The 121,896-nt window shown below is 57.9% G+C and overlaps 1 protein-coding gene and 1 long non-coding RNA gene across 6 annotated transcripts; both read left to right on the top strand.

The window, feature by feature from the left end:
• Positions 1–393: 393 nt before the first annotated feature.
• On the top strand, positions 394–104,157 carry AHDC1 (AT-hook DNA binding motif containing 1). 5 transcript variants are annotated; one of them, XM_073318038.2, is made up of 6 exons: positions 394–597; positions 1,136–1,256; positions 90,936–91,104; positions 95,962–95,999; positions 96,684–101,771; positions 103,896–104,157. In XM_073318038.2, exons 2-5 carry the CDS (start codon positions 1,160–1,162, stop codon positions 101,726–101,728), a joined length of 5,349 nt encoding a protein of 1,782 aa, XP_073174139.2. In that variant the 5' UTR covers positions 394–597; positions 1,136–1,159; the 3' UTR covers positions 101,729–101,771; positions 103,896–104,157. The 5 variants fall into 5 exon arrangements, with proteins under 5 accessions (XP_073174139.2, XP_073174138.2, XP_073174141.2 ...); XM_073318037.2 differs by having other exon boundaries at positions 394–727; XM_073318040.2 differs by lacking the exon at positions 394–597 and having other exon boundaries at positions 768–1,256; positions 96,684–101,610.
• A 455-nt stretch (positions 104,158–104,612) lies between these two features.
• Positions 104,613–111,574, top strand: LOC140900566 (uncharacterized). Its single transcript, XR_012155663.2, has 2 exons — positions 104,613–106,847; positions 110,632–111,574. It is a non-coding gene; the product is annotated as an uncharacterized LOC140900566 (long non-coding RNA).
• The last annotated feature ends 10,322 nt before the right edge of the window (positions 111,575–121,896 follow it).

Here is a 121,896-nt window from a genome sequence, read left to right as displayed (position 1 = left end):
AAAGAGAAAAACACTGGGGTTTGGGCAATGCTGAAACAAAGTGGATTTTTCCCATCCTGTGTGCGTTTAGGTAGCAAGATCATCAACCGCTAGCTCCCTGGGACTGTCTCTCTTTGTCTCTCCCCCGAATATCCTGGCAACAGCAGGGAGGAGAGAACTCCAACCCTCCAGCAGCCCCGCCGGGAGCGAAAGGCGAATCCCCACGAGCAGTAGAGAGCCTATGACACACACACCGCGGAGCAGTTCCGATTCCACCCAGCAGAGGGCAGCGGTGCCACATCCCAGGGGTGGGGGTGGGGACAAACCCCCCCCCAAAAAATAGAAACAACCAACCAGCCCGTCCTGCGGTTCCCAGCAGGCTGCGTCCGGAGGGCCCCGGAGCCTGGCTGTGGGTGCAAAGTTCAGCCCCAAACTTGGCAGAAGTTGGACGGCCGGGCGCGGGAGGTTGGGAGGGGGGCTCCGAGCCCTCGCAGCCGGCTCCGCGCCGGGCTCTGCCCCCCGCCCCAGCTCGGGCTCGGCGGGGACTACAATCCCCGGCATGCCCCGCCGGAGCGCTCCCTGGGGTTCCGGCTCGGCTCCGGCGGCTGACAGGCGAAGGTAAGCAGAAGTCGGAGGCAGGCGGCGGCGGCGGCAGCAGCCCCCAGCGCTCGGGAGCGGCAGGCGGCGGCGAGCCCGTCCCCAGCCCCGGCAGGCTCGGCGGAGCCCGGCAGGCAGCGCGCAGCAGAAGGCGAGAGAGGAGAGAGCAGGGGGGGAAGGAGGAGGAGGAGGAGGAGGAAGAAGAAGAAGGTGGGGGGGGGGGACGAGCAGCCTCCGCTGCAAAAGCCAGGGCTCTGCTCTGTGTCTTCATTTCCTTTTCCCACCCAGCCCCGAGAGCCGCGGCGGAGGGTGGAGAGCGCGGAGCCGGGGAGCGATTCCTCCCGGGCTTGCAACCCCCCCTCCGCCCCCCCCCGCAGCCCCCCTCTGCTCCTGGCTTTTCTTTTGTGTGTTTCCCAGGCGGAGAGAGCGAGAGGCGGGAGGGAGCGGGGCAGATCGGCGGGGGGGGGGGGGCGGGCAGGCGGGGAGGGGGGGGGGCCGTGTCCAGCCGTGCTGCCGGAGGAGAATGTGAGCGGAGGCGATGAACATGCTGTCATTGAAGGTGGCCGGTGGTGCTGAGGGCTCCATGAATCTCTCTGGCAGCAAAGACTCAGCCCCCGTGGAAGAGAAAAACCTGCCCCGGCGGGCGGCTTCGGAAGGGCTGGGTGCCCCGCAGCCGGCTGGTGAGTGCCAACCTTTCCTTTTCCCTGCCGCCCCCCGCCCCTGGGACCCCCCCCCACCCCGCCGCTGCTCCGCTCGGGGCTGTTGGGTTTGCCAATCGACCCCCCCCTCCTTTCCTCTCCCCCCCCCCGGTAATGAGCTAATCTAGCAACTTGCTGCAGAGTGCTTGGGCAGCAAACTCTGTGGGGAGGGGGTTAAAGGGCAGCCTGCAGTCCAGATGAAACAGCCTTTGTCTCCCCGTGTAGCAGCTTGGCAGCAGTTGAGGCCAAGTGGGTTGTATTTCTCTTATTTCCTGTCCGCCCTCCCCGAAGCCCACACCGCTCCGGTGACTGCCTTGCAATATGCTCTCCATCTCTCGGTGGCTGCCTTTCTGTGTGTGTGTGCGCGCCCCCCCCCTTTTAAAAAAAAAATCCCTACCGCAAATCGCTTTAGGTGTAAACACTAATCTTGCCTTGCACATGCAGATGGGGGCGATGCAGGCAGGGGCTGTGCATTTGAGAAGCCCCAGAGTAAGAGGATATGTTTACTAAGTGGCGGGGGTGGGTGGGTGGGGAGCTGCTTTGAAAGGGAAGGGTGGGTGGCGAGGCGAGGGGAGGGGGGGGGGTTTGGAATGGAAGATCAAGCCAACAGTCCTTTATTATTTCAGCATGTGGGTTTGGTTCTAGGCAAAAGCGTGGGGGTGTCGGGGACAGACGCCTCCTGGCTCTGGCTCATTTCCCCCCCAACCCCCCCCCCCCGTTTGGCAGGGTGAAGTTGCATCCTCTGTGAGAGTTGTTCCCAAATTGCTGGAGTTTTAATTGCAGTTCAAGGAGCAAAAGCCGCAGAAATGTTTGGCAAGGGGGATATGAAGGCGGCGGGGGGGGGGGGGCAGGGAGGTAAAGGCTGGGGTGGGGAGACATTGTCTGGCAAGCAGAGTTGTGTGCGCGCTGGCAGGGCGGGGGGCGGGGGGAGTTACTGGAGCCAGCGTTACCTGTGGAACAAAGTCGCCTACTTCTTTAAATAAATAAATAAGCCTGGAATCTATGCGTTTCCTTTTGGAGGGATGTGATTTCACAGGGTTCCTCTGCCTGCCTCCCCCTGCATGTGGGATTGCTGAGTGACAGCTGTCAGGCTGGCTTCTGTCCACTAGAAGGCAGGCGGCAGTTATAATGAAGGATGTCAACAAAATTTGTGGTGATCTTTCTTTTCTCCTGTCTGCGCCTGTATCTCTGTGATATCAACCCAGCCCTTCCTGCTGTGCTTCCCCCCACCCCCAAAGGGGTGGGGGCTGCTGGACTGGACAGCAGAGGGATAGACCTTTGGTTGGTGGGGGGGGGTGTATGTGGGGGGGGGGGGGGGGAGTTTTCTTTATGGTTCATAAAGGCCTTTAGTAAAGCATGGTGAAGGTGCTTGGCTGGGCTGTCCAGGGGGGAATGCTGCACAAAGTTGGATGCATTGGAGACCCTGCTGCTACCTTAAATTCTAGAGAGCTAGTTCTTAGGGGCCAGATTTTTGTAAGAGTCTTTTCTTTTGGATATATATATATTTTTTAGATCCCTTTGGTGCCAAGGTGCTGCACCCCCTGCTTGCAAATAACACACTGGAATTCTTAGCTCAGACCCAGACACAGGGTTGCTGGAGTAACTCCACTGAGCGGCACTAGTGGGAGACCAGAACTACCCCCCTGGGTGCTTAGTTGGAAAACACTGAGATTCTTATACATCCAGAAAATCAAACTACCCTAGCAGCCAGGCTGAGGAGACTGAATACTCTGCGAGCTCACTTGGCAGGGGCCAGTTTCTCCCCATGCAAGACCAGGTGGCCTGTGCATAGAGAACTTGGCATGTTGCTTTGGGAGTGGAGCTCAAAAGCCCTATTCTGAGCTCAGTTTCGCTGGTATAAACCCAGCGATTAGTGGAGTGACTCCAGATTGACACCACCGTGACAGAGAGCAGACGGGAGCCCTAAGAACTTAGGCACTGATTCAGCAAACACTTAAGCGGGCGCTGAAGACCCACTGAATTCAATGCGACCTCTTCAGAGCTTTGCTGAATCGGGGCGTGATGACTCATTAGGTGTCCCCTTGCAGTGACTGTCTTGTTGTCTGTGGGATCTGGAGGGGGAGGGGGAAATGCTGCTCTTTATGCCTATGCAACCGGAATAGGCCAAACCATGCCTGGTGCAACTCCACCGCAGTCCATTGCCTCCTGGGCCGTTACGTGGCGGGACGATTTTAGCCCCTTGGACCTAACTGTGCCCTCACTCATGCTGGCTTTGCACTGAGCAGGCACCCCATTCCCTTCCCCTAAAGCAAACGCAGAATAGTCTGGCTGCATTGCTTTCCATGGAGCTGCTCCCGGTTGGCACCAGTGTTGCTCAGAGCAGGATTGGCCCCATTGCCTTGGACGGGGGGGGTTGCAGGAGACGTATTGGCACCATGGTGGGAACGGCGTGGGCAAGGACGTGATGCAGAGTTGGGAGCTGGAGGCTAGGGCAGGAGAGGCGATGGAAGGTTATAGGAGGCTTGAAGGGGCTGGCTGGACAGAGTGCCTGCCCTGGCCTCCTTAGAAGAGGCAGCAGGGACCCGGGGCAGTCTATTTCTGCTGAGATCCCGAGGAAAGCTCTGGGAGAATTGTAGGCTTCTATAAATAGCGTGTGTCAGCCAAGTGGAAACAGGGCCTTGAAATGCTCCTGCTATTCTCTCGAGTGCTGGAAACCAGCTCTCAGTAAACAGGCTTTGGTGGGGAGGGCCCTTTCCTACTTCTGGACTTGTAATGTGGGTGGATGGGGGGGATTTCTGCCTGGAAGTGGAGCCCAGCACCCCACGGAGAAGGGGCTTTGGACACCAGCCTGTGGCTCTGTCTGGCTGGATGTGCGATGGGTCTTTTGCATTGAAGATCTTCTCCCTTGCGCTCGATGCTCGGTAATGGACAGTCTGGTATGTGCTGTCCTGTCGGGCTGAGCCTTACTAAAGTGACTAGTGATTTTGGGTGCCCAACCTGAGAACTCTTAAAAGGGCCTGGGTTTTCAGTAAGTGCTGAGCATCCTCCCTCTGAAACTCAGGCCCCTTTAAAGTGGATCAGGTCAGGCCTCCAAAATCCCAAGTCACTTGTGAAAATCCTGCCCCTCATTGAGTGCGTGTGATCAATGTATCCATTGTCGACTCGCCAGATCCATGGGGGCTCATTGTCGTCTCCTCTAGCATGCCACCATTGACTTGGAGTTATTCCTGATTCTACACCTGGTACGAGCGAGGAGCAACTCGGATCTGAGATGTTTAGCAAACCCATTGTGTGGTGTGTGTAGACCATGTTTTTGGCCAGATCCCTGGAAGGGTCAAGTGAAACGTACATTTTATATCCATGTGGAATAAAAGCCAGCAGGAGATGCTGTTCCATTTCCAACCCTGCTGATAACCTGGACATCTGTCCGGAATAAGCATACATTTTCAGCTGTTGGCTCGGCCTTTCCCCACCACCTCTATGTCAGGTGATGCATGAGGGGCGCTCGAAAGCCCTGACTTTTGGGGTGTTTGAAAGGTAAAGCTTTGCTTTGGAGCTTGTGTGTTGTCTTCCATGCTGGGGAGCATGAAAAGTGTGTTGCCCTCTGGCCTTCTGGGACACATCCCTTCCCACACTGGTACTCTCTGGTGCAATTCGTTGCCCCTCTGCTCTGCTATGAGGCATTGTCTGTTGCACAAGAGTGCGTTGTAGGGCTTGCTGTGACTCCGCCTCTGTCGCACACCCATTCTGGAGCATTGCACAGCTCCCCAGGACACTTTGGCTCTCTTCCATAAACGTGTGACTGCATTGCTCACTGGGGCATCTGTGCATGTCTGGGGCAGTGCCCTGACCACCATGACACGTTCTCTGGCTGGTGCGTATGTGTGAATGCATTGCACTGTGCTCTGTGGCTCCTAGGCTTTGTTCACATGCGTGTGTTACTCACTGTGAAATAACTGGTGTGACCCCCTGTGCGTTGCAGGGCCAGTCATAATGCCTCCTTGCACGTACTGGTGCATTGCATGGACCAGCAGGACACCTTTGCTTCTTTGCACACTAGTGCACCGCTTCTCTCCTGCATGCTCAGACTGGTGCTTTGCACTAACCGTTGCCATGTGTCTTTGGTCCCTCGTGTGCACATACACTGATGCATTGTATTGCCCACCCTTTCACCTTTGCTTGAGCACCTGGGTAAGTATTTTGTTTCCACAGCAAAACATAGCTTTAAGGCTGTAATTTTCTTCAGATGTGATCTCTGGGATGCCCGCTGCGACTCTTAGTGGGGTATATTCTGGAGCCCGGGATGAAAGGGATGTGACACACTCGAGATAGTTTAGCGGTGTAAAGAGAAACAGCCTGGAGTTTACTGGGCTGTCTTCAGGGCCCAGGCTAGCTTGCTGTCGAGAAGGTAGCATGTGCTTGCAATGTGATAAGGTGTGTGAGGAAGGCGTCCCGTTTCCAGCTTGGCAGTACTCGTCCATTTGGGCTGGGAGCTTGCTGAACTGGGCTTGGTCTCAGAAAAGCACAAAGATACATGGGGCAAGTGGGGGGATGAGTCCCTGTTCCTCTCTGTGAGTTTGCTGCTGGGGCTGCATATGGGGAAGATTGGCATGACGGTCTCCTCTGCTGGGCTGGCATCAATCACCGGTTCCATTGGCCATCACAGACCCGGCTCTCCCCCTGCGTCTTGGCTGCAAGAAGAAAAATCGGCATCAGAGAGTCCTGCCACAACTGGGAGAAGGGCGTCAACGGGAGTCAAACGTTTGATGGCGAAACGCATCCCTCTCCTTCCGCCCTGCTCCCCGGCACTGCACCTTGCCCAGCACTGAGACAGGCTGATGTTTTCTTGGCATGGGGAAGGCTGCTAGCCCCCAACGCCCTTGGGGCGGGGAGGTTCCCGGAGCATGGAGAGACCACTCAGGGGATCTAATTAACTAACAGAGCCCCCTGGCCCAAGGGAAGCAGGGTGCTGGGGGGAAAGTTGGGTGGAGCAGGTTTCCAAACAATGGGTTGCCCGTTGGGGCTAGTTACTTGCCTGGGCAGGAGGGCTGCCCCAGGGGAGCATCTGTTAGAGCTTGCAGGATGCATGCAGAGCCGAGCTGGGGAGAGATACGCGTGTATGTGAAGTTTGGTGTGTCCCCCTCCATCCGGGAGCGAGCTGCTAGAGAGGAGAGTTGCCTCAATCCAAGGGAGGGGTGAGGCAATAGCAGCCTGAGAGACCCCAAACCCTCCCCCCAAAAGCTCTGACAGCAGTGGTTCTGTTCCCAGCACTGGGAGTGGGATCTAGTGGTTAAAGGAAGTGGCTGATAGTGGCCCGTGGTCTGCAACCTCCGCTTGGCTGGTCAGTGTCTCTGCCGTGGGAGAGGGGTAAGACCAGACCAGGTTTGTGGGACAAAAGTGAACCTGGCTCTGCGCTGCAAGGTGCTGGAGAGCGGGAGACAGCTGCCTGGTACCCAGGCCAGGGGAGTCTGTTAGGGTGGAGCTCTTCTGCCAGCCCAGGTGGGGAGCAGCAGCCGTGTGAGGTGGTGGTTTGACTTTGAAGCCAGGCGGAGGCTGGGTGCAAAGTGCAGAGATGCCAGTGAGAAGTGGCAGCAGCCGTTGGGCCCTCCAGAGGGGGCGAAAGGGATGCCGCAGGCCATGCTGGCTGGGGAGCAGGAGACTTGGTCATGTGCATGGGAGACTCGGATTTTCCTATACATGGCAAGTCGGGGTGGGCGCAGAAGAGGCCACAATGTGGATTGTGGGGGGATGGCCCCATCAGAGGCAAGTGCTTAGAGATGTGGGGATGATGGGTTAGGAGAGGGGGAGGTGAGCTGAGACGTGGGTGGGGAGGGGCCGTGTGTGCAAAGGTAGGAATAAAGACACTTTTTAGGGACTGAGAGACTCCCCCAGGCACACCCCTGGGTGGAGAAGTGGGGCGAGACACACTGACATCTGGCAGACACGACCAGGGAGGGCAAGCGACCACTCAACATATGTGTGCATGGAGACGTGGGGACCGCCGATGCATCCTCAAATGGCAAGATATGGGGAGACTGGGGAAAATTGACCATGGTACTGGTCTTCCGAAAGGAGGATGCCGTGATCCTGGCGTTTGCTGGCCAGGAATTTCTATCCTCCCACATTAACTAAAGGGGCGCGCTTAAGAGAAAAATGTCAAAGGTCCCAACGCTCTGAAGGCTTGTGCTGGCACTTAACGTCCATGGGTCTACCCAAGCGAAGCCTGGATGTTAGTTTGTGCAAGATCAGGGTCTAAATATCTAGAGGTTAATGGAACCTTGGTGCGATAAAGATCAAATCTTGCAGTGCCGTAAATCCAGGTGGTATGCTGATTGACGCCAGCTGGCCCCCAGGAATTTACCCAGCATAAAATGTGATGGCTTTCCTTGGGATGGGATGATACAAGGGACGCTCTTAGGGGAGTGTGGTGGATGAGCTGTAATGCACCTGGATTTTAGTCAAGCCTTTGATAGGGTCTCTCAAAATCTTACGGGGAAAGTTAAATTGTCTTGGCCTGGAGTGAGCACCTGTGGGGAGTGAAAAGTGGCTGAAGGATTGTGGTCAGGCAGGGATGATAAAAGGCAACCCCTGGCCTAGTGTTTGGTGCCTAGTAGAGGCTGCTTTAGAACCAGTCTTGATGGTCCAGAAGACACTAAACTGGGAGGAGCCGGGAACTCCAAGACAGAAGGAAAATAACCCCTCGGGCTCTGGAGAGACCAGAAAATAACGAACAAAGATTTGGGTTTTGTGGAGGACATTCAAGTTGGATGGGACTTTGCTGCCAGAATGTAAAGCTATATTTAGGGAAAGTTATCGTCTTCTGATTTTGTTCCTTGTTTTCCAGCGTGGCTAGTAGAAACCCATGGGAAAACGAGCCGAACCAGATCTTGGAGGAGAGGGGAGGAATGTGGGAAGGAGTAATGGCCAGGAGAAACCGAAATGTGACAGTGGGCAGCAGGTTGAAAGGGAGTGGTTTGCATACTTGCGTGGCCGTTATGATAACAAAGAAAGCCAGGGTAGCCTTGGGCCTATGTGCTCTGAGACCTGGAACAGAGGAAGCTAGTGTCCTCCTTCCTCCCAGCACCACTCACCCCCTGCTTTGTGTGATGAGAGGCTGGGCTGTATTGACCGTCGGGGCCTGTTGGAAGGACCAACAAGGGAGGCTGACTGGGATCTGGGGAGGGTTTTATTTGTGCTGTGATTTGGAGGGGTTTCCATTGGGGAGCCCTTCTCTTACTTACCAATCCACCAGCCCATTGGCACCTTTGTAACACTTCCTGCAGCTCCTGGCATTTTGGATGCTTTTTAGAAGTGGCAGTAAGTCTACAGGTAGTTGGATTGTCCCAGCACCAGTGCCCTGGGAATGCTGTGCTCGGCTCTGGGCATTTTGTAACCAAGGGAGACCCGGGCACATTGGGAGAGGGTCGAGAGAAGAGCAGCAAAACAGATCCAGGGCTGTAGAGGCCAGCTGACATGGGGCTAAATAAGTATAGGTTGGCAAACGGCTGGAGCGAATGGGGCTGGGGGCATATGCCAAGGCTGCAGGGAGATTAGTTTGCATGGGACTGGGAGAGGAAGGGAGGCAGAGGGAAAACTTCGGTTGTTGTCAGGGGAGGAAGTTCCTGGCAGTGGGAGCTCTGGGAGCGTGGCCTACCATCTCGGTCAGCGTGTCGCAGGCTCTGAGCCTGCTTTGGCCGGGGATGGGGAGCTGGGCACGGTTTTTAGGTACTTCTATGGCCCCTCTTACTATAATCCCTAAGTGCCTCCAGTCTTCCGTGTATTTGTCCTCACATGCCCCAGGAGGTCAGGCAACGCTGTTACCCATTGTGCAGAAGGCGAACTGAGGCACGGATGATAAAGTGTCTGGGGTGGGGGAGGTCTATGGCAGAGCAGGGAATTAATGCAGGGCTCCCAAGTCCCAGGCCCATGCCCTAATCCCTGGGTCTCCTTTCCTTGCACCAATAGGGGTTGCTACCCAGAGGTCTCTTCCATTTCTGATTGCTGGGGGTCCATACATGTTGTGTGTACTGGGGTGGGAGGGGAGACCCCCAGGGATTTCCCCATGGCAAGGGAGGCTCCTGGTTCTGCAGCTGGTGAAGGGGCGTTGGGCACATACTGCTCTGGCCCGGCATGGGCTTTCCCCAAAGCATCCTTGGTCAGTGTCTTGGACCATGTCCCACCATAACCAGGTCTTAGCTGGTTTCTCTGCAATGCCCCCACCCCCGGTGCCGGCTTCCCCAGCAGCTCCCACTCACCTGGCATGTTCTCCCGGGTGTCCCCAACATGCGCACCAAGTCCACTGGCTTCCGCCAACCACGGGGTGTTAATGGGATATTGTGGTGTCTCTCCCCCCGACCCACCCCCCAGCACAGCCATCCCTGAAAAGCTGCATCCTGGGAGGGCTGGGGGTGAGCATGATGAGAGCTCCGGGCCAGAGGGGGGACACCTCGTTCAGGATGGGGGGACCCCCCTATGTGGGAAACCCTGGGGTATGCAAACAAGGGAAGCAGTGAGGATGGGGCTGGGCCTGCCATGCCCAGGGGAGCTGGTGGGGAAGAGAAAGGCAGGATGGCAACAAGGAAGCACCCATATCCCCCCCACGTCCCCTGGGGGCTGGGGTGAACCCCCTTGGGGAGGGCTGGGGGGAAGAGGCCTGGGCTGACCTGTGACCAAAGGGGGATGCCGAGCGTCTAGGGTGAGGTGTGGTGGCAGGACCTCACGGGGCGGGCAGAGGTCTGCAGGTGCAGAGCAGGGAGTGCCGCTGGAGCTGGCGTGGGTCTCGTGGGTGCTGTGCAGGAGGGGCAAAATGGAGGGGCCGAGCTCTGTGTGACAGGGTGGGGATGGCCGCCCCCGCACCCTCTAATGTGCTAGCGAAGGCCGAGGCCCAGTCCAGCTGCTCATGTTGGCTGTTGATGCGTCCCAGCTGTCTGCTGGCCCCTGGGCGCAGCTGGGCAGCTCTGAGGTGCTGGGTAGCGGGTGTGGAGAGCAAGGAGAGGACAGGGCAAGGAAAGAGACTGGGGGGGCAGGGGGGGTCTGCTGTTTGGCTGCCAGGCGGGCGTGTGTGCGAGGTCCAGATGGGGCCAGCTCCCTGTGAGCCAAGCTGCCATCTCGCCCCTGGGCTCGGGGTGGGGGCAGAATGGAGGAGGGTATGGGGCGCGGTGCCTGGGTTGGTTCCTTGCCTGGCGAAGGCCTGGCTAGCCCGGAGCTGTCGCCTGGCTGATCAAAGGTGAATTCCTGAGCCGAAGCCCCAGGGGCTGTAATCCTCAGGCTGCAGCCTCCTGCTTTCCTGTCTCCCTCCCCCACCCCTCCCCACAAGCCAAAGGAGCCCGGGTGGAGGTGCCTTCCTCCCTCCCTCTTCCCCCCCCCCCCCAATCCAGGGGGCTCCTCACCCCAGGCAGTGTCCCTGTCAGCCGTTTGTAAGGAGATGAAAACAATCCACAAAACTTGTTTTGGGGCCTGGCATTCTCCCTCCTTCCCTCCGCACCCCCTACACCCGCCCCGTTTTCTCCCTCCCCCTTCCCACCTCTGCTTCTCTCAGATGCTTCAAAGGCAGGGATGCCCTGAAGGCAGCAGAAGCACCTAGCAAGCACACACTAAATATTTGAACATGGATGGGCAGGCTGAAATTTTGCCTGTGTCCCTCCCTGACCACTCCCCCCAGCTCCCCATGACCCCTTCTCCTCCCAGGACGATGGGGCAGGAAGAACAGACATAAGAATGGCCTTACTGGGTCAGACCAAAAGTCCATCTAGCCCAGTATCCTGTCTTCCAACAGTGGCCAATGCCAGGTGCCACAGGGGGAATGAACAGAACAGGGAATTGTCAAGTGATCCATCCCCTGTCGCCCATTCCCAGCTCCTGGCAAACAGAGGCTAGGGACACCATCCCTGCCCATCCTGGCTAATAGCCACTGATGGACCTAGCCTCCGTGAATTTATCTAGTTCTTTTTTGAACCTGTTATAGTCTTGGCCTTCACAACATCCTCTGGCAAGGAGTTCCACAGGTTGACTGTGTGTTGTGTGAAATTCTTTCCCCTCTCTACCCCCCTGGCCATCCCCATGTTCAGGAGAGGGGCTGTGGAGGTCTTTGCTCTCTGCCAAGCAGAAAAACACCAACTTGCACCCCCTCCGGCAAGCAGCAGTCCTCTTTGCTAGCGGGGGATCTCAGCTACCTACGGAGAGCCCAGAAAATCAGTGGGCATCTCTTCGACACAAAGCGCTCTAACTGCAGCCCCTGGCACACAGACGTATGCGCTAGGAGCCGCAGTACCTGCCTACGAGCTAGCACCCCAGTGCACGCTAGTATCCCATCGCTGACACCAGGGTGCCCCCAGCACACACTCACCCAACACACATTTACACTCCCCCAAGCCAAGAGGCACTGTCCCCTATCACATATATGTACACCCCTGAAATGTTCTGATACACACACATTCCCCCCCCCCCCCCCGCAGCACAGGCCTGCAGCTCCTCACCAGACACAGGCAAACATCTGCTTTCAGAGCCATCTCCCGTCCCCCCCCTCCCCCAGGCTGAGAAGCACCCTCCAGCCCAGCCCCAAACCCTGCAGGGGCTCCTGACTCCCCTCCCCTCCCCAGCATTCCATGGGAGTGAAACACAAGTGCTGGCAGGGGCCGTCTCTCTCTCTGGCCTGCTCTCTGATTCCTGAACAAAGCCTCCCCTAGTTCTCCTGGGAGCCAGGGCTGAAACAGGAGAGGCGGCTTCTGCTGCCGCTGGCCTGGAATGGCTAATGATTGTTCCTCAGTCCCACCTCGGCTTTGCACTGGGAGAGCCAGAGCCCGGGGTGGGGGCTGGTGCTGGGGGCACTGGGGAGGAGAGGAAAGGGCTGTAGGGGTCTGTAGCTCGTCCAGGCCGGTCTGGGTAGTTCTAGTTGGACCCTGCAGGGTTTACCAGCACACTCCCCTCCACACCCCCACCCTCCAGGCCTTCCCCAGTGGGCATGCGGTGCTGAAGGGTGTTCTTGCTTCTGCTCTGGGGGGTTCCCTGTGCTGTCATAGGGCTACGTTCCCTGGGGACGTCCGGGAGAGGAAGTTGAGATGCAACAACTGGAGTGTAAATGCTGGGCCAGTTCTGCTCTCCCTGCCCTCAGGTGGATTGCGGATCAGCAAATCCGGATTCCTTCCAGTGTGGCCGAGAGCAGAACCTGATCACTGCTGTCTTTGCATCTCAGCAAAATGCCAGGCCCCCAGTGGTGCTCCCAGAATTACAGGAATCTCTTGGAGAAGACTTAGAAATCAGTCACCCTGGTGGATCTGTGGCGGAGGGGAAGCCACACTCATGGATTGTGCTAAATTCTGGGGTCCCCAGCAGGTCCCCTTCACTTACCTAACACTGATTATCTGGGGGGCTCACTGCACTTTGCACAAGCCTCACAACTGCTGCATTGCAAGGTGGGTCAGTACCATTATCCGTTCTAGAGATGGGGAAACCGTGGCTCGGATTGGGGCTGTGACTTGATCAAAGCCATGCTAGCAGGGGCTTTGTCAGAGCCAAGATTAGAATCCGGGAATACCTGGCTCCTAGTCCTGTGTGCAGACCATGCCATGCCTTGCTCAGTGCCATGATGGTGGTATTCAGGTGGGCACATGTGAGCCTGTTCACTTTCTAGGTATGTACAAGAGGCCAGATGCAGCCCTGGTATAAGGGGCTCTGGGTTATTGACTTCCATGGAGTCACAGGTCTGAATTTGGCTGCGGCGTGCCGCTCAGAGGCAATTCTCGAACACCAGGCTTGCTTCCTGAAGTCCAACTCCTTGCAGCAGAATGAGGCTTCCCCTCCCCATCCGCCTCTGGTGAAGCAAGCCCCTGTCGGAGCGCAGTCCCCGACAGCGAAGGTTATTTTAATGGATGCATTACTTTAAACGAACCCTTTGCCATCTGTTCCACCCCCTAATTACGAATGCAAAAAAAGCCCATCTCACAGCCAGCGCAGGAGAAAGTAAAGATATAAGTGATTTAAATGCATGTAGCTGCAGCTCTGCAAGCAGCTGGGATGGGCTGACTTCCACTCCTTCCTTTCGTCTCCTAGGCAAGTGGGGCAAGTGGCAGGGGGCAGGCCCTCTCGTGCCCCACGCTGAGGGTATTTCTTCTTGCAATGGGAGGGGTGGCTTTGCTGGAGAGCGGGCTCTGGCTCTCAGGAGGGGGCAGCAAGGGGGCACCTTGTTCCCCTCCCCTGCAGGTCAGCTTTGCCCCAGGGCTAAATTTCTCAGCTCCTAGGATTCTGAGCCTTCAAAGTGCAAGGAAACGTTTTCTGCCTTCTTTTGCTCCAGTGCATTGTGGGAATGCCAGCGGGGTGGGGGGAGTGTGCGAGAGAAGGAGAGAGACACACAGCTGCGTGCTGTTTCAGACAAACCCTGGTTCTAATCAGCTCTAAGCCGTGCCACCATTGATACGTTCAAGGCAGCTATCCGGTCAGGATGTTGCTTATTAGACGTTTATGCCGCGGTCATGCCTTGAGGCCAGGCAGGTTGGGACCCAGGGTGCTAGGCACTGTACAAAGATCTGGTAAATGATGGTGCCTGCCCCATAGAGCTTAGGGGGTGAGACTAGGTGATTTGCCCAAGGTCACAGAGGAAGTCGGTGGTGGAGCAGGGACTTGAATCCAGGTCTCCTGAGTCATAGGTCAGTGTGCTAACCACTAGACCATCCAGCCTACTAGTAGCCCCATGCTATTATGGCTTATATGGCACCACACGTGCACAATGGTGTCTCACAGGCCAATGGCAGAGACGAGACCCTCGGTCCAGGGAGCTTCCAATCTAAGCTAGAAGAAAGGTTCAGTTAAACAACTGATCACCCCAGGAAGAGAAGCGAGGCTTGGCTAGGGGGCTAAGAGGGTTCAAGTCCACAAAGAGCAATGTGAGAGGTAATGGCTCAGAGAGAACGTCAGCTGTTCCCAGGGCAGCGGGTCATACGCTGTGGCCTGGTTTCGCATATTTCGTGTTCGTCAAGGTTTCTCACAGCCCGATCGTGCAAGATTGCCCGGCGCCCTCCGCTCCCACACTTGGCACCGTTGGCCCCAGGATTTTGTAACTTTAACAGGAAAGCTAATGTGAATGCCCATGTCTGATGGGTGGCTATTGAAAGGGTTGTCGGGGGGCTTTTTCACCGACACCTCCCTGTAAGAGCAGCTGCACGGCTCTTCAGTGCCTTGCTACAAGATTCAGAGGGGGAGCTGCTGGAGTCACACGTGGGGTTATGGGACAGCGAGAATAGAGAGTGCCAAGAGACCCTTTCTGCACCATGGGGGTAGGGGTATGTGCGTTAGACTGTGTGGGTGGGGCAGAGGCCACATGGCTGCGGAGTCATTGCCAGGGTGTTCTTGGGGGACCAAATTCTGCACTCGTTCACACCAGTGTAAACTGTTTTTTTTTCAGAGCAGTTACTCTGGATTTACACCGAGAGCAGAACCTGGCTGGTAGTTTCCAATGTCATCGTTGCAACTGGCTCTGTTGTATATTACTCATGTGGTGGGGAAAGACTATTAAAAACTGTAGGGCAAGATTTTCTAAAGTGCCTAGTGATTTTGGGGGTCCAACTTGGGCACCTTAAAGGTGCCTGATTCTCAGAGGCAGGGTTGCTCAGTGCTTTCTGAAAATCAGGCCTCTGTAAGGTGGCACCAGAATCACTTTGACAAGGGAGCTGAGCAAAACTCCTCGCGGTCCTCCTCCGTCTCGCAGAGCAGGAGAGCCTGAATCAAATGTAATGGGACCATTTCTGCAAGGGTAACTTTATTTTACCCTCCTGTGGGCTGCCTGTTAGAGCTGCCCCTGCTCCATTTAACTCCATCGGTTTGACCAGCCAGGTCAGCCGATATGCCTGAAAATCCAAAGCCACACAGAAGGTCGGGGTATGTTTCTCCTAAGTGGTGCTGCAGGTGTGTGTGCATTTGTGGAGCTTCTGTGCTCAGAGAGGTTCTCTGGCCCTCTGCAGTGCCCAGCTCTTGTGACACTTTCTATTTTTTCTTAAAGCCCCAGCTCCCGGAGTCATGTGATTACAGGAGACTCTTGGCTTCCATTTAGAAGGAAAAAAAGTGTGTTTCTCTCTCCCTCCCCCTGTGTGGTTGCAGAGAAGCTGGAAAACACAATCCCTAACGGGTTAAAGACCAGAAAGCAAATAAAAGGCCCAAAATGTGTATTTTAAAAATCTCATTATTTTTAAGCCAATCTCATGCTTGTGGGGGTCCTGACTAGAAATTTTTGATCACTTGTGGGTGATGATTCTGTTTTCTGTGCGTGCGGAGGGCCATGTTTCTCTCTCTGGACACACACACGTGCTCTTGTTGATGAAACTGGCAGCTCCCTCATGCTGGTGTGGTGCCCTCGGGTCGCTATAGACCACCAAGGGATGAATTCCGCCAGCCCCGCTGCACTGTGTGTATTATCCCCCTCTTACAGACAGGGAGCTGAGGCAGAGAGGGGAGAAGTGACTTGCCTCGGCTCACTCAGAGAGACTGGGGCAGAGAAGGGCATTGGATGCAGGTCGCCAAACTCTTAGCCCTGTGCCTGACTCCAGCAGATCCAGCCTTCCTCCCTGGGAGAGGCCAGGGGAGCCCGGGGTGGGCTGACGATGAGGGCATGGGTGCCGTAGAGAGAATGTCACAGGGTCTGCAGCCAGCTTGCTCCTCCTGTCCTAGAGAGGGGAGGCAGGGGAGTGAGGGGCTGCTCCGACCCTTTTTGCTGTCCGCGGGGGGTCTGCCAGTGAGTTCAGGGGGTGGGGGGGGTCTGCCAGTGAGTTCAGGCCCAGCCCGTTCTACCCCCCACCCCCAGTCTTGTCTGTCTTCCTGGGTGCTCCAGTCTGTCCACGTTCAGCTGCCGCAGATGTGCCAGCAACTCAGAAAGAGGGAATTAAGTTGGGCTGGAGGAATTTTAAAGCTTGCTGCGGCCCTAAGGGTCTTAGACACCCCTGTGGAGACGGGCAGTCATGCAGAATTAATCCTAGTGGCAGCCCAGCTCCGCTTCAGCCCGTGCAGATCTTCGGGAGAACAAGAGGGGAGCGGGGTGGGGCGGGGCAGGGGAGCTCTCGATGTGGCTGTGGAAATTAATAATAAAAAATCCAAGCTCTAACCCGGCCTTCCCCGGTCTCGAAGGTGGGGCTGGTGGGGAAAGGAGGAGGTGAGGAATTCTCCCAGGGCTTAAGGAAGCCTTGTCGGAGACCGCAAACGGACCCCGGCTGCTCCAGCAAACAGCAGGCGTGGGCTTCCGAGGGGGGGGCGGGCGGGGTTCTGCTCTCATGGCCCTGGCTTTGCACGGGTGTGCCCGAGTGTGTGTGCGTGTGTGTCTCCAGCAGGGAAAGCGCGCCCTGATGTCTTCCCCCACCTGTCCCCGGGGTGGGAAACCTCGCAGCCCTGCCCTGGATGCTTAGGGTGCCGGGGGTGCCTGTGGGGGAGCCGGGAAAGCCTGGGCCCCCTCCACATGCTGGAGCTCGGTGACCCCACGCCACGTGACCGGGAAGAGCCCCCCCGATGAGGGATGATCTCATGGAGCGGCCGGCCCTGGATCATGTAGCTGGCGGAAGCCCCGGTCTGCAAAGGGGCTGCGGACGGGAGAGAGGTGCCTGATCGTCCTTCCCCGCCCCCGAAGGTGGGGCCCCTCCTGAGCGGGCAGAGCGTGGGAAACGCCCCCCACCGGCCCAGCCGCCCGTGCTCGCCCTGCCACGGGCCGGGGGGGAGGAAAAGGGGCAAGCCTTCTGCAGACCAATGGGAAAATTCCCCAACCCCCTCCCCCACGTGCAGCCCCCCGGAATTGGGGCCGTGCCCAGCGGGGTTGTGGCGCTCTCGAGTGCTCTGCAGCTGTTGCCTAGCCCTCTGCTCCCATGTTTTATAAATAATGCAGCACAGAGGCGTGTTGGCAGAGAGCGGTGCAGACAGTCGGATCGAAGGAGCCTTCAGCACAGAGCGAGTGAGAGAGGGAGGGAGGCTTGTGCAACTTGAACCTTGTGATTGCTGAAGGGAGCCGGGCTTCAGCTGGCTGGTGGATTCACCTGCCCTCTGCTCAGCCGCCCGGGAACGGCCGCAGGGGCCCCGCTGGGTAGGTCTGCGCCAGCTGCCCGGGGAGCTCTGGAAGGGAGCTAGGCCTCAGGGGAGCTGCTTCCCTGTGTTTTGGGAGGGGGTGCGCAGGCCTCACGGCCACTCTGGGGCGAGGGGAGGTCGCTGTTGTCCAGTAAAGCCAAGGGATGGGGACTTGGCCAAAGACGCTGAATGGCAGAGATGGGGGTAGGAGCCAGGCACGCTGACTCCCAGTTGTGGGTCCTGACATCCAGAATCCAGGTGCCTTGACTCCCAGCTCCCAGCGCGACCCCCAGTCCTCTCCTAGAGCCGGGAAGAGAACCCAGGAGTCCGGACACCGAGCTCCGTGCTCTCGCCACTAGACCCCACTCCTTGCCCTAGGGGAAGGAGGTGTGCTTTTTCCGAGTGACTCCCAGTCGTGGGTCCTGACGTCCAGAATCCAGGTGTCTTGACTCCCAGCATGACCCCCAATCCTCTCCTAGAGCCGGGAAGAGAGCCCAGGAGTCCGGACACCGAGCTCCCCGCTCTCGCCACTAGACCCCACTCCCTGCCTTAGGGGAAGGAGGTGTGGTTTTTCTGAGGGTAAAGATGTTTGTGCGAGTGAGCGAGCGGCAAGGAGCCCGCCGATCAGACTGTTCTGGGTGCACCCCGCAGAGCCTTCAAGGTGACACCCACACATCACGGGGGCCCTGCGTGGCTTAGTCGCCCCGATGGTGCAGCATGGCTTGCAAGGTTACCATAGCAACCTGCCGTTGCTAAACTAACCGGAGTAAACATTAACGAGGCAGCCGAGAGCCCCGCATGGGTCGGGGTTGGAGGTTGGGGATGCTTAGCAGGGGGTGGCAGAGGGAGCTGCTGGGGAAGGAGGTGGAGTGGGCCGTGGGTGGCACTCAGCCTTTGTGTAGGTCACTGCGGGGGCGGCTTGGTGCTTGGACCCTGCAGGGATTAGGGCAGGGGGGTCCCAAGCCTGCCCGATGTCCATGGTTCTGCTTGTCTTCCCCACGCCCATCTCCCCTCCTCCTGTCACCAGCAGCTTGTCACCCGGGGAGGAGCTAGCGACTGACTAGAAAACAGGCTTGTGGAAGTATTTTTTTTCCTCTTTAATTTAATTTCCGGCTGCGGTTGGAAAGATGTGTAGGGAGGAGCGTGGTCTATGGGCCAGAGCAAGGGGCTGGGAGTCAGGACTCCTGGGTTCTCGCCCAGGCTCTGCGTGGGAATGTGGGCCAATGGTTAGAGCAGGCGTCGCTGGGAGTCAGGATTCCTGGGATCTTTTCCAGACGCTGGGCGGGGGTGTGGTCAAAGTGCGGGAATAGGAGCTGTGGCTCCTGGCTGCTGTTCCCAGCTCTGGGGGGAGAATTTACAGCAAGGGACTCGGAGCCAGGACTCCTGGGTTCTATTCAGGTTTTTCTGCTGCCTGGCCTGGTGACCCTGGGCATGTCACTTCCCCTCTCTGTGACTCAATTTCTTCTATACAAGGGGGGTGAGGACACTTTGAAAACCTTCGTGGCTCAAAAATCTCTTTCTGCTCCATTAATCTAGCTGGCCTGTTTGCTGTATGTTGAGTTAAAAGGCCTTAGCCCAATGGGCAAGTGGTTCCAGGACCAGGGCAAGGGGTTCCTTCCTGTGGAAGGTTCCCTCCCAGCTAACAGAAAGCCATGGGGCTACCTGTGTGGAGCCGGTGAGCAGAAGATGGTGCGTCAGCAAGAAGGCCAGTGTCCCAGTCCAGCTGCCTCAGGAGCAGCCGGGGCACTGGGAGTTCCCGGAGAGCCCTACACAGCCAGGGCCTCCGGCGTTTACCTTGGGAAGGAGCAGAAAGAGCCAGGCTCTTGTCCTGGGGGTGGGGATCCTGCGTGGAGCCAGGAAGTTGCACTGCAGAGGGCGGGGATTTTTTTTTCCAGCTCCAGGCTGCCTGCAGGGGCTGTTGGTCTTGTTTGATGGGGGGAAGGCGGCTTTGGGAGTGACAGGTGGATGTGTGGTGCTTCGAAGGGAGTGGGCTGCGGCGGGCAAGCTGGAGGGGAAGGCCCTCAAGCTGATGCGTAGCGGCTGAGTCCTGCCCGGGTATTAACACTCCTGTCAAAAAGCTTCAAAAACTGAGCCTCCCAGCCCCCTGGGCACGTAGCCACGTGTCTCCACTTTACAGATGGGGAAACTGAGGCATGGGGCATTGAACTGACTTGGCCAAGGTTACACAGGGAGTCGGTGGCACAGCAAGATTGGACCGTGGCTTCCCGGATGCTTGTTGTGGGCCTGGACCACAAAACTGGCCTGTGTCGCATAGGATGTAAGTCGGGACAGAGTCTGGTCTCCATGTGACATGGGTCTGGCCCTAAGCGCTAGGAGCTGCAGTCAGCGTCTGAAGTCAGTGATGCAATTGACAGCAGTGGCATGACTGAAATCAGAGTCTGACTCTGGGCTCCCGGCCCCTCAGCTATCAGCAAGGCACTGCCCTGGGTGCAGGTGCATTTCGGGTGCAGGGACAAACCAGGATTCTTACCTTTCATTCTCTATGGGTCAGGGGATGAGTCACAGTGGTCTGGGGCCAGGTTCCCCGCCCTTCAGCCTGGGAGCTCCCCTGCAGCCTGGGCTCCAGCAAGTGAAGATGTTCCCTGTGGCCTCGAGCACACCTGTATTTTCTCGGGATGTGTGGATGGCCGCAGCCACTGCCCTGCCCCCTCGGGCATAGCGGGGGGCGGGGGCGGGAGCTGGGAAAGGCGAGAGGAGGTGGGAATGGTGAGCTTGCAGGAGCTGCTTCGGGGGAGACCCCCCTGCTGAGGTCACACCCGCGCCCCCCCCCCCCGCCCCGCATGTCATAGCAGGGCTCTTGCTCCCTGCTCCCCTGGGGTGTCCGCCCCATGTCCCCTACTGTGTCCCCCCCGTGTGGGAGGCTAAGCAGCACTTCATCCCTGTGCCCCACTGACTTGGAGACAGCTGGCGGCGGGCAGGGGCCACTGGCGGCTGTGGGTGGTGGCCTGGCTCATGGCACAGGGCCGAGGTGCAGGGAGCGTTCTGGGGGCGTGTGCATGCATTTGTGGTGAGGTTAGGGCGTTTCTCGGCAGCCGCCGCCTTGCCTCCCCCACCTCCCTGCAGTTGCCACGACGAGTCAACTGCCCGGGTCCCTCCCTTTCCTGGTGGCTTCTCTCTTGCTTTGTGGGATACGGTGACCCCCATAGAGCCAAGCACCAGGATTTGCTTGTTTCTCTGTCTGTTTCTCTCCACTGGCCATGCTGGCCGCTGCGCCACCCGGTGAAATTGGCGATGATTGGCTCCTGGCAGTCCGGCATCAGTCACGGAGAAGGCCCCGTGCCCCTTCATTTGTGGCTCAGGGCTTCAGGACAGTGACGGAGCTCATTAAAGTCGGAGGTGCAGGTGCCCTAGGTACCTTGCTCATCCCAGAGGGCTGTTAATGAGCGGCCGTTAACAAGCAGCTCGGCACTGCACTGCTCACTCCTGAGTCTGAGTGAGGGAAGAGGCTTGATTTGAAAGCAGGACTCGCAGGGCTGTGTCTGAAATTGCAGAACTGCCTTTCGGTGGGAGGTGGGAGCAGCGCAGCTGTGGCTGGGTTGGACAGGAAGGGTTAATGATGGGGCAGTGGTGGCTGGGGACAGACTTCTCCTCCCTTGCCCTGGGTCTCAAAGGTCCCCCTGGTATTTATTTCTTTGGTTTGGGCCTGACATTTATTTCTTCTTTTCAGTGCAGAGGCTTTCAGGTTCTTTTCTTTGCTACCTGCCACCCGCTGAGTATTTGTGCAACAAAGCTTTGCTTGTGATTGCACAGCTGCCTTTGTGCAAAAGTGCTTCCGCGGGGGATCCGGGTGTTGCACGGCTGCTATTGTGCCTCAATGCTGGAGGGGGCGTGTTGCACAGCTGCCCCTGGGCCATAGTGCTTCGGTGTCGCAGGCGCGTGGTCGCATGGCCTTTGTGTCGTGGCACCCCCCACCCCCTTGTGCGCTGCTGTTCCTTTCTCTGCATCAGCCCCCTTGGCGTGGCTGCCCCTCGGCTGACTCTGTGGAAGTGCCCTCCCCCTTCCGCCGACGGCTGCGATTGCTGTCGTCCTGGGAGGTTGCTATGGTCCTAGTGGTTAAATGCTGATTGCACTTGCAGGCCTTCTGGCCCAGTTGTCTAACAGCCTGAAACCTGCAGGAAGATTGAGTGGAGACTCCCTGCCAGCAGCTCGCCTGCAGCCTGCTGATTTCCTCTCTCACACACACTCTGCACTCGCACCTGATTAGGCTCAGGAGCCTCTTTCCTTTTGCCTGCATCACTGCAAAATAAATCCGCCTCTCCTTTTCCCTCCCTCCCCTGGGCCAAACTGTCGGCCCTACAGGCGCCTCCCTCTGCAGCTACCGGCTGGGTCTGGCGTGCCCCGGCCAGGGAGGAGTGTGCAGCCTGGCATGGGGAAAGGATCTGAGTTCTAATGCCAGCTCTGCCACTGACTCCCCATGTGTCCTTGGGCAAGTGACGTCCCTTCTCAGTGCCTCGGTTTCCCCAAGTGCTCTTATTCCCTGTTTTACAGATGGGAAACTGAGGCACAGAGGGACCAAGTGATGTGCCCACAATCCCCCAGGGAGCCTGTGGCAGAGCTGGGCTTCAGCCTGATCCCGAGCGTCTACACTGCAATTAGACAGGCCTGTAGTCCGAGTCAGCTGGCATGGGCCAGCCACAGGTGTCGATTACAGTGTGGACACGCCCGCAGCGTACTCAGCACCCACAGCTCCAGCTGAAACCGATGGGAGCTGCAGATGCTCAGTGCTTCTGCAGACCAGGCCCTGGGCATCTCAGGTTGAATATCTGAAAATGCAGGCTCACAAAATTAGGGGCTACTTCTGAAAAAGTTTGTCTGTAAGCTCCGTGCCTCGGTTTCCCCATCTATGGAAGGGGAATGAATAACCCCTTCTGGAGTCGGGGGGCATAATGGCTTCATTAGTATTCGGGGAAGGCAGCTGAATGCTATTGTGGCGCTTGCTGGCGGGGGGCGGGAACGCGCGGTGAGGTGAGGATGGACACATGAAACAGGCTCACTCCCTGCCCCACTCGGCTCCCCACACCCCGCTCCATCTGCACCCTGCATGTAAAACCTGGCCATGGTGCTCTGGTCTGTGTGAGCCCGACTGCCTGTCTACGGCCCACTGGGGCCGAGAGGCGAGGAGGGTTCGAGTTAAGCGGATAGTCGCTAATATCCCTTCCCTCACCTGCACGCTTCCTTTCTCCGTCTCCCCCTCCAGCTGTCTCTCTCCCATCAGGTGCCGTCCAGTGTTGAAGCTCTGGCCTGAGCTGAAGGATATTTCACTCCCCTCCCCCCCTCCGCCGCCCTGCTGACCACTTCAGCCACCTCTTGCATGGTCTCTGTGGATGAGGCCCATGTTAGGACAACCATGTGCCCTGGTCTAAGTAGAGCCCTAGAGCGGGTGAGTGTCCCTTGTGCTTTCGTCCTCTCTGCCCGGTCGGCTTTTGGAAGCGGGCCACGTAGCCGGGCTCTCCTGTACCCCACCCCACTCTGGCAGTGGTGTAGCTCACCCTCGAGCCCATCATCCAGGTCCCACGTCACGTGCACATGGCCCCGGCGCCGGCTTCTAGGGGCCTCCCCGAGGTCCGGCCCAGGTGAAATTGGCACATTGGCAGCCGAGCTAGCAGGTGCGGGAGACCGAAGGGCAGCGAGGTCAGCTGAGCTTGTGCAGCAGGGGAGTGGGGGCGAGAATTTGGTGCTCGTGGAAGTAAAGGACTCAAGCGGGGGACCAGGGGAAGGAGCAGTGCAAGCGTTCTCTGTGTTAGCCAGCCTCACCCTCTGCTATGCCAGTCCTGGGCCTCTTGCTGCCAGCTGCACTGGGCTTGTAATCTGAGCAAGAGCCTACTGGTTGGTAGCTGGAGACCTCCTGGCTCTCTTGCTTTGGAGCGGGGCAGTCTGTGCGCCTCATAGGGGGCAGCCGGGAACCCCCCACATCTTCCAGGTGGCGTGAGGCACAGTCCAGCCCTCTTGTGGCGCTCTTCAGGGGCGGTTTGGTTGGCTGCCCGGGGCATGCATGGCTGGCATCTGTAAGAAGTTGGGGTGAGTTTAGCAGAGTGGGGCGAGGGTTGGGGGGCACTTAGCTGGCGAGAGCAGGCAGCGGGGATGGAGGAGAGAAGAAGTCATAAGGGGGAATTCTACCCTGGCCCCATCCTGCTCGGTCTGGATTTGGAGCTTATTCTAGCAGCCACTTCCTGGCGGGGTGGAAAGGGGTGTGGAGGGGCAGGGAGCTGAGGAAGGGGCGTGTTACCTGTGGCGGGGGTGAGGAGCTGGAAGAATGGGGCCATGGCTCCGTTAATGAGCTTTGAGTTATGTATGCAGCTCGTGCTTTATTCCTGTCCCCGGATGGCCATATCCTCCCCTTCAATCCAGCCAGGGTTGTCTTCTGGCCGGGGCAGGTGGTGAGGTCGAGGTCGCAGCTGGGCTCTGGGGCTGGGACCCATCTCTGGGTGGCGGAAACCACAGGGCACCTTCTGCTCTGCGTGCGTGTGTGCGCTGGGAGAGGGACCCTGGTGCCCGGGTGCTAGAGAAGGATCTATCAGCTGAGGCTGAGCGTGGAGTGGCTGCCAGGTTGGCCCCCGCCATCACAGCACGTCTGGGGCCTACCTAGCCCTGGGGAAGCAGGTGTCCCTGCCATTGGGTCCTCTGGCCTGTGTCTCCTACAGGGGAGTCTCTTGCACACCCCTGCCCCAGGGGGGCCATCCCTTCGCTGGAGGAGGGGGTGCCCATCAGCACCCCTCCCCCCCAGTGCAGAGACAGGTCGCCAGCCCAGCCCAGCAGGCAGGCTGCCGCCAGCAGCAATCAGCTGGACCTCTCCTCTTCCACGTGCTACTCTGCCTCTGACTCACTGCTTGCATCCGGTGTGTGGTCCTGGGGAAGGGGGTGGGATTCTGCCTCGGCTGGCACCGGCTGGCCCCATCGCTTCCTGGCCGAGGGGAGTTACTCGCCTCCAGGTGGTTCCAGTCCGAGGCAAGGGTGGATCCTGGGTAGGTGGGGCAGTTCTGGGCCCTTGCCAGCCACTGGATGCGAGTCCCTGGGCCTGCAGCGAGCTCGCAGCCTTGGTGCTGGGCGAGGGCTTGGTCTGTGGTTAGGCGGTCACCATCAGAGCCAGTAACAGGTCCTCTGTATGCAGACAGACAGACAGACACGGAGGAGGCTGTCAGCGGGGAGCTCTGGCCTGCGGGGAGCCTCAGGCAGCCAAGTGGGTTGTGAGCGAGGGCTGCAGACTCTGGCTGGTGTGGGGCAAAGGGAACAACCGCAGCAGAACAAACCCCCTGCTCGGGGCCTCTCGTGGCCGTAGATGTTTGCTCTTGGGGGAGTCAGGACACCGGGGTTCGATCCACAGCCCCGCCCCAGGTGTGTTCAGTGAAGTGCCCAGTCACACGATACTCTCGGCCCCAGACGCCAGCCTCCATCCTGTCCCGCTCGAGCCAGTGGCCACTCCCGTCAGCTCAGGGGCAGCAGGGATGGGTATTCCAGTCCTCATGGCCCCCGTAAGGCAGGGGCTGGTGTCCCCATGTTGTGGCTGGGGAGGCAGCCGGAGAGGGGAGATAACATGTCCGCGGTGACGCAGTGAATTAGTGTCTGGGCTGGGATCAGAGCCGGCGCCTCATGGTGCAGGCTGGGAGGTCCTCGCTCAGGACTGGCCGAGGCAATTATGAAATACACAGTTAATGACGTAGTTAGTGGCCATGATCCTGCAATGTGGGCTGCTAATTTGGATGCCCGTGTCTTGGTGCAGTCCCAGCGACATCTGTGTACATGCTAGCTCTGCTATGCTCTGTGCAGTCTTATCCTGCAGCCCCGGCCGTGACCGCCTGCCCTTTCCTTCTCCGGCAGAGCCCTGACCCCCTGTCTGTGAGGCATGGGGCTGTGACGTCGTTTAGCTCGCCCTCGGAGCTGCTGTAGTGAATGGAGGGCGGATGGATCCTGAGCTAACCGGGGTGGGCGTTTGGCAGAAGGGGGTCTCTCCTCCTGTGAGCGTTCTAGAGGAATGACGGGGATGGGCCGTGGGTTGCTCCCAGCCAGGCCCTGCTGGTGTATTGGGGCTCCAGGACTCCTCGCCTGCTCTCCCCACAGGTGTACCAGGGTGATTTCCCCCTGGCTGGGCCATGGGGCAGAGTTCCCTGCACATCATTAGTGAGTCAGGAGCACTGAGGGGAGAGGAACCCAGTGGAGCTGGACTTCCCCCTGGGAGGGCTGATGGGCGCGAGGGGGAGGAAGGGCTGCAGACCTGCAGCTGCAGGCGGCTCATGCTTGGCTGCAGATGGAATGGCCCCAGGTGTTGCAGGGAATGCGGGCAGCTCTCTGGGAAGCTGGAGGGGGCTGGGTGGGGGCTGGGCAGGAGGATTTAGCCTCATAAATCAGAGATTCATTCCCCCCCCCACCCTACATTTCGTCTCTCGCCAAACCTGCTTTTCCTGCAGGCCTTGTGCAGGGCCCGTGTCCCTGATCATCCCCAGAGTGCACAGACTGTTACAGTGCAGCAGGGGGTGGGGTATCTTGGGGGGGTGGGGGGGAATCTCCAAAAAATTTATTGTCCTCTAGAATATTTCCCCCTCTGCCCCATGCCTCCCCTGCTGCCCCACCCTTCTCTCTACCCCTCCCCCTCCCATGCCCCCCACCTCTTCCCGCCCCATCACTTCCTCACTCCCCAGCCTGCCAGTGGGGTCTGAGCCGACCTGGGTTCTGCAGCCCAGGGCACATGTGTGAGATCGGCCCTGCACAGCCCATAAACCTCCGCCTACCCAGGCCCGGTTGCACCAGGGGCATTAGACCGCTGACGCCGGGGGGGAGACGTCTAAGTGGTGTTTTGATTCTCTGGTATCCCGGTTAAGGGGCCGGGGGCTTATAGTGTCTGTGCCCTTTGGAGCAAGGACTGTGTTCCAGCACCTACCACAACGGGGGCCTGACCCAGGCCAGGGGCTCGTAGGTGCCATCACAGTGTGACTAATAACCAGGGGACAAGTGGGGGTTGTCCCCAAGGTCTCCTTTGGGTGAAAACAGGATGGTGGTTGCTTAGTAGCTCAGCTGCTCCTCCTGCAGAGTCCCCCAGCTGAAGTCCTAATCCACTGTGACACCGCGACCATCTCCGCGGCGGCTAATTGTGGTGTCCCCAGCCGAGGATTATGGTTTAAAGTGGGGAATAAGCAGCGGGTGCAGATGAGCTCCTAAGCAACAAAGCTCCTGTTTTCATGCAAGCGACTTTTATTATTAATATAATTAAAAGCCAACGGGAGGGAAAATGTGCCTCTGCTGAGCGTTCCCTGCAGGGTTGGCTGGGCAGGGACAGTGCCGCAAAGCTTTCCACCTGTCAGTGGGTGCGTAAGATCCAGCCTGCATTTTAGGGCACCCCACCAGCCGAGGAGCAGAACCCAGGAGTCCTGACTCACTGTCCTCTGTTCTGACCATTCGACCGCGCTCCCTCCCCGTCTGGGAATAGAACCCGGGAGTCCTATCTCTACACACTTGCCCTTTCCTTCCCAGCTCCATTGACACATGCTTATCCAGCACCTTCCATTGGAGGGTCTCAAAATGCTTCATAAACATCATAGAATCATAGAAGATTAGTGTTGGAAGAGACCTCAGGAGGTCATCTAGTCCAACCCCCTGCTCAAAGCAGGACCAACACCAACTAAATCATCCCAGCCAGGGCTTTGTCAAGCCTGACCTTAAAAATATCTAAGGAAGGAGATTCCACCATCTCCCTAGGTAACCCATTCCAGTGCTTCACCACCCTCCTAGTGAAATAGTGTTTCCTAATAGCCAACCTAGACCTCCCCCTCTGCAACTTGAGACCATTGCTCCTTGTTCTGTCATTTGTCACCACTGAGAACAACTGAGCTCCATCCTCTTTGGAACCCCCCCCTTCAGGTACTTGAAGGCTGCTATCAAATCCCCCCTCACTCTTCTCTTATGAAGACTAAATAACCCCAGATCAATAAACATCCCCAGGTCAGGTCCGTTCTGTGGTGCTGTCCCCATTTCACAGGAGGGGGAGCTGAGACGTGAAGAGGGGAAAGTGACTTGCTCACGGTTACACAGTGAGTCTGTGGCAGGAGGAGAAGCCAGGAGCCTTGACTCCCAGCCCCTCCCTGCTCTTACCACTTCTGCCTCCCAGCTTTCCTCCCAAGGCCAGGAAGAGAACCCAGGAGTCCTGGCTGCCAGCCCCCTGCTCTAACCACAAGACACACTTCCCCCCCCCAGTACTGTAATGCAGGCAGGTCTGTCTCTGGGGTAATCTATGTGCTGAGCGAATCTAAACTCAGCCCCTATGAAAGGGGCTTTGTATACTCAGGGTAGAAGCAGGCCTGGCTCCTCCCCGGACCATCTCTTGGTCCTGTCCTGCTTCCCCAGGCTACGCCTTTGCATCAAGGCCACCATTTATTGCTTCCTGCTCGGGAAGGTGACACAGTCAGCAGCTGTGGTTTAGCTCAGATCTGTCTGGCCACGTTTCCACAGCTGAGTGATAAGCACAAGCTCCTTGTGAGAGCCTGAGCCGCCAGGCCCAGCGCAGGCCGGCCTCTGGAGATGATTCTCTTTCAGAGCCACGGCCCTCAGGTTTGCCCTGTTCTCTGTACTAGACAGGTGAAAATGGAGCTCGGAGCATCGAAACCGCGGCATGCCTGGCATGTTCTCTTTAAACAGAACTGAAGTGGGCTTAGGGCTGGGCGGAAGCGGCCCTGGAGGCTGGAATGATCCACAGAGCATCAAAAGGGGAGCAATTTGCAATGCCTACCTGCCCATGCTGGATGTGAACCGGTCACCTAGAGGTGAAAGGCTCCATGTTTCATTGTCAATCCCCTAGAGCTGAGCCAACCACCCCCATCCTGCATGTGGCCCGCTCTAGCTCAGGTGGCCTCCCAGGGTGACTATGAGGCTGTTATGGCTGGCCACCTGCGGGGCCCTCTGCCGCACTCAGGAACTGCCCTCCTGTAGCCCACGCAGCAGGTCTGCCCCACAAGCTGAACTGTGATTCGCCTGGCAAACCCCATGGCTGCAGTAAGATCAACCTCCTGTTTTTTTTAAGACCTCCAAAGCCCCTTCAGACCAGTCCCGTATATGGGCATTTCTGCCTCCACTGCCCAGAGGGGAGCAAAACCACAGTGGCTGTGCCGGAATACCCGGGCTATTTATGTCCCACCTTCGAGTCTGTCAAAGCGTCCTTCCGCTGAGCAGCGGGTCAGAGCAGTGCCGGCAAACGGCAGCTCCTTCTAAGCAGTGCTTCTGCTGGTGCCCCGGTGTGTTTGGTTTCTCTGCATGGAATTTAGGGAGAATCGGCCCTTCGGGGCGCATGCAGGATTCTTTGGGAGCTGCATGAAGGCAGCCTCTTGGCCGGAGGAAGCCTGCTGCTGGCAGAGGGATGTGCTGATGTGCTGGGACACAGGAGACCTGCGTTCGACTCTCACCTTGGTGGTCTGCGGTGTCACTTGTGTGCCTCAGTTTCCCCTCCCACTCTGTCTGGTTAGATTGTGGAACTCCTTGCCTGAGGAGGTTGTGAAGGCTAGGAGTATAACAGGGTTTAAAAGAGAACTAGATAAATTCATGGAGGTTAAGTCCATTAATGGCTATTAGCCAAGATGGGTAAGGAATGGTGTCCCTAGCCTCTGTTTGTCAGAGGGTGGAGATGGATGGCAGGAGAGAGATCACTTGATCATTACCTGTTAGGTTCACTCCCTCTGGGGCACCTGGCATTGGCCACTGTTGGCAGACAGGATACTGGGCTGGATGGTCCTTTGGTCTGACCCAGTATGGCCGTTCTTGTGTTCTTATTGTGAGCTCTTTGGGACCGGGGCCGTCCCTCGCTACTTGTCTGTGCAGTGCCTAATGCAGTGGGGCCCCGATCCCAGCTAGGCACTGCTGTCCCGCACCTGCTAACTAAGGGTGATGCTGAGCCCCCGGGTCTGTGCTGATTGCCTGCCCCAGGTGTCCGCGCTGGCCTTGCTGAGGCTGTCCAGGAAAGAGAGAGAGAATTTAGTGTCTGGGGCTTGGCTCTTGGAGGAAAGTGGCTTTGGGGAAGGGCTGGATGTGCACTGCACATTCCAAAGCAGGGGGGGCCCAGCCTGCTGCCCACCTCACCAGCCAGACAGGTAAGGGGCCAGAAAACCAGGAGAGAAGCCTCAAATCTCTGGAGCTCCCTTATCTTCCCATGTGCACTACCTTCATGCCTTCTTGTGTGCAGCCCCATGGCACGTCCCTGCGCTCAGCTGCAAGGCCCTGATCCCGGCCACGATCAGGTCCCTCCTAAAGACCCGCTTTGGCCATTCTGCTTGGTGAAAGGTATAGAAATTACCGGTGGTTCCCCTTCTCCTAATGCCTGTGGATTGGTCCTTAGACTTTACCGTCCACCCATCCCTTTGTGAGTGTTTGGAAAGTGCCTGGCAAGCAGCGGGCGCTGCCAGAAATAATGATACACAGTGGACCAAGCTCTTACTCACCTTAAATATTCTCTTTCAAAGTTAATGTGGGGGAGGCGTGATCACGGGAGAAAGGCAAGCGGGCTTCAGTGCTCTGGGTCACTCGGTTCCCTGGGCTGGAGCCTCTTGCTGAGCCATGTGGTACCCGCACTTAGTACGCCCACATTTTGAATAGTGCATGCAGATAAAGTCGCCCTATCCCAAAAAAGATACACCTCTACACCTCTATAACGTGACCCGATATAACATTAATTCGGATCAAACGCGGTAAAGCAGCACTCCGGCAGGGGTGGGATTGTGTGTTCTGGTGGATCAAAGCAAGTTTGATATAATGCGGTTTCACCTATAACGCTGTAAGATTTTTTGGCTCCCGAGGACAGCATTATATCGGGGTAGAGGTGTATATTGGAATTGGAAAAGGTTCAGAAAAGGGCAACAAAAATGATTAGGGGTCTGGAACAACTTCCATATGAGGAGAGATTAAGACTGGGACTTTTCAGCTTGGAAAAGAGACGACTAAGGGGGGGGATATGATAGAGGTCTATAAAATCATGACTGGTGTGGAGAAAGTAAATAAGGAAGTGTTAGTCACTCCTTTTCATAACACAAGAACTAGGGGTCACCAAATTAAATGAATAGGCAGCAGGTTTAAAACAAACAGAAGGAAGTATTTCTTCACACAACGCAGTCAACTTGTGGAACTCTTTGCCAGAGGATGTTGTGAAGGCCAAGACCATAAGAGGATTCAAAAAAGAACTAGATACGTTCCTGGAGGCTAGGTCCATCAATGGTTGTTAGCCAGGGTGGGCAGGGAGGGTGTCCCGAGCCTCTATTTGCCAGAATCTGGGAATGGGTGACAGGGAATGGATCACTTGATGATTCCCTGTTCTGTTCATTCCCTCTGGGGCACCTGGCACTGGCCATTGTCAGAAGACTGAAGACTGGACTAGATGGACTTCTGGTCTGACCCAGTCTGGCTGTTCTTAGGTTCTTATGAATGCTGGGGGATCATAGGGTGGCCACTGCCAGCAGGTTCTCCTAGACCTGCCCACTGGTGTCTTGCACCTTCCTCTGAGTTCGCTTCTGTCAGCCACTGAGCAAAGTGTCTCTCTGCTCTGATGCTGTCTGGCAAGTCCTGGGATGCTAGGGGTGGACGTAGGAGGCACGCCAGTCTGAAAGGTGAGTTTGTGTGCAGAGGTGAGGCTCCGCTTTATCCTGGCATCAACATGGGGTTGATGTCCCCCCTTAAAGCTGCCCTGCCCCTGAAATGGGAACCCAACCATTATTTCCCTGGCCTTTGCTGGGCTTTGAAGTCCTGCCAGTAGCACTCTGCAGATCTGCCTCATTAACAGGCAGCAAATTAACACAACCCCCTTGTTCAGTCCCCTCGCTCGCTTGCCCGCCCTCTTGTTCCCTGGCTCAGGACCGGTGAGAATGTGGAAGGAGGGTTTGGGGCAAGCCGTGGGACAAGCACCCTCTCCCACCTTCCAGTCCCTGTAAGCTCTGGCTCTCTGTATTGTCCTGTACCATCGTGCTAAGTCCCTGGCCTGATGGTTTATTCTCCTCAATTCTGGCGTATGGTGCCGGGGCTGCTCTCTCTCTGGACAGGAAGACGAATGAATTCCATTACGGGATCGTGATTTTATTCCACGTGTCAGGGAGTCTGAGATTAACTTGCTCACCAGTCTGTGACAAACCCAGACACACACACACATGCACAAACACAGAGGTGTTTGCACGTCTGCTGCAGGTGGGGCTGGAGCGGTGCACTGGATCCCTCCCCTCCCAGCAAGGCCTGCAGGCAGACGTCCTTCTGTTCTGCAGCCCCTCATGCAGCAGGAGCAAATGCCACTGCCTTTGCACGGAGGCCTTGCAGCATGCGCCTTTCCTGGGCTGCCCCCCACTCCTTTCTAACTCATTGGGCAGCAGCCTCAGGGTGCTGGGGGGAACCCAGGGCGAGCTACAGGACGGGAACCTATGGACCGGACAAAGCTCCTCGGGGGCTGGTTCGGGTTCATTTGCAGTGGGGGGGAATGGCGTACTGCTACTCTCGCTTTCTCGGCTTGGTCTCCAAAGCAGCTGTCGTCCGGGTGTCTCCGAGCGTGTCAGCCTGCCCGGGCGGGTGCTGAGCTCCCAGCAGGGGTGAGGTGGTTAAAAAAGAAGTGGGGAAACGGGCCCTGTGCTCAACTCCATATTCCCCAAGTGAGACGTGTATGGCTGGCTCCCCGGGTGGGCACCACTCCACCCCGCCCCAGTGCAGAGGGGCTGCAGACCAGGCCTGTGTGCCTCAAAATAGGCCTTCAGCCACTCGTAAGCGGTGCCCGGCCTTCCTGCAGGCCCCCTGCGCGTGGGTAGGGTCACCTCCAGTGGCTTTCAGGGTGGGACCGTGAAGTGTCTTTGCCCTGGGGAGGGAAGGCCTGGTGGCCCGGGGTGCGTCATTAGAGCTGGCGGAGGGGGTGTCCCTGGCAGTGGGCCTCCGTCAGTCCCGTAGCCCTGGGTGTAATCGCTGGCTCCGTGTCGCTGTTGCTAGGAGAGTAGGTCCCAGGCTGCCCTGCGCAGAGTGGCCTGTCGGCCGCGTGTAGGGAAACAGGAAAGGCTCCTTGGCCCCCTCTCTGGGCCCTGGCCCCGGCAGGCTGCTCGCGGGCGGGGGGGTGGGGGCCGCGGGGGACGGCAGGAGGGGCTGAGTTAGCGCAGCTGCCTGGAGGGCTGGAGCGACCAGCCGTTCAAGGCTGGAATGGCGGAGTGTGACTCCCGAGTACCTGGCTAAATGGCAGCCAGTTGTCGGGGCCGGGGGGGGGGGGGGGGGCTGTGTGTGCCACATGGCTGCAGTGCCAGGGAGGGCTCAGCACGGCCCGGCACAGCACACACACACGCACGCACAGGCTGGGTAGTTGCAGTTGACCTTCCCAATGCAGCTGGCGTCCTCCTTCCCTCGCCCGCCCCTCCCTGCGCTGATATGGGTGCAGGCAGCTGGCTATGTTTGCTGGAGGCTTTTGCATTCCAGTTCTTGGGTCACTCGCCTTCTAGACCTCTCCAGGGAGCGAGGCTGCTGGGAGCTGGAGCAAACAACTGGAGGGCTCGGTGGGGGACAGACCCCAGTGTGCGGGGGGGGGTTGCTCCCGACTGCATGGCCTCACTCCTCTTGCTGTCCCCCTCCCCCTGACTCCCCTTGGGGTGAAGGATTGTGAATGTTGCATGTGAATTCCTGTAAAAAACGGGATAAGTGTTCGCTTCCTTGTCTGCATGGCCCTGAGCGTCCGCAAGGGTTGGGCAGGTATTTCAAGCACCAAGGCACGTTGGCTCCCATCCCCGGGGGAGGGGGAGGTTTGCTACGGTTCCCTTTGGAGCCCCCCACCATGCGGGCACATTTTTGCCTCTTGGAGCAATTCCTGGGGCAGGCGCCAGCGAGATCCCAGGGTCCGGGAAGCAGGGTACTCCAGTTATGTGCAGGGGAAGCCGGGGGCGCAGTATTGCCTGGGCATTGCCTATAGCATGGCAGGGGGCCCGCTAGGTATGTCACGGTAGCCTGGGAGGTACCCTCGCCTGGTGGCCGGTGGCAGAGCAAAGCCAAGGGGGGGATTGAATGGGGGTTTCACAGGACACAGTGGCAGGTGGACATCAGGGTGTGGGTGAGGCCTGTTCTGGAAAGGAGGAGGAAGTCGGCCCGGTCCCTGCTTGGTGGGTCCCCCAGTTCTGAGCAAGCTAAGCGCCTTGTTCCTGGGCTTGCCCAGCAGCAGCCTGGTTAATGTGTAGTGGAATGCGCTGTGGAATTCTCCCTGGGAAGATTAAGGGTCTGTGTGGAGCCACAACAGTGCAACATGATTCAGTGCTGAAGGGAGCAGGGGAGGGGTAAATGTGGGGCAGGGAGGAAGCAGAGGGTCAGTGGGGGGCTGAGTTCTCCCAGGGAGCCCGGCTGCATGGGGGAAGGTCAGGTCTGGCCAGATGCAGCCCCTCCGCCCTCCCTCCAGCACTTTGCACATTAATGCAAATGCACAGGCCTGAGTGGTTCATTAGCAGCGTGTGGAATGGAATAATGCATCCGCATCCCATTAGCCTAATGAAAAAAGGGAACGGGCACCTGGAACAAAGCTGCCGACTCTTGGCTTGTGTCCTGGAGCTGGCGGTGCTGGGGCCCCCGCTTGCATCAGCTGGGTAACTTCAGCGGGTGCATCCTTGGGGGCCTGGGGATCCCCAGCTCCCTGCGTGGGGAGGCCAGTTGGGGAGCAGCGAGAGAGGTGCCTGATCTGGACAGGATGGGGACACACATGGACAGCTTCCCTGGTGCCTCGGTGCGGGAGCTTCTCCTCAGTCTGTGCCAGGCACAGATGGCCCGGTGTGGGGTGGATCAGGCAAGGGTGGGCAGTTGAGCTCATGAGCAGTCAGCTCCGCAGGGAACTTCCACCCTGCAGAACAGTACCCCTGGCCCCCGGCCTGCTTCTGTGGCTCTCTCACGGCTCTGACCCTCGGGGCACCCGGGAATCCGTGCCACCTCCCGGCCACCCCCTGGTTCTAATGGCCCAGGCAGCTTGCTGGCTGTGTTGGTGTCTGGACTGGGGCCAAGGGAGCACTGGGGCCAGTGAGCACAGTGGGTGTAACCCGGACCTTGGAGCGCCCATTGTCCCCCATGAACTGGCCACATCCTGATTAGGATTATGCCAGGATTTACTCTGACAAACTTGCTCCATTTGCTTTGCAGCTTCCCTGAGAGCTCAGCAGGGCGGAGGCTGCTTGGACTCCGCACAGGACCATGCAGGAGCAGAGGCTGCCCGGGGGGAGGGAATTTGGCTCCGCTCCTCCCAGCGGGAGGGGCTGTCCAGACGTGGAGGAGTGTTAGCAGACAGTTCCTGCCCTCCTCCCTTCGCTCAGCCTCTCCCAGCAGGCGGCGCTGGAGGGAGCAACGGAGGAGTGTTAGGGGTGTGGGAGGGAGCAGGGGGGTCCCAGCAGGGGGTGCTGGAGGGGAGCAGGGCGGGAGCAGGAGCAGGGGGGTCCCAGCAGGGGGCGCTGGAAGGGAGCAGGAGCAGGGGGGCCCCACCAGGGGGTGCTGGAGGGGAGCAGGGTGGGAGCAGGGGGGTCCCAGCAGGGGGCCTTGGAGGGGAGCAGAAGCAGGGGGATCCCAGCAGGGGGCACTGGAGGGGAGTGGGGCCGGGGCTGCCCGTCGGCCCCAGCAAGTTGTGAAAACAGCAAAGCAAAGCCCAGCTCCCCCAGCCAGAGAGCCCGGTTCAGCTGGGCAGTTGTTCTGAGCCGGGCAGAGAAATGCCCTGGTCTCCGGGGCTGGGAGCAGGGAGGCTGAAGGATTAGGGGGAGCGTCGGCAACCAAACCAGGCTGTGCCGGAACCAATTAGCCTCTAGCAGGCAGCGTTTCAGATGCTGTTATTTCTGCCTCTGCTCTCCCTCCTTCTGTCTCTCTCTGCAGTTCTCTTTCTCTGGCTCCGCGTCCCTCCCCTTCCCCACACGCCCGCCCCCAGCAGCTCCTCTGTCTCCATTCCTCCCCGTGTTGGAGCTTGTTTTGGGCAGCACAGGGTTGGAGTGAGTCACGCCGCGCGGCACGGAGGGGATTCGAGGAGACGTCTGCTGTTGCTGGGCTTTGGGCCGTGCTGGCACTGTGGGTGGAGAGCAGCGTGTTTTGTGTGAAACCCCCCACCCCCTCACCCGCCCGCCCCTCACCTGCCAGCACGGCCAAAGGGGGGGTCTCTTGGCCGAGGCAGCCAGCGGCTGAGTCACGGATGAAACTTTAGAGCCGTTGGAACTTCCTCCGCCGAGCCCTGTGCTGGGGGAAGTGGTTTATCGGGGCGACTGGGCCGGGCATGTGGTTACCCAGTTTCCAGACTGGGCCCGGTGCACCGGCATGAAACCAGGGCTTTAGATAGAAGCCCGGCTCTGAGGCGAAGGAGGAGAGATGTCTTTCTCACCCGGGGCGGGGGGGGAGCCTAATATTTCCTGCTGGCCCCCCTCCCCTTCTGGTCACAGCCATCTCCTCCCCTTGCCTTGAGCTGCACTGGTAAGATATTTCAGTGCCACTGGATCAGGAGGAGATTTAGGTCAAGTGCTCAAGTGAGTGGAAACAGCCATCTGTGTGGGGAGAGGAGGCCAGGCCATCCGGAGCCCAAGGAGCCGATGGCCAGCGTTGCAGAGCAGGCCTCGAGGTGGGGGAGGAAGAGAGCAAGGCAAGGGCGCTGGCTTAAAAAGGCACCGCAGACTCGACCTCGAGTCGGTGATCTTCCAGTGTGTGGGCTCATGGCCTCCCTTTGTCTCCTTCCTGCAAAATAAAAATACCCCCCCTCCCCATGCACATGCATACTGGCAGGGCTGCTGTCAAAAATGGAGGGGAAAAGCTGCTGGAGCTGCCTTGGCCAGGATCCAAGACCCTCCTGACATCTAACAGGAAGGTGTGTGTTTGGGGAGGGGGGAGGGGGAGGATAAAGCAATCCGAGTGCCAGGCAGAATTAGGCAAAATCCCAGCCCTCTCCTGGTGCAGGCTTGCAAATCTCACTGCTGGGAATGATCTAAACCAGGAGGAAGCATGGCCTAGTGCATGGAACAGGACTCCTGGGTTCAGGCAGGGAACGAGGGTGGAGCAGCGGGGGACCGAGAGTCCGGATTCCTGTTTGTTCTCCCAGCCATGGGAGGGAGTGTGGTCGGAGGGTGCTGGGGAAGAAGGTATTTTCTTGCCGTGAGTTAGCTGATGCAAGGTAAATCCTAGTGAAGACAAGGCAGTTTGTAGGTTTCACATGTGAGCAGATCAGGGCAAAGACTCTGGGGGCTCTAGGGTTTGTCCCAGCCTGCTAACACATGGGAAGACCAAGCAGGGGTAATTTTAAACTAGGCTTTTACCTTTTGTCAATTACACGGTAGCAAACTTGTGCTGAGGACACACCTTTGTCCTGGTGAAGACAAGGCCTGAAGGTTAGAACCAGGACCTGGGAATCAGGACTCCTGGGTTTTCTTTTTGACTCTCACTGACTCATTGGGCAAGTCACGTCATACCTCTGTGCCTCAGTTTCCCCATCTGTGAATACTATGAGCTTCAGTAAGCCTGTACCGCCCTCTCCAGAAGGTGACATTGTGTGGGCGTATATTGCTGTAGTGTTTGAAGACCCCAATCAGGTACCCGCCATTGTGCTAGTCAGAGGTTTACAATGTTCCTAATGTTCATAAAGGTCTTTGAGATCCTCAAGGGAAAAGCATCAGAAGAGGGTAAAACAGTGTCGTGCGTAAGCTCCCAGGCATCTGAGAACGGCAGGACGTTGGGGCCACAAGGGATCATCCTGTGGGTAGGAAACCAGGGTCTGGCATTTTCTGTTCTTCACTTGCCGTTCTTTACCTGTCTCTGCGTTTCCTGTGGAGTTCTTTAATTTTCTGATTTGCGTCCGTGCGTGTGACGGAAAAGAGGAAACCCTTAAAAACCCTGCTGTGGGCGGGCATATGCAAACCAGGCTCTTTCCTGCAGGTGGCACTGATGGGGGGTTGTAGGGCTGGCCTGGGCCTGCTGACTCAGCGCTCTGAAGGCAGCTGGATCAGGGGAGATTTCATGTCCCGCGGTTTTTGGGTGATCACATAATCTCCAAAGTTAGAGGTGTGTGTACGTGGGGGGTGGAGGAGAAAAAGCCTTTCTGTGCCACCTTGTTCCTTCCTCCAGACCTGGAGCTGTATTAGTCACTTCAGCGCTTTGCCCAGTCTTGTTCTAAATGACCCCAGCCAAGGGGGCTCTCCCCTGCCCCTACTTGGGAGGCCGTTCCCCAGGCTAATGGATCCATCGCACTGCTAAGAAGCCTTGCCCTGATATTCAGCCTATTTACATGGTAATTTCATCCCCATTTGCTATGGAGGTGAAGCATTGGCTCGTCAAGTGCACAGTTGGTTCCTGGGTGGCTGAGGGTGAGGCTTGTCTTGGTAGAGTGGGGCTATTTTGGGGGGCAGGGGATGGTGATATCCCAGTGTACACTTCGGTCCGGGTCCTTCCCAGAAGCTGGGAATGGGTGACAGGGGATGGATCACTTGGTGATTCCCTGTTCTGTTCGCTCCCCCTGGTGCACCTAGCATTGGCCGCTGTCGGAAGACAGGATACTGGGCTGGATGGACCTTTGCTCTGACCCAGTATAAACGTAAGAATGGCCCCACTGGCCATATAGGGCCATTCTTAGGTTCCTATGTCCTTCAAGCTGCTGCCAGTGGCTGGACCCCCGCACCCACTCAGAGTCGCACCAACCTCAGGCCCTTAGTGCCCTGCTGACCCTCCCCCCATTAACCCAGCAGGGAGAAAAGGGTTCTCGGTGCAACGTTCTGCTTTTAAATTGAGCCGGACCCTCGCCTTTAACACTGGGCTCCCGGGGCTCCCAAGCCATCCCAGTCGCTGGAGGGGCTTTGTCCTTTCCGTTTCCTTTATTTCGGTGGCTCTGTGCAGCTTTGCTGAATCTCCACTAGGAGGGTGATTTGATTTGATTTTTCCCTCCAGGAGTCCTCTCTCCACTTGGCACTTGTTCTGCCGGCTCTGTGTGGCTCAGGGGGTGAGCAGCACCCCCAAGGAGGAGGCATACGGGCAGCCGGTTTGGTGCTGGGGAGGGGTAGTTGGGGCAGGAGGAGATAGTGTTGCACATGTGTGTCCAGAGGGATTGTGTGGGGCAAGAAGGGAGAAGGGGGTCTGGGATGGATGGAGAGGCATATGGGGCAGTGATGGGGGACTGGGTGAGAAGGAGGTGGTGTAAGGTGCTGGGGAGGGTACAATGGGAGCTGTAGTGCTGAGGGAAGGGTGGGGTCAGGGGCCTGGGGTGGTGGTTAGGGGAAGGGAGTTACTATGTTGATTTCCCCGAGGCAGGGGATCCTTGGGGAGTGCAGTGGCTGGGGGCCGGCGGGTGGAAAGGGTCCGTGGATTCCAGGAGCTGCCAGTTCTTTACAGTCTCGGAGGGCTCCATTAATTCTTTAAATATCCAGCCTTTCCAGGTGGGTTTTGTTGAAAATTAATTTCCGGAGCTATTTTAATTTCGCTGTAGTTAATTTGCTGTTTATTTTAATTAATTAACGTCGGGTAAATCTCCTCCCAAGCATCCCGCAGCCGTCTGTGGCGGCCGAACCCTGGGTGGGAAGAGTGTGGGGAGGGAGGGAGCCAGGGATGCCAAGGGGATCGCGGGGGCCGGGGTGCAGGAGGGAATCTCAGTCCCCTGCCCCATTCTCCTGTCCTGCTCAATCTCTCACCCCTAGAATGGCCTTGAGGATTTGGCTCTCGACCGGAGAAACGCATTGGGAGAGATTAACTGGAGCGTCCCCTCTGTGTCCATCTGTGCCGTGGGTCTGGCGGCCCAGGCCACCGTGGCCCATCAGCAGCAGGAGGCAGCGATGCTCCAGGTCCCTCCTCCATTGCCCAGGGAGGACCCCTTGGCTGATTGAAGTAAAGCTGAGGGGCAGTGTGGTCCAAGGGGTAGAGCGCTGGCCTGGCCATCAGGGGATCTGGGTTCTGTTCCTGGCTCTGCCATCGTCCTGCTGGGTGACCTGGAGCCAGAAGCGTCATAATGCCGTCCCCGCCCCCATTGTCTAGTTGGACTGTAAGCTCATAAGGGCAAGGCCTGTCTGTGTGTGGGTTTGTGCAGTGCCTCGCACAGCTCCCTCACTGTCCCGGAGCTCAGCTGGGGCCTCCAGCCACGGCTGTCATGTCAATAATGGCAGTAGCATCAACCTCCCCGGCTGGAGCTGTGGGCCTCCTTCCTGCCAGGGCCGGGGATCCACCTGCTCCCCAGCTTCTCGCAAGGGGATAGAGCCCCAGGGCGAGGGGGCTAGCAGGGAGAGGAGAGCAGGGAGCTGTTGCAGGCATAGGGTCTGCAGGAGCAGCGATGAGACTGGGGAGGGGCTGGGGGGCGGCGTGGCCAGGTACAGGGGAGTGTGCAATGGGGCTCTGCCTCTTAACCCCTTTGTGACTCCTGGGGAGGAAATGGGGGCGTCCCCCAGTAGCTCCCTGCGTCTCCAGTACTGGGTCCCCCTGCCCCAAAGGCGGCTGGGCCTGGCCTGTTTCGTCACCTCATGCAATGCACAGTCCCCCGGCCCCGGGCTGCTGCTCTCCCCTCCTGAGGAGCATCAGCTGGCCAGGCTGCTGTTGAGAAGGGCCTGCACGCCCCGCCTGCGTCTCCATCCTCCCCGTCTCCTCCCCCCAGGGGGCTCCTGGGCTCCCCCCAGCGAGCGGGAAGAGGCAGCGGGCTCAGGCCAGCAGCATCACGGGTGGCTCACCTGGCCTGCTCAGGGTGCAACACAGCAGCTGACTCCAGCACGCAGGGCGCGTTTCCTCCGAGACAAAGGGGTTTAGGAGCCTTTGTCCTGTGGAGAGAGCCTGTCCCACCTGCGGGCTGTGGGAGCCGCAGGTGTGGGACTGGGCCTTGTGTGCACTGCAGTGGAGCCCAGAGGCCCCAGGCGGGAAGCTGCAAGGGGAGGCGGGATGGTCTGAGGGCCTGGCCTGGTTGGTCCTGACCCGCAGACGTAGCTGCTGTGTGGGGAAGGGGTCCAGGACAAAGCCTAGGGGTCCAGGCTGGCAGGGTGAGCCCGGGCACCTCTACGCGGGGGTTTGTACGGTAGCGCCTTCTCTGGCCATCCTGTGCCTGCCTCCTCCATGATGCAGGGACACTGCTTGGCCTGCTACGGAGGGTCCCGAGGCCCCACATCCCTGTGCCCCTCAGTGGCTCCTTCTCAGCCCCGGACCCACTTCCAGCCCCTGGCAGAGAACCAGCCCTTCCTGGGCACTGGGTCCCCTTTATCCTGCTCTGCAAGAGCTCTCCTGGAGCTATGGGTCCCCCAACTTTCTCCCCTTCATTCTGGGGCTCCAGGCCCCTCTCTCCCTCCCCAAGGAAGGAGCTCCAGACCCCCACAGGAGCAGCTTCTCCCTGGATTCTGGGTCCCCCTTTATAGCCCCGCTCCCTGAAGCAGATTCCTCTTCCCAGCCATGGGGAAAGGGGCTGCCATGGTGGCTGGGCGGGTGCGTGTCTCTAGGCCAGGGAGAGAGAAGGAATGAACAGGTGGGGATGACAAACGGAGGAGTGCGTGAGAGGGGGAAAGTGCAGGGTTAGGAGAGGGATAGAGTGACGGGCGAGGGGGCGTGAGATGAGGAACAAGCTGACATCAAAGAGAGGAGTAGGAGAAAGACCTGAACGCCCTAGTAGGGCAGGGGATAAGTTGGGGCTCGGAGCAGAGCTACAGGCAATAATGGGGGTGGGGGTGGGGTGGGGGCACACAGGAAGAGCCTCTGGGGGCCCCAGCTCCTCCGGGGTCCACAGGGTCTGGTCTATGCCCCAGCGTGTAAGCAGGCCCAAGGGAAGTGATCCCTTTAGTGGACCGGGCCCAGTGAGACCGAACCTGGGCTGTTGCTGAGTATATTCGAAACCGTCTCCCCGTCTCCTTCTGCATCGGACGCCCCCTGCCACTTCCACGCCGCCCCCTAGGCCTGCCTCCCTTGGAGCCCCGCCTCACTGGCTCGCCCCTCGGGTCCCGCTGTCTGGGCCTGACCTCAAGTGTCCCTTGCGTTCATTGCGGGTGAATGCCAGGAATGAGCTCTAGTCATTGGGGGGCTATCGGGGCCCACAACAGACAAACCAAATGGTGTGATGCTCCCAGATTCACCCCTGCCTGGGTTGGTGGCATGGCTAATTCCGGAGAGCTCAGTAGGAACAGCAGGGGCTCCTTAGCCCTCTTGGGGCAGAGCCTCTGGCCCCGATCCTGGGCTGCCTGGGATCCCTTTCCACCTCTCCTGTGCTGTAGAAGGGCTGGAAAGCAGATGGGTCCCCTTGCTGGGAATTCCCCCACAACCAAGAGGTGGGACAGGGTAGGTCAGGTAGAACAGACTGATGCTGCCCCCCTCTGCTGGCGTGGGAGGGGGTGTGGCTGGAGCACTGTTTTTCTGCTCGCCCAGGGTGCTGGAGTGGCCCGAAGAGGCCATAACTTAAAGCAGCGTCTGGGGCTACCCTGCCTTACATGAGCAGCCAGGCAAACCCTCAGCCAAGCCCAGAATTCAAGTGGCACAAAGATGGCTGCTTCCCATAAATTGGGGCCCTGGGCTCTGGCCCATCTGGCAGTACCCCGCACACTTTTGGCACTTGGGGTGACGACCGCTGTTCTCTCCAGCACCGGGGTCGTGTGGGGCTCTGCGCAGACAAATAAACAGGCCCACTTCTGGCCTCCAGGAGTTTGCAATCTGACTTAGACTCAAAGTAACCCTGAGCCCTGGGCCATAACATGTTGCAACAGCTGTGCTCGATCCAGCCAAATTGCTGGGCTGACTTCAGTGATGTCCTGAGAACATGGAGGTGGAAGGGAGTGGTGAGGGTCTCCATGGGTTTGCGGAGAGCTAGTCCTGGTGCCCCAGGCACTGCTGACCCCATGGAGACCCTCACAACACCTTGCAGTTACTCAGGGGAAGCTGGGCTCTGGACCAGCAGGGTCCCTGGAGCCTTTCCCTGCTTCACTGTGGAGCATTGGAGGGTGGGGTCCGTCCAGAGATCTTTCCCTTGCAAAGCAGTCCAAAGAATGGAGGAGTTGAACTTGCTGATTGGGGTGTGTTGGGGGGAAGGGTGGGATAAAGAGGAAACTGAAATCTCTCTAGAGTGGAATCGACACAAGGGGATGCCAGGCCAGGGCCCCGTCTGCCAACGTGTGCGAACACGCGCGTGCTCAGTGCACGCCAGGGCCTTGACTTCCCTGATCCGGGGATCCACGGGTGGGAGGCTTTGAGGAGGCTGCTGCTAAGAGGTGGCAGGAATGTGCTGAGCCAGGAAGGGTTAATGGCACCAGGACTTTCAGAGAGTCCCCCTCCCTCCCCTGCCTGCCTTGTGCTCTTGGCAGGGAGGCTCCGCTAGATAAGGGGAAAACCAGAGAGAGCCCTGGTGCTGGCAAGGAAGCAGAGACCTTTATTCAAACTGTGTGTCTGGAACCAGCCTCCGGGAGCAACACAGAGAGACAACAGGGACCCAGGGGTGGGGTGGGGGAGGGAAACGCCTGCCTCCCTGTTACATTTCACCCTCCGGCCCAACCGTCTGGTTAACGGCAAAGCAGGCTGGGCTGTGTCTGTGCCTAAAGTGAGTCCAGATCTGCTCAAACCGCAGGGCTTTGGAGGCACTGCCTGTCCCAAGTGCCGGGTGCACAGCCAGCCTCTGCAGAGAGCAAAACTCCTCGGCTGCAGTTGCCTGCCTGCCCCTGCCTCAGCTGGCCACTTCGTCCTGGAGTCCAGAATGGCCCAGCTTTCCCCCCCCCCCCCCCCCCCCGCACGAGTGGGACGGCGTCTCCTCAGCATGGAGAGGAGGAGCGCCGTATGGCTTAGCGAGGGAGGGAGCACGGTCTCGTGGTCAGAGCAGGGCTAGGAGGCAGGCGACCAGAGTGCTTTGCCGTAGACTTGCTTGGGGCTGTTGGACAAGTCACCTTGGAGGGGCTGACTTGCAGAGGTGCTGAGCAGCCACAAGGGATTTTGCCTGGAGCTGGCTGTGCTCAGCACCTTTGAAAATTAGGCCCGTTAATCACTCTGTGCCTCGGTTTCCCCATCTGTAAAAGAGGGATAATACTGAGCTGCGCCCTGCTGTGGAGAGGGGCTGAGGAGTCATTCATTAATGTTTGAAAAGCGCTTAAATAATTCACCACGTTCAGTGGCAAAAGAAACCCGGCTAGTGCATCAAGCCCCCTACATCCGCCTCTCTCTGCGTCCCTGAGCGTCACTCGCAGCATAGCGCGTAGAGACGGGAGATGAGCAATTCGGAACTAGGAACCTAAATGGGTCAGAGCCTAAGGGTGCTGCCGTGGGGGGGATCCTGCAGACTGGGCTATGGGCTGGAAAAGTTCTTATGGGTAGCCCCGGTTATGCCGGTGGTGTTTCCAGAGCATCCCCTTTGCATGTGTAAATCCTCTCCATTGGCCCATGAATGGCTGCCCTCATCCATGCAAATGCACCTACAAGCAGATGCATTTGCCGATTGGCTGCACTTGCAGATTACTGGGGGGAAACTACTGCTGATTTATTACCAGTTCATTATTTGTATTCTGGTCGTGTCCAAAGGCCTTAAATTAGGATCAAGGCCCCATTTTACCAGACCCTGGGCAAACACGGAGAGAGATGCCTTGTGGAAAACGTGGAAGATACTGAAACGATATGATGCTATAGTACTTTGCATGTGTATAGACCCGTTCATGGTTCCTATGTCCTTACTTAAGCAGACGGTGTGGACAACTGGCTAGAGCACTAGACTGGGACTCAGGGTACCTGGGTTGTGTTCCCTGGTTCTGCCAGTTGCCTGCTGGGCCTAAAAGGGAGCTAACAATACTGACTCCTTTGTAAAGCGCTTTGAGATCTGTTGATGAAAAGTGCCAGAAACGACCTAAGAATCATTATTATTAGGCTCGCAAAGATGAAGTGATTTGCCCAAGGTCACACAGTGAATCAGTGGTGGAGACAGAAACAAAATCCAGGAGTTCTGGCTCCCCATGGCCTGCTCTGTCCACTTGATCAGTCTGTTTGGTAACACCATGCTACACGCTTGCTGCAAGGCCCCACCGAAGTTGGTTGGGTTTAGTGATTCACATCAGAAGTTTGGCTGAGAACCGAGAACAGGGCTGATCGAATTATTTCCTTAGGGGTAATTTTTTTGATGAAAAATGGCTTTTTGGGGGTCACAAAAGAAATTTCTGTGGGAAAATGTTGATTTTGAGCAAGTGGGGGGGGGAGCTTCGCCGAGAAACGACACGTTTTCTGTTCCTAGAAACTGAACATTTTCAGCCAAATCCCTGCAAAATTTTCAGCTTTGGCAGCCCAAAACTGAAGCTGCTTGCAGAAAAATGTTAGTGAAAATGAATTTCGTTTTCCATTGGGGGGGAGGGAGGGGGAGAGAAACACAAAAGCATCTGCAGCCGTGATCTACAAAAAACCCCCTGTTGCGTGAGCCTGGGCTGCATCAAAATCTCCTGAAACCTGGGGATTTCTTTTGGATTTTTGGAGCTTGAATTTCAGTTTCACTCGGAGAAATTCATAGTGAGTGTGAGAATGTATGCGAATTCCTATGACTCCAACTTGAGGAAAGGTTCCTACAACCCCCCTGTGAACTGAAGATTGTTCCCACCCTCCGTTCTGCTGGGCTCCAGGAGCCTGCAATGCATTATCGTTGCCTTTTCTTTATCTGTACAGAACATTGCCACGAGAATGGGATCTTTGTTTCACAGGGTGCATCTACACTAGGCAAGGAAGCTGCTGCAAGGATGCCACTGGCGTGGAGTGGCTGGTTCCTGCTTGTCCTTGTCTCGGGTCAGTGCATCCAACCCAGCATCTGACGGAAATACGGTCTTGCACGCGGTGCACAAAGCCTGGCTGCACCGGTGCATTGTGGGATGCCTCTGGCACCCAGCGCGGTTGCTGGGAGCAGAGGCTTTTGGGTAACTTCCAAATGTGGGGCCGCGTATTGTGGGACAGAGTTAGGAGGAGCAGCTGAACTGAGTGCTTGGGTTTTTGTTTGGGTGGTTTTTTTCCCCCTAGCCACACTGGGGAGAAATCCATTATACGAGGCATCCGCTCAGCTAGAGCCGAGATAAAGGGCTCGTTCCCCAGCCTTGTGAAAGGCCTGCATGGCTGTGCCTGTGCACTGCGGTCATTGCAGGCAGTGGTGAAGATGGAACCTAAGTGCTCCAATTCATGTCCCCAGGTTCCAGTTCGGTTGCCTGCCCGTGCCGGGAAGCTACTGACAGGGATACTCGTGGGCAAATAAAAGGGCTTGTGCCTTGAACTCCATTGCAAGGCATGGGGGTGGGAGAGCATTTAGAAGGGAGGGGTGCTGCGTTATTTACAAAGCAGGGCCTGTCCCTGCTCAGGGGCAGCTGCCACCTCCACACCAATAGGATTCGGGTGTCAGGTGGGCAGCGAGCAGCAGGCTTGCAGGATACCTTAAAAAGCACAAAGCTCCTGTTTTCATGCAAATTCCTTTTGTTCAGAGTGAGCTGGGAAGGCTGGATAGTGCATGGGTGGGAGGAACGGGGGTGGGGGTGGGGTGGGGGATGACCTCTGGGGAGACAGGGGTCATCATCAGCTGGAATCAAGATTCAAACCTAGTGCTCCGTGTGGCTCTCCTCCGATTATAATCACGGGCCAGGGCCGCCTGTGCTCGGAAGAGGTCTGCTGCTGGGACAGCCGGGCTGTCCCTATTCCAGACTGAGAGTCTTCGACATCCTAGGACCAAAGCGTCAGGGATGCTGGAGTTCTGTGAGCAAAGAAATTGTGATCCTGGTCCTAGACCTAGCTGTAGGCAAAGCCGGGGTCTCTTGCTCAATTGCCGAAGGCCTCCCAGATATTAGAAGGTATTAATCAGGAGAGCGGCTCTCTGTCCTCTCCTAATCTCTGTCCGTTCCCTGGCAGATCACGTGTCCTGCCTTCACTGAGCAGGGAGTTGTGGGAGACAAGCTCAGGCCCTGGAGATAGATGGGTGCCTCTGTTTTTGTGGGTCTAGCTTGAGACATCAGGCCTCTCATCGCTGTTAATATAATGGAGGGGCTGCTAGGATGTCGGAGCCACACAATAGCCAGTGTGTCTGGATAGGGCTCTCCGGAAGCCATCCTTGGAGATACAGAAAGGAGCTAAACCCAGACAGGGGGCAGGGCAATCCCGGTATAGAAAAACTGGGGTCCTGGTCCTGGAGTCCCACGGGGCTACTCCCAGGAGGAAGGGCTGCCTGTGAAATCTGGCAGACTCTTGGGGGCCGTGAGAGCGAAGCTCAAGGGGTTTGGGTTATGGTCAGAGGAGTGCTGATAGATGCATATACATGCTGCAGCCTTCATAGACATTGAGGGCAGGAGGGAGCCTTGCCATCCCCTGGTCTGCAGCAGTGCCCCCAGCGATTCCTGCATCACGCCCCATTTCCTGCACTGTGGTTTATACAGTGAATGGATCTCTGGGAGCCTTAACAAGGCACCCGTTCGGGTGGATGCACCCTCCCTCTGCACGGGGCTGGCCTCAGCGTGATGTTCGGCCCTGCGCAGGGCTGCTGTGGTACGTGGGAGATGTTCCAAGACCCCTTCGCGCCGGTCTCAGTTCAGGGCAGAGCGGGAGCGGCTCTTAGCGGGGTTTGCGGCAGGAACGCAGTCCATCAGGATATGATTCACCTTTGGCAATTTCTTCCCAGTTCTCCAGTCAGCTACAAAATTATATTTCGTAGTATTGACATCAGGACCGTGAAATGTGACTTCCTTCCTAGCCGGCAGCGGAGTAGGGTTATACACAGGCACCGGTCATCTATTTAGAGTGTGACCTTTTCGGGGCAGAGGGTGTCTCTTGCTCCATCTGATCAGCACCTCGCACGGTGGTGCCCTGATCCTGCCTGGAGCCTCGAGAACATGACTGCAATCCAAACAATTAGAAATACACCTATTTTGTGCGTATGTCTGTCTAATTAATCCCATAGGAAACTAGAATTTGCCAGACCAGTGGCCAATCTAGCATCCAACAGTGGCCTACAAGCATCGTCCCATAATGCACCTGATCGGTTGTGCATCTCTGTAGATAATGAAGTAGGAGCAACTTCTTCCCGACCCCTGAGGTGCCCAGCTCCTACCCTGAAGCCTGGAACTGGCTCACCCTTAGCATGTATATAACGGATAGGGGTGGTAAAAATGATCCAGCCCTTTTAAAATCCAGCCTCGGCACGTGACCCCGAAACCTCCAGTGGCAGCAGTTCCCATAGGAGCAATGCCTAAAGAAGCATTGTCTTTACCTGACTCTGTCTTTGAGTGACCCCCTCATTCTCTAATGATGGTGCCACAAAGCAAAGGAGCGTCTGATCTGCCCTTTGCAGTTGCAGGTCTGGGCACCAAGCCTCCTTGTCTAAAATGTAAATATCCCTCTAATTTCTGAAGCTTTTGGGCCTTGGCCATTCCCATCCTTGACTTACCGACCTTTCTTCAGCCTCTCCTGCCCCTTTAAGTTGAGGCAGCTGAACCTGGGTGTTCGAGCTTCCCCCATTCTGCTCCAGTTTGTACCGGGGTAATTGCACGTGTGATTTTTGAGAACGGAATTCCGCCCATTGCCGGAAATGAGCAAGCCCTGGTTGACCTTAGCAGTTGTCTTCTGGCAACACCTAGGAACCTGAACCAGGGAGCAGAACCCCATTACGCCAGGGGCTGTACAAACTCATAGAAAAGACCACCCCTGGCACACCAAACCTACAGTATAAATAGTCAGGCCAGACGAACCGGTGTAGACAAACAGCTTGTCAGCTGTACAGCCCTTGTATAAGCTACTATCCCTCCCCACTTTTCCCCTCCCCAAACAAGTTTCCCGACTATCAGGCTGCCACAGCCGACCTTCTGCCCAATCTAATCTGTCTTGCATTATTTCCTGTCTCTTTATTAATGCACCCAAGCCTCCTGTTTGCTTCTTTAGCTGGAGTAACCACAAGAGGGAAGTTGGAGTGCTCGATGATCCTGTCAGAGCACGGAGAGATGTGTATAAACTCATTCATGGTTCTCCTGCCTTCTGGTCTGTGGAGTCAGAAGGCTTTCTCTGTGCAGCAGCTTGCACTGACCACTGTCAGAGCCAAGGCACTGGGCCAGATGAACTGTGGGTTTGATTCAGTCTAGCGAGCCCTGTGCCCCTATTGCAGTGTATTTTTTAACAAGAAGATCACGGTTTTTATCAGAGCCCAGAATACTGTGCCCTTTGCCCTCCGGCAGGGTGGCTCTACGGTTCTGAGAGACCATCACAGGAGGAAAGCTGCATCAGGATTTGTCTTCTAACTAGAGCTGGGCTTTTCAACGCAGCCTAAGGGATTTAGGCACCCAACTCGCACTGACTTTCACCTGGCTTAGAGCCCTTAGCTTGGATCGGTTTCACGCGTGGCTGAAATGTGGCTTGTGAGGGGAGTTAAGCCCGGTCTGCATCGGGATGCAAAATGGTGCTGGCTGCAGCCATTCTGGAACGCTGTTCAGTGCCTGGGCTCCCTGCCGTTTGATAAGTCCGTGCTGCCGGCCTCTGGGAAGGAGGGGAGTTTTGCTACAGCATCCACGCCCAGCCACTCTGTGCTGGGTTTGGGCTGGGAGGGAGGGGATCCTGCAGCAAAGATGAAGTCAGAGTCTGGCTGGGGAACATTTTTCCCCAGCTCGAGTCGGGCGGAGCAGAGAGACCCCTGCTGGGGACCCCACCCCTGAAGAGAGCAATTGCTGCTCCCCAGCACTGCTCGTCCAGGAGACTCTGGCTGTGTAATTGCACGCGAGTGGTCACCGTAGTGTAGACAGGGCACAGGCTCTTTTAGCCACTCTCATTTAACCCTGCTCCAAGCAGATCTACCGTTGCCTACACTAGTGCTCTCCTCCCATGGCTGCCACCGGTGACGCTGCCTCTGTGGAGAACCCCGAAAGGCACTAGCGTAGACGCAGCCTCGTGCATGATCTCAGTCCATTCTGTGGTCCTGGTCCCCACCTCGTGTTGAGGGCATCATTTTATCACCCAGTTTGCCGACCCTTCGTGTGAATGAAACCCAGGTCCCTGCCGTGCTTGGACACAGCTGTGCTCAGACACAATCCCACGCTGCAGAGTGGAGGTGAAACTCAACCCGGTGTAAATTGCCATTGCTCCGTGGAGGTCGTGATTTCCACCCTCTGAGACTCCGTTCCGTTGACTTCACTTGGCTGGAATGCTCCAGCGGCGTGGGTTACCCGTGCAGGAACCCAAGCGGGCTTTGCGGTTAGGGCAGCACATATGGGCCTGTTGTGAGAGACGAAGCCAAATGCTGAGCGGCCGTAACCACTTGAGCCGTGGGGTAGTTGGGTCTAACCCTGCCCTTTGAAATCATTTCACTGCTGTAAAAGAGGTTTTGATGATGATAGATTTTTTATTATTGCAAGTTTTAATTAAACTGGAGGGCTGGGACTCAGGAGACCGGGGGGGGGGGTCTCTTCCCAGCTCTGCCCCTGCCCTGTTAGGTGACCTTGAGCAAATCTTGTCCCCTCTCTGTGCCTCGGTTTCCCCATCTGTAAAATGGGGGTAATGCTACTGCTTCTCCTTTGTAAAGCACTGGTGAAAAGCACTGTATGAGAGCCAGGTGGTTGTTATTGTGGGGGAAATGGTATGTCCACAGCCCAGCACCGCTGACTAGTGCTGGCAGATCTGCTGGTGACTCTAGGAGCACAGTGGCTGGGGGTGTCAGAGCTTATGAAAAGGTTCTGGGCGGAGGGTTTTATTTTAGGATGCCTCAGCTGGACATGGGCCAGAAAGGACCCCGGAGGCCTAAAATAAAATATTTTCCCAGTGAGATGCCTCGGATTGGAGGAGCTGCTGCTGCCATCGTGCTGAGGGGGGTTTTGCAGCTGTGTGTCTCCGGGTGACAACCCTGCCTCTGTGTGTGCATGCGCAGTGAGAATAATTGGAATGTCTGGAGCACTTTTACTTGTGAGGGTCTCCAAGTGCTTTTTAAAAAGCATCCATTTGTTAATCATCACAGCTTGATGCAACCGCCTGACCCCTGCTTACCAAATGGGGAAACTGAGGCAGAGAGCAGGACGGGGACTTATCTAAGATGACACGAGGGCTCAGCGGAGGACCTGGGAATAGAACCAAGGAATCTTGACTCCCAGATGCCAGTGGCTTTCACTCTGTGTCGGGTATCCTAGTTCTATGGAGGCGGGGACTGTTTTGCATTGTATGTTTGAAGAGTGCTCAGCACAATGGGGACCTGATCGTGACTGCCTTTAGGAACTTACAAAATAGTATTTTCACTTCTTGTGTCGTCACTGTAGGATAGGAGATATATCTCACACTCACGCAGGTTTCAAGTGGTAGGAGCATATGAATAGCAGTTAGAGCAGGGGAAATGAGAACTGGGACTCCTGGGTTCTATTCCTGGCAATATAACTTGAGTGTGTGTCCAGTGGTTAGAGCAGGGGACTAGGAATCAGGACTCCTGGGATCTGTTCCTAGCTCTGCCATTGATTGGCTATGTAGCCTTGGTCTCTACCCCCTCTTGATGCCTCCATCTGTAAAACGGGGGGTGCTAACCAACCCGCCGAGATAGTGGCGGGGTTCTGGCTGCCAGTGTAAATTTCCAGATGGGTGATCAGCTGCAGGGGGCTGGGGAGTCCCCAGGTGAGAGGCAGCTTCACAATGCAAAATGTTATCACCCTAACGTACACTGCGCTTCCCCCCGATCTGTAGCACTGAAGTTAGTATCCGGAGCCTGTCTTCCACCTCTCAGCAGGCAGCTGAAATCTACAAGGGAGATCGTGTCCTTGCTCTGGTGGATGTTCCCCACTGCCTCCCTCTGTGGAAAAGGTGGGGTCGGAGTGCTGAAAATCAGGAAAGAGGGAGTTAGAAGAGAGCCTCCCTTTGAAAACCCTAACCTTATTTTCCCAGGTCCAATGCCAGTTTCCATGGAAACAGCAGCCGGGAGCAGAAACGGGAACCAGAATCCAGAAATGCAAACCCTAGCGCTCCTATTAATTTCACTCGCTGGATTCCAGCTCCCGTTTCCCCAAGGAAACGGGCTTCAGAGGGAGGAGAATATAGGAAAGCTTTCTCTGTGGGACCACAATGGCTGCTCCCACCGAATGGGCCAGGGCCCGGAGCTTGCATTCCAGGCCAGAACGGGGCCTCATTTTTGTTGCTTCAAGCCCTGTTTCTGGAAACGCAGTCAGAAAAGCAGCCGGCAGCTGGGGCCAAGGCCTCGCCTTGGGAGAATTCAGCTGCTGGCTTCCTGCTGGGGGATGCAAGTGTTAGCTTCCAAAACCAGCTACGGATTTGGACCCATCTTGGGACAGGCAGTGGCTGGGCTGAGGGTTAATGAGCTAACACGTTCCAGCCTGCACTGTTAGCAGTTTCATTCGCACACATACCACGGGGCGGCTGGAGATCACCGCAGTCGGGATCTGTGTCAGCCAGTTGGGCTCCTCCTTTCAGGGCAGCCGTTCTTTCGTCGTCTTAGAAACGATGCCACTTTGGTTGGCTTTTTCGTCTTTTGGGCTCTTTTTTCTGGTGTGGCTTATGATGATTTAATCATCCTCTTTATTACTGGAATTGTCTGAACGGGGCCCTGAGCACCTTGGCCGAGGAGGTGAAGGGCATGGCTTCAAATGTGTGCATATCTGTGGCTTAGTATACTCTCTGTGTGTGTTTCTGTATCTGTGTTATGGTGCCCAACATCTCAATCTGCACTCAAGACCCCGATGTGTTCAGTGTCGCACAGACCGGTCCCTGCTTCCCACTTGCCATATAACCAGACAGGTAGTTAACACAAATGCAAGAAAGACCAAATAAGTTGAATAACCGTGAGCAGCGTAAGAAGCAGTGAAGATATTTATTATATGTATTCTGCTCAGGCCTAGGACCCCCCAGGCATGGCCAGGCCCCCATTGGGCCAGGCACTGTAAAACCCAGACCAAAAAGACAGTCCCTGCTCCAAAGGTTACAATCTTGGGGGGGTGGGGGGAGAGATACATACATATAGTCACTGAATGCCATGCACTACCTGTGTATTGCTTCTCCTGGCTGGTCTCGGCAGAGCAGCTGGGGAGCGAGGTCCAAGTTGCAGAGTTTCGGATCAGAACTTCCCAAAGTTCGGGTGTGTCCGGAACATGGGTTTGGCCGGCCAAGAAGTTTAGCTCCGGTTCCCAACTCCGCAAGCCCCAGGAGGATCCAGAACCAGTGTTTTGATTTGGGGCCACGGGGGCGCTGGAGTTGGGGGGGGGTGGCTGAAACTATTTGGGGAAGGCCAGAGCTAAGCAGCCTGAGTAGAGGCTCTGGGAATGGGGGAGGTGCCTTAGCCAGAGTCCTGTGCAGTGAGGGTGCTTTGTGTCTCAGCAGCGCTCGCTCTGGCCCCGAGCTCCCTGCTCGCGTTCTCGTGGCCGGATGAATGCTTTGCCGAGGGTTTCAGGCTATTCCTCGGGGTCTCTTTCCCGGTCTGCCGGCTTGGCTGGGGGAGGGGTGTTTGCAGCCTGACGGAAGAGAAGCAGAAGCAGGAGGCAAGAGCAGAACATTCACATTCGGAGAGGGGTTGGGCTGCTGGGTGGTGCCTGGGTCCATCTGTCCTTGCTGTCCTGCCGTCTAGGAGGGCGTACACACATCTGCTGAGACCCTATGCTGGCACCCAGTTGGGGGAAGGCTGAGAGAGGGGCAGTATTTTAATCAAATCTGCTGTATGTGCTATGTGCACACCTGGGAGCCAGGACTCCTGGGTTCTAGTCTTGACTCTTCCCCCTACTGGCTTGGTGACCCTGGACAGATCCCAGCCCCTTCTGGGATGCACGTTTTCCCATCTGCAAAATGGGAATCAGGAGACTTGCCCTCCTGTGCTGGAGTGCTTTGTGGGGCTCTGGTGACAGGTGCTGGTCAGTTTCGAAGTTGCATTATTGGTCTGGGTGTCTTGTCGTTTTTGCACGTGTTACGAGGTGCCCAGAAGCAACTGAAATGGGAGCTGTAGAAATAATTAAACAGAGATGGGCCTGCTGTGTATTTGGTTCTGCGAAATCTCCTGGGCCAGCTGCATGTTCTGTAAAGCCGCGAAGGGCTTGGACCCGTGATCCCATGTTCTTGGCTAAGATGCTTGTGTACAGACAAGCCTGTGTTTTCCCAAGTGCGTGTGCCTGCAGGCTGGAGCTGAATGTGCTCATCGGGCTGTGCTGTGCAAATCCTCGCCTTGCACTAGCAAAAGTGCTTGTGTCATAACACACATGGAGTGTAATGTACACATGCCCTAGCGTCTCGAGGGTGCGCTATTGAAGATTTCCAGCGGCTCTGAGGGTGTGGCATGGCTGCAGAATGGTCCAGGAACCCAGGAGCATCTTGAAGGCAAATGCTCATGCTGCCACCCATGCCCGGTGTAATATTGGCCAAGTTGCTGATGACCTAATTTTCCAGAGCACCCAAATGTCCGCTGAAGTTGAGTGGAGTTGCTGAGTGCTCGGCACCTCTGAAAACCAGCCCATTAGCCTTTCCCAGCCTCTGCTTCCCCATCCATACAATGGGCACAGGGCTACTGCCCTGCCAGGCAGGTGTGTGAGAGCGGGGCTCAGGAGTGATTGTGTGGGTAGAGCTTTGGAGCGAAGTGTTGAGTGGTATTTCTCTCCCTCTCCCTGTGCTGTGTGTTGAGATTCTGGGATCTGTGCGTACTGACTGGTTAACACCGGCATTGTGTGCCCACACCGATATACATCATTTGCAGACGGACAGGTATTAAGATACATTATGGATAACTCACCGAGAGAGACGCTATTAATAATACAGACACATACAGAGGGAAGAAAGTGCACACTTGATTCTCATGCTGCTACCAGGAGTTCTGAAGCTGGCTCTGGCTGCCTCTTCCCACACGTGACTGCAACACAGTGGGTAGCTGACAGCCCAGAGAGACTGGCTTGGGGCCAGGAAAAAAGCAGAAAACACAATGTCTGTGCATATCCTCTCTCTTAAAATAACACTCCAACACCGTCTGAGACGAATTAAAATAAGATCAGGAGCGATCTTGCAGGGAGAGACGGAAAGAAAGGCAGGCAGGGAAATGTACATGGCTGGCTTTCGTCAGCCGCGGCCGCATGCATGCAGCCACCTCCCGCGCTCTCTCTGGGTAAAGGGCTTTTGGGTTTGGAACTTAAGTTGAAAAAAAAAAAGAGAGAGAGAATCCAAATCCATGTCAGGAAGCGGGAAGGTGGCGGGGGGGAGAGAACCATGACGTCGTGTGTGCTCAATGCCCAACACATGTCGGTCCTTTAGGGGAGACTTGGCAAGGCGAGGGATTGTGAGCAGCGCTGCATGATGAAGATCATCAGGAATTTCCTGCAGCTGGAGAACACACCAAATACCAGAATGAGCGCGCGAGAGCGAGCACAGGGCGGCCGAAGTGGGGGAGAGGAGAGAACTTTCAATAATCATTAATGAAAGCACCACCAATGACACCAAGCTGCTGCCGCCCCGGTGGCTGGCGGGGTTGTCAGGAATGAGCGGGAGCCGCGGGAGGAAGGTGCTGGATCGCAGCAGGGCTGGGCAGCGGGGACGCTGGATCGAAGAACCTTGGCTCTTGGGGGTTTTTTCCATCCGTTTGTTTGTTTGCTTTTTTTTTTTTTTTTCAAGGCATGCCGTGGGCTGGGAGGCTGCCTTCGGCTCTCCCAGCACGATCTACAGCAGAGACGCTGGGGTTTGCTTCCTTCTGTCCGACCCTGTCCCCTCCCTTCCTAATACATATAGGAGGCCTTTTTCCCCTGCCGCGTCCTGGCATGGAGCGTGGTGGGAGGTGTCTGTGATTTCTTGACTCTGGGACGTGGCTGGAGACCAGGGGCTCGGGTGCGTGTTTCCCCGGTGGGACTGTGGCTTGGGAAAAGCTTGTAGGCTTCAGTGTTTGTTTTTGAAAAAAATCAGCCCCTAAAGTGCCCAGCCTGGTTGCAAAACACTGGCTGGACTTGGTCCGGTCGACCTCCCGTCTGCTTCCTCCTCTGCTCCCTTGGCTCATCCACCATTTGCTTCCTGTCTGCCCCTTCGCACCAGGAGCCGTCTTCTGTGCAGCTCCTGCCATGTGGCTCCCTCCCCCGTAGAGCAAAGCTAGTCCCTGCACCAGAGGGGCTGGATAAGGGTTAAAAGCAATAGCGCTGGGAGCCTGCTTCCCATCAGGGCCTGTGTTGCAGGGAGACAAGTTAGTGCGGTGACGCCATGGGCCCCGAAAAGGGCAGAGATCTGCAGCATCCGTGGGTGGCTCCGTCGCTCTCGGCAGCCTCGGATTAATGTCCTGGGACAGGCTTTGCACAAAACGAGCCTCTCCTAGAGTTTTGGAGCCGCTCATGTATCCAGGTGCAGGCTGCCCCCTTTTCCCTCCCCCTCCCTGGCCCGCTCAGCTAGCTCACTTCTCCCCCTTGGATTCAGTACTTTGCTGTGCAGATGCTCTCTCTGGCTCCCTCGGGCATGGGGGTAGGGGGGCGGGGGCAAAGAGATCAGAAGGGGGCATCTTGCAATGCGGGAGCCAGGTAGCTGAAGGTCACAGGGAAAATCTGGAAGTGGAGTTTGGAGCTGGACTGGAGAGCCCTCCGCCTTTGGTGGCGGGGAGATGGGAACAAAGCACGGCAAAGGAGTTAAAGGGAAAGGGAGCAGCATCTCTCTTCATGCATGCCCTCGTCTGCCAGGGGGCTGAGCACTTGGCGCCTCAGGAATGGGTTCCTTGGGATGTCCCAGATGTGGAGTGGGGGGTGGGATCTATGTCCTTGGGAAGATTTGTTTGTTTTTTTTTCTTTTTTCCCTGTGGAGCCTCTGTAATTAACACGGTGGAAGGGATGGAGGAGGGTCCCTGGGACCAGCTTGTGCATTATTGCCAGATCACAGGCAGCAAATGTCGAGAGCATGCCCTGGGTTTGCAGGCCCGAAGCTGGGCACCTCGGGAGCGCCAGCACCAAGGGAAAAGGCTGAATTTATTCCAGGCCACAGCATCTCCTTGACCCCAGGGCCCAGCATGAAATGTGACCCTGCTCGTAGTCGCCCACCTGACATGGCTCCTGGGACCGTGCTAGGGAAAAGGGATGCTGGGGCAGAGGGAGTGGGAAGCCTGACTCCTGGCATTCTGTTGTGGGCTTGTAGCCGAGAGCCGTGGGCATGTTGTTTTCCCCGCTCCCTGGTTTTGATGCAGAAGGAGCGGCGGCTTGTGCTGTTGGGGTATCAAGCTGGGCAGTAGCTTCCTGGGCCTCCAAGTCGTCTCCTTAGCCAGGCACGTTCCTGGCCTTTCTCCCGTCTCGCCGGCAGGTTCCCGTTTCCTCCTGGGGCGGCGGGAGCGTAATGCGCTGCCCATGAGGGACCTGACCTGCAGGAGGTGCTCTGCCAGTGACAGAGCATGCGTGCTGCCTAGGTTCCAGAGAAGATGGCCAACCCCTGTCCGTGACTCACCCAGACAGATCCCAGCCCTGCTGCGTATTGTTTCGGCCCCTGGCACCTGAGGATCCTCAGCTGCTTTGCAAGCACTAATTGGTGATACACACGCACACCCCCGCAAGGCGGCGGAGCTCTGTTCACACCCAGTCTGGGACTTATCCAAGGTCACACGGCAAGTTAGCGGCAGAGTCCAGGACGGAATCTGACAGCCTTGGTGTCCAGTCTGTTGCTCCGACTTCAGACTGTGCTCCCCTCCCCCAAAACAGAGCGCCCCCCCCCCCCAAGCTGGCTTTTGGCCTTGCCTCTGGGCTGGCTGCTTCCCAAACAAACCCAGGGGGTGGGCGGGGGGCAGGGGGGACGACACCCTGGCTGCGCCTGAGCTGCCGGAGCAATGCGGCTCGCTCGTCTCAGCAAGGGAGTTGACCCGGTTTGGTTTTTCCATTGTTTCCCTTTGCAAGAATCCAGAGGTGCCCACATGGAGCAGGGAGCTCGTGATGGCAAGGGGGCAGGGGAGGCCCGCCGGGAGGTGACCCAGGGCCGGCTGGGGGAGAGGCACCGGCAGGCTTGCTCCTTCGTTTTTGCTCCTCCTCCCCCTCCCGATAGTTCTTAATGCTAGATTGTAAGCTCTCGGGATCTGCATCTGTGCGGCATCTTGCGCAATAGGGCCCTGGTCCTGGTCGAGGTCTCTGGATGCTGCTAGACTACAAATAATACTGATAATGAACGAGCAAAGGAAAAGCGAGTACTGCAGGGAACAGAACAGGGGTGGAGGATAGTCCAGGGAGCACAGAAAGGCAGCGGGCATACGGACACAGACTAATTCCTGCCCTAGCCAGCAGGGGGCACTGCAGGGGGCAGGCTGGGAAGGGATACACTGAGCACCAGAGCGTTGTGTATGCTCTGCTTGCAGGGAGGCTGCGTGACCTTGGCTCCCATCCCATAGCTGGTACCGAAGGGGGCACTGGGGCCATCTTCCTCTCTGCCGAGACAAGCCAGTTGTCTCCGGGATTTTGGCGGGACAGGAATCTCTCCTGCCCCGGCTCGCTGATCCGCGAGGCGTCCCTTTGATCTCAGCGCGAGATGCAGCAGCCACGTCATAGAGAGGGGCTTCATTTTTACGGTTAATTGCAGGCCCTCTCCTGCTCCTCCATGGGAGAGAGAGGAGAGGAGAGGAAAGGAAGGAAGCAAAGGAAGAGAAGTGGGGGGGGAGAAAGGAAAAGCAGAACGGGGTTTTTCGCTAACAAGCTTGAAACCCTAGGAAGGAAATTCGGGGTGGGGGGCTGGTCCTTGCATCATGGTGCTGCGTGTCTCTGTGTGAGAAGAGGGTTAACCCCAAGGGAAGGGGAACTGGCGTGTGCCACACCAGGCATTGCCAGTTAATTGTTAGTTTAAAATCCAGTGAATTGGGCACTTGGACAAGGGAGCGCCGCTGTGGAGGGAGCAGGGGTGCAAAGCACCTCCTTCCCAGCTCTGTCGCTGCCCCTCAAACCTTCTGCTGCTGCATCCCCTGTTCCCCAGTCCTGGCTCCTCCAGCTGTAATCCTGACCTGCAGCCCCTGCTCTTCCAGGCTGCTCTCCGGCCACTCAACAGCTCTGCTAACGCACCTTCGTCTGCTGCGCCCCCTGCTAGGCCAGTCTTGAGCTCCCCGCTGCTAATGCGCTTCGTTCCTGACCCTATCCCAGGCCTGGGCCCCTGCCCAGCTCTGCCGAGGCCCCTCAGCCCTGAACGGCAGCCCCCGTGCTACAGCAGGGCTGGGTCTCTCCTGCACAGAGCCGCGTCTTCTCTGTGCCTGTTCTGGTCTTGGGTGCCCAGGCAATGCGCTGATCCATCCCCATTTGGATCCACAGCAGCCCCTGGCCCCACCCGCCTTCCAGGGCCTGCAGCCCAGCTGCCAGTGCCTTGTCCGGGGAGAGGCTGTTCCAGTCCCCACCCAGGCCCATCCTTTGGGTCTCTGGGATGAATGCAGAGCATCTGCAGAGCTCCCGCTGCCTCCCTTCCCAGGGACTGAGCTACCCACTTGGGAATCCACCTGCGTTTTGGTGCTGTGGTGGGGGGATGCCCAGGGGGCTCCCCTCCTACGCATGCGCTAAAACTGGCTTGGGGCCAGCTCCCTAGAGCTGAGAGGCGCCCCCCCCCCGCCACGAGGGAGCGATCCCCCCCCAGCCCGCCGCACACCTAGGTCTCTGTGCATTCACTTACTCCAGAGGCTGGATGATCCAAAGCTGACTGGTAGATCAGTCTGTCTGCTCGTGAGTGGTGGGATGCGCTGCCTGAGGGAAGTGGGGGCTGTGAAACATGGGGGTGATGAGTTAAGACCGAACTAGCTGAGTTCCTCCTTTCCGGGGTTTTCCGGCACATCTGCTCCTGGTTCTCCTCCTCTTGCTCCAGGCCTGCCATTCTGCACAGCCTGTTAGCTCGACAGGGGCCCTGTGGCATTGTAGCCGGGGCAGCCCCCTGTGCTCTCTTGCTGCCGGGTGGGCAGGAGGAGTTGTGGCTCCAGGTGTATGTTATGCCATGGGAAGGAAGGAAGCGGTGGAGGTCTGGGCTGGGATTTGAGCCTTCGCTCAGCAAGAGCCCAGCTCAGTCAGCCTCTAGCATGGGTCGGGGGGTGCATGCACCCCAGGCATCAAACCCTGCCCTAAACTGGGGACATCCCAGCCGGGTTCAGTCGACGGCAACACGCCCTTTGGCTTCAGTGGGACCTGAGCTTGCCACTCCCAGTGTGGAGCAAGGGCAGGCCCTGGCCTCATCTGGGAGCAGGCTCTTCCCTGGCCAACCAAACCATTTGAACTGCTGCCCAGTTTAAACAGGACCCTAAAGCCAGTGTGGCGGGGGCCACTAGCTACTATCAGCCCCTGCTAGCCGGGGTCAGAAGGAAGTGCCCCAGCCTGGATCTCTTCGGCTCTGTTTTCCTAAGCCTGTGGCTGAATGGCACTTGCAGGGGGCCGTAAATCCTTGATCAGCTTTGCTAAGGGTCTGTCAGAGGGGAGGGTCAAGCTGGCTGCAGGGTGGCACTGGCAAATTCCTCTTGGCCCCTTTACCAGGGGGCCGGTGCGAGGCATGGCTGGGGTACCCGCCTGCACCCTTAGGCTCAGCCCGCAGGGAGGTGACCGGGGATACTGGATTCAGCAAGTCTGAGCCTGGCGTCTGTCGAATGTCACCTTACCCAGACAGTCTGTGCTTCCCTCTGTCTCCATATCAACCGTTCTGCTCCAACCACCTGCACGGGGTGCGGTATTGAGTGGCTGGAACAGAAGAGCCATTAGGCAAGAAGTATTAGCTCTCCGCCTCGGGTCTGCAGCCAGTTCCCCACCTTCCGCCCATTGCCTCCTCCCCCGGATGCTGGGCTGAGACCCATAAATCACCGCTCTGGGGCCTAATCCCGGACGGCTGACTCAGACTCTCCTAGTCCCCTGGTGAAAGAAACAAGCCGAGAGATCCTCTTTCCCCACCTCCCCGCCCCAGGCCGCTCTGCACGGCTTCATTTACTTTAACCCTGGGAATCAAGGGTGACGCCTCGTACTTGCCAGGGCCAGCTCGGATGAGCTGGCAGCTGCCGGGGCCCCCTGGTCCCACCCTGACGAGGATGGTGGGATGGCCGCTGTGCGAGCTGCAGGACTGCGCAGTGAGGAACACCAGCTGCTGGGAGCCGGGTGGGGAGAATCCCTGGAGCATTTAAGCTGCCTCCCCCAGTAGGCAGGGACAACGCTCCAGTGCGGTAGGTGCTCACAAGACGTGGGTTCGGTTCTCTGCTCTGCTGCCAACCTGTATGCAGCCTTGGGCAAGTGAAGTCAGCTCATACTGTGTGCCTCAGTTTCCCCAGCTCTGAAATGGGGAGGGGCTGCTACTGATCAGTATGTGAAGTGATAGGAGACCTATGGGTGGGGAGTGTTAATGATAATGATCTCTCAGCTCTGCTCGGGATATAGCACAGGCCTCTGAACCGGGACAAATCCCCAGCCCAAGCAGGCCTCGCAGAGAGCAACTGTGGGGAAGGAGGACAGGGCCTTGCACTGTGTCCTGCACTTTGCAGACGGGGCAGGAGGGGGGCTCCCTTCAACAGACCAGATGTTCTTACCCCATTGAGGGGCAGGTTGGGGAGCGAGGGCCTTGTGTATGATTGGAGACAATGTGCACATGCCCCAGTTACATTTAGCCCCTGGAGAGCCTCTGAGGTCCAAGCGGCCCAGAGCGGAGAAGCCTGGAGGCTGAGGGCACCTCCTGGCTACAGTAATGCAGAGAGGACAGTAGGGGCCCTGGGCTTTGTTCTGAGTGACCCAGAGGCGCTAGGTGCTGTGCGCTCCCCTTCCCCACGCCCAGCTCCAGCCCACGCCCAGCTCCAGCCCACGGCCAGGCTGAAACTAGGGAAAGGGGCTTTGTGGGGTGTACCGAGCCCGCGGAAGCTCGCAGACAGACAGATGGACGGATCCCTGGGGCGCAGGGAACGCGGATGCCTGTCTGGATAGCTAGATCTCTCCTTTGGCAGGGCCCCCGCGTTGCTAGTGGAGCTGAAAGGATGTTTGTGTGTTGGGGTCAGGGGATCCTCCGCCGATGTGAATCGAGGGAGCCCCATTGACGTCGGTAGATCCGGGCCAGTTGGCAGCCGCAAGCGATCCGGCCCCACGGGCACGAGAGAGGCCGCGGGCCCGATTCTCAGCTAGCATGGTGACCGTTGCCGTCGGCGGAGCGGCTCCCAGTTCGAGCCGGTGCGTGAGCTCGCAAGCGCCTCCAGCATCCGGCCCCGTTCCCCAACGCGGTTTGAATCCACTGCAAAGGGAAGGTCTCAGCCCCGCCTCGCCGCACCTCGTCTGTATCGGAGGATGCGGGGGAGAGAGATGTGTTTTCCTTCCAGCCCTTCCATTGCAAGTCCGCCTGCTCGTGTGTAATTTTACCACGGTGCCTAAATGAGGGACAGAAGTAAATTGACCTTTTAACCCTTTTTCCTACCAAGGGATTATAGCCTGTTTCCTGTTAAATCTCCTCAAGAACCAGTTTCATCCTGCTTTGGGGTGGGGGGGAGTCCAAGGGGGCTTTATTTTTCCTTCTCTCCCTGGCCCTCTCTCTGCAGTTCCAGTTGGGATTTCCAAGGCCTGCTAATTACCCCAGGCCCTTGCTGGTGTTCCCGGTGAATGACCCGGGCTCCTTTCTAGCCCGGGAACGGGGAGGCAACGTGGAAAATCACGACCAGGAAGGAGCTGAAGGCCGGGAGTGATAAATATTGAAAGGGTGGGATTTGGATGTGGGCGCAGACAGCTGCGGTGGTTACAGTGTCACACTATCTCTCCACAGGTTTACTGACCCATTTCCATTCACACGGCTGCCAGTATCTTAGCAACTGCAACAGTCCCCCAAGAACAGGCATATTGCCTGCTATTAGTGACTGCTGCAACTGTGTCAAGGTTAGCCTGCTCCCTGAAAGCCCTGCCGTGTGTGTGTCACAAGAAGCCAGCACGGGCTGTTTTCTGACCCAGGCACGCATGCGCAGGTGGAAGAGACGGGGTGTGTGTATGTGGGGGTGCGGGGAGGAACAGCCCCTCTCTCCAGCCCAGCCCCCTTCTTCCCCGGATCGTCCGGCTGACCCCTAAGTCCGCTCCCTGCCGCTTTCCCGGGGGTGCGGGAAGGGGCATGCGGTTGTGTGCGCCTAGCAGCCCCGCTGTGCAATGCAGCTGTGGGTATGGATGACCTTAGCCCTTGTCTGGGGTGGGGATTTACCCCCATGCCAGCAATCGGTGGCCGGCCACCCAGGGGAACCTTCCGGGGGGCTTGCAAAGGGGCAGTTACACCAGCAGCCGGCCAAGCTCCCCACACAGATGGCGAGGGCCTTGGATTGGAAGCTCCTTGGGGAAAGAACTGCGTCTGTTTTCACTGGGAGTTAGGCATTTGGGCACCTCACTCCTTTAAGGTCCTTTGAAAATGCCGGCTTGTGTACATCGATGGGCCTGTTGGTTGCGGGTGAGCAGCACCCAGAGCTTCAGAATAGAGCCCTGCATGGGACTGGTTTTTTAATCCCATTCCCACCCACTCCTGTGTTGTTTCTTGCGTTTTTATTCTGCTCCCATCTGCAAAAACCTTAGATCCCGAAAGCGAGACAGATTCCCCCATGCTACTAAAAAAAACAAACCCCAAACACGGTCGGTTAATATATATATAAATGGCATTTAGAGACAATTTTCACCACTCAAAGAATAAAACAAATCTTGCTTAAACCATTCAGTGTTTTCCCACAAATTACTGCAGTCTGTTGTTTTGTTTTAGTTTTTTTGCCACCCAATCCTGCCTGCAACAAAGGCAGCGGGTCCAGTGGGACCCGCAAGATTCCAGTCCCGGTGCAAGGCTCTGTTTCAGAGCCGTGGCATTTCTGCAGATCCAGGCGCTGTGGGCCAGACAGTTCAGCTCCCAGATGTTCAGGCATCTAACTAACAGAGCAGATTATCACAAGAGCATATCACCCAGCAGTTCCCATTGGGACACACGTGGCCTTGTATCCCAACAGCCATAGGCTGAGCTCTTGGGGATCTGGGTCTGACTGCAGGGCCAGAGCACTTTGGGAACTCACCCTCCATGTTGGTACACCTAACACAGACAGGGCGGGGCTACGGTCAGTATTAACAATCATTCAGGACTGTTCACGCTTGTCCCTAAAATGACATTTGGATGTTTATCTCGTATTTTTACCATTCAAAACCGGGCTGTTGGGTTATTTTATTTTTTTCCTTCCTAATGAAGTTTGGCAGGTGTTTAGTCCTGGATGTGTCTAACTGGTTTTTTCCTTTTTCTTTGGCATCTTTGTATTGAAGAGATGTAAATAAATCAGGCAGTGGGGAGAGAGAGGGAGAGATTTAACTTTGAAAAGAGGCTGCTTAGAAGATAAGCATCCGTAACTCTTTTTTTCAAAGCTTCTTCTGGAGAGACTTGCACCCGTGCAGTCTCTCCACTCCTGTCCTCGTGCTCCTCAATGTTCTCTGATGCGAGCTGGCGAGTGTGCATGGTTGTGCACGTGTGTGTGTGTGCATGCCTGCTTGTGTACCACTGCCCTCTACTGGATAGAATCGGAACTGCGCAACTGTGTGCCATAGGCCCTGTATTCTCAGGTGGTTGGGGATCTCTGCGCTTTGGCGGACCTGAGTTTTGCTTCTGCTAGGACCAGTGTGTGTGGAGCAGTAAGTTCCCGGGCATCCCAGAATTGATTACGATAAGCTTCTCCATAACAGAGCTGCTAAGTGATTAAAGCAGATGGGTTGCAGGAGACACCCAGTTTCTCAACGTCCTTAAATACAAATGAACGTAGTATAGTGCTGACTGTCTGTGGGGTAAGACCCCTGCCGTTCTGTGTGGGTCGGGCGGGGAGGGGTCTGAACCTGATTTACATAGAGATTTACAGAATATTTTACAGTCAAAACTAAGCCCATCTCCTCCCTGAGTGCAGGGAAGGAGCTGTTCATTGGCAGAACTCACCAGCAGGACAAACCTGCTGTCAGCTCTGGTTTGGCCTTGCCCCACATTTGCAGGGCGAGGCTGTGTTTGCCCCTCTAGAAGTCCCTGCCATGCGCCATCACAGTGCAGGCTGCTCAGAGCCACCGTGGCAGGGAGTTTGCCTTTGTACCCTTTTCCTGTTCATCCATTACCACTAACACACTGCATGCCTTCCAGGCACACTGCAGGCCTCTGCCATCCCTGCAAGATAGCGCAGTGTCATTAGGCTCATTTGCAGATGGGGAAACCGAGGCACAGAAAGGAGCAGGGACTTGCCCCCTGGCAGTATGCTGAACCAAAGGCAGAGCTAAGAATAGAACCCAGGAGATCTGGGTCTTGGGCCAGAGTATTCACAAGAGCCCACCTCCTGTTTAGTCACCAAAATAAGGGCCCAGATTTTCAGAAGAGGTCAGGATGGTGGGTGCCGAGCAGGCAGAAAACCTGGCTTTCAGTGTCCCACTCGGAGCTGTCAGGTGCTATTCCCCTCGAGCTTTTGGAGATCGAGCTCCAAACTCCCTTTAACTTCAGTGGAAGCGGGAGCGGGCCCGTGCTGTCTGCGCATCTTTGAGTTTAGACCTGATCCTGAGCATTTGTTCAGTGTAGAGTTGTGTCGGGGCCTCCCGCAGACCCTGCTTGTGTGCTTTGGTACAGCGATACTTCCAGGCCTCGTAGTGAGATAGTCCAAGCCACAAAGTGCTTGCGAGCTCGATGGACAACACGGACAACAGGCACCGAGAGGGAAAGGGACGTGCCCAAGGTCACCCAGCATGCCAGTAGCAGAGCCAGGAATAGACTCCAGGTCTCCTGACTCCCAGTCCAGTGATCTCTCCATTAATCATGCTGCTGCCCATATAAACAAAAGGTATCCCTGGCCACCGCAGCTAGGCCATGAATCACAGTCTTGTAGGACTGGAAGGGACCTCGAGAGGTCATCTAGTCCAGTCCCTTGCACTCGTGGAGGGACTAAGTATTATCTAGACCATCCCTGACAGGTGTTTGTCCATCCTGCTCTTAAAAATCTCCAGTGATGGAGATTCCACAACCTCCCTAGGCAATTTATTCCAGTGCTTAACCACCCTGACAGTTAGGAAGTTTTTCCTACTGTCCAACCTAAACCACCCTTGCTGCAATTTAAACCCATTGCTTTTTGTCCTATCTCAGAGCTTAAGAAGAACAATTTTTCTCCCTCCTTGTAACAGCCATTTATGTCCTTGAAAACTGTGACCATGTCCCCTCTGTCTTCTCTGCTCCTGACTAAACAAGCCCAGGTTTTTCAGTCTTCCCTCACAGGTCATGTTTTCTAGACCTTTAATCATTTTTGTTGCTCTTCTCTGGACTTTCTCCAATTTGTCCACATCTTTCCTGACATGTGATGCCCAGAATTGGACACCACACTCCAGGTGAGGCCTGATTAGTGTAGAGTAGAGCAGAGTAATTACAGGGCTGCCTGTAGAGACCTAGGGTTGAGAATGGTCAGCAGGCTAGGTATGGATTTGCAGTTGGATCGGGCAATGTCCTGGAGGGGGTCCTATGCCCAGAAGTATCAGCCCAGCCTAGAGCAGGGAGATGAAGATTCCTCTCTGGGCAGCCCTGGTGAGCCCCCACAACCAGCAGGCTCCTGAGCATCTCAGTGATGTGGACAAATTAGAAGGAAGCAACCAGAATGATTTAAGGGGTTGGAGGGATTGATTTATCCAGAAGAATTAAAAGAGCTTAATCGGCTTAGCTCAGCCAAACGACAGCCAAGCAAGGTGGGGCTGGGGCTGGGGTGGGGGGAGGAGACCTGTCTACCATGTCCAGAGCAGCCCAGGAGACGAACCATGCTGGTTAGGGTGGGTAAAGGGGATACTCCTGGGCATGATGGTGTGACGGGGAGGGCAAGCCCCGGCTGAGTAGCCAGGACACTGTGCCCGTGGTGGCATCCACAAGGCTGGAGCAGCATCCCTGGCGGTGGGAGTTCCACTGGATCCTTGAGTTATTGCAAACCAGCCTGCATGGCACGGGGCATGGTCCTGACTGGCTGGGGGAGGGACATCGCCATCGGCTGTTTTTTTTCGGTGCCGTCCTGGCACATGGGGCCTGGGAAGGGACCTGTCCCCACCCTGCTGCTGGAACGGCTCACGGGCATCACAGCGGTCCGGACTCAGAACTGAACTCCTGCTGGGAACAGAGAGAGCCCCGGAGCCAGGGCTCCTATAGGGAATGCAGGGGCAAGAGACTCAAAGAGCCGACAACCAAGCCCAGGCGGGGAGGGCTGCCGAGCTCTGCTCTGGATTGAGGCGGGGGCTAATCTCGTTGGCCTCGGTGGGAATTGCACCCAGTTACCCCAGGGCTGCCTTTGGCCCAGCGTCTCAGGGTTTAGATGGAAGGGGTGGGGGGCACAGCTTGATCCTGGAGCTGGGCTAGCTGCCATCCAGGCCGCAGAGAGCGAGCGAGATGGTGTCCCAGAGCGCCGGATGCCTCCTAGGCATAGCCTGAGATGGATGGCAGGGGAGGCTACAGCCTGGGTTTGTGCTGTCCCAGCTGTTCCCGTTGTTGAGTCGCATTTTGAATGAGACAACGTTAGAAAAAAACCACCCCTATTCTAAAACCATGTTCCGGTCTGAATCCTGGTGGGTGGGTAGCTTTGCTAATCCCTGGGGTTATACACGGCCGGCTTCTCCCCGCGCCCCAGGAGCTACCCCTAGGGAGTGCACTGGTGCGAGAGTTGGTGGGGCGTGTTTCACTGTCCTCACCATGCTACCCACGCGGACTGAGGACATGAGGTGTCTCGTACCCAGGCGATCCCTCGGAGAATTTCTGAGGTAGGCAGGACATAACTACTTGCGGGGGGCTCTTGCGGAGCACGATAGGGGATTGTCAGGGAGCACCCGGGGCGGAGAAAGGGGGTCAGGAGAGCCTCTGTCTCTTCCAGAAGTCAGCACCGCGCACCTGTGCGGTCACTGAGTCACTGCTGACTCAGAGGGAAGTGCGCCCCCTATGGAATCGCCAGTGCCGCTGCTTGAAGCCGGCTCTTTCTTTGAAGATCTCCTATCCCAGTTCTGCTCAGGCCATGCTTGGCTAGGTTGCTGGGTTCTGCTCCCAGCTCAGCCTGGAATGGACACAGACCTCATTTTATTTTTCCTTAATTTTCTTTCCTCTGCTCCCGCCTCTCCTCCACCCAAACATTTTGTGGGTCTTGCGGTCTGACCCTGAAGCAACTCAGTGCAGGAAGCTCTCCCCTGCGTTCAGCCCAGCTCGGCAGCCGGAAAGCAGAGAGCTGCCTCCTTTACTATGGGTGTTTGTAGCCATGTTCAGGAAACTGTAGCTTAAAACACTCAAGGTAATGAAACCAGAGGCCCTGGCAATTGTGGGTGGGGGTCTAGCCAGTACATCTGCCTGCCCTGCCATGCCGCCGGAGGAGAGGAATGCTTGTCTGGGTACTGGGAAGGGAACTAGGGGTGTTCAGTGAAAAGACAAGGTGGCAAATTCAAAACTGATGAAAGAAAATACTTTTTCACCCAAGGTGTAAGTAGACCGTGGAACTCATTGCCACAGGAAGTCATTGAGGCCACAAACTTGGCAAGATTCAAAGGGCTTGGACATTTCTCTGGATGACACCAATCTAGAGTTGGAATAGTTCACACCAACATACGTTTTGGGAGAGAGAGGAATCCTCCATGCATGGGAGTTTGAGCCAATCTCCAACTACGAAGATGAAACGTAATATTGGGGCCCTTGCCTGACGCTCCATCCTCTGAAGCATTTGGGGCTGGTGCTGCTGGAGACAGGCCCCTGGACTAGATGGACCTTGGTCCTGATCCAGTCTGGCAATGAGAATGTCTCTGGGTGCTTCCAGGCACCGCTCAGCCCCCACCCCCAAGCAGCACCAGGCTCCTCTCTCTTACCGCTGCAGCTAGAGAAGGTGGAGGATGGGCAGGCTCACTAGAGGGTCTGGGCGCTGCACTCAGGGACTCTGAGCGTGTGTGCCCTAAACTCACCCATCATCTTCCCCCGCCAGCCCCCAACGCTGACTCTCGCAGGCAGGATTTGCAGCCAGGAAGCGAGGGAGGCATGTTCTATAGGCCACCGGACTGGTAGGATATTAAGAAAAACTGGATATTAGGAAAAAAATTTTGACTAGGAGGGTGGTGAAGCACTGGAATGGGGTCCCTGGGGAGGTGGTGGAATCTCCTTCCTTAGAGGTTTTTAAGGTCAGGCTTGACAAAGCCCTGGCTGGGATGATTTAGTTGGGGATTGGTCCTGCTTTGAGCAGGGGGTTGGACTAGATGACCTCCTGAGGTCCCTTCCAACCCTGATATTTTATGATTCTATGAACCCCCACCCCAGCCCTGGAAATGTCTTGGGGCACATTGGCCCCTTGGGTAAGCAGGGGCAGCCCCAGTGTAACCAGTGGGGTGTTGCCCCCCCCCCCCGCCCCGCTGTACTTTGGGCAGTTCCTGGTGCCCTTCCCTTTGCCAGCACTGCCGGGGTGGTGAGGTCAGCCCCGCTCAGGCCAGCTGTGGCTGAGGAAAGGCTCCAGCACCCTGGCCTGCCAGGGGCAGGGTTGCTGCCGGCAAAGGGGCCCCTGGAGAAGGGAGGCCCTGGAAGGCCCAGCTGGTTTCAGCTAGTACAGGTTGAAGCTTCCTGCAGCTCTAGCATAGCTCTTCCTGGGCCCGCAGCAGGGGGAGCCGTGGCGAATTCTCCAGCTGCTTCTGTCGAGAGACGTTAGCCTAATTAAAACAGCCTTCCACCTGGCAGATTGGTTATCAGCTCCCGGCCCGTCAGAGAGCCACCAGGGCCGAAGGCTCTAGCCCAAAGCATATGGCTCCGGGAGTGTGTTTGAGAGCGAGGGCATGAGCACGGCGTCCAGCCGGGGCGGGTGCACAGAAAACAAGTTGCCTTTTCAAGGCAATTAGCTGGGCCAGGGCCACTCGTTGCCCCTGGGCATTCCACTCACTGCCCCCGCCCACCAGTTGGGCACTGGTGCATCCAGCTCCGTGCCCCTCGGCAGTGAGATCTAGAGCCACCCGGAGCTGGGCCGGAGCCGGGAGGCAGCGAGGAATGTGATGAATAGGAACAAAAGGTCTAATATGCCTTCAGATGGGGTGAGTGGAGCCAAAAGGTTTTCTGCTGATCCCGCCGCCGCTCAGCCCCATCCTGGCTCCCTCCCTCCCACACACACAATCCCTTCTGTTGACATGTCAGCATTTCTTCTTGCTCGGGCCACCAGGTATGGGGCCTGCTTGGGGTGCTGCCCGCAGCCAGGTCGGTGTGGAGGGTGTGAAGAGCTATTTGTTTCACAGAGGGCTGGGGGAGGAGGTTGTTAACGTGTGGCTCCGGTATAGACAGGGCTCTGCAGCCGTAAAGCGCTTTACAAAGGAGTCAAGGGAAAACAAAAGAAAGGGAAACCGAGGCACAGACAAGCAGTGACTCACCCACGGTCAACTAGCTGGCCGCTGGCAGAGCTGGGAATAGAAGCCAGGTCTTCTGTGTTCCCGTCCAGCATCCTGTCCACTAGGCCACACAGCCTCCTGGTGTGATATTGCATCAGACCAGGTTCCCCCATAGAGATCTTTACCTCTGGGACTCCAGTGCCCTTCTGATGGGCCTTCCTGTTTGGTTTGTGGGGAGTGATGCAATATGTGGGTGTGGATCTAGTGCTGGTTTGATGCTCTTGGGGCTGGACTCCTTTATTTGCCCAGGGAACAGGTCTGGTGCAAGCTTTTCTGGGGTCTGGTCAGGGCCGGCTCATGCTGGTTAGGGTAGATTTCATTATCATTGCTAGTATCTGTGCTCCGTTGCGCTAGGTTCTGCACTGGTAGCCGGAGGGCACCTACAAAGCCGTTGGGAGGTGTGATTGCACATGATACGTGTGAGCTGGCTTGGATCAATCTAGCTCGCGAAATATCACGATTACAGTGTAGACGGAGTGAGCATCAGTCCCCGCTCTGACAAACTTAGTCTGACTAGACAAGGGAGCCTGGCTATCCCCGTGTTATAGGCAGGAACTGAGGCCCAGAGTGAGGAAGTGAACTGTCTGTGGTCATTTTGGGAGAGCCGGCTCTCATGAGGGCTTTTAACCACACGGCCATCCTCCTTCCCACGGAAGGAAGGTGTCTGTGATGCACCGCCCTACTCACTGCACACAGCTCCCCCCAGTGCCATCAATGCTTTGGCATTAGTGGAACAGGTAAGAAAACACGTTGCATTGACGCTTTCCATCTCTTGTCACTGCCGACCTGGCCTGGATTAATACCAGCGTCCTGGAAGGTGAAAGCTGCTCCCGTTACTAGTCACTAGCCAGTCAAGGAGTGGAAGTCAGCTAAGAAACACACAGTAAAAGAAAAGACTTCCAGAGCTCCAGCCTGCTCCTAATCACCCCTCTATAAAGCCAGAGTGACTCCACTGGATTTACACTGGGGTAGCTGAGATCAGAATCTGATGCACCGTGTTGGTCTCTGTATCTAACCTATATTGAGTTCATTAGCATGGTATCTTGGCCCTCTAAGAACTGGGCCTGTTTTCTAAATGGGGGCCTGATTCTGATCTCACTGGAGGAGGTTTTACACCTGTCCATTGCCTTCCTGATTTACCTGGGGGTAAGCTTGTCAAGCAAACAGCACCATATACCCTTTGCCCTCTGAGCTGCACCGTTTCACCTCCTCTTTGCCCCGGCCCGACCAGATCAGCGGGCCCTGCTCGAGTGGTGGGTGTGTCGCAGGCTGGGGATGCTGTTGCTGCTGTCTGGACATTAAGGGGCTGTAAAGTGCGCTAGGGTGTTCCTGTCCCTGAGTGCGCTGCACCAAAACAAGACACTGCACTATAAACCCACAGGGCCCCGGCGAACGAATCCCTGCTAGAGTGAGGCCTGGCTCCCTAGCCACAGCCTCTCGGAGCCCTGCGCGCAGGAGGGCCAGAGCGCAGAGACTTACACTGACCCATGGCAACTCCACGCCAGCAGTAAATCATACAGTGCTATGCTGGTGAAGCTGTGAGCGGGGTCAGTTCTCTTCAGAGTGGCCCAGGGTGCGGGGACAGGGACCCCTTCCACTCCTTTGCAGAGGGGGGTGCACTCCCGTCTCACTTGGGTCCATGGCCCCCTGCTCCCCTTTCAGGCTCCGAGGGGCATCACCTGTTGCTGGCAGACCCTGCGACTCAGGGCACAGTGGGATGGGGAGGTCTGCAGGGGGAGGTAGGAGAGGGTTAGCTGGCCATGGGTGCATGCAGGTGGCTCCTTTCCCCCAAAGGCTGAGCCAAGGACAGCCACCCCAGATGGCCCTGCCTAAGACTGAGCTAGGAGGACAGCTAGGAATTGGTGCCTGGAGTTGCTTAGGAGAACTGTTCCTCTCCCACCTCCCGTCTCCTGTGGCCTGAATAGAACAGGCAGCCATGGGAAAAGTCACGTGCCTTTTAACTGGCAAGAACCTGGCTGACTCACCTTGTTGTATGGTGCATGACACGGTCCGAGTTCACCTGGGGTGTCCGACACTGCTCCCTGCTTTGGAGTCCCACCCCCCCCCCAACCTAGCCCCATTGATGCACCGAGCTTTGCCAGCGTTAGCCCCATTTTGCATGGGGGAAACTGAGGCACAGAGCAATGAGTGACATGCACAGGTCGCCTGGTGGGTCAGTGGCAGAGCTGGCAGTAAAACCCAGGGGGCCCCTCTAACCACTAGACAGGGCTGTCTGCCTTGGTGGGTGCTCTCCACCTCGCCCGTGGGCGGGTCCTCTGGCCGCGAGCCGGCTTGTGGCCTGGTTTCTGGGCTGGGGCAGGTGGCGGTGGCCTGGCGCAGCAACCCCGGCAGCGGCCTGGGAAGGGTTAATGGCGAGTTTGCTGCTCCTGCAGACAATTAGTGCCATCTCGCTGACAACACCACAGTGAGCTTCCAGCCTCCTCCACCTCCCTCTTCCCGGCCATTTCAGCTGTTTATTCTGAGCCTTCACAATTGGGATTCTGACTGGAGGAGTTGGCTCCCCTCGCTGCCCTCTGACCTGCTGTTGCTGTGGAAACTGGAGCCAATGTAGGACTCTGATGGCAGGATTACTGAGCCTGAATTCACAATCTCTAAACTCCCTTGAACATATAGAGAGCCGCCCCCCCACCCCTGGTTCCCATGGAATCCAGCTCCCGTCCCATTCGGAGTCGGGGCGCTGAGTCACGTGCCCCGTCCCCAGCAGCCCTCAGGCCAAACCCTGCCCTAAGGGGGTTACGCTCCCCATGCCAAGGGAGGAAGCATGGGCCTGGCAGCCAGAACTCCTGGGTTCAGCTCCCAGCTCTGGGAAGGCCCAACACCTAGTGGTTAGAGCCAGGGACTGCGGCTCCAGACTCCCGGGTTCTCAGATCAGTGTGGGGGTGTTTTTGTGGGGCTAGAACAAGAGACTGGGGGTCAGGACTCCTGGGTTCTATTCTCAGCTCTGCCCCTGCATTGCCTCGGTCAAGTCTTTGCCCCTGCCTATGCCTCAGTTTCTCCAGCTGTAAAATGGGGCTAAGTGCCCTTTAACCATCTCACAGGAGCAGTGTGACCTTTCAGAGCTTGAGCTTCCCATGCGAGCCAATGACAAAACCTCCAGTGATGGCCAAGGGCTCAGCTCGCTGGTGTTCGCGAAAGCTCAGGGTGATTCTTGCGTGGGATCCTGTCTTGGGCCCGTCGCTGGAGGACCTGAGTGCCCAAGATGCCAACCGACAGGCTATACTGCAGGCTTTTTGGGCTCGCTGGCTCTGGGGGAATCATAAAACCTCCTGCCCTGTAATAACAAGCATCTTCCTTTCCTCTGCAAGCTCTCCAGGCCCTCTTCCTACTTCCCCTAGGCAGCCTGCCTCCCATGGAGCCCTGCTCCCATTTGTGTGGCTATATCAATCCCTAGGGGTAAATGCCTGGGTCTTGCAACTTTTCTTCTTGCCCCTGTGGCCTCAGTTCTTGCTCCCAGCCTCGGGGCTCCTGACAGCTTCTTGCTGGCTGCCTTCCCCCTTCACTCCCAAATCTCATGCGGTGGGGAAGGCCACTGCTAAATAAAGTGGGAGTGAGCGGAGGGGAGAGCTTGGAATCTGGGCGAGACTGTGAATTGCCTGGAGAGAGCCCGAGAGGTAGAACCGATAAATCCCCTAGCCTTTGATTAGAGCCACACAGCTTGCCCCTTGCCTCCCTTTCCCCTTCCCCTGCGCTGGGCGTGCTCCCTCTGCCCAGCTCAGTAGCCTGACAGCCCTGCTCAAGCCCGTGGAGTTGCACCAGCTCCCCCCAGCCAGACCCTTTCTGCCTTAACGCGCACAACCCCCTGGAAGCCGGTGGGGTTTGGATGGTAGGAGGGCTGCAGGATCAGGCCCTTGCGTACGCAGTGGGGAGACCCACTCCGGTGCCTAGGAGCAGAGCTCGCTGTTTTTTCTTGTGCTGCCTGCTCGTTTCCCCCGAGCAGCCAGCTGGGGGCGCAGCACTCGTGAGGACCCCAATGCTGCATCCCCCACCCATCTCACCCCCGTCTGTTTGGTGCATTGCACACACAGATGGGTGCATGGAGGACCCAGGGAGAGTGGCCAGCCCCGAGGGGCAGTAGAGGCCAGTCCACTGCCAGGTCCTGGCTCTGCCCTGGGAGCCATTGCTCTGTTCCCCCTCCCCCCCGCAGGGCTCCTGCCCTCTGGCCTTTCCTGAGCCGGCTGCTGCTGGAGAAACCAGACCCCTTTCCCACACTCTGCTCCCAGCCAACTGCCCCCAGCTGAAACCTGAGCCAAAAGCATCTGCAAGCCTCATGCCCCAGCTGACATTCCAGTTGTGAACAGAGCCCTCTCCCCCCTCGCCCACTCACCCCCCCCCATCACTCCTCTCATCTGCTCCCTCCTTTCCTCTCTTGCACTTTGCTCACCCCCCACCTGCTCTCCATGGATTTTCTTCAGGGCTGCGAGCCTGATTTGGCTTCTGATTTCTCCTTTCCCTCCTGCAGCTGCCTTAAGCCTATCTGGACCTCATCCACCCTTCTGCTCCCTGTTCTGTCCAGTGCAGCATCCCAGAGATTGAGCGGGAGGGGGGCACCTAAGCCCTTGAAGTCTTTTGAAAACAGGGAGCCCTGTCCCCCATTTTAAAGGTCGTCCCCTCTTGCTTATCTGGGGGGTGGGGGGAGGGAGAGACCTGGTTTGGCTGCGCCACTGACTGGGTTGGTGGCTGAGTGTCAGGCTTCACGCTCCGGGCCACGCAGGGAACCCGGAGCTGCGTTAGCCATGATCAATTAGTGCTGCTCGCTGCCCCGCAGTTCTCTGCATCCCCGCCTTGTGCTGCTCTGGGCGGGCCCCTTGCAGTACCGATCGCACCCTGCAGGCGACTGTCCTGCCGGTGCATGGTGCCCCCCAAGCCCCTTCTGAGCCAGGGCACAAGCAGGGACGGGCAGGGTGCCCTCCGTTGCAGCACCGTAGTGTGTTGGCATCCTCCAGCATGGTGTCCCGGGCTGCAGCGGGCGCTGGGGACTCAGGAGAGCTGTTGGGAAAATTGGGGAAAAGGCTGTTTTTGGTGCCTCGTTTCCCGACCAGCTTTAGTAAATGCACTTTGTCTGTGCAGGATGCTGCATGCCCCGGTGCAAACTCCCCAATCTGCGTCCAGACCCTCATTCTGCAGGATACCACAGCAAAGGTCCCCAGATCTGCCCGCGAACACGCTGGTTCCCTGCAGCCGCCTGCTCCGGGCTGCCCTGCCAGCCAGTCTCTTGTGCATCGGGCTGCAACCAGCTCAGTCTGCACGACAGCCAATTTTGCTGCATTATCCTGCAAGGGTAGGACGCTGGACTGCAACCAGGCATCTCATTGCCAGACAAAGCCCCGGAGCCCGGTTCTCCTCTTCCCCCGGTGGAAATCCAGGGGACTGGTGCTGAAGTCAGCGGAGATCAGAATCAGGCCCCTGGGCTTTGGAAGGTGCTGTGAGCAGCACAAGGTGGAGGGAGGAGCCTGCCCACTGAACAGTGGGTCGAGTCAGGGTTTGCAGGAGCCTGCCCCTGCTGACATGCATGGAAATCTAAGCTCCTTGCCCCTCCCTGTCACATGCCATTCAGTGGGCTGGCTTCCCCTGGGCATAAGCAGGCACAGCTGAACCAGGGCTAGGGTGACCAGACAGCAAATGTGAAAAATCGGGACGGGGGTGGGGGGGTAATTGGAGCGTATATAAGAAAAAGACCCAAATATCGGGACTGTCCCTATAAAATCGGGACATCTGGTCACCCTAACCAGGGTGAACAAAGCTGGCTGCAGTGGCCTTGTGCATGCTTACAGCAGGGCTGAATTTGGCCCCGGCTGTATTTCCTGGGTGGGGGGGGGGTTCCTCGAGACTCATCAAGGGACTTGCCCCAGGTGCAGTGACCTCCCACCTCAGCCCCCCAAAATACACAGCCCACCCCCCGCTGTGCCCTGGGGAAGCGTCGCTCTGGTTGCTGGGGCAGCGGGAGATTTGTGAATGGTGCATCAGGCCCTAAAAGGGAGCTTGCATGCCACAGCCATCAAATCCAGCAGAGCTACACCTGCCCTCCCCAGGCCGGGCACTTAGCTACGCTGCCTGGCGCTGTGGGCATTTGCCCTGGGGCCTGGAGCCTCAAGGGCGTCCACCACTTTGTATCAGAAAAAGCAGGAGCCCTCCCCAGGACGCCAGCCCCATCCTCTCCCTCCCCTCCGTTGCTCTGCCCTGCCCCAGGGGCGGGCTGCACTCTGCTCTTCGGCAGACCCTTTTTTCCTCCACAGCTGTACCTGTTCCCAGATGTGTCTGCCCCTTCCCATTCTCTTTGGTCCCTTCCTCTCTTTGCATAGTCATGGTTCAAGGTTCTCCTTGTCCCCACCCCCGCCTGGGGGGTGTGGAGAGCAGTTTGCAGTTCCCACTTCTTGAAGGCGCAGCGGCATTGCAGAAAGCAGAGACACGTTCAGTTGGCCAGCGCCGTACAGCCAGCCGGGTCCATCTCCGCCATCACGGCACCCAGCCAGGCAGGACTCCGGCACTTTGGTGTCCTTTGCACCATGGACTGGGGAGATCTGGACACTGTCCTCTCCGGGGAGGGGGGAATAGTCCGTGAGGATGGATCTCAGTTTGCCTGCCCCTCTGTCTGTAGAGTCGCTGAGGGTAAAGGCGGTTGAACGGCGTTTGCCCACTTCCCATTTGGGGAATATGTAGTTTACCCACTTCTCGCCCTTGGTGTCCACCATTGCCACTGGCCTGCAACACCCAAAAGCTTAGTTTACCCACTTCTTTTACCACCACCTCCTCAATAGAAGACCTCAGTCCCCTTCTCCACCTCCCCTGCCCCTCTGGCACTTGGCCTGCGGTAGCCCTGCTCTGAGCAGCTCTGTCCCAAGGGCTCGGCATGGCAGGTCTGCGTGGGCTTCCCCACCAAGAAGGAGTTGCATGCGCAGGCCCCTGATGTCGGAATTCTCCGTGGCACGCGCAGGGCGCCTGGGGGTGCAGAAGGGCGTGTGCCCAGCGGCCATCAGGAGGACAGAAAATGCTACCTTTTGAGCATTTGCTAAGAGGCGCTGCTGGTGCCTGGACTCTGCTTCCTTTGGGAATGGATTGTTACTCCTCTCCCAGGCCTAGGTCTTCAACTTGGGGTTTCCCCACCTGAGACCCAGCCTGTTAATGTGCGTAAAGTGCTCTGAGGCACTTGGAGGAAAGCCCTAGAGAACGGCAAAGCCTTCACTCTTCTGCAGCTGTGGGATTGCCAGCGTCATGACAAATCCCAGCAGGAGGTAGCCTCCTGGCAGGTCAAGCCCTGCCCAGTGCTCCGGCTGGATATTCAGTTTATGCCCAGCCCTGATGATCTTGTCGCGCCACCAAAGCCTATGGTAACGGCTCGATTGCTGGCTCTGTAGCCTCCCATTCATTGGTAAACATGCTTCTGAATTCATTGGTCTTCCATCTGAATAACATGGCCATACCAAGAAAGCTGCTGAAACCAAACCAGCGCAGGGGCATGGACTCCCCCAAAGCGGCTATGGCTGGGGTTGGCCCCCGGTGCCCTGATTTTGCCATCACAGGTGCAACATGGCTGGTTTTATAACTGGGCATTTATTAGGAGTGGTATTATTTTGTCTCTTGGTGGAGCTCTCCAGCGCCACCGGAACCCATCGGCAGAGAGTGAGCCAGCCTTCAAAAGGAAGCCACTCCGTCAACGCCCCTCAGCAGCTGCGTTCTCCTCAATTAGAAGAGGTAATGGAGCAATTTATGGGCATCTCCAAAGTGATGCCTGAGTGACAGGCTGCATACGATCAGCGCCGGGGCTCTGCCAGCAACTTGTGTTTTTCCAATTTGAATGGAAAGCTCCCTGGCAAAAATAATAACAAATCCCCCAGTGCGGCAGGCACAGGCTGGGAAGCCGGCCCCTCACCCCAGCTCCATCATCACCTGGGTGCCTCTGTTCCTTGCACTTGGGCTGGGACGGGTAGCCTGGGACAGGTTCCCACGTTCCAGGTCAGGTTTATTCCTGGAGCTGGCAATGCCATGGCTGGGGTGGGGTTGGAGGAGAGCTCCTTGCAGCACCCAACTGTGCCCCCTCTGGCCACGTAAGGAACAGCATTCGCTCCAGCCCAACTCTGGGGCCGGAAGGATGGCGACTGCAGTGCAGAGACAGGGCGGGGCTGTTCAATGGAGAAGATCCTTCCGCAAGTGCGAGAGATGAAGGGCCTCACTGATGGGTCTGGTTTGGGGAGGAGGGCTGGGAATCAGGACTCCTGGGTTCCACTTCTGGCCCTGCCACTTGCGTGCTGTGGGATCTTGGGCAAGTCGCGTAATCTTGCCGAGCCTCACTGGTAAAACAGGTCTGATTATATGTACGTGCCTCGCAGGTGTGCATGAGGGATCCCTCATTAGTGTGGGGAAAGTGCTCTGAGATCCCGGGGCACAAGGCTCTGTACAAGTACAAAGTGGCGGTCCTCTCCCCTCCGCACCGTTCATCCTTGGTGCCAGGTGTACAACGCTCTGGTGGGGGGGTTAGGGGACAAGGAGAGTGGGGCAGGAAGGATTCCAGAAAGTAGTGGGTTTGGGGGTGCTTGGCAGGGGAGGATGGGGGGCTGGGTGCTGTGGGGAGCATGACTGAAGGAACAGAGGGAAGGGGGGAGCAGAGCCGGGAGGGCAGAGGGTGGGGACATGAGCGGGGAGAGGGTCTTGCGGGTGAGGAGCTTGGACGTGGTGCAGTGAGAGAGGGGGGATTCGGGGGGAGCGGCGGGTGGCCTTCAAGGCAGCGTCCGGGCTGTACCCGGGAGGTGGGAAGGCTGGAGAGGTGGAAGTTAGAGGTGCAGCACTCCGGGGGGTTTGGGACAGCGCTGCATGGGGGGGGCGCAGTCCCACGGGATCAACCCCGTCAACCAGGGGAGTAGACACAGCTTCCCGCCACCGATGCTCCCACTGCCCCCCTCAGTTCTCCTCCCACTGGACACAACGGCAAACCCCTGCTGGGGACTGAACCAGGAGCTGCTGGGCCCCCACTGCCCTGCCTCTCACACCCCAGGGCAGTGCACGGCTCTGATCCAGCAGCCTCCACACCCCCACTCTGGTGAGGTGTAAATGCCGGCGTGAGGGGTGGGGCTGGGGGACCCAGGACGGCTCTCCCAGCTCAGTGTCCCACAGGGGCAGCATTGGCCTGGGCTTGGGGGGAGCTCCAGGGAGCATCTCCTGTTCCTGTGGCCTGCTCCTGGGGATGGGACCGGGTGCCGTGGCTCACCGGCCTGGGTCTCTCTCGCTGCAAATGGCAGATGGGGAGCTCTAGCTTGTGTGTGTTTGCTTCACATGCCTGACTGGCATACTCTCTTAGGCGTTATGCTGTCCCTGGGTGTTCACCTCTCTTCCCGCCCCCTCCCAGCCGCCGGGATCTGTGCAGCAACATGCTTCCTTTGGCAGCCTCTCCACAGGCCCCTCTCGATCCCCGTCGGCCCTTCCGAGCCTCCTGCCCCGACGTCTGGGTCTCCTGGGAAACCGGCTCCTCGGCCAGGCGTTTCCGCTCAACGAATGTGCGCCCCCCCCCCCCCCCCCCGAAAGCCCACCAGCAGGGTCGTAAATCCTGCCGGGGAATTCTGCCCTTCTTGTCTAGCTGGTTTCTAAAATTGGCCGAGGGAGGGACCCGTGTCCTCCCCCACCCCTTTATCTGCCCTCCTCCCCCCCCCCCCGCCCGGTTTGCTGGTGAGTCACCAGCACCGCCAGTGAAGTGCACAGGGGCTGGGCGGATTGAAACCCAGCCTGGGGTCGTCGCGCTCACGCTGGCCTGAAATAAGGACAGCGTGCTGGGGTGGGTCACCTGGCGAGGGAGAAGGCGAGGGCAGGTTCCTGCCTGGGCATCACCAGCCCACAGACTCAGTGCCGTGGGCTAGGAGGGCAGATGGTGGCATTGGTAGCTGGGGACGTGAACCGCCCGGCTTGCACACCTGAGGCAGCCTCAGGAAACAGGGGCCTAGTGATTCCTCTGCCTCTCTCGCTCCCCCGCCGCTGCTTTCCTGCTCTGTCCATCACGCCCTCCGCTGCCCCCCCTGCAGTTCCCTGGCTCTCTCCTGCCCTTGGGGCTAAAAGCCAAGATGGGCGCGCAGGTGACTGGAGCCTGTGTGGGGCGCTGCACGCCGGCCTGTGTGGCAGAGACACACAGCGGGATCGCTCTGCCTCCCCCGGGTCTGTGTATTTCCACCTTCCTGCCCCTCTCCCCCTGGCACTGGGGAGCACCGCCTCTGGAGCTCTAGACCTTGGGACGGGCATGATTCCAGCTGGCGCCTTCCAAATGTTACTGGCCTCCCAGCATCCAGCCTGCCTGGCGTTAACCCTCCATGTGCCATAGGGAGGAGGCAGATGAGCCCATGCAGACTCCCCAAGGGGAGGTTTGAGCCTGTCCACCTGCCAACCTCCACCCCCCACCCCCAACACACACACACCCCAGCTTGGCTTCCATAGCCAGCCTGAGATGGGAAAAGAGCCCCCTCCCTGTGCAAAAAAGGCCAGATAGTGCCATGAGCCAGCGTGGGGCGGGTACTGGGTGGGGCGGGCGCTGGGCAGGGATACAGCCTTGCGGTCTGTCTCTAGGGGGGGACATTCTGCAGACACTTGGGGGCAGGATGGTAGCCACCATCCCGCCCCGCGGGGGCAGTGGGGGGCGCGAGGCCCAGGCGTGGAGTGTGGGTGACTGGGCAGGTCGGGCCTGAGGTGGGAAACAACCACACCAGGGACAATAAGGCTGAGAGCAGAGGCAGGCCTCGGCTCGGCCCCTCTCCAGGCTGGCCGCTCAGCCATGCAAGGCATGCTGGGCCAGGAAGCTGCTGGAGGAGAGGATCACCGTCTCCAGCTCAGCGGGGCGGGGGAACAAAGCTGGCACTGAGGAAGGCAGCTAAATTTAGCCCCTTTCCCTGCTAGCTCTCTCTGAACTGCAGCTCTCTGTTCCAGCCGGCCGAGGTGCCATGGCTTCGGCAGTCCATCTGTCGGCCGATTTCTCAAGCCCCTCCTCCCCTGCCCCCTCTGCCGAACCCCCTTCCCTGAGCCCCTTTGAGGAAGGGGAAGGGGTGGGGAGAGAAGGGGCTGGAGGGAGGCAGCTCCATCCCAGCCAGGTAGGAAACAAGGGTCCAAACCCTGCCCTGCTCCCCTGGATCCAGGGGCGGTGAGGCAGGGAAGAGTCTGGCCTTTAAGGGTAGAATCACACATCACACCCCCCCACAAGTGGCGGCTGCGTCGTTGAGCCCGCACATGGGGGGGGGCAGGCTAGTTTATTGCCTGGCAGCCCCTGCCCAGACCGACTGGCTCCGGCGGGAAAAGTCCCCTTTCAGGAGGCACCAGCAAAGTCCCCTGGGCTGACTGGTACCAAGCGGGCTGAGCATCAAAGGCCCTGTCTGCTCCAGGTGGGACGGAGCCGAAAGAAGCCACTGGCTGGGCCCCTTGGACAGCTGTCAGCGGCCCCCTTGACAGCTGCACAAGCACTGGGGCGCCCCGGGAGGAGGTCTCTGTCTTGTCCGTCCGTCCGGTCTGGCTGCAGCAGCAACATCTCTCATGGTTTCCACCCAGCATGGATGGGGAGATAGACATGTTGAGCTGCTCCCGGGTCAGACGGGCTCCCTAATCATAGAATCATAGAATATCAGGATTGGAAGGGACCTCAGGAGGTCATCTAGTCCAACCCCCTGCTCAAAGCAGGACCAATCCCCAATTTTTGCCCCAGATCCCTAAATGGCCCCCTCAAGGATTGAACTCACAACCCTGGGTTTAGCAGGCCAATGCTCAAACCACTGAGCTATCCCTCCCCCCAAATCCTTTCCCACCGGGCAGTGCTTGGGGCTTGGAGGTCGCCTGAAAGCCCGTGCTCCCAGAATGCAGTGGTATGAGCCGCGCTGGTGAGGTGCATGGTCAGGGAGGAGGCCGGGCGGTTCTCTTAGGGTCGCCATGTAAAGGCCATGCTGAGCCAGGGGAGGGCGGGGGCGAGGAAACCAGCTCTCTGGTGCCATTGGTGCCCCTGCGGTGGCTTCCTCTCTTAGCGGAGCTGCCCCCGAAGGGAGCACACACCTCTAGCAGCACTGGGAGAGCAGACTTTGCAGAGTTAGGCAGCAGGGTGGGCTGCACCTGTGTGCCTAGGAGTGGGAGGGTCCTGCCCGCACGCCGGGCCCGGAATGGGTGAGAGTTCTTCAGGGCGAGGTGGTGCTGAGCCGCTGAAGTCAGTGAATAGACGTTCTCAGGGGGGTCGGTCAAGCTGATTGCAGCAGAGAAGCGTTGTGGCTGGAGAGGGGGACAGAGGTGTCCGTCCTCCCGTGCCCCGCCATCACAGAGGCAGGAGGTGCCTTCATCTTGCGTGCAGCCTGCCGTGAAGACCTCTGGGATGCTGCTCTCTGTTGGGAGCATCTTTGGTGAGCTTAACTCTCCACTGCTTGTGTCTAGTGCAGAGCCCTGGATGGCTGGGCTTTGTGCACGGGCCTGCATGCAGTGCCCAGATCCCAAGTGACATTCCAAAGTCGTGAGGAAGGAGGGGACTGTCTCTAATGCACCCTCCAGGAGTCCCCGTCTTCTGGAGACTGCATTACCCCTGCGGGGGCCAGCCAGGTGGCCGTGTCCAAGCCTGCCGCTGGAGATGCTCCACAGATGGAGGCTTCTACCCCTTGCCGAGAGCTAGCTTGTCGCCAGCTCCGTGTGCCAGGTCTCCCACCCAAATCCAAAGAGTGGGAGTTTCCCAGGCGGTGCCCATAATGGGGCCATCTGCCTAGCAATTCTGCACCCCGCTGCTAGGCTCCCAGCGCCCGCCATGGAGCATCTCACATGTGACATTTCTCTCCATTCGCCGTTGCCGCTAGAGTGGAACTGGGTTGCGGCCATCTCTGCTGGAGAGAACTTCCCCGGCTAGCTACCCGATTCTGCTCCAGGCAGCAGAGCTCCCTGGAACCTAGGAAACTCTGCTCCCAGGGGCGCTATCGGAGGAAAGGAAACCCAGCAGCTGAGGTAAGTCTGCCGAACCTGCTACCTAAGATGAAACACTCTGGCCATCTGTTCTGTCTCCTCATTATAAATTCCTGCCCCCCCCCCCAAAAAAAAAGTCAGCGGTGGGGGGAAAAGGAAGGATCGAGTGTTGCAAACAGTGATGGGAGCACGGCGGGAAAGAGTCGTTCTTTTCTGCAGGCTGATGGCTATCGTTCAGATCAAACAATCCTGCCACACGCACACACACACCCCTCCTAGTCCTCTGGTGTTTCACCTCCAAAACCCCGGCTTCCCAGCTGGAATGAACTGGATAAAATGGCTTCATTGGTCTCCACCTACCCCTCAGTCTTCACGCAGCCAATCTGCAGCCACGTTGCCGACGCTTGTGGTTTGAGCGCAAGTCTCGCAATGATTCCATGGGTTTCCTATGGCCCCAGCTTCTGGAGTCCTGGGATTTATGTGAGAATCTCAGTTTTCATTGGGTGGCGGTGAGGGAATAGTTTCTCGCTTGGAAAGGTGCAAGACAAATACAAAAGACCACCGCCATGGTTTGTGATTTTTAAAACAAATCTTGTGATTTTGGTGCGGGGGGTCTGAGTCATGATTTTTTTAACACTGGGGTTGGCCGCGCTGCTGCCACCCTGCGGTTCAGTATGAGCGGCTGCCCCTGCCGAAAAGTAGAGGAGATCTGGAAGGCTGTGGGGTGCCCCAGGCCCACAGCAGGAATGGAGGAGCTGCAGATCTGTTCTGAGGGGGATTGGGGTAGAGGAAAGGAGAAGGTGAACAGGAGGGGGGTTGGTTTGTGTCAGGACAGACGGGAGTTGGCAGAGATGGGGGAGGAGCTACGAGTGGTATAGCCGGGGGGAGGGGGGGTCTCAGGTCAGGATTCTGGGGCACTGACAAAGCTGGGTGGACAAATTTCTCTTCTGAGGTCTCTGCCCTCCCCCGGAACGTCTGTGTGAATCGGGGGGAGGAAGCTGAGGGTTGCAGTTGCTACGCCGAGGTACCCCCCCACCCACACAACACAGACTCGTTGGGGGTGGTCCTTGATAAAAGGCTGGAGTTGCGAATCCATCCCAGCTCATCACCGGCGCGCCGAGCGGGAGCGTGCCCAGGCCGGTGGGGGCTCAGTGACGCGTTGGAAGAGCGGGGGCATCGGCGAGGCGAGCCTCATGTGCAGTAGCATGGACAGGAGGTGCCAGGGGGTGAGAGCAGCTGAGCGTGTGCCTGTTTCATCTTCTCTGGAAAGCCTGCTGCAGTGCCCTGCGGGGCTGGGCAGCCGGCGAATCCCGGAAGAGGCTTATTCCTGAATCCAGCATCAGTCACAGGCAGGTCTCTGAACTCCATCTGCATGCGCATCCACGGATTTGGTGACAGGAGGTCTTTGGCTGCACTGTCCCCACTGCCATCAGCCCTGAGTCCTTCACTGATGCTCTGTGTCAGCTGTCTCACCAGAGCGGGAAGGGGGGCACGCGATCCCTGGTGGTTCTTCCGGTTTGCATCTTAAGCCCCCAGTTCTCGTTCTGAAATCCCCTGGCTTTGAAGGACCCTGCGTTTACAATGTACCGCCACTTGCTTTTGGGAGGGCGTCACTCCAGGGCAGGGGGGACCAGCAAATCCGGACCGCCAGATACTTTTGAGCTGATCCTGGAATCTTTTTATTTACTTATTATTGTCATTAGTGTTATTCTATTTTATTGTTTTCTCTGGAGTCTGGACCTTGACTCTACCTTGACCGAGAAATTTGGAGCTGAGCAAAAATCTAATTGACTACCCCTGCTCTAGGGTATTACCCAGGGCCCCGGTGTGCCAGGCACTGCACAGAAACAGTGCGAGACAGGCCCTGCCCGGAGACTTTCCGATCGAAATAGACAAGAGGCGGGGTTATCACCCCATTGTGCAAGTGGGGAGCCAAGACACAGAGAGACTAATTGGTTTTCCCAAGGAAGGTTGTAGCAAGGCCAGGGATTGAATCCCACCCTGCCGAGTCCCAGTCCACAGCCATCACCACAATACCATCCTTCCTTTTGCTCCTCCACCTCCCCCTCATCCCCCAAGAGCCGCAGAGCGCTCAATAGCCCAGTCACTGTGCTGACAGAGAGGGAGCATGACCTTTGGAAAATCAGGCAAGGGGGGGGAAAGACCTGCAGTTTGGCAATAGACAGAGAATACAGCCGGGAGCTGCAGAGGAGAAGGCTCTTGCACCAGATGGTGAGAAAAGGCAGCTGAGGAATGGAGCGGGAACAGAAATGGGCATAGTCAGGAGAGTAACAGAGACAGCCATGGGGCCAGATTCTTCCTGGGCATCAGTGTGTCGGAACTGGGACTGACTGCCCGGAGGAAGGTGATTTAGTTGGAGCCTGCTCAAAGAAGATCTCTGGGTTTGTTTCTTTTGGCGTTTCAGTTTCCCTATTGCACCGAGAATGTGGATTTGTTTCTCTTCACAGCCCTGCGGCCCGGGGCGGGGTTCGGACCTGGCCAGCCCCGGCCCGTGCATTTTTCATCTGCATTTTGTATCTGTAATGAAACTAAACAGAACCCCCCAGTTGTGGGGGCGCGCCCGGGGTGGGGAGGAGAGCGTTCTGGCACTCCTTCCCCCAGCCCAGTGCAGAGCTCTGGTGGGTGGCACAGGTGAATACTTTGTTCTGTTCTCTTTTGATATAAAGCAGCCTATTGGATGTGGGGGAATCGTTAAAGTTCGGACTTTCCCAGGGAAACCCCAGGGCTACCTGTGCCTCCCCGCCCAGGTAACCTCTGAGCTCCTGCCCCTGGGACGCTACACACCGTCTGTTCCTCTCTCCAAGTGACCTCCACCTCCCCGCCTCTCCTCTGCCCCATCCACCCTGTCTCTGCTGAAGGCCTCTTCCGCCCCCCACTGCTCTGAGCCTTTCTCTATGGCTCCCCCAGTGCTGCTGAGATGTCAGCGTGGGGGACACGGGCCTGGGAATCCAGGCTGGCTGGGCTGGGCTGCTTGCCTCACTGTTTGCTTTGGCTTACGGCCCTTCCCCTCTCTGCCTGCCTTCCCCAGCTGTGGAAGGGGGGGTGAAGAGACTGCCCCGCCATTGTGAGCGCTGCTGCGGGGGAAGTGGTGGTGGTATTTGCACTGGGATGGGCGTGGTGATGGCTTTCCAAGCTAGCAGACGCTGGCCTCTCCCGGGCAGGGACCCTGCCTTGGACGTATTCTGGAAAGGACACTAAGGGCAGGTCAATGCTGCAGCCACAGGGCTCAGGGGGAGCAAGGTGGGGAGCGACGTGAGTGTGAGGGGGCAGGAGGAGGTGGGGTGGGGTGGGAGGCCAGGGCTGCATAGGGCCACAGAGGGGAGGGCTCCTAGAATTTGGACTCATGTAGCTTTTAAGTCCAGAAGGGCCCATTAGATCATCTCCCCTGACCCCCTGCAGAGCTCAGGAGAGGAGCTGAGTGCGGGGAGGTTGGACAAACACAGAAACCCTCTGAACCCACCTGCCGGGAAGTCAGCACCCTGCTGATTTCCATTCATGTCAGCCAGCCCAGGCCTGGTTCCTGGGACATTTGTTTGATGGAGCAGGTTGGGGCCGGCGGGGGCTGAGCCGTGACTGCTGCGGGTATGTGGGGCCAACAAAGCACCGTCTACAAATGGCCGAGGAGCAGAAAGAGGGAGGAGGGAGCAGGTTTGTTTGGGGTACAGCTCTGAGCGACAGGGTGGCATTGAGAGAGCTCCACATCTGCCATCTCGCCACCCCAGCGGCCCCCCAGCAAGGAGGGGCACTGGGGCCGTTAGGGGGGTGGGAAGAATTCTGGAGCCAAGGACAAATCGGCCTGGCCAACTGGGAAGCCGGGGAAGGGTGAGGTGGCTGCGCCCAAGGGGGCCAGTGTGTGGCGCTCTTTCAGTGCAACACCCCGGTTCGTGAAGGAGTTAGCAGGCGCCGTCCAGACCCGGCAAATGTCTTTTGCGCTCCAGTCTGCGCAGCTGCTGGGTGACTGCTGTTTGTCTGCCCATCCCCGTGGTCTCTGGGCGGGCCCCAGGCCCCAGTGCAGAGCCCATCCCTGTGGTATCCGGACAGGCCTCAGGCCTTAGCGCAGAGCCCATCCCCGTGGTCTCTGGGCGGGCCCCAGGCCTCAGTGCAGAGCCCATCCCCGTGGTGTCCGGGTGGGCTCAGTGGCAGTGCCCATCCGTGTCCTGCAGGACATTCCCACTTCGATCTCATCTCCAACATGAGCTCCTCCGATGGCTAGGCGGGGTGCGTCACTTCCCTATGGGAGGCTGCCGCTTTTCCGCTGGGCTGATGACAACTCGCTCCCCCTCCGAACGAAGTCTCCCCATGGCACCGCTGGCCAGCAGCTGTCGCCTGGGTGGGCCAGCGGCACAGCGAAGCCTCGCTGTTACCCCAGCCTTGTGCAGGCGTGCGGGGCTGGGCTGTGGCACTGACCGGGGTGGGGCTAGTCCTTGGAGCAAACAAGCCCTGGCCTAGCTTTCCCCCTTCGCGCTCAGCCCAGGCCACCCTGTCCGCCTGCTGGGCTCAGAGGGGTTCTAGGCAGGCCTGAACACAGCTGCCCCCCACCCACCCAGCTCAGCACCAGGCTGAATTAAACACCTTGAAAGAGGCTGTGTCCTTCCCGGAGTCACCTTCTCCAGCGGGGGGGGGGATTAGAGCTTCAGAGGGAGCCCCCTCTGCCCCCCCATCCATCCCGCGTGGGGCAGAGGGCGCTGGACAGCCTCCCAGGAGAGGGGAGGGCTGGCGGAGTCTGTGTCTCTGCTTCCTGCCACCAGGAAGCCTGAAACTGCTAAACTAATTAAAGATTTTCAGCAGCAGGATTAATCCTGGGGTGGGGGGGGGAAGCTAACAGCCCAGGTAGGCAGGAGGATATTGGATTTCTGAAAGGCGAGTCAGCACTCTTCGGGGCTGTTATCTTTCCGAGGCTCCAGGGGTCAGGAGGTGGGAAACAGAGGTGACTGCAATCTCTCTCTCACCCACCCTGTGCATTGCTCCCTCTCTCCTTCTGTGACTCTTCCTCCCTCCCGCTTCTCCATGCATCTTCCCCCCCCATGCATCTCTCTCTCCCCGCCCCCCCATGCATCTCCCCGCCCCCCCATGCATCTCCCCGCCCCCCCCAGGCATCTCTCTGCCCCCCCAGGCATCTCTCTCTCTCTCCCCCCCAGGCATCTCTCTCTCTCCATGCATCTCTCTCTCTCTCCCCATGCATCTCTCTCTCCCCCCCCCCATACATCTCCCACCCCATGCATCTCTCTCTCTCCCTCCATGCATCTTCTCTCTCTTGTGTGGTCTCTAGTCCTGTTTTGTAACCAGGGAGAGAGAGAGAGAGAGAGAGAGAGAGAGAGAGAGAGAGAGGGAGGGAGGGAAGGGGGGGGAGGAAAAACTCCCCCTGGCTAAGAACCCGGGAATGGTGAAGTCCAGAGCTCCTAATGCAGAACATGTGGCAGGCTGCCTGAGGCAGAGCAGAGGAGGTGAAAGTGAACATTGTGTGGCGAGCATCCGCCCAGCGGCCCCTCCCCCCAGCCCACTCCCACCCCTCTCTGGGCTGTGTCTGCCAACGCTCAGCACGCCCCAGCCGAGGGGGGTTGGGCTGTGCCAGGCTGCGGCTCAGGGTGGGAGCTTGCCGCCCCGGGCACGTGCGGCATCGGTCCCACCCCCCAACTCCCGCTGGGCATCGAAGCCGGGCGGGCAGTGCCCGGGGCCGTCTGGGAGAGGAGCAAGGTGGCTGTGTTGGGCAGTGCCCATTGTGTAACACAGGGGAGCGAGTCCCAGGTCTATTCTGGGGGCCTGGAGCCTCCTGCAACAGGCCCTGCTGTCCGTGTTGTAGGTGGGAATCCGGAGTCACCCCACATGGAACACAGAGGAGTTACTCTGCGTTCACACCAGGCTCGCCGGGAGCCTGCCGTGGTTATCTGCATGAGCAAGCCTTGCTATTGCCCCACCAACAGCCGCGTCGCTGCCCCAGGGGACACTGGGCTGGACCCCAGCCTCGCTGGGCTGCGCCGGAGGAGAAGTGGGGCATGGCGCCACTTCTTCAGGCCGGTGGCTCTGATGGGAGCTTGGTTGGGCCCCGCTGCAGAGCCCACCTGCGGGCTCTGCACTGAGCCAGGTGTATTGTTCTTGATGCACAGCTCCTTCGAGCTCCGCGCCCGGTCCCAGGGGTGCCAATCTGGAGTCGCTCCCCTGCCAGCTTGGTGGAGCAAAGACTCTGCCCCGACCCCCATGGAGGGCGCCTCCGATATCCTGGCTCGCTCGGCCAAGGGCAGGGGGCTGCATTCTGGTGCGCCCCGGGCCTCCGTTTGGAAAGGCCCCAGAGCAGGGGTGGAGGGCGGAGGCCGCAGTCTCTGGCTTGGCCAGGTGAGCATCCTCTGATGGCCCGTCATGTGTCAGCAGCAGCTGAGCCCGTCAGACGTTGCAGATCCCCATATCCCACCCCTATGCCTAGCGCAGAGCCGTGTGCTCCAGCCCCTCTGCCTTTTGGGGGCCTGCGGTGGGGGGGAGTTGCCTCCTGCCTCCCCTCTGTCTGCTCAGCAGCTGCTCAGGGCTGTGCCTAGTCGTTAAGAGGCTTTAATAACCCAGAGCAAGTGTGGTCTTGTTACAGCCAGAGAGGAGCCCATGCAGAAGCTGGCTGGAGCTGTGTGTGTGTCTCTCGGGGTGCGTGTGGGCCAATGTGTGCGCGTGTGTTTGTGTACAGCGTGTGTTGCCCTGGGTGTGTCCGGGTGACTCGGTGTTCTTGTGACTGGGTGTGCCCAGGCGGTGCATGGCATGAGCTTGCATCGCCCTGGCCACGGCCTGCCCTGATTTATACCAGCATAAAACTGCCCCGAACCCGACGTAGCCACTCTTGAACTGAGACAAGGTTCTGGTCCCATCCCAGTCCCGGCAGCAGGGCAGGCTCCCAGTCCCTGACTGGTTTTCAGTCTCTCCACGTTTCACTTGAATTAAAAGGGAAAGCAGCATGTGCGCGGGGGGGGGGGGGGGGGGGGGAATTGGTACCCCGGGGGCTGTTCTGGAAAGTCATCTGTGCGCTTCCTGCCTGCCTCTCCTCCAGCAGCTCCCAGCTCCGGGCGCATTAGCAGCTGCGTGAGAGACTAGACCGGTCTTTCTAGTGCATACTTTGGTGCTCCGCATTGCCCCTTGGTGTAACTCTACACCACCCAGGCCAGCAGCAGCTCTCTGCAGGGCTGGAGACAGAGCTGCCTGCATTTCTGTGCCAGCCGGGAGACCCGAGGTTGAGGAGGGGAAGAGATGTGGACTGAGTAACTGACAGGTTTGAATTCTCCTTCCCTGCCTTGTTGATAAGTTGTCACGCTAATGCAAGCAATGGGAAGTCTGGATCATGCTCTGTGTGTGTGTGTTGGGGGAGGACACAGGCAGACAGGAAGAGGGACAGTCGCACAGGCTAAGGGTGGGGAGCAGACAGACACACTTGGGAGGGGCACCGGCGGACACACAAAGATACAGACACACACACATAAGGTTACAGAGGAAGAGAGACAGAGACACACATACGAACGCAGGAGAGGCTGGTAGACCCACAATAACACCAACTCTTAATCGCACAAAGAGTGAGCAACACAATCCAGGAGAGCCTGAGACACAGGCATGCACACACCCACTGAGACCTTCCCTAGTGCCCGCACATCTGCACCAACCAACACACAAAGAGAGAGCAAAAACCGCAACCCAGCAGCACACCCACGGGCAGGGGGAGCCCTAGGTGAGGGCTTTCGCTAATGCAGAGCTTGGAGCCTGGTTGATTTCCTCTAGGGCTCTGATAGATCCTGAGTGAGACGGACAAACAGACACGAGCCAGAGAAGCCAAGAAAGAGCGAGATGGGGCTGGGGCTGAATTGACGAGTGGTGGCTGGGCAGGAGGGGAATCACCCTGGAAAAACACTGGAAATGTCAGCACGGGGCCTGCAGCTGACGCCACCAGGACAGGCCGGGGCCCTGTGTCCGGGAGCCAGCCAGAACTGAGCCACGTCCGTGTTTCCATCCAGGCTGATCGAAAGCCGTCTGTGTCCCGAACGCTGCCCAAGCAGCGACCTCGGGCACGGGGGGGGGGGGCGAAACGGGGGGAGGAGGAGGTGCCGTCACCCCTCCGTCAGTGGCCAGAGGGAGCCTGTCAGTTCTCTCCGGCACATTGGGGTGGAGAGGGAGGGAGAGTGGCTTAGACAAACAGACAGTTGCAGACAGATGGGTAGGCGTGAATGCCTCTGCGGCTGGCTGTACCCGCTCTCACACACACACACACACACGCGTGCAGGCTGAATAACCCTGTGGGAGCCTGTCTTTAAGATGCCAGAGCGGAGCACGATTCAGCAAAGTGCCATGCTGGGCTCTGTGCTGCTGGTTGCATAAGCCCCCTTCGCCAGCCGCCGAATGCGGCCTCCCCAGGGCCTGCCATGCGGGGGGGTGGGGGTGGGAGAGAGCCGCTGCCCCTTTGCGCCCCAGGCGCCGTTGCTGCCCCCACTCCCCCCGCGGGAAGGACGTTTCTGGGCCCCTTCCCCTGTCGCTGGGACAAACCCCCAGCACCGCCAAGTTCCCCTGCCTCTCCCTTGCCCCCCACACGGGACCCTGCACCCCCCCTTGGCTCACGCACCCGGGTCTGTGTGCTGCTCGTTCACAGATGGGAGCTCCCTCGCCTGCCAGCCCATCGGCCTGGAAAACGGAGCCAGCCCGCCAGCCGAGTGGTTCCAGCACGCCCAGGGCTCCGGGCTGCACCAGCCTGACGGCGACGCGGACGGCGGCGAGAGGAACTTCAAAGTGAATCTGCACTGCAAGCACTCGAGGCCAAGGTAACGGCTCCAGGGTGCAGGGCAGCCTGGTGCTCTCTGCAAGGGAGTGGGGGAGCAGCCTCGTGTTGTCACAGGATCTCAGGATCGGAAGGGACCTCATCTAGTCCAACCCCCTGCTCTAAGCAGGACCAATCCCCAATTTTTGTCCCAGATCCCTAAATGGTCCCCTCATGGATTGAACTCACAATCCTGGGTTTAGCAGGCCAATGCTCAAACCACTGAGCTATCCCTCCCCCCATGTTATCTATGGGGAGGGGCAGCCCCACGTTATCGATAAGGGATGGGAGAGCAGCACTGTGTTTTATTTTCCCCAGAGCACTGGAGGCCGGGGCCATCTGAAGATCTGGGCCTGCAGATCTGATTCATGCCCCTTAGGGTGTTCTGGGGGAGCCACGCGGGTGGATTGTGCTGCCTATCTCTCCCCTGCCCCTTGAGTTGAGCAGACGTGCTGCAGAGGGGCTGTGCCCAGGGTTGAATGGGGCCTTTGTGTTTCTCCCCCCACCCCCAGCAGCTGGGCCTGCCAGCGCTGCCTCCCCGGAGCACCTGCCTTTGCCCCGCGGCGAGCGTCTCCATCTCTGCGGCAGCTGGGGTGGGGTGGGCGGTGAGCGAAGGGGGTGGTAGCACCTGGGCACTTGGCCCTCGCCTGGCACTCAGGACTAAGGATGGACGAACTGACTGGGGCAGTGAGGGGTTCAGGTCTGCAGACCTTCATCAGCCTGGGTTTGGAGCCAGCTCCGTTCATCAGAACGCCCAGCTTGGAGGGGACAAATGGTTGGCGCTGGGCTTTGCCCACCTCTGTTCGAGACCTCCACCTGTGTTTTGTTCGAGGGGGGCTCCCAGTAGGTGGGCACCTCGGTGTTTCTGGCTGTCTGATCTTTCTGTGCTGAATGGTGACCTCAGGGCTGGCGTAGCGGACCGGGGGGCTGCAGGTTGGGATTGAGGGGCAGTAGCACAGCTATGTAGGGCAAGCTTGCCTAGACCTCGAGCTTGCCCAGTTCGCCCCTCACCAGCTGTAAAACCCACCCAGCACTTAGCCCAAAACCCAGCTTCACTGTCCAGGCTGGCTGCTGTCAGAGACTCCCCACGGAGCCTGCCCCTTGAGCACGCCGGGGGAGCACAGGCCCCGGGCCGCGCGCTGCACAGAGAACCTGCCTGTGAATAGCCGTGGTGGCTTGCCCAGGCAGGCAGCCTGTTTCCTAAGTGCAGTGAAATAACCCGGTCACCCCAGCTACGTCTGCCAGCACCCCTCTCTGTGCCCATGCCGGGGAGAGACAGGGCCCAATGTCCGGAGCTTCCCCACTGCCCGTCACTGCGTCCTCTGTCCATGGCAGTTCTGCCCCAGGGAGGCTGGTCAGTATCATTAACCCAGAGGGGAAATTGAGGCACGGGGCAGTGAAGCGACTGGCCCAAGGTCCGAACTCGGGTCTCTTGGTGTACCCGTCCCCCCGCTGCAGCCACTGGCCCGCACTGCCTCTCCTCCCGCCCCGCACATAACGACAGCCGTGCGCTGTGTTTGATCCCTGCTGGCTCTGGTGCTTTTCCATGGGATCCTGACCCTTCTCACTCCACATCTGGCCAAGCGTTGCCTGGAAACGGCAGCCCTAAGCACCGGGTGTTCTCCAGGGGAGGGGGCGGGAGAGGAAGGGGAGCCAGGGCCCCTGCCGGTGTGTGAAAGGCAGGCCCCAGGAGCCTGAGCCGAGCCGTGGGGCAGACGACGCTGACAAAGGGGGGACACGTGGTGGGGCTGAAATGGCCGAGCTGGGGCAGGCGGGGTGGAGACGGGGGCCTTCCGTCCCAGCCCGCAGAGGGTGCTGGAGAGCATGGCTCAGCGCCCAGCCGGGCCTAGCACACGGCAGTGCCCAGCGGGGCCTGCCAAAAAGCTGAGGTCACTTCCTGCTGCAGCAACTTCCCATGAGCGGTGGAGGGGCTTCGGGGGTTAGGGTGACCAGATGTCCCGATTTCGGGGCCTCTTTCTTATATAGGCTCCTATTAGCCCCCACCCCCTGTCCCGATTTTTCACATTTGCTGTCTGGTCACCCTATCGGGGGTGGAAGGGATTCGGAGCAGGGCAGGAGCCATTGAAAACCACACCTGAAAGCTGGGGAGGGGGCAGGAAGGCGGAGGAGGGGGGAACGCTAAACAGGGAGCGAGAAGGAGGGGTGCAAAGGAGGGACGAGGCCTGGCAGGAGGGGGCAGAAGTTGGCCCTCGGGTGTCCTAGCCTCCTGCACAGTTCCAGCCCCCGGGGAAGGAGGCTGTGTGCCCACCCCTCCCTGATTTACCCTGCCCCTCGGTGGCCAGGTGCCCTTTTCCTGCCAGGGTGAGGGAGGGGCGGACCAACCCCTCCCCCTCTCCTGTTGTCTTGCAAATGGGTTTTGTTTGGTGCTGCTGGGGGGAGGGAGGAAAGACTCCTGCCTTATGTGGGCTGGGGCAGAGAGGGTGGTGCCGGGGGGGCGCGGAAGAGCCAGCAGCTCCTCTTATTTAGCCTGTTTAAAGCAACAAGGCCGGAACAGCTGGGCCCAGTCTGAGAGCAGCCTGCGGGGTCCCACCCCAGCCTCGCAGCTGCAGCCCTGGCGCGGGGGGGTGTTTGCTGCGTGTTTAGTCGTGCTGGCGTTCACACCCCACTGGGCCGGACGGGAGAGCCTCCCGCTTCTCTGGGTGCTCTCGGTCCAGCTAGCCTGGCAGCATGTGGCTCCAAGGGAGCGGCTCAGCGCAGGCCTGGCTGCCCACCTAAAATGCAGGGCAACCTGGCTACCTGCAAAAAATCCCACGTCCCATGAGTCATAGCGCAGTAGCCCTGATGCCCAGTGCCCACGCAGCTGGGCGGGCGGAAGGGTTCTTCCGTTCACCTACCCACTGCTTCTCAGGGAGGTGGATTGACCGGAGCGACAGGAGAACCCCGACGCGTCTACGTACAGTTCTTCAGGGAACGGGGGTTAACTCCCAGGAAAAGCTTGGCCTTGGGGGTGGGGCTGGGTTCCAGCCGTCCAGAGGGGACAGCTGATGGGTGTGTGGGGGTGAAGAGCTGCTCGGTGGTGGGGGTGAGGGCCCCCCTCATTGCAATACGAGCTGCCCATCCAGGTGGGGGACATTACATGGGGGTCTCTCCCCTTGCCTCAGGCTGCTGACGAGGGTCCCTGGCCTGACCGCCAGGGGCCAGACCCCGGCCCTCTCTGCTCTGGAAGGATGAATGAAGCCATGTCCCCTGAAGAGCCTCGCATTGCCTGTGGGGCGCGGGGGGAGATGGGGCCTGGGGCATCTCCACTCCGGGCCCATCCATCCTCGGGAAAAGCTGGGAACAAAGAACTTTTCTTTCGCTCGTCCCCTTCCTTCCTTCCTTGCAGACCCAGGACGGGGGGAGGGGACGCCCAGGCTGTCATTGATCCATTTCCAAACCTTAGTGCCAGGTGCTTGCTTCTCCAGGCGACTGGGTGGAAGGAAAGGGCTGGCTGGCTGGGCACAAAGGGGAATACAAAGGGGCTTTCTCTCAGGCCACAAGGAGCGCAGGTTGCAAACTTTAAGCAGTAGGTGGGAGTAGCTCTGCTGACGGGGAAGGGGAGGGGGCAGTGGGGAAGGAATCCAGGAGTGCACAGGCTTAACCAGTTAATATGCATAAACACTTGGAGGAGGATCCGTAGCTCACAGGGGACACCTAGCGGTGGTACGTCCGCAAAGCCCTTTCCCTTGGTGTGGGCTGCTTGTCACTCTCGGCCTGGTGCAAAGAGACCAGGAGGCTGAAGGAGCAGGCTGGAAAATGTGCACAAGGTCCAGGGACTGTGGAGCAGGTGTACAAAGACCAGGGGCAGCATCCCTGCCCATGGGACAGGCTGCAAAGGCCGGAGCAGATCCCCAGCCGAAGGGCAGGGGTAGCTCAGACATGCAAGACCCAGGCAGATCCCCAGCCTGTAGCTCAGGCGTGCAAGACCTAGCCCGTAGCTCAGGCGTGCAAAGTCTGGGGCAGCTCCCCAGCCCGTAGCTCAGCCGTGCGAGGCCCGGGGCAGCTCCCCAGCCCGTAGCTCCGCCGTGCGAGGCCCGGGGCACCTCCCCAGCCCGTAGCTCAGCCGTGCGAGGCCCGGGGCAGCTCCCCAGCCCGTAGCTCAGCCGTGCGAGGACCGGGGCAGCTCCCCAGCCCGTAGCTCAGCCGTGCGAGGCCCGGGGCAGCTCCCCAGCCCGTTGCTCAGCCGTGCGAGGCCCGGGGCAGCTCCCCAGCCCGTTGCTCAGTCGTGCGAGGCCCGGGGCACCTCCCCAGCCCGTAGCTCCGCCGTGCGAGGCCCGGGGCAGCTCCCCAGCCCGTAGCTCAGCCGTGCGAGGCCCGGGGCACATCCCCAGCCCGTAGCTCCGCCGTGCGAGGCCCGGCACAGGTCAGGTGCATTATCTGTGTTTGAAAGGAGCGCACGGAGCCCCAAATCCCATGCTCCTCTGTTGATTTTACCCTGCCCGATTGCAGCAGAAGGGCATGTCCCCCTTGGGGCCAGCCAGGGGTCAGCCTGAGACCAGACCATTTGCGTCGAATGAAAGGGTTAGCGAGACGCCTTCAATCCTTGCCTCGGTCCCAGAGCTTTGGGCCAAATCCAGCCCATGCCATAGGCATATGCAACACACGCTGGTTTCCATCAGAGCAGCCCCGCTGTGGCATTCTTACTGTGGCCCCGATACCATGGTGATGGGCACATCAGAAATCTACAGCCCGTGCCAGCTGGGGGAGCTCTGAGTGAGTTAGCTGTCCAGGGTGGGGGAGAGGAATCAGGGGGTGGGAGGTGCAGACACGGGGCTGGGGGCTCTGAGCTGAATCTAAGCTGCAGGCTGTGCAGGGAAGGTCCCGCTCTCTGGGCTAAACGCCTCTTCTCTTCCCTTTGCAGAGAGCTCAAGTGTAACAGCCGGAGCAGCAAGGCCGAGGGTAAGTGCCATTCCTGGGGCCTTTCATCCAGCCCGGGCCCTGTGGCCCAGCTGTGGGGCAGCCACAGGACTGGTTGGGGGGCAGTTTGGTATCGGCAGCCTCACTCCTGTGAACGATTCCCAGCAGCTCCCGTTTCCCTGCCCCTGCGGGTGGGCTCTTCCCAGAAGGGATTTCAGTGCTGACCCCGTACCGGAGCTGGGGCAGGGAGCTCTGTGGGTAAGGGGGCCCCAAGGATTCCTGGGATGCTGCCATAGAGATGGGTAGGGGTCCGGCCCTGGCAGGCTTCCGCTGCGGGGGAAGGATTTTGCTAGCGGGCATCGGCTGTGGCTTCTGTGTCGGGGAGGGGTGGGGGGTATCACAGCATTGCGTTTGTGATGGGATCTAGCTTGGCTAGTAGGAGACGCTTTCCAGCTCTCGGGGGGCTCAGCTCTGGAGCAGGAACCTTAGGGCGCTTGTGGGATCCCCGTTTTTGCAGCTTTTTAAGAACAGGTTGGACAAACACCGGCAGAGACGGTCCAGGTGTACCACGTCCGTCGCTTCCAGCCCTCCCCAGGAGGCATCGCTGTACCATGCTTTATGGAGCATTCACCCCTCCACTGGAAGCCCGCAGGGTGCCAAGCTAGTTGGCCCAGCACTGCCCTGCCCTGCATTAAGAGTCTGACTTTGCTTCTCTGCCTGTTTCAGGTCCATGCATTGGCTTCTCCGACACCCATGTCAGCAACTGTTCCACCAAGAGGCATCCAGGAGAGGAGGAGTTCAGGATGCGCGTGAAGCCCCCAGGCCCAGTGGTGACATCTGGTGCCATCCGCAGCTCACCTGACTACGTCCGCGAGCCCAAGTTCTACCAGGCAGGGCATCCTGGGCAGAGGCCAGCAGCGTGCCCAGCAGAGAAGGCCTTATCCTGCAGCGTGCTGAGCTTCCCTGAGGGTTCCTGCCCGGCGCTGGGCAGGGAGCACCAGTCCGGCTCGCTGCTCCATGGGGACCCGGCCGACAGGTGCCAGAGCCTCCACGCCCTTGGTCCCACCAAGGGAGAGGACTTCTCCTCGACCAACGCTTTGGGCTGTGCCAGTGACCCCCGGATCCTGGTGGGGGGCCTGGATGAGACAGCCACCCACGACCGCGCCCCCAAGACCTTCTCCAATGCGACGCTGGCCTCTGGCCGCTGCAACGTCGACAACATCGTCTCGCTGCTGAAGAGCAAGTGTGGCAACGGGAGAATCAACCTCCACCCGGTGGTGCAGCTGATCGACATCATGAAGGACCTCAACCGGCTCTCCGAGGACCTGAAGAACAGTGGCGTCCATCTGGACTGCGGCAACCTGCGGCTTAACAGCCACCCAGCCCCCAGTGAGGAGAGCCGGACGCCGGCCAGTGCCGGGGACCGAGATCTCCAGTACAGCTTCTTCTCCTCAGCCACGCTGGCCAACAGCATTCGCAGCCCGGAGGAGAGGGTGGCACAGTGCAACGCCAAACCTGAGCCACCCAGGCAGACTCACCCGGCCCCCTCTGAGGAGGAGATGGAGGGGGGCAGAGAAAGTCCCCAGCCGCCAGGATGCCAGAGCAGTGCTGCCCCGGCCTCGAAGCCAGCCGGCAACCAAGACGAAGCCAGCTGCTCCGAGCCAGACACCACGGATTACTCTGAGCTGGCTGACGCAGATATACTGAGCGAACTGGCCTCTCTGGGCTGCCCAGGGGCCCAGTTGCTGGAGTCTCAGTCTCTGGAGCCCCAGCCCCAGTTGCTGTCAGCCCAGGAGCTCGATTCCCAGTCCCAGTTACTAGATTCTCAGTCTCTCGAGTCTCAGCCTCGGCTACTAGATGCCCAGACTCTGGATCCCCTGCCCGAGTCCTTGGAGCTGCAGAGTCTAGAGCCGCTGCCAGAGTCGCTGGGGCTCCAGTCTCTAGAGCCCTTGTCCGAGTCTCTGGAGCTCCAGTCTCTAGAGCCCTTGTCAGAGTCTCTGGAGCTTCAGTCCCTGGAGCCCCTGTCTGAGCCTCTGGGACTCCAGGCCCTGGATACTCTGCCCGAATCACTGGACCCCCAGCTCTTAGACTCCCAAGCCCAGCTGCTAGATCCCGAAGCCCAGTTACTGGACCCTCCGTCTCTAGAGCCCCTGCCCAAGTTGCTGGAGCCGCAGCCCCAGCTCATGGCAGCCGAGCCCCTGGGGTCCCATCCGCTGCAGCCCCGCCTCAGTAGCTGCCAACTGGGGGATGTGATGAAGCGGGGCTCCTGCGCGGGGCGGGGCGCGGGGCGGGGCGGGGACGACCACCGGAAATACGCGCTGCGCAGAACAGACAAACCAAAGATGCTCGGGCGGCGGCGGCGGGCGGGGCGGGGTCGGAGGGTGGACGTCTCTGCCGAGAGCCGAGTCCTTCCCCTGGCCATGCCAGCGGAGCTAGCCCCGGGGCCGCCCGAGCCCAGCGTATCCATCCTGCTGGCGGCTCCCGCCCCGGAGGCCGACGACGTCCAGAAGGCCGCCCTGCAGGCCAAGAAGGGCAAATGCCGCGGGGTGCGCAAGATGGTGGTGAAGATGGCCAAGATCCCCGTCTCCTTGGGGAGGAGGAACAAGACCACCTACAAGGTCTCCTCCCTCAGCAGCAACCTGAGCGTGGAGGGCAAGGAGCTGACGGCCCGCACGTCTATGGAGCCCACCCCACTGCTGAAGATGAAGAACAATGGCCGCAATGTGGTGGTGGTCTTCCCCCCTGGGGAGATGCCCATCATCCTAAAGCGCAAACGGGGCCGGCCCCCCAAAAACCTGCTGCTGGGGCCAGGCAAGCCCAAGGAGCCCACCCCGGAGGTGAAGAAGAGGAGGAGGAGGAAGCAGAAGCTGGCCTCGCCCCAGCCCTCCTACATCGCCGACACCAACGACAGCAAGGCCGACTACTCGGATGTGCTGGCCAAGCTGGCCTTCCTGAACCGGCAGAGCCAATGCTCAGGGCGCTGCTCCCCACCGCGCTGCTGGACCCCCAGTGAGCCCGAGTCTATCCACCAGGCCCCCGACACACAGAGCATCTCCCACTTCCTGCACAGGGTACAGGGCTTCCGCCGGCGCGGGGGCAAGGCGGGGGGCTTTGGCGGCCGGGGAGGGGGCCATGCTGCCCGCTCATCCCGCTGTTCCTTCAGCGACTTCTTCGAGGGCATCGGGAAGAAGAAGAAGGCCCCCGCGGCCGTGCACGCCGACCCCGTCCACCCGCGCAAGAGGGGCCGGCCAGAGCCGGATCCCTTGGGGAAGCCCAAGCGGAAGAGGCGAGCCCGCAAGAATGGGGTGCTCTTTCCAGAGCAGAACCCCAGCCAGAACTTCAGTGACAGCACCTCGGAGTGGGCCGGGGACAAGGGGAGCCCGTGGGCACCCCACCACAGCCACCTCTCCAGCCAGGCTAGCAGGAACTGCAGCTACCAAGGTGCAGAGTCCCGGGCGTTCCACTCCTCGGCGCTGGAGTCCAGCTCTTCCAGCCGGGCCGGCTTCTTCACCGGGAGCAACCCATCCTCCCAGACGGAGGTCAACCAGGAGAGGCACAACCTCTTCACCGGCTACTTCCGCTCCCTGCTGGACTCGGACGACTCCTCGGACCTGCTGGACTTTGCCCTCTCAGCCTCGCGGTCCGAGTCCCGGAAGTCCTCGGCCACCTACACAGCTCCGCCCAACGCCATGCCCAGCCAGCGGGGCCTGGCCTCCTACCCAGGCAGGAGCACCAAAGTCACACCCACTGCTGCTGCCACCACTGAGACACCCTTCCACGCGGTCCTGCCAAGCCGGCAGTCCTTCTCCCACAGCCGGGCAGCCGGCTACGGGGTCTCCCAGGCCGCCTCAGACTGCCGCGGGGCTGACGCTTTCCAGAAGCTGGTGCCGCCCTCGGCCGTCTCCAGGTCGCCCACCGCTCACCCCACCGCCACCGCCAGCTACGCCCAGTATGGCAGCTACGGCTCGGGGCAGAGTGTGACGGCCTCCAGCATGTTCCAGCCGGGAAAGCAGTACCCCGCTGCCCAAGACTGTCCAAACAACAAGGACTGCAGCTTCGCCTACGGCAGCGGGAACAGCCTCCCTTCGTCCCCCAGCAGCGCCCACAGCGCTGGCTACGCCCAGCAGACAGTGGGGCCCAGCTTGCCACTCAGCAAGGCCTCCTTCTTCACCAGCTCTGAGCCAGGCCAGTTCTCCGGCTCCTCACACACGCCCCTAAGGTGCGACAGCCGGGCCAGCACCGTGTCCCCCGGCGGCTACATGGTCCCCAAAGGTTCAGCTTCTTTCCAGCCCTCGTCCGAGAACTGCCGACAGTTCCCCAGCGCTGCCCAGTGGACTTTCCGACAAGGCTACGGTGGGCTGGACTGGAGCTCCGAGGCCTTCAGCCAGCTCTATAACCCGGGCTTCGAGTGCCACATCAACGAACCCAACGTCATCCTGGACATCTCCAACTACACCCCCCAGAAGGCCAAGCAGCAGACGGTCTCGGAGACCTTCTCTGAGTCCTCCTCTGACAGCACCCAGTTCAACCAGCCAGCTGGGTACAGGCGGGCCAACAGCGAGGCCTCGTCCAGCGAAGGCCAGTCCAGCCTGTCCAGCTTGGAGAAGCTCATGATGGACTGGAACGAGGCCTCCTCGGCCCCGGGTTACAACTGGAACCAGAGCGTCCTGTTCCAAAGCAGTTCCAAGCCCGGGCGGGGAAGGCGGAAGAAGGTGGATATGTTCGACGCCTCCCATCTGAACTTCTCCTCCTCTTCCTCCTCCTCCTCAGTGTATCCGTCCAAGAGGAGCACGGGGCCCAGGCAACCACGAGGCTCCCGAGGGGCCTGCGCCTCCAAGAAGGAGCGGGGCACGGGGAAGGCCAAGTTCCCCACCAAAGCCCAGCAGGTCAACGCACTGTTTCAAGAGAGCACGGACTTGGGGCTGGATTATTACAGCGGTGACAGCAGCATGTCCCCGCTCCCCTCCCAATCCCGGGGCTTCGGGCTCGGCGAGCGAGAGCCGGGCGACTACGCTGGGCCCTACTCCATGAACCCCTCCACCCCTTCGGACGGGACCTTCGTCCAAGGCTTTCAGAGCGATTCCCCCGGCCTGGGCCAGACGGACTTGGAGAGCAAACACTTCCCCGCCCTGCCACACCAGCTGGCTGCCCCGAACCAGCAGACTGTGTTCGAGGCCAGCTTGCAGAAAGCCTTCTCGCCCAACTGCTCCCCGACCCTGGCCTTCAAGGAGGACCTGCGGCCGAGCGACATCCGCAAGCTGCCGGCCTGCGAATCACTCAAGCACAGCATGCCGGGGAGCGGCCTGCCCCACCCCGCGCACATGGCCTGCCGAGACCTCCCCATGCCTCAGCCCCTCTACGACTCCCCCAGCTGCAAAAACCCCAGCTACTGGTACTCACCCAACTCCAGCACCAGGAGCCCCCCCTACGACAACAAAACCGGGGCCGGCCTGCTGGTGGACTTCATGGGGAGGGCTGACGCCTCCTGCCTCAACCCCCACCTGAGCAACACCAACACCTCCAAGGGCGAGAAGGAGCCTCTCGAGATGGCCAGGGCTCACCACCGGGGGGCGTACGCTTGCCCCTTGATGAATGACTTGAATATCTCCCCAGTACCGAGAGACTCTATGTTGCAGCTGCAGGACAACTACAGGTACCCGAGCTTCCCGCCCCAAGGGCATCCGATCATGGCCGCGGCCCAGAAGAGCGGGTTTTTGGGTCCAATGGTAGAGCAACACCCCGAGGACACTTTTACAGTCACCTCATTGTAGTGTCATCTAAAGTGCCAACCGGACAACGAGGTTTTGTTACAGGGTAGGTTCTGGGGGGGTTCGGGGGGAGGGGAGGCACCGAGCTTGGCCCCTAATGCCCGGGGACGCAGGCCTGGGCCACCACGTTGGGAGAGCACAGCTAATCTTGGAGGATAAAGTGGGAGGGGGCAAGGATCAAGGGAAGGAATGGAGGGGGAAGCCCCGCGGGACAAGGGGGGGGCAATGAATGGATGGTTGGGGGGGTGAGCTCAGCTTGGGCTGGGGAGCGGATCCCCCAGCAAGGCTCAGGTGACAGGCTCGGGGTCTCGCGAGAATGCCCAGAGCGGAACCGGTGCTGCTCACGTGTTCGTGTTTCTGCCGACACATGGGCACAGGACCTCTCACGTTACCCAGTCGGGGAGGTGACACCCTGATGCTAGTGTCTCTATGCGTCTAGCTGCAGTATGTAGAGGAGAGCCGTCCCTCGAGGATCAGGGTGCAGGGAGAGGACTGTGTATCCCCCTCGACGGTGCCATAGAGGTTTCAGAACAGAACTGGCTGCTCCTTGGGCTGGTCTCACTTTCTGTAACTGGGACCTGGGCATCCTACCCCCCTGGATTTGCCAGCCAGTGGCTATGCACAAGCACCAGGACACCCTTCCAGCTGCGGTGGGGTTATCTTCCATGAGAAAGCCTGATCCCCAAACTTGAACCCAGGGTGCTGTCAGGAGCCAGCTATCCTCGCTGGCTCTCTGGAGCTTGGGTTGCTAGGAGGGACTGTGCATTTGTTTGCAGAGTGTGATAACTGTCCAATCCCTCCGGGCTGTCGAGGAGGCTCTGAGGATCCTGTGCGGGCTACAGCAGAGAGGAGAGCCCTGCCCTGCTTTGCACCTGCTCCCCCTACATCTCCTCGCACGGAATTTGCCTAAGCATCCCAACCAGTGGTCCAAGCTTAGTTCCAGGCCCCAGGTTTCCATAGCCACTTAGGGCTTGGAGAGCTCCCTGTTTCCTCATCCCGCCACCGCCCCGGGCTATTTGATCCCTTTCCCAGTGAGTCCATTTGCACCCAGACCATGCTCCATGCCCTATTCACAATAGAGATCATCCAGCCTTTCACTTCCAGGCACCAGCTGATGGCTGCAGGGGCAGGAGGCATTGCTTCCCATGCAGAACATTGCACGAGGGCTGAGGGGCATTGACGGGGACGGTTTGTCATTAGATCGGCCAGAGGCAGGACATGGGAGGTTATTGACCAGTAGGTGTAATCCAGCAAATAGCCTTGAACCAGACTATATAGACTTGATGGGCAGGGCCCAGGATGTAAAGATCTATGGCCCAGGTTGGTGCAAAAGGCCCATTGGCTTCAACTGCTCTTCCTGGGTATAAACTAACTGAGGGCAAGATTTGGAAGGTATGTGGGCTGGGATCTCCGCTCTCTGGGGAGTGAGATGGTTTGGAACAGGGAGACTCTGTTCTAACATCGGCCTCCTCTCTTCCCCACACACACACAGGTATAAATCAGGAGTAACTCCACTGAAGCCAGGGGAAAGCCAGAGGGAGAGGGGTAGGTCCGTCTTTGTGGGCCCTGGGAGAGCTGGCTCTGCCACAGATGTCCTGGGTGGTCTTGGGCATGTCACTTAGGCCCAGCTCCCATTTAGCATATGAATAAGGACTGGATCTCCCGAAATGCCCAGCGCTCAGCATGCCACTTGGAGCCAGATTTTCCTAAGAGTTCTGAGCTCGTCTGCAAAACAGGCCACTTATTGCACTGCCCCAGTCTCTCTCGGCATAAAATGAGGCTTTCATTTGTCTTTTTAATTTGTCTTTCATTTCTCCTACCGTGTGAGCCTGATTCTCATTTACACTCTGGCCACTTGATGCTGCTCTGGAAGAGCAGTTCACATTCCCATGGACTTTATGGCCTCTTTACGCTCCCAACGCCGTGTGAAGGGGCCTTAGTGTAAACAAGAATCGGGCCCGTTGTCAGGGTTACTGTTAAAACCAGAAGCTTTTTGGAGCAGGGGCTGTGTCTCACCACGTGTATATACAGCACCCGGCACAATGGGTTCTGATCTCTACTGAGCTGTCTAGGGGTGACCGTAACGCGTATCATCAGTAATCTCCAAGGGGATAGGCTGTGTTTGTTGTGTCCTCTTCTCACCCCGCTGTTCTGTCTCTCTCTTTTTCAGAGCTAATTTAGCCAGCACTTTTTCTGGAACACTTTTCAAGTTCTGTATTTAACTGAGATCGAGAACTGTTTGTTTGCTTTTCTAAAAAAAAAGAAAAAAAAGAAAAAGAAAGCAGAGAAGAGGAAGAGAGAAGCCCCCTGTTTTTTTAACAATAAGAACTCGCTCCGTCTCTGAACAACGTGGCTGTGATTTTTGGACCAAGCCGTGTTGTCGTGTCCGTCCCCTGTCCCCCGTCCCCCCCGCACACACCTCCTGCTCCACCGCCTCTCGCAGAAAGACAATCGGACAGCAGCCGCCTCCTTCCCGCCCCCGCCTGCATGCGTGTGAGCTGACAGAGGGAAGGCAGCAGAACACAACTCGGGACAGCGATGGGAGGGGCTGGGGGGGGTGGGGCTGGGATTTTTTGTTGGTTGGTTTGATTGGTTTTTCTACAAAAATAAATGAGATCTGTGAACTCGAACGAAAAACTCACGGATGCCGACCGAGGACTTGGCTACGTCCCCTCTTCCGCCACTTTTGCTGTTTTGGAGGGTTTCTTTTATTTTTTGTTCCCCAGTGTGTTTGTTTTTGGGGGTATTTTTGTTGCTTGATTTTTTTTTTATTTTTTTTTTTTTGGAGAGCCAAATATATATATATATATTTATATATTATATATATATATATATATTAAAAACTCCACCAGTGGATCTTGGAGACACACCTATTGCCTGGTAAGTAACTGAGCAGGATCTCCCGTCCCCCTGCTATGTCTTTTCTGCCCCCCACACCCGCTTCCGGGAGCTGGGGTGTGTGTGTGTGTGTGTTAGGGGTCGTCCCTCTCCCCTGTTGACTCTTGGGGGGCTGGAGTCAGCCGCTCTGTGCCGTTATCAGAGTCGGCTCAGGTTGGTGATTGCTGCGGAGGGCTGAATTAATGGGGGAGCTAACTGTGGGTGGGAAGGGGAAGGCCTCTGTGTCCCGCAGCCAGTGTGGACCGGGGAAGGCTGTTGGTTGAGTTACTCTGTGAGTTTTGTAGCGGAAACCTAAAGCTGTGCCCTGAAGAAAGGGCCCCCGCAGACTGTGGCGTGGCGTTAGTCCTTCCTGGGCTGGGGGGCAAGCCAGACACCCCGTGGGGCGGCAGAGGGGGTCCCAGCACCACGGCCAGCCGAGATCAGTGGACAGGCTCCTGGGGTTTGGCACGACCCCCAGTGTAGCTCGTGGGCGGAGAGGAAGGGACGCTCCAAAATGCAGTGAGGACGCTGCCTCCCTCGCGCTCCCCAGGTCTGTTCGTGTCTCACTCATGGAACTAGGAGCTAGATTCTCCCCTCGCTCGCCCTTGTGGGCGTCACAGCAGCTGGGCTGGGTCTGGCCCTGCGTGTCTGAGATCGGATCTGAGCTGCCCTGCATTCCCCTCTCTCTCTCCTCTTCCCCATTACACGGTCTCCTTCCCCCTAGCTCTCCTCTCCCATCACCCCCTCCCGGCTAGTGCCCCCTCAACCACCGTAGGGCTGATGAGATGGAAGATCCTCACACACCTGCAGGCACCCGGATTTCAGCGTGGCCTGAGTGGGCCAAGATCTGCACTTACCATCCCTGTTCGGGGAGGTTTTTGATGCTCGGGGAGCAGCCTTCGCCCCCAGCAGGACACGTGAAATGTTCTCCGTCCCTGTTCATGGCGAGACTGGTAGAAGCACGGACGCGTGCATCTCCAGCCACAGACATAAAGGGCTGGGTTTGGGCCCACTCGCCCGCTGTGCAGGGGTCAGGTGAGAGGGGGCAAGAAGCCCTTTCCTTCCAACTTCACCCCATGCAGCAGGCAGTCATCACCCCGGATCTTACATTCCCGGGGTGTATTGGGAAAAAGGGGGGCTTACAGCTGCTGGCCCAGTGCAAGGTTAACAACATTCTCCCTGTGAGGCTGTCCTGGGGGTGGAGTTTGAGGGGAGGTGGATCTGTGAAGTGGGACTGGAAGACCCGGGGGTACCGTCCGTGCTGATGGGAGGGCAGGCGATTCTCACCGGGGCCATAAACTGGTCACTCCGGGGCTGTAGGAGGGATTCTCCCCCATCCCCCGTACTTGGCCAGGTGCCCTGTGGGTCTGGGTGGTGGGAGGCCCTGTCTGAAGCATCAGTCACTGACTGCTGCTGTCAGTGGATCCTGGCTCCCGAGGCCTCCGCTCGCATGGGCTGTTCAGTGAAGGAGGCTGTTGGCTTTGGGATTTGTGCCTAAATCAGGGGTCAATAGGAAGGGCCGTAACACGCTGTCCCCATGCCTCCTGGGCTCTTCAGCTCAGCCTGATTTTGACTGGCAACCACCTATTGCAGGGACCACCCATGGTGCTGGGCTTGCGTCTCCGCTCACCTTCCCATGGCCCTGCACTGATTTCAGCGGCGTCGCTCCTGATTTACACCAGTCTCCGCATCCCATCCAGCTCCCACTGCCGTCAACAGGAGTCTTTGCGTTGGCTCCTTTGGGAGCCGGATCAGGCTGCCGGGGAGAGGAGAATCAGGGCCGTGGAGAAACGGTTCTGCTGCGCCCCCTCGGCAGGCTGCCTCCGCTAGGCAAAGGGGCAGCTGGCGGCTCCATGTGGCTGGAGTCGCTGGCTATGGAACTTGGTGTGAAAAACAGGGCACTTGCTGGTTTCGGGGGGTGCGCGCCTGTTTGCATGTGCCCATGCGTGTTGGTGTGGGGGGCACATGGTGTGGGGGGGAGAGACACACGTTAGTGGACGGGTGTCCATATTTGCATGTCCGTGTGTGCACATGCGTGTCTGTGGGCATGTGTGGTTGTGGGTGGGGGGCTTGTCTGAATGCCTGTCTGTGTGTAGAACCCTGTTTCTTTGCCTTGTCTTCAGATCAGTGCTTCTTCTGCACTGGGAGCCTCTCTGGCCAGGAGCTGGCCACAAGCCCTTCCCAGCTGGCAGTATAGGAAGGGTAGGCTGGCTGCCAACCCATGACCCCGTCCGTGCCCCCCAGGGTAAGAACCCATGACTTGGATCCTCTGTCAAAGCCCGCTGCCTTGGGTTCCCTACGTTCAACCACTCATGCATGTAATGGTCCTCACGCAAGGGCTGATAGATCCTTCCAGCATGAATCCACTTCATCCCACCCCTCCATTTCCATCCCAGCTCTCTGCCTGGGAAGCCACTGGCTGTTCCCTGCCCCTGCCCATTGCCCTGGCGGGCGGGACCCCTGAGCCTTGCAAAAGGAGGTCCCCTGGGTCCTGAGTCCCAACCCTTCGCCAGGATGCAGTTAGAGCCCTCTGGGGCTAGGTAATTTGGTGCTAATGGTGAGCCAGGTTTGTTTCTCACTTGTTCAGTTTCAGTAAGGGGCTCTCCTTTGACAATGGATCCATGTTGAATTAACAGACCAGAACTGCCTTAGGAAAGGCACATTTAGGGCTCAGGTGAGGCCTTTCACCCGCAGTGGGGATGAAATTTTTGATTATTTTTTTTTAACTCCTCAGCAAAGGGCCCCAAGGGCCTGGTTTTCAGACAAGCTCAGCTTCTCTGTAGGCACCTAATGAAATGGGTCAACTTCCAGCAGTGTTCGGCACCCATTGAGAATCCCCCTCCTGCCCCTCTGAGAACAATGGGGAGTTCCCCCCACACACACCCCACTGAGAACAATGGGGAGTTCCCCACACACATACACCCCACTGAGAGCAGTGGGGAGCCCCCCACACACACACACCCCACTGAGGATGGTGGGAGCTGTCGGGCACTGAGCTGTTGTTATTACAGTCACACCTAGAGGCCCCAGTTGATCCAGGCCCCGTTGTGCTAGGCGCTGTACATTCCCCCAGTGAGAGACGGGCCCAGCCTCAAAGCACTCACAATCTCAATAGACATGGTAGACAAGGGAGGGGGTGGGACAGAGGAGACGTGATGTGCCCAAGACCGAGCAGAGCCTAGAATCCAGGTTCTCCCGACTCCCAGCCCAGTGCCTTGTCCTCTAGCCGGTGCTGCCTCCCCGGCTGCTATGAAAATCTGCACTGAGCTCCCCTGAACCTCCAGCCTCTCATGCCCATGGGCTGATCCTGCAAGGCACTGAGTGCCTCTGAGAACTCCCCAAGGCCTCTCCAGGGCGGGACGGAGACAGCCTTCCCCTTGCCCAGGCAGGAGCCCTCGGTCTCTGGGGCTGGAGAAGTTGAAGCTCTGGGGCCTGGCTGTGGGGCCTGTGGGAGAGTGACAACCAGGCCTGCAGCGCTGTCAACATCTCTAGCTCCCGGAGGGTGGGCACCTCCTCGCCACTGTGCCCCCGTTTCCAAGCCAGCCCCTTCCAGGGGAGGAGGAATGAATCGAAGGGGAGACTGACCCTGGGATGGGGGTCTGAAGGAGCAGCACAGAGGGAGGGGTTTCTGCAGTGCGGGGGGCTGTCTGCGTGTTCGGGGGGGGCGCTTCAGGCAGCGGGGCGACCCTCAGGCTAATGCCCCGTCCTGCGGAGCAAACTCCCGCTGCTCCCATGCCCACCAGCCCTTCTGTGGGCACCGCTCGTCAGAACTCCCCTGGGGGCGCTGGAGTCCTCCGGAGCCGGGGGAGCTGCACGGAGTGACTCCAGCAGAGGATCGGGGCCTGCTGCTGGGAGGACCCCTCCGCAGCAAGCCCAGCCCAGCCCAGCTCCATATCTATGACAACTAGTCTTGGCTCAGGCCTGAGCTCTCCTTGTTCTTCCCCATCCTCGGCGGCCTAGTGGGCTCCTGAGGGGCTACGCCGGCGCATTCCTCCATGTTCTCGTGGCTCCAGATCCTCCTGCTCGCTGGTCTCTCCTGTCCTCCAAAGCTGGGCCCTCTAGGCTCACCGGCAGCTGATGTCGGTGGAGTCACTCAGGTTTTACATCAGTGTAACCCAGAGCGGAACCTGGCCCTTGGAGCGTTTCTTGTAGCGGTTAACACAATGGATGTAGTGCAGGTCTGGTTCCTACATGGGGTCCCCTACTCTGCTGTGGGTGGCCAAGCAGCCGCACCCATGCCCTCCCGCCCCCACCGTACATGTCTGTCTGGTCCTCAAATGCACCCAGGAAAGGTGCCATGGTGCCGACCGGGTACTGCACGTGCCCCCAGGTCCCCGCTGTGAGCTCAGCTCTGGAGAAGATGCATTGGCTCATCTCAGAAAGTCACCTGCCATGCGGCGGGGAAATCTTTGCCCTTCTCCCCATGTGCTTTGGGCCGGGCCTGGCTCCCTTCTGGCTTAAACAGGTTCTGCTGCTCTAGATGCTAAAATGCCTCTGAACTTCAGAATCCTGCCAAACCCCCCGGTTTGAAACAAACTGGGTTCCATCTGGAGCTGTGAAATTGGGCAACCTGGATCTCATCACGGGTGTCAAACGAAAACCAGACCCCTGGCTGACCTAGTGAGACATCTCTCTGACAATGGCCAGGAGCAGACAGGTACTGGCCAGAGCAGACAGTAGATATCCTGTGTGCTCTTTTGCAATCCTACGCCATGAGTAACATTTCTTCCTGACCCCCAGCTCTGAACCAGAAGGACTGAGAGTCCTGGGAATTTGTATCCTACGCTAGTGTGATTGCAGATGGTCATGGTGGGACCCTGAGGTGCAGGTACCTCTGAGCAGCGAAGAGAGACTTTTCATGAGCGGCATGACCCACAACGTTCAGTGGTTCTGCCTCTCAGCCCACGACAAGATGGTGTCATTGTAACGGGCCCGGTCATCTAACAGAACCTCAGCACCAAAGTCTGGATTCGGATCGGGCTTTGAGCTGCACTTGGGACACCTCTATTGACACTATACTGGCCTGATCCCCTCTCGCTGACTCACGCCAGAGTAACCGAGAGCATTCCCAGGCTCACAGGGCGTATATGTAACGGTGAGGAGTGCACGGTGACCTGGCACGGTGCCCAGTGCTGCCAGTGGAGAGGCAGAAGGGGCCTGTGGGTCAGGCGTTGGGCTCGGGTGCAACTGACTTCAGTTCCTGCCTCTGTCTCAGGTTTCCTGTGGGACTTTGTACCAGTGTCCAGTCCCCCCCCCTTCCAAAGAGAGAGAGAACATATGGCCAGCACCTGGCACCTCTGTGTTCCCCCAGCCTTTGTCTGCCAGGTTTATTTAGACGATAAACGGTTTGGGGCAGGGCCTGTCTCTTGTTATAGGTTTGTCTACACTTGAAATACTACAATCACAGCTGTGACACTGTTGCACTTCAGGGTAGATGCTGACTAAAGCCACGGGAGGGGTTCTCCCGTCCGCGGAGGGACTCCACCGCCCCGAGAGGTGGGGGCTAGGTCGACAGAAGAATTCTAGCGCTGTTTCGGGGGTTAGCTCGGCTTAACTCGGGGTGGGTGTTTCACACTGCTGAGCACCATAGTTGGGCCTGGCCTCGGTGTATGTACAGTACCTAGCGCAGTGCCTAGGAACCCCAGCCGTGGACCAGGGGCTGGATGTTCAAAGGTGTTTAGACACCTAAAGATGCAGAGGAGTTGGGCACCATGTGCCCTTCTCTGATTCGCTACTGGTTCTTGTCCCGCCTCATCCTCGTAGTATCGTGCAGTAAGTGACCTGCCTAGCAGCGGCTTTAGGCACCTAAATACTTTCTGCAGCTTTTGACCCCTGTTGTGCTAGACATTGAACAAAAACACAGGCCCTGCCCCCATGGCAAGACCCCCACTGACTGCAGCGGGTGTTGGATCAGACCCATAGCCCTCCAGGGGTGAGCGCGTAGTGTGTCATCAATGTCTGTTTCATGCCAGTGAATGGGTGAAGGCAGGTGTGTGACATTAATTTCCTCTCTCCTTTGTCTTTTGCAGCTTATGTAAACAAATGAGAAGACCCCACCCTGTCCCATCCCAGCCATGAGTTCGCTACACCACAGTCTAGCATCCACCGGCTGCTCTGGGCAGATATTTTTTTGTTGTTTTTTTGGCAGGGGCGTGGGGAGATGGGGCGTGTCCCCCACTCCCAAAGCATCAACGTGCACCAAAATCCCAGCGAGAAGAGTGAAAAGCGTCGCGCCGCCTTTCACCTGCCTGATCTATGCCCCGGGTTGGCCTCTCCGCCTCACTTCTCCAGACCCCTCCCCCACAACTTTCTTCCTCTACCCCACTCTGTTTGGCAGCAGAGATGCCCCCGGTCTGTCCTCTGATTGGCAGCAGAGATGCCCCCCGGTCTGTCCTCTGTTTGGCAGCAGAGATGCCCCCCCGGTCTCTCCTCTGTTTGGCAGCAGAGATGCCCCCCGGTCTCTCCTCTGTTTGGCAGCAGAGATGCCCCCCGGTCTCTCCTCTGTTTGGAAGCAGAGGGATGTCTGTTCGTTTGTTTGTTTTTTTCTGCACAAAACCAGCAATTGTATATACTTTTGAAGAAAAGAAAAATGTAAAAAAAAAAAATCAAAAACAAAAAACCCGCACACGGAAAAAAAATTAAAAAGAAAGAATCCCCCCCCCCCCCAAAAAAAAGTTGAAAGGCAAATATGCAGGCGAAAGAAGCAAAAACCCACCAGTATGCACTGAGACAATTTATTTACAGATCGATCGACAAAAAAAAAAGTAACCATAACCTATTTATTGTATATAATGTTTTATTATAAATCGTGTCTTGTATATTGCATTCTGTACATCTGCTGTGGTTTTGTGATGTGCAAATTCCGCATGGGTTCATTGGGTTTCAGTTGCCTTTTTTATGACGAGGACGACTTTAGTTTTATTTTTGTTATTATTAATAATGTTTTTGGCAGGACACACCCAAAGATCCAAATTTGTATTAAAAAAAAAAAAGGAAGAAAAAGATTTAAAAAAAAAAACCACACACCGCACCCTCTTTGTGGGGGAAGGGGGGGTTGCTTGGCGGGGGGAGGGGAGCTTCAGGGGAGGGGGGGGGTTTGCGGGGCCAGGGTGAAGGAGTTGTCTGAGTTCTTGTTTGCCACTTGTTCGCTACACCAGTATTCCTTCCTCCATGCTTTCCCAGCTGCGCCTGTGAGGAGCTCAGGGGGTGTGTGTGTGCGTGTGTGGGTGGGTGGGTGACTTTTTCTTTTTGCCCCCCCTCTTTATCCCGCCCCCCTCCCCTTTCCCAGGGTTTGGAAACTATGTACAGCTTTGTGGATTGTGCAAAAAACAAAACAAAACAAAAAACAAAAACAAAAAAAGCCCTCCTGTGTTGTCCGTTACTGCGCAGTGCTTGTATGAAATCCAGCAGAAATCTGGTCACTTTCAGGCGGAGCGCCTGCTCTGAGCATCCTTCATTAAAGACCATGAGCTCCTCCTGCTTTATGATTTCTTTGAAAAGGCCCCCTTGACTCCATACCCCTCGTTCCCCCCAAAAGTCCCTTTCGCTTTCCCACTCGACTGGTCTTTTTGTGTATTTAGGAAGGAATTTTTAATAGGCACTTTTTTATATTAAAAGAAACCTATATATTGAGCGATGAGGCTGCTTTTCTTTGCTTCTGTTAACGGTTGGAGAGGATGATGGGGGGGGTTTAATGGAGTCTGTCTCCCCGCCCTCCCCTCCTGCCCCCCCCCCCGGTGTGCAAGGGGGTTCTGGAGCTCTGCAATGGATTAGCTGGCATGGCGTGAGATGCTGTGATTATGCATTAGCTGGGGGGTTGGGTGTTGGCGGGGGAGGGGGATGGGTGTTGCTTACGAGGCTAGATCCGGAGCTAATGGGAGTTTAAAGCTGCCTGCTGGAAATAACCAGTATCCTGAGTGACAGGCAGCAGCCAAGTGAATGTGATTCACAGTGCCAGGCTTTGCACGCAGCACTGTCAGTATTGGGATTTGGACTGCCAGCCTCTGAGGGGATGTCTGCCCTGCAGCTGGGAGCGGGCCTCGTGTGCCAGCATGCTTAAAATAGCGGCGTGGACCAGGGGGTGAGGTGACTCCAAGCTTGGGTGTCTGGCCCGAGCCTCTACCAGGGCCACAACCTCCACCGTGTTATTTTTAGCACGCTAGCTCGAGCTCGGCTAGTGCGAATCTCTGTGTGGACGTATGCTAGGATCCTTTTCCCAGCCGCTGGTGCAATCACCCTGGTGTTGGTGGGACCCGGGCATTTTTACCACCCTGTGTTCAGCAAAGCGTAGATAACCCAGGGTGGCACTAAACACGCACTGTTGCGGGGAAACCAGTCTGAAATCTAGCTCAGACAAGGCCTGAGTGAGCCTGGAACAGCCTCTTCCAGGGGCAGGGCTCGGGAGATCGGCCTTTGCCCTCCAACGCAGAAGGAGAAAGCAGCCAAGCCAGGTTTCAACCTAGCTCTGAAAAAGTCAACTAGCAAACAGAAGGCTCAGCAAAGAGCTCCGGGGCTCCTCTCTTCTATGGCGGATGAATCGCTGGCGGGAACGTGGAACTCACTAGGAGCTTTGGGGAGGAGAGGCGGCTGCACCAAAGGGCTGAAGCAGGACTTACACGGTGCATAGATCTTGTGGGATTTAAGCAGTGTCTGAGTCTGGCGCTGGGGCTGAATTCCTCGCTTGTTACCAGGCCTGGCTTTGCAAAGGTGCCACTGGCAGGGGGAAGGCGCCTTCTCTTTATCTGCTAAATGGCTTCTGCTTTGTCTCTTTCCTCCCCACCTTCCTCTCCCCTTTCAAATCCTCCCTGTTCCGAGAGGGGGGGTTGGTGCTGGCTCAGTGCAGGCAGGGACAGATGTCAGGATCTGAGGGGGGTGGCTGGGTGCTGCCGGATTCCTGTGTCCAAAGTCATGGCCGGGGGGGGGGGGGGGAACCCGCTGCAGGGTGGATGAGCAGAAATGGGAGAGTCAGGGCTCAGCCGGGACCGTCCCGGACCTGCAGTGGGGAAGGCCAGAGAGGCGCGGGAGGAGGCAGGTGCCAGCGAGCCTGTTTACAGAGGGGCTGTGTTGCCAGTGTGCCCGGTAGCTGGCGCTTTTCTTAAAGCCCCGGCTCCGGGCGTCGTGGAGTGACACAAGAATCTCGGCTTTTATTGGGGGGGTCGGGGGGAGTCCGTTGGTAGTTGTGGTGCAGAGAAGAGCTTGAAAGTGTGACGCGCTGAGCCCGGAAGGCAAAGAAAACAACCCCCCAAGTCTAACTGGGTTAAAAGACCTCATGAGTTTTAACCCTATCTCATAATTTGATGGGCCGGGGAGCGGGGTGGGGACTGATTTTGAATGCTTGAGGTTGGCCATGCAAGATGTAGGGGGAAGAGAGGCAAGAGTTGCCCAGAGCCTCTGTTCCTTACAAGCAGGGATGGAAGTGGCTAGTGGGCCTGGGAGACAGGCTGCAGTCCCTGTTAGTAGCTCTGCTCAGGGCGGGCCAGCAGAGCTGGTGAAAGGCCTGATCCAGCGAAGGGCTGCAGAAACCACATGCTTTTTGGTAACAGCAACCAGGTGCCCAGCTGGGACCAGATTCCTGCCTTTGGACGGGTGCAATTCAGGAGCAGCTCTGCTAAAGCCCTGACCCTGGTGTGGAAGGGGGAGAAGCAGGTTCCAGGAGGGAGAAGGGGAGACAAATAGCAGTGGACGGGGCCGTCAGAGAAAGGTGACAGCTTGGACAAGGAAGGAGGTGAGGGGTGAGCACAGGTCTCCTGGCAGAGCCTTGCACTTCCAGCCCGGTGCATTATAATGCATCACCCATTATAGCAAGGGACAAGGTGAGCAGGAGTGGCGGACAGGCTTAGGGGCTATGGGGAGGGAGGGCACATGGAGGGGCAGCCTGGCCTATTGGGTTTTAATCCCAGCTCATCCTGTGTGACCTTGGGGTGAATCACCTCCGGCCGCCCTTGGTTTTCCTGACTGGGAAATGGGCATAATCAGGAGCTGAAGTACTAGGGGAGGTAAGTGTTGGGAGTCTGCTGTGGCCCCACTGGCCATGGTATCACCCCAAGCAGCTCTGCCTTGGGACTACATTGCCCCTTCTCCCTTGGTGACTGCTGCCTCCTTCTTGCTTTCAGCCTGACACCTAATGAGGAGTAACAGGGTGGAATCAAGAGAAGGAAAATGTAGCCTGCAAAAACCAGGGCCTAACAGTGAGGGAGGGGCCCAGGAGGGTAGTAGAACAAGCTCCCAGGGGAAGAGAGGGAAGCCACATTGCTTGGGACTTTTAAAGCTAGATGGAAGAATATAGTGCTACAGACTAATCCTGCACTGGCAAGGAGGGTATTACGGGGCCTAATTGCTCTTTGCTGTATCTGACATCTGTGTTATCCAGACACTGACTAAACTCATTACTTGGATCAGTAGTGAAATAGGCAACAGTGTTGGCAGCAAGTTGTTATGTTTCAGAGTCAACACCTCATTCAGACGAATGGGGAAATCCGAACCTCTCCGAACTATTCTTCCAGTTTGTCTGTCTGCAGGCGTAGAGACACAGCCCGCCACAGGGGCCCATTTGAAGCGCTTTCTCCACGACCATAAGAGCTGGAAATGGAGGGATTTAAGGAAGAATGAAAGGTTAAAGGCTAACAAAATGGATAGGGCCAATGGAGAAGAACTGGAACTGTGATCCTTGGGAATAGGCAAGCCCCACTCTTCACCCTCAGTGCCCTCTGATACTGGAACACTGGATTCTTTAGCAATTGCAAAGTGCTTTAAGATCTTCTGCTGGAAGGTGGCTTGGAGGTTAAAAGTTTTGTTATTATTATTGTACCTCCTATTTGTCCGATACGCAAAAGCAAGGGGCATAGGAGAGCGACTGCTGTAGCAGGACGATGGTAGCTGGTCCGGTAGTGCAGCTCACATTGTTCTGGGGCATCTCGCGCCTGGAATGCGCTTATCACCGCAGAAGCTGGGAACAGCTGGGTGCTCCCTGACTCAGCGCAAATGTTGTAAATTGGGTGCGGTCATCGAGGTGAGGCAGCAGATTTGGGGGCTAGACAAGGGCAGGCCCCTGTAATGAGCGATGTGATGAGGGGAGGCAGGGGAGGAGGAGATGGCCAGTGGGTGTGGTGGAGTGCAGAGTTCATAGGTGGCTCTCATGGGCTGAGCGGGAGGCAAGGCCGGGGGAGAATGGGTTAGGGAAGGAGGCTTTTGTGGCTGTGGGGAAAAGTCTGACAGGAAGAGGAACGAGCGTGCCCTGCTGAGGGCCAGCCCTGCTCCCCTGTTCATGGAAAAACTCCCATTGATGGCAGTGAAAGCAGCCCTGTGATTCCACTGAGCAGTTATTGCAAGAGACTGAGTGCTCCGGTGTCCCGATGATTTCAGCAGGTGCTCAGCTCCTGGGGGCAGCAGGGCTCCGTGCCTAGCTGGAATGAGCCCCGGGGTCCGGATTTGAGTGCTGGGCATGAAGCCCTGGAAGCAGAGATTCTGTGTCCACCAGCCAGGGAGCAGATCCTGGGACAATCTCCCCCGCCCTGGAGCAGCGGCTGGCGGAGCACGAGGCAGCAGACCCAGGCTGCCCTTGCGCAATGTGACCGTGGCCCCGTGAACATGACTGAACAGCGCACTGCTCCCCTCCCAGCCCGCCTCTCACTCGAGGCAGTGGGGAACTTGCATCAGAGCGGGCGCTCTTTCTCCTGGCCACGGCGCTGCACCCTTTACTGTCCTTTGGTGTCAGGGAGGGATCTGGGCCCCCAGCTCGCAGGACGAAGGGGGCTTTCCAGACCACAGCGACTGGGCGCTTGACAGATAGATTCTCGTCACGCGTCTCCCTGCCAGCGAAGGGAGGGGGTGGGCACGTCGACTTTGGGCTGCAGACAGGTTAAGAAAGAGAGACGGATGGGAAAACCGCCAGTGGCGTCAAGGAGCCTGGTGCGCAAGTTCCAGGAACGGGAAGCTAAACCCACCACCGGCGGCCGGGAGGGAGGAAGGGAGCAGCCTTGGGGCCTGCAGGCTGGAGAGGCTGGCAAAGCACGCCAGCTACCTGTGGGTGGGAAGCTAAACCCGCCACCGGCAGCCAGGAGGGAGGGAACAGCCTTGGGGCCTCTGGGCTGGAGAGGCTGGCAAAGCGCGCCAGCTACCTGTGGGTGGGAAGAGGTTAGCAAGATCCGCAGGGTCATGGCTATTGCAGTTAAGTGCTTTTTGCATTGTTGGGGCGGGGGGGAGGAAGGAGGTTGCCATGGAGAAAAACACATGATCCATACTGATGGACTGGGGGGGATTAGGGGGGGAGTGAGATCTGCTGTAGCGAATATGAGAGGCTTGAAAGACATCTCCACAGTGCCAGGAGAGAATGGGGGGCGGGGGTTGGGACTCTCCGATGCAAACCCCACTTCCCCTTTTTGGGGGGAGTGCTAAACCAGCCTCCTCGGCGGCTCCAGCTCCCCCTCTTTGTCTCTGACCCCCGCATGAGCACACACACACACTTTCTGCCAGCCTTTCCTCACTCCCCCAAGGGAAAGGACACCCTCCCCCACCTCTCTTCTGAAGGCAAAAGAACCTCCCAAGTTCCTGCCTTCCCACTTATGCCATCATGGCCAAATCAAACAAGAGCCTGGAAACAAATCCGAACACCGCCCCCCGCTCGCCCACCCACCCGAGCCACCTGCCAATCTGTCACTTCTGAGCGTGACCCGGTGGTGCCTGGTTTAAAGGGCCAGCACCCCGTCTTCACTGGGCCTAGGCAGACAGATGCAGAGTGGCATTTAAAGGGCCACAGTCCCCGATTGATATTGGCCTGCTGGGAGGGGCTGTGTTTGCGGTGAGTGAAGGGGATGGGCCCAGGAGGAAGCGCTGTGTGGCTTTTTGGAAGGATTGAGTGGGGCTTGGCATCTGGCACCGGCTGCCCTCACATTTGCCTCCCTCCCCATCAGCAAACTGCTCCCCTGCCAGCAGGGCAAACAGAATGGGCCAGTGGGGCCTGAGACAGGCCCTTCACACAGAGTTAGAGGGACTGAGCCCTCACTCCTACATGGTAGGATATGCAGCCGCTTGGAAAGCTTCAGCATGGGGCACAGGCTTCCAGCCAGAACTGCCACCAGTGGGAGGCCGGTGAGACATGCACAGACTGGAGAAGACAGCACCTGTTCCAGCCACTCTAGGGCCTCTAACTCCTTCACCACTGGTCCCCACAGCTGTTTTCTGGAGGTGCATTTGCCCCGATGCACCAGCCGCAAGAGGCTGCTCCATGGTGACTGTCGCTGCCGCGGGCAGCTTCCAAACAAGCCTTTTCCACTTCACAGCACAGCCGGTGTCGCTGCAGGGGCACAAAGGCCCGAGTAACAAGGACGGAGGGCTTGCAGGAGCTCTCCGGGGATGATGTCTCCAGAGCAGCCACCCCACTGTTGGTTTATCCCGAATGAAGGCACGAGACTGGATTTGCTTATTGAGACTGGATTTGCTTATTGCAAAAGGCCACAGCAGGCCTTAAAGTTAACCCCTCCTGCCTGCGGTTGAGGGAGTGATGCAAGGTCTACCTACTGCTTACGTCCCACTACATCCATGGGGGGAGGGATAGCTCAGTGGTTTGAGCATTGGCCGGCTAAACCCAGGATTGTGAGTTCAATCCTTGAGGGAGCCATTTAGGGATCTGGGACAAAAATTGGGGATTGGTTCTCCTTTGAGCAGAGGGTTGGACTAGATGACCTCCTGAGGTCCCTGATACCCCTGTGCAGAGGGGTGTTAAAGAGCCATGTGTTTCCATTATCTTTGAAATTATCAAGAGTTTCCATTATCTTTGAAAACTCGTGGCGAACCGGGGAAGTCCCGGATGACTGGAAAAAGGCTAATGTAGTGCCAATCTTTAAAAAAGGGAAGAAGGAAGATCCTGGGAACTACAGGCCAGTCAGCCTCACCTCAGTCCCTGGAAAAATCATGGAGCAGGTCCTCAAAGAATCAATCCTGAAGCACTTGCATGAGAGGAAAGTGATCAGGAACAGCCAGCATGGATTCACCAAGGGAAGGTCATGCCTGACTAATCTAATCGCCTTTTATGATGAGATTACTGGTTCTGTGGATGAAGGGAAAGCAGTGGATGTATTGTTTCTTGACTTTAGCAAAGCTTTTGACACGGTCTCCCATAGTATTCTTGTCAGCAAGTTAAGGAAGTATGGGCTGGATGAATGCACCATAAGGTGGGTAGAAAGCTGGCTAAATTGTCGGGCTCAACGGGTAGTGATCAATGGCTCCATGTCTAGTTGGCAGCAGGTATCAAGTGGAGTGCCCCAGGGGTCGGTCCTGGGGCCGGTTTTATTCAATATCTTCATAAATGATCTGGAGGATGGTGTGGATTGCACTCTCAGCAAATTTGCGGATGATACTAAACTGGGAGGAGTGGTAGATACGCTGGAGGGGAGGGATAGGATACAGAAGGACCTAGACCAATTGGAAGATTGGGCCAAAAGGAATCTGATGAGGTTCAATAAGGATAAGTGCAGGGTCCTGCACTTAGGACGGAAGAACCCAATGCACAGCTACAGACTAGGGACCGAATGGCTAGGCAGCAGTTCTGCAGAAAAGGACCTAGGGGTGACAGTGGACGAGAAGCTGGATATGAGTCAGCAGTGTGCCCTTGTTGCCAAGAAGGCCAATGGCATTTTGGGATGTATAAGTAGGGGCATAGCGAGCAGATCGAGGGACGTGATCGTTCCCCTCTATTCGACATTGGTGAGGCCTCATCTGGAGTACTGTGTCCAGTTTTGGGCCCCACACTTCAAGAAGGATGTGGATAAATTGGAGAGAGTCCAGCGAAGGGCAACAAAAATGATTAGGGGACTGGAACACATGAGTTATGAGGAGAGGCTGAGGGAGCTGGGATTGTTTAGTCTGCAGAAGAGAAGAATGAGGGGGGATTTGATAGCTGCTTTCAACTACCTGAAAGGGGGTTCCAAAGAGGATGGCTCTAGACTGTTCTCAATGGTAGCAGATGACAGAACGAGGAGTAATGGTCTCAAGTTGCAGTGGGGGAGGTTTAGATTGGATATTAGGAAAAACTTTTTCACTAAGAGGGTGGTGAAACACTGGAATGCGTTACCTAGGGAGGTGGTAGAATCTCCTTCCTTAGAGGTTTTTAAGGTCAGGCTTGACAAAGCCCTGGCTGGGATGATTTAACTGGGAATTGGTCCTGCTTTGAGCAGGGGGTTGGACTAGATGACCTTCTGGGGTCCCTTCCAACCCTGATATTCTATGATTCTATGATTCTATGTGGATCCAGCTCCTGGACAGAATGGAGCACCAGCAAGGAGATCACAGGTGCAGGCTGAAGAGATCATTCTCCTGCGGGGGGGGGGGGGGGGGGCTGATGGCTTCAGCCAAGCTTTGTGGGGTGTCAGCTATGTCCAGGTGTTTGGGTGGGAGGGTTTCAAAGCCCCCCCCTTCTCCCCCATAGCACCAATACCCATGATCTCTCCCTCTTCGGCTGAGGGCAAAGCGTTATTTCTGCACCAGGAAGCTGCAGGATGCTTGGCAAGGCGTAGGGTGGGTCTCAGCCGGGCTTGGCCGAGGACGGATGGAGGCCTCCAAGCTGGGCATGAGCAACGTGTCTCAGCAAAATGCCCCCGCGCTTCCTTGAAATCCCGTCACAGGGCAACCGCCGTCCCGCCCGGCTAGGCTATGACATGGCGGCTGCCACCCCGGCCCCCTGTGCAGAGCGTGTGCCCCGAGGCCGGCTGCTGGAATTGGCCTGCGCGCGGCGCTGTGAGGTGCCCGACGCCACCCAGCGAGGCTGGCAAGGAAGAGGAGCCGGGCCGTTGCCTGGCAACAACTCAGCTATCTGTTGACCTAGAAGGAGCCGCTCACTCTTAATACAGCTGGTGTTTACACAGCACCAAGGCTTCGCCTTCACGTGGAGCTAGAGCAAGGCCCTGGCCTCCCCCCCTACTCCAGAGCCACTTGCAGAGACAAAAGAGAGCGAGTGCAGAGAGGAAGGGGGCAGGCTCCCCTCCCCGCCCCCGGGGTACAGAGCTTGGCAGGAGTGAGGCTAACAGTGCACTGCCCAGCCCCTGCCTTGACGCCGACCACCTCCTGAAAGGGGCTGGGGGCCCTCAGCCCCTGCTGAGGTCAGTGGAGTGACTGGGGCTGGGGGACAGGCACAGCCAGTGTGCGCAGGGCCTTGGAACGAGAGGCATGACTAGTCATTAGAGTCAGACTGGGGCTCTCGTAGTGAATGGTTTTGTCCTTCAAGGTACATAGTGAATGTTAACCAACTCCTCCTCCCCCTCGAGAGGTGGCAAAGTGTCATTAAAGCCCCATCTTACTATTGGGGAAACTGAGGCACAGGGGAGTGGCAGGAACTTGCCCAAGGCTGCACAGTGAGTCAGTGTCAGGATTAGAACTCAGGCATTCCTGGCTCCCAACCCTATGCTCAGGCCGCTCCACTCCACGGCTCCCTGTTTATTCACCTGAATCAGGCTGTATTGCTTGTGGTCCCCCATTGCATCATTGCCCTGCACCTGGTGCACTAGTGTAAAAAGGGTGCAAAACGCTACAGCCTTCTGAACTGGTAGCATTGTCACACTCACCTTGCACTGGTGTAAATGACTGCACAAGGGGCAGAGCTATGGTGACTTGGGCCCTGGTGTCTAATTGTGAACTTGTTTACAAAGACCACCCTGATTTTCTGTCTCCCTGAGGGCTCAGGTGTCCCGTTACCCTTTCTGCCCTCATTATAAAGTGCTACACTGTAGGTGTTATGGTTAAGTTCTAATTTCCATTCAAATCGCTCTTTTCAGTCACTCTTAATTTTCTGAAGAGAAGCATTCTTTATGCTTGGTCTCAGCCCCAAGGTTATTCTTCTTTGTTATTTTTGCAAAGTTGCAGACAAATTCATTCAGATTTACCTTAGTCACTAGTGTATGGCGGGGGGGAATCCTTCCTATGGCCAGTGAATCATTTTCATTCAGGCACCGTGAGCGAGAGACTGATGCTAGGCACTGCAATGTCAGCTTGCTGTGTAGATCTCACTGAGAGCTGAAACTTGAGCCAAGTTTGAAGATGCTTGCTAGTGTCCTTTGAAAGCCACGAGCATTTTAAAAGGGCCAGCTGCACAGCAGAATGTCCCCACCTTTAAACGGTCAGCGTTTTCAAACGCCTGATCTGATTGTCTTGATTTTTAAGACTCAGTTAAAACCAGCAAGCGCTAGTCACGTGGCTGAGACAAAGCTTTGCCGATTGGTTTGATCGTTATGTTTTTTATCAGCGTAATCCTGCCTCTCCTATCAGCACAGCTCCTAGATGTGTGGCGTTGATTACAAAGTTTTGCC

Source organism: Lepidochelys kempii, chromosome 19 (genome assembly GCF_965140285.1).
Source record: "Lepidochelys kempii isolate rLepKem1 chromosome 19, rLepKem1.hap1, whole genome shotgun sequence".
Classification (NCBI taxonomy): domain Eukaryota; kingdom Metazoa; phylum Chordata; order Testudines; family Cheloniidae; genus Lepidochelys; species Lepidochelys kempii.
Note: the sequence above shows the minus strand (reverse complement) of the source record. Positions and strands in the feature narration are given on the sequence as shown.

Excerpts from the sequence above, each read along its gene's own strand:
- AHDC1 (XM_073318036.2), top strand. The coding sequence starts at position 1,115 with ATGAACATGCTGTCATTGAAGGTGGCCGGTGGTGCTGAGGGCTCCATG. Across the intron at positions 91,105-95,961 it reads TGCAAGCACTCGAGGCCAAG|AGAGCTCAAGTGTAACAGCC; the intron begins GTAACGGCTCCA and ends TTCCCTTTGCAG. Across the intron at positions 96,000-96,683 it reads CCGGAGCAGCAAGGCCGAGG|GTCCATGCATTGGCTTCTCC; the intron begins GTAAGTGCCATT and ends TGCCTGTTTCAG.